Source organism: Mya arenaria, chromosome 5 (genome assembly GCF_026914265.1).
Source record: "Mya arenaria isolate MELC-2E11 chromosome 5, ASM2691426v1".
NCBI lineage: Eukaryota > Metazoa > Mollusca > Bivalvia > Myida > Myidae > Mya > Mya arenaria.
Window position 1 is genome coordinate 47,947,111 of NC_069126.1, and position 144,179 is coordinate 48,091,289.

Genomic DNA, 144,179 nt, shown 5'->3' on the forward strand with positions numbered 1-144,179 from the left:
CAATCACTTTTGATGTTCACGAGATGTTTACCGTAGCTATTGTCAGAACTTAAAAGCATATCCAAAATTCATATTCATATAATATTCTTCCAAAAGTAAGGTTGATACTAAAAAAGCATTTATAATTGCAAATTAATATTATAAATTCACGTTCATGTACAAACTAGATATCGCACGTGACAGTCTGAGAGGTTAAAGAACACTAGTATTATCAGGGACGTGGCTATCCGTATTTAGACGTGTATGTAGTACCTTTCGAAAAAAATGTTTGAACATAAATCCTGATATCCTGTGATATCACCCTTTTAATGTCTTTTCGAACGACGATAAACTAAAATTCCCTGCCGCATGTCAAACGTCAACAATGATAAACATATCAAGCATTACCTTCACCCCATCTAGGAAACGACATGTTTACAAGCGAATAAGACTTTTCTCTTATAGTGTGATTTAATATCAATGTATCATAAAAACAAAATCAAAACTTTGGCCAAGAGATTTTAATCCAATGTCCACTTTTGTTCACACATTAAACCGATCAAATAGTTCATGCATTAAATGGTACCCAGTGTTAAATGTATTAGTGAGCTGTTCAAATAAATTTTCATTAACCGTAATCATTTGGAATAGAACAACATCAATAAAGCTTTATTAGTGAATGTTTAAAAACATTTGCACTGAAACACGAGTTCTGTTAACAGTTAACTATATTTATATGAAGAAAAAAAAATGATTGGATAATTATTTCTTATCATGGCAGCCTACGCAATCGGGCGTCCCACAGGTATCCGGGTAGAAAAGGGGTATTCGGCCGAAAAGTATGTTATTTAGAAAAATAAAATACATTTAAATACTAATTAATCTTCTAAAAATACAAATAACCGAAACAGAAAATGTTAAATATTGTACTTTTTTGCAAAGATAAGCTGATCTTCCATGAGTAAGATGACCAGATATCAATGTCCGGAACCGGAAAAACAGTCCGACAGACACAATAGCTTTCGGTTGACTTTTCAAGGATAGATGAGGAATGTAACAGAAGTGCTACCAACCTTTTCTCTGAAAGTAAGGTAATAAACAAATGCACAAGTTGCTTTTTATAGACATTATGTTCCAATTTAAGTATCGCTAGAAAAAGAAATATAAGTGGAAATTCACAGCAATATAGTTTACTGTATGACAATAAATTTAGAGAAAGGAAATGTTATTTTTCATCGGAGGAATTTGTATCGGATTCTTTTTACAAAATCAGATGTTTAATATTTTTTATTTGTGTTTTAATACGGGGTTGGTTTTCTTTGTTAATTTTCTCCATACAGAAGTAACATGTAGATTAAAAACAGTCAATTGTAGTTTATTTGCTAAGCAAACTGATAACTAATTATTTCTGACCAAATGTATCTGACTTCAGGTATGGAAAATTTGATACAAACCAATTAAGCTTCGGGATTTTCTTTCTCAAAACAGGAAATTACACAAATATACACGAGACGGAATTGCCAATACTGGGAAAAGTCTTTTTTAAAACATCATTTTATCACATCGTATAAGTAGTCGGTTCTTTTATACAGAACATATGTATACAGGTGAGGCATCATGGAAGAAGAATCGGGCGCAGCAATGATCGTCTCGGGCTGGCTGTAATCGAGTATGTCGCACACAGTCTGTGTGTATACAGGTAAGGCATCATGGCAGAGGAATGGGGCGCAGCAATGATCGTCTCGGGCTGGCTGTAATCGAGTATGTCACACAAAGTCTGTGTGTATACAGGTAAGGCATCATGGCAGAGGAATGGGGCACAGTCTGTGTGTATACAGGTAAGGCATTATGGTAGAGGAATGGGGCGCAGCGATGATCGTCTCGGGCTGGCTGTCATCCAATATGTCGCACACAGTCTGTGTATATACAGGTGAGGCCCCATGGAACAGGAATGGGGCGCAGCGATAATCGTCTCGGGCTGGCTGTAATCGAGTATGTCGCACACAGTCTGTGTGTATACAGGTAAGGCATCAAATTAGAGGAATGGGGCGCAGCGATGATCGTCTCGGGCTGGCTGTAATCGAGTATGTCGCACACAGTCCGTATGTATACAGGTAAGGCATCGAGTTAGAGGAATGGGGCGCAGCAATGATCGTCTCGGGCTGGCTGTAATCGAGTATGTCGCACACAGTCTGTATGTAAACAGGTAAGGCATCGAGTTAGAGGAATAGGGCGCAGCGATGATCGTCTCGGGCTGGCTGTCATCGAGTATGTCGCACACAGTCTGTGTGTATACAGGTGAGACTCCATGGAAAAGGAATGGGGCGCAGCGATGATCGTCTCGGGCTGGCTGTAATCGAGTATGTCGCACACAGTCTGTGTGTATACAGGTAAGGCATCATGGTAGAGGAATGGGGCGCAGCGATGATCGTCTCTGGCTGGCTGTAATCGAGTATGTCGCACACAGTCTGTGTGTATACAGGTGAGACTCTATGGAAAAGGAATGGGGCGCAGCGACGATCGTCTCGGGCTGGCTGTAATCGAGTATGTCGCACACAGTCTGTGTGTATACAGGTAAGGCATCATGGTAGAGGAATGGGGCGCAGCGACGATCGTCTCGGGCTGGCTGTAATCGAGTATGTCGCACACAGTCTGTGTGTATACAGGTAAGGCATCATGGTAGAGGAATGGGGCGCAGCGATGATCGTCTCGGGCTGGCTGTAATCGAGTATGTCGCACACAGTCTGTGTGTATACAGGTGAGACTCTATGGAAAAGGAATGGGGCGCAGCGACGATCGTCTCGGGCTGGCTGTAATCGAGTATGTCGCACACAATCTGTGTGTATACAGGTAAGCCATCATGTGGGGACCATTTGCTCATCATGACAGTCTTGAGTGGGCTGACATCGAGTATGTCACAGTCCGTATGTATACAGATAAGGCATCATGGAAGAGGAATGGGGCGCAAATGATCATCTCGGGCTGGCTGTCATCGAATATGTCGCACACAGTCTGGTTGTATACATGTTAGACAGCATGTGGGAACCATTTGATTATCATGACAGTCTTGAGTGGGCTGACATCGAGTATGTCGCTCACAGTCCGTATGTATACAGATAAGGCATCATGGAAGAGGAATGGGGCGCAGCAATGATCGTCTCGGACTGGCTGACATCGAGTTTGTCGCCCACAGTCTGTGTGTTTACAGGTAAGGCATCATGCGGGAACCATTTGCTCATCATGCTATTTTTGAGTGGGCTGTAATCGAGTATGTCGCACACAGTCTGTTTGTATACAAGTGCGTCATCATGGAAGAGAATGGGGCGCAAATGATCGTCTCGGACTGGCTGACATCGAGTCTGTCGCTCACAGTCTGTGTGTATACAGGTAAGGCATCATGCGGGAACCATTTTCTCATCAATGATGGTCTCGAGCTGGCTGTCATCCAATATGTCGCACACATGCCGTTTTATAGTTCATCGAGATATCCGTGTGGAGCAGCGTGCTTTGCTTCGACCACAACTACCGGAAAACTGCAGGCAGAGTACCGGTACAAATAGGGGACGCTTTCTGATTCTGATTTTGATACCGAGGCGACCATTGCCTATAGGCGACAGCTCGATTCTCAAGTTTTAAGGTCGCTGCCCGTTTAGTACAAACTGTTGTTATCGATACGTCCCAGAATTATACCAAACTGACCGACTGTTAAAGGATGGGAAACAAAAACAAAATGGCAATGCTGTGACGTCATCACAACTTAGATTCTGTATTAATACAATAGGTGGCATGAGAAAGAAGTTATTGTAATTAACTGTCAAATTCAGATATAGGAAGACTTGAAAAAGGAGTTGTATTCGAGTATAAGAGATCCGGGGTTATATTTAAAAATAAAGACACCTTACCCTACACTCTCCGCTTAGTTCCTCTCTTAATTAACATTGCACATCCCAAGTTGTCTGCACATCATGATGTCTAGATTGCCATGATGGAAGCTTTTATGCATTTTTAAGCTTTAGAGCGATTAAGCTTCAAATGACGGAAAAAAATCGTTTCGTAAGAATGTTATACAACACGCGCTAATATTAGTCTTTTTCCAACTGCATGTGTCGTCACAGTCTATTTTAGTTGTTTCCTTTTCTTCCTTCTTTACAGTCTTATACAACTAACATGCTGGAAAGGCCAGATGTTTCATAAACACTAGAGCAGTTATAGTACATGCTTTTGACATCAAATAGGTTATTCTTACGAAACAGTTTCATATATTACTCAAGTTCCGACAAAGTACATCAGCGTTTTCTCAGATTCGCTCAAGATATTTTAAATATCAGTTGGGTACATTCTCGGCTAAGTAAACTTATATCGAACATGTTGTGTCAGTTTAACTTTGTATGGCAATTTTTGCTGAGAAAATTGAAAATAATTTTAAAAAAATATAAAAGACCCACTTTAGCATACATGTTGTGCATAAAATTCACATTTGCTGCAAAAACACACTATGAACGTAGTTATTTCGACAAAATTCTGCTTTAAAGGCATAGTTTAAGGAATGTTTGGCATGACAATCCCTTGCTGCGCTTCTCCTGCTAATTTCACTGATATAACAGTAGGGGCAAATTTCTTGTTTATTTGTGTATTGGCTCAGGGCCATTTGGGGTCCATTTCTACAATAAAACCTCCAAAACTGCACAGCAGGATATTCAGATCGGAGAACTGATACGACAATAAGGCATTTAGATTAACATCAATACACAGAGGTTGTGTACAACACACGTTTTTCTTTACTTTTGGGGGTGGGGGTGGGGGTGGGTTACATATAGACGGTTAAACTAGGCCTTTAGAAAAACATTGTTTACCCCCCCCCCCCCCCAGAAACCTGCTGCTTATAAGTGGGTTTAAGGGAGTTTTATTAAAAACGCCCACTTTTTGTTTGGGAAGAGTATAATTGCATCTTTTTTTAAGGGTACAAGTTAAAATTTGACCGTTTTATTTTTAAAATGTTCTACAATGGTGATGTACCCTAATATAGATCGATTTGGTACACAATCCTAGCCCTGATTTCTGGAAACTTCTTAAGTCTGCTATTACAAGATTAAGCTAAGCATAACACTATTGTTGCTCTTAATATTTACTTATTTATGAGTTTTTCGGATTGGACGTGAAAATGTATTTTTGCTTACCAAAATAAACCATTTTTCATTAATTTAAATCGTATTTAAGTTTGTATTTTGGCTTATTGAAATAACCTACTGAAGCCTGATAAGCCCACAAACGTTCGAAAAATTCGAACCTGGTTATTATTATTATATTTAAAACAGAAACAAAAAAGTAAGCCTACCAAAGTCGCATATTTGTTTAAAAATGAACGAATTAAATTCAGGGGCGTAATATGTTTGTATTTTTAAATCTATTATACCTGAACTGTCTAACAGACATAATGCCCGATTTTAACATTAACGGCAGGGCAAGAAACAGGGTTAAAAACAGCTGGCACTCCTTTTTTATTTTTGATGCATTATCGTGTTGAACTCATTTGATTTTAATGATCAACACCAAGAAGCATATGCTTTGTATACAGATAACAAATATAAGCGATATGTTTGCGTATTTTTGACGGTGGAAATTATGGCCACGTAGCTAATGATTGAACAAAAGATATATATAAGGCTTTATCTTATCTGTACACGAATCATATGCTAGTGTTTGTGTTTTGATCATAAACGCCAAATGAGATAAACATAATGTTTCATAAAAATTAAAACATTTTTTGCATCAACAAAAAGTGTGCTCCTTTAATACACTTTACGTAAGATCAAGTCACATACTTTTAATATATATATGAACTATTTATAACTACATTTACATTTAGGTCTGAAACTAACAGTCTTCCGTGTATACATACTAAGGTTTCTCCTGGCAAACTGCATGTAATGTCAAAACCATCTAGCTTATATGGTGACAATACGCTCCAGAATGTTTTTCATACAAAACGTGTATGCAAGTTTTGTTTCATAACTATTGTTTCATAATAATTTCTCGAACAATCTGGATCAGTCTAGGAATGTTGACACACACATCCTCGGGGTATACACTTTTATACATCGACATTACTTGTCTGAATGACTCTATGGGAATAAATAGGCTATATGCTCGTGAGATATAAATGAATAAATGAACCCTGTTTTAGAAGAAAACGCATGTATAAAAGGATTGAAATAGAAAACAGTTTTAGGCCGCTCACCAGGGCGCTAACTTCACGCCACTGGGCCGCTACGCCGCTGAACTGCTTGATCGAATAGAAAACGTATAGAAAATGCTCTGAATAGAATTTTTTTTAAGGCCGCTATGTTAATGTATGTATAAATTTTTTATCATGGTTTTCAAAAAAAACGCATTAACAATTGCTTTAAAATGGGCCGCTAGGCCGCCAACTTCACGCCGCTAGGCCGCTAGGTCGCTAGGCCGCTTACTTCACGCCGTTAGGCTGCTAGGCCGCTTACTTCATGCCGTTAGGCCGCTAGGCCTCTTACTTCACGCCGCTAGGCCGCTTACTTCACGCCGCTAGGCCGCTAGGCCGGTTACTTCACGCCGCTAGGCCGCTTACTTCACGCCGCTAGGCCGCTAGGCCGCTTACTTCACTCCGCTAGGCCGCTAACTTCAAGTACATAGTTTATCGTTGATACTCATGCACGTAGTCCATTAATTAGTCTAGTGTGTCATTATGGCCCAACCAAAGAACCCATTCAGTCGAATAAAGAAAGAAAAAAGGGAGCAGGAAATAGTCCCCGAAATACTGTTTCTGATTGGCTCGTTTTCATAGAAAGTCCGTGTATGGGCTACACCGTATTAGGGGGGGGGGGGGGGGAGGGGGGAGGGGTCCAACATTTTTGAAATGATGCTTATATTGTCAATCTCACTTTAATTTTCAAACGAACGGTGTTTCAAACACAGCTTAATATAATGAGTAGTACATTAAATCCAAAGCGAGCAAGAACAATCCAACCTCCTCCGACAATGTTTTGCCAATACAAGCATACATCTATTAATCTCAATATGAAATGATAATTACTTTTGAAAGATATTGTTCTCTATAATGACCATAAGAGATGTCATGATACCTATAAATTGACTTTTTCCATATCATAATGTATGTAGTTGTAGGAATATATATTTAAACCTTTACTTGTATATCGTGCAAATTGATACTTGAAAATTACCATCACTCTGAATAAAATTGTACTTTTATGTCTCCACAAAGTTCTAAGAAAATATCATATAGCCAAACAGAGCCTCTGGTGTTTTATACCGTTGTTCGTAAAGCATAATTAATGCCACGTGATACTGCTCTATTTTGAAAACAGCATAAAATTACAGAGATCCTGCTAAGCTTATATAGATGGTTATTATTAAACGTACTTACATTTATGATCTCTGCAGAATGTCAAAGATCATTGTATCCGATCACCAATAATTATGCGTTTTATATATATTCAATTCATGTTTTTGAATATCGTGTAACCTGAATTACTTTTAAAACGAGTTTTGAGTTGAGTTGAGTGCTAAATGGCATTCAGAATACTCTATGGCATTCAGGATACATTATACTCTTTTACAACGAGTTGAGTTGAGTTGAGTGCTAAATGGCTTTCAGAATACTCTATGGCATTCAGGATACTCTTTTAAAACGAGTTTTGAGTTGAGTTGAGTGCTTAATTGCATTCAGGATACTCTGTAAAGAGCGGATAACACGTCTCATGCTCAGCTCAGTTAAAAATGCAACAGAATGTGGATTGAAACACATACAGTCTGTGGACTAGATATTATGCTAGACCCCTCTCTAAGTCATTACAATTACACGACCCCTCTCTTAGTCATTACAATGACACGATCCCTCCCTTAGTCATTACAATGAAACGACCCCTCTCTAAGTCATTTCAATTACACGACCCCTCTCTGAGTCATAACAATTGCACGGCCCTTCTCTTAGACATTACAATTACATGACCCCTCCCTTAGTCATTAAAATTACACGACCCTTCTCTTAGTCATTACAATAATGCGACCCCCTGTCTTAGTCATTACAATTACACGACCCCTCTCTCTCTAAATTATTACAATAACATGACCCCTCTCTAAGTCATTACAATTACACGACCCTTCTCTTTAAGTCATAACAATAAAACGACCTCTCTCTCTAAGTCATTAAAATAACACGACCCCTCTCTTTAAGTCATTACAATTACACGACCCCTCTCTTTAAGTCATTACAATTACAAGACTCCTCTCTCTCTCTCTAAGTCATTACAATTACACGACCCCTCTCTATGTCATTTCAATTTCATGACCCTTATCTCTAAGTCATTTAAATTACACGACCCCTCCCTCTAAGTCATCACAATTAAACGACCCTTCTCTTAGTCATTACAATTACACGACCACTCTCTCTAAGTCATTACAATTACACGACCACTCTCTCTAAGTCATTACAATTACACGACCCCTCCCTCTAAGTCATCACAATTAAACGACCCTTCTCTTAGTCATTACAATTACACGACCACTCTCTCTAAGTCATTACAATTACACGACCCCTCCCTCTAAGTCATCACAATTAAACGACCCTTCTCTTAGTCATTACAATTACACGACCACTCTCTCTAAGTCATTACAATTACACGACCCCTCTCTCTAAGTCATTACAATTACACGACCCCTCTCTAAGTCATTTCAATTACACGACCACTCTCTCTAAGTCATTACAATTACACGACCCCTCCCTCTAAGTCATCACAATTAAACGACCCTTCTCTTAGTCATTACAATTACACGACCACTCTCTCTAAGTCATTACAATTACACGACCCCTCTCTCTAAGTCATTACAATTACACGACCCCTCTCTAAGTCATTTCAATTACACGACCCCTCTCTAAGTCATTTCAATTACACGACCCCTCTCTCTAAGTCATTACAATTTCACAACCCTTCTCTTAGTCATTACAATTACACGACCCCTCTCTCTAAGTCATTTAAATTACACGACCCATATTTTAGTTATTACAATTACACGATCCCTATTTTATTCATTACAATTACACGTCCCCTCCCTCTAAGTCATTTTAATTACACGACCCCTATTTTAGTTATTACAATTACACGATCCCTATTTTATTCATTACAATTACACGTCGCCTCTCTCTAAGTCATAACAAATACACGACTCATCTCTTAGTCATTACAATTACAGACTTTCTGTATATATGTTAATCTCTTTACTTATGGAGAAATAAAAAGTATCTATCTATCTATTTAAAGTTCTAAACGATAAAGAGCGATACTTAACTGAGGACGGATAGGCAATTTCATTGGCTGAAAATGAAGGATATAATCATTATATTCAAATATAGAGAATTATAAGTCATATATTGTCTGCTTGATTTTGTATGAAGGTAATTTACCTACATTATTTCCTGAACCATTTTTCGACGCAATCATATACAATTAACATATATTGTTCGTGAATCGCGGCATTCTTGATTTCCGATTGCAATTATTAACAATACGTCGTTATTGGTGACGTTCGCACTTGTCTCATTAGCGCACATGTGTAGAACTGATAGGCTAATCGATGAGCCAGATTCGCGAGCCGTTTCTATAGGAACGATTCAATTGTTTGTTTGCACGTTACCAAGTAACTATTGCCGCTGCGCATGCGCTAACCAAGAGAGAGAGAATACCATTTTTGTTGTAGTGACATAGTGAACGCTGTGAGTCTTTAACGTATTTTGTTCCGAGGAAATAATCAATCGCCATTAGAAAATGAAAATCTAAACGACTCGAGGTGTGACAGCAAGATTTATTTGACAATTTTCCCCGACATATCGTTAATTTTGTAAAGCTAAAAGTAGCTTCCGAAGCGGTCGCAGCACGACAGACAGTCAGGAGTATTCCACAGAAACCATGTAGACTTGCCACAAGTATTTCGGAAGTAAATCGAAAGTGTTTTTTTGTTCAACTCTGAAGAAAAGATGGGGAATGCGTCTTCGATTGATGCATCGACAGTTATATACCTAGAATTAAATGGAAAACAAGAAAAGGTATGCATAAATATTGATAACAGAATATTTCGAGTTCGTACTTTCTTGTGCGATGAAAGAGATTTAACTATTATTGTTTTATGTGTAAACCTCATAAGTGTTTTTATACTCCTAACCTCATCCCCATTGAAATGTTTTGGGTTTGAATGTTCTTTAAAATCAAATCTTTCTTAAGTCTTGTAACATTTTCGCAACAGAGACACAATTTTCCGACGATGACGCACACGAGTACTTCACGGCAAACGTAAAGACACATTTTAAATCGGTCGATTTCTTTCCTGATGCTAAGTACTTTGTAAACATAATTTCCAGGATATAATATTAAGTTGAATATTTAATACTTCGATGTATGTTTATTCACTGTTAACTGTATAAACATGATTCAGTTGGTGAAGAGGTAAGAACAGTTGTTTTTTTAAAACCCTCGCCGGATTACAAATACTTCAAAAGTACAAGTATGAGAATAAAGTGCCAATCGCGAACATTTATAGACGTATGTTGGAATTGTCTGGTACAATCTTCTGTTACAGTGGCAACTAACAGATGGCTTATTGCACAATGATGTCACATATTAAAACTATTTCAACAATACAATAACAATAACAATAATGTTATATGCTTTATACGTTTATACTTATGATCGGTGCAAGGTATTTGTCTAAAATATATGCCGTTTTGCACTAACGAATGTCGTTTGACATAAAAAAAAACGTACACATACATGGCTTGTCCGGTGGGCGCGGAGGTTAGTGCACTCGCGCTCAGCAAGGCGGGCCGGGTTCGATTCCCAGCCTGGACGCATGTGAGTTTGGTTAGTGGTCACCAAGCCGGACAAGTTGTTCTACTACGAGCACTTCGGTTTCCCCCACAACGCAAGACTCGCCCAACATCGTGCCGACGAGCGTGACTTAATATAATTTATCATAACTTTTTTCATAATCGTTGTAAAGCATATAATGTTTTAACTAAAATACACATTCCTAAACCATAAGGACACACTTTATGCTGATTTTAATTGTAGTTGCTAAAAATATTAAAGGTTACACTTAATTTACCGATAAATAGTATATATAATGTATCATTTATATAATGATTCAGTAAAAATTCTTCAAACTCACTTGAAAAATAAATACATTTCTAAACGTTTTTAGAACGATTTTGTTAAGAATAGAACAATATAATGTTAAGGCAACTTTTCACGATGTTTCAAATTTGTTAAATGATATATTTCCTCTTTTATTAATATATAACCACTTATGTTCATGTTGAAAACCCATTAGTGTTTTTTTTCTTTTTGGAATTGTCAGTTCATGACAACCCGATTTTTTTATAGAACAAACATTGCATATATTATATATAATAATATTAATATATATTGTATGTAATGTTTGTTATATAAAAAATAATCGTGTTGTCATGAACTGGCAATTCCAAAAAGAAAAACAACAACACTTATGCGATGATTCAGAATACACTGTGGAGAAATAGACCTCAGAGAGAAAAAATATCTAAGAGGGGTGGTTCTTAATTTATTTTATTCTTAATTAATAACTATTTATATAGTTCATCATCTCGATTTTCAGATTTAAGTTATGTTACCATTCGCTTTGGAAGCTGAATTTACTTGTTTAATATATATGTTATTCAACTAAATTCCTGCTTGGGATAATTAAAACAGCCAAAAGAAGCTGGGCCGGTATCTATAAAAGATCTTAAGTAATTTCTTAACTTAATATACCTTTTTATATACAATAGCATTTTAAACAATTGTATATAGTTCATCATTTCGATTTTCATATTTAACTATTACCATTTTCTTTTGAAGCTGAATATACCTTTTTAATATACATTTTTTTATTTAACTAAATTCTTGCTTGTGCCAAAGAAGTTAAGTTACGCTAATTTCCTATTGTTTTTAATTATTATAGTCAAATTAAAAGAAAAGTATACGTGTTTTTAACATGAACGTACCTATTTTGAATCAAATTAATGATAAAGTAATTCAGATATAATGAATAAGCTAGTATATTATATGATATATGAGATATTTAAGTTAAGTGAGGAGATGACTTAAAGTTGCACTCTCACAGATTGAGCGTTTTGACAACTTTTTTTTATTTTTTGTCTTGGAACGAGCCAATTTGTGCGAAAATCCATGGACACCGGTTATATAAGACTGCTGACAAAAAATAAGATCGCAGATTTTTATATTTAATTTCGAAAATTGATGTTTTATGCATTTTTTCTTAAATCGTTAGTACGGTTTAAGCCATAAAACATTAATTTTCGAACGGAAATATGAACATCTGCGATCTGATATTTTATGAGTACCATCATGTGGCTTGATAACACATGATTGCAATCCATACGATTGTGTTGCTGTTTTCTGAAAAAATCTATTTGCAGAAGTTTTGGATTCAAAATAGCTGTAATTCATTTTCTTTGATGATTTTAATACGATAAACTTACATGAAAAAGAGTCTGAGTATTGATTCGCTGGTTAAATTGAGCTCTAAAATTGTTCTCCAAATAGAACTGCGCGTAATATGTTGTTTGTATGAAAATATGATATTGCATCATAAGACCGTGGAGGAAATTAAAATGTTTTCTTTCCGACATGTTATACTAATCGAGCGCTAAGTGAATGCCATACTGCCATAAAGATTTAAAGGAAATAAGGAAAGCATGAACACGTCTTTGTTTTTGATTATCCTATGAAATACTTTTAATATTTGCGTTGTATTATCCATATACATAAATCTTGGTTTAAGTTTATATCCTAACCCTAATCATGGACGCTTAATACGACCAGTTTTAACCCCCGATGTTACCAATTAATCGCCATTTTAACACGGTAGATGACTTACAAAAGGCGTATAAAAATGTTGGTTTCCACAAACCCGACCGACCTTACACTTTTGTTGCCGTAGTGTAGAAATTGTGTTCGTAATTTCCTGAATAATGTGCATTATTTTAATGGAGATGTCCTCGCAGATCGGCTTGAATTAATAAAAAAGTCAAGCAAAGTATGCCTTCTACGTTTTAGGTTGAATTCACTCTTTGTAAATGTTTAAGCAACCTTATGTATTAAGATTTTCAATGAATAATAATGCGAATTTCGGATGCATGGTGAACCCTTATTCATTTGTTGCCAATGAGTATATAAAGAATATGCAACAATCACATCAGAACCCCGTTAACTCGAACTCGTTTGGCTCGATTAACTCGTTGGCTCGAACTGAATGTAAAAGCATCGTTTCATTTCTACTGAAGGTAAGCATTCTCGCTTGGCTCGAACTTTCCGCGGCTCGAGGTATTTTCGCCAGTCTCTGGGAGTTAGAGACAACGGGGTTCGACTGAAATAAATATTGGAAATAACCTATTAAGGAACTTTGGATTGCATAATTGGCCATTTCATTCCCGATTTAAGGTTAAATTAAGAAGAAAAATTCATACTTAAGTGTTAATAATGTTATATCTGACGTTTAATACACATACATTCAAATATATACTAGCATGCAATTCCTTTTCAAATAACACTAAAACCATATGACGTCACTAGACATCAGCATATAACATTTTTGTCAATTGCGGGACGAAATGACAAGTTTATTTGTACATCGGATACATTGGCTGCTTAAGTGCTCCCAGACTAGCAGGAAATAGGTTAGGTCTGTAGAAAAAAAACAAGATATAAAATAGATCGCTAATCTCCTTAGATATAGAAATAAAATTGGATTTGTCTTCATTGGACTGTGAATAAGTTGGTAAATGCATCGAAGGAAATCACTGAGGCATGTCTAAGGATACAGATAAGTCTTATATTGAATATGGGCCTAAGGCTTTATTGAAAATAACCTAAGACGGGAAGGCTATGGGGCGAAACACATATAATCATCAATTTGTAATATTTCCCCGCCAGTCAGAGGAATGCTTTTCTTCAGTCATCGATCGTTCTGTGACGGGCGAGAGTTGATGCCATTGAAAGAGATGGCACTTGTTAGCTGACTTGACAGTTGATTATTACAGATTGTCGACATTGTTGAAAATGTAAAGAGCCGTTAACAGTACTTAACAGCTTTTATAGTCTACGTAATAGCATTTATTTCCGGGTGTGGATTCAATTTGTATATACGTACATCATGTGCCCGAATTCGAAGTTTTTAGTCAATAATTCGGCCGATTGTTCAGAACTTTGTTAAAGTTAACAACAGGTAAACAACATTGTTGTTAACTTTAGAACGTTAGATATTTCACGATTTGCTAACATATTTAAATACGTATAAGTTAAACTAAATCAGTTGTATAGTATATTGTAAGAACATTCCGAACACCGCGGTCATTTTCCATCGAAAACAAAATCGGAAATTTTAACATTTAACTACGCTGCAAGCAGATCGCGTTGTAATTTCAATTTAGCAGTTAAACTTTATGACGTTACTCATGGGAATCTTAATTATTTATGCAATAATGCACTTCACTGGCAATCAATTTAAAGTTAGAGATTTAGAGATATGAAATACACGATTAAACGCTACAATTATTTAATACCATGTTTTAAAATTTTACGAACTTCTTCTACTGATGAACCGATATACATCCGATGGTGTTTTCGATGGAAAATGGCCGAGATGTTCCGAATGAGTGTCAGAAATACAGAAGAGCACAAGCGTATCCATACAACGTCTAGAGCAGTAACGATTTGAAAGTTGGCAATGATAAAGTTAACAACGCCGTTAGCTGCACAAACATTCTGAACAGTATGCCCTATGTTATGATATTATGATGTTATGATGTTATGATGTTATATTATTAGGTCTTGTATCCATGGCGTCTCGGCATGCTTATCAGTTAGTGCAACTAATATTCCACTAAGATTATAGATATTGAGCACGGAACTCTGAAATACATTCGTGCCAAATTTCTCACCACATTCAAGATTGGGTACTATTGGGACTCCTATTGTAGACATATACATTCAAATGTACTCTAATTTTCCAAATTTTCTGTATACAAATTTGACGTAGATCGATTCTGGCGAATGCACCCAAAATAGTTTCATAGAGTTAAATTCAATAAAAAAAATGAGTTACCAAGGCTAACTTGTTAAATAGTTTTGGCGCCATGGAGGTATATAAACACCTGTGGAATGAGCGGGGGGGGGGGGCACCCGGCACGCGCCCCCTCTAAAATCATCCAAGTTTACTTTTTTCATGATGGGAGAAAATAATAATATAATACGCTAAAAATTCACCATTTCCCATAACAAATTGTTAATATTTTCTTGAGGGAGTAACCTCATAAATTTATGCCATATACTTTCGGATATGAGGTAAGGGCGTATGTTAAACGATCAAGCCCCAAAGTTACACCCCCTCTAACGCCAATTGGTGGAACCGCCCCTGAAAAATACACACGTGACGGAAAGAAGTAATATGTCTATGATGCAGTTGGAATAAAAAAGTATGGCGGTAGACAGAATGATTAATCGCGTGTCTAGCAGCCATGATTGGTTCCTTGCATGATAATATTCAAATGTCAATGGATAGAATATCGTTCTTTTGTTTCCTTAAACCATCGGAGAAGGAAATGGCGAAAACTACATAATTCTTCAATGCGTCACAGACATAATCTCTTGATATATTCTTCTGTTAAGATATAATCGTTTTTGGATGTCCTTTTTTAAGAATACATTTTGGATATATTCGAAACTACATGTATCAGAAGAGTACATGAAAGTGTTATCTTGATGTGTTGTTCTATACCTTTAATATTTTCCCAGTATTGAAGCAGTTACCAACCATTCCTTTATGTTGTTTTATTTTTCATAAGAAAACACTGACAGTCATCGTGATAGGCGTTTTTTTCTTTTCTTTTACCGATACCATTGGCAAACTATTTTGTTTTCGAGAATGGTGTGGTTGTAAGGGTAGCTAATACCTATGATATTTAATACATAAATTATAATACCAAAATATAGCCTCTCCTGTTTGTAAATGTTTCATAAAAATCACTGAAAAAGTCATCATGATATGTTGTTTTTTCTTGCACCGATATCTTTGGCATACTCTCTCAGAGTGTTATCGAATATTGTCTTGCTGTAAGGTTGGGTGTCTCTCACACAACAGAGACACAAGGTGTGACTGGTGTCTGTTACGTGTGTGTCTCTCACACAACAGAGACACAAGGTGTGACTGGTGTCCGTTTGTTTAATTGTTTGAGTTATTAAACTCATCCCCAGACTATTGGCTGCATTATGGCTTGACACTGTAAAGACGCCATCACAACTATAAGTGTTTTTTTTTAAATGCCATCACGTTTGGTTTAAACACAATTTATTGAACAAACGGAAGGTTCACAACATGTAAATTTATCACTAGCTAATACGGGAGTGGCACACCGCCCCTTAAAAAAGAGAAAAAAGTAATTAAATACGCGCAGAATCACCATTTCGGACTTGAAATTGTTTAAAGTTTCATTGGGGCATCCACAATCCCCTGCCAACATTTTAAACCAAATACATTTCGGTTCTGAGGGAGTGGTGCAAGTCAAGCGGCGCCTCTAAGATACATAGTCAATATCAAGGATCGGAACGGAAAAAAAAAACAAAGTTTTTCTCCTTACGTTGGTTGATACGATAAATAATGAGTATGATGACATTGGTTCGCTGCTGTGCTCCGAAGAATCAAAACCCTATTTATATCTTCCTAAACGTTTCCTCTGTTTAATAAAACATAAACAATGCATAATTTTATTCTAAAGATTTGTGTGTCATAACTTTTAAAGCGTTTATGCAATTCTTTACTTGCTTATCACTGTCATAGTTTGCGCCATGCCTTTTCCCGTGAACTTTTATATATATATATATATATATATATATATATATATATATATATATATATATATAGACAAACTAGACGTAATGAATAACCCTTTCAGTGTGTGTATACCACGTGATAATTTTGGTCATTTAGGCTAAGTTGGAAGGCAACCTTTTGCTTAAAATGAAGACTTAGATGAAAGAGCCCCGCCTTCGTTTTATTACCGGAGCTTGATAAGGTGATTAGTTTCATCAAACACTTTGACAAACCTGTTTCCAAAATAATGTTTTTACAGTGCGCCGTCAGACGGCCGTTTTGTGAAAAGTATTGTCGAAGTGTTTTAAGAAACTACACTCTCAATTAATCTCTGGTCAAAAACCAATAGGCGGGTCTCCGTCAACGGCGTAGACTGCGCCATTTTTTTATTTTAAAAGGTGAAGAAATAGTAAAGTTATCTTTGTTTAAAGTCTTCATTCGAAGCACAATGTTGCCTTCCGACTAAGCATTTATGACGCAATTTATCACGCGGTATACACGCAATTTATCACGCGGTATACACGCAATTTATCACGCGGTATACACGCAATTTATCACGTGGTATACACGCAATTTATCACGCGGTATACACGCAATTTATCACGTGGTATACGCACGCTGTCTATTGGAGTGTTTTAAACGGCAATAGCACGAACCAGCAATAGGCATATGCACACCAGTCTATAGGCAGCCTATATGCTAATGCTGAAATAGATTTACTGATAAGCTCGCTTCATAGTAACTGATTCAGGTATGACAAACATTGCACGACCTGGCCTATTTACTTTATTTGAACTAGATTTCGTATGGATTTAGGGTTTAATTTCCAGATAAGCAGTTTTTCCAGGACAAAAGCATTATTATCTTGATGATGGATATAATGACACAGGGTATGCTGTCAATGGTTGAATAGAAATATATATTGATGGCCCTTCCTTCCAGAAATCGACAAATATCAAAGCAAGAATTAAATATGATTTGATTAAAATGACAAGTTTGAAAAATATAAAGAATAAACTCGGGAAATGAGGCCCTACCGATCATTATAGATACTACTTGCAACTCAGGGTATCAATTAAAAATGATAAATATTTCTGTCAAAATTACGAGGAACGTTAGTTATGGCATCTTCAGCGAGTCTCCAAGTACAGGTTGTTAGTGAACTTTGCAAACGGTATTAATCTACATCGCAACCGCACTCCGAAGTACTTCTTTTGCGCAACCTCTTTATTATAGAAAGGGTTATTACACCACATTTCTTACATTTCAGATTGTATTCAGCAAGCATTGTAGTGCACGCGACATTCATGAGCTGGTCGCCCAAGCATCAGGATGCAGCAAGTAAGATGAATTCTTTATCAAGTTCCCTTAAGTCTATGCTAAATCTTAACTTTCATTTCGAAAGTATTTGGCATTGTATTTGCCGTTTTACTAAATTTAGATTATTTCTTGCTGAGACCGTATTTGTCAATAAAAAAGGTCTAGGCGGACGTCTTTTGACACGAAAGTAGCAATCCAAACAATTGTTATCATGCCTTATTGCAAGTGTTAAGAAATAAGCGCAAGGACCACACTAATAAGATATACTTAATTTCATCTGTTTTTATCCCAAAGAATTTTCCTTCCAACACAATCATAATACCATATAACGCAAACCTTAACTATTGAATTAAAGTACGTAAGCTGTTTATAATAAGTTGCATGTGCACTTACAACACAATAATAACAAGGTATTTACAGATATTTGCTCCCGACTCAATGGGTCTAAAAGTCATCATAGCTAAATTATGTCAAAGATATATAACCTATTATTTGATATAACATACTTCTTTAGGTTATAAAACATAGCACAGTTGCTACAATTCAATTCAATTTAAGAGCAATATTAATGATTAAATATGACGTAAGGTATAACTGATATTTTGTCTTTTCTTATATGCTATTACAATGTATTTTCTCGCGTACGATGATATCAAAGCATGAAGATACCTTCCATTTCGTTAATGTAATCAATTTATTATAAGTGTACCTTTGAACGAGCAGTGGACTTTCTTGAAATCACCACCAAACAGTCAACTATGTTGTATAACTAATATTCTCTTATTATTGTGACTTTATTCTTATATTTCAATGCTCTTGAATTTCATCATACATTTGATATATTGCTCTTTGGATAGTTGGAATGTATGATTAGAACATTAACATAACATAGCATGACATGTTATCATTATCCTCGAGTATAACTGGATATTAAAATATATAAATAGACCTTGTAATTTCTGCAAATTAGCAGTTTTATAACATGCTTGGTGCTAATAGCATATAATTACACTCATATTACATACTGAAGTGCGTAATATAGTGCCTATGTAGTACATACATTCATTTTACATGTGTATAGTTGCCAACACGGGTTTAATCGGACCGCAATAATCATGTTAAACTTTAAGACATCGACAAATAAGCGGTGTTCGACACAGCTGTACACGTGTCTTCTCAGACGTACGCAATTCCCTGTTGAAGCTTATAGATAGAAGAATTCAAAGACCTCCAGGAATTCAAGAATTCAGGCTTGAAAGACCAAAACATTAAGTATTTCAAAACCTAGTTTCGAGGTTCAATATTTAGCAAATAAACAGAAAAATATTCGAGCGATATAGATTTGTACTGATAAAAATCTTAAGTTTGCTCATGTCCTCTCTACACAAAAACCTGTTGCAAATGGTGTGTGTAATACTATTGAAAACAACAACAACAACAACAACCTTTGTCCTCAAAACTTAAAAACACAACTTTCGAAACGTTTTAATATTTGGAAACGAATCGGTTCTAGTCATCGCCAGTAAACTAGTTGAAGACCCCCGAAATGAACCGGCTTGAGGTGTTGGTAGCCCACTGGTCTAAGGCACTCGAAATAAACCGGCTTGAGGTATTGGTAGCCCACTGGTCTTAGGCACTCGAAATGAACCGGTTTGAGGTATTGGTAGCCCACTTGTCTTAGGCACTTGAAATGAACCGATTTGAGGTATTGGTAGCCCACTGGTCCAAAGCCCCCGAAATGAACCGGCTTGAGGTATTGGTAGCCCACTGGTCTAAGGCCCCCGAAATGAACCATCTTGAGGTATTGGTAGCCCACTGGTCTCAGGCCCCTGAAATGAACCGGCTTGAGGTATTGGTAGCTCACTGGTCTTAGGCCCCCGAAATGAACCGGCTTGAGGTATTGGTAGCACACTCGTCTTAGGCTGTCAAAATGAACCGGGTTGAGGTATTGGTAGCCCACTGGTCTCAGGCCCCGTAATGAACCGGGTTGAGGTATTGGTAGCCCACTGGTCTCAGGACCCAGAATGAACCGTCTTGAGGTATTGGTAGCCCACTGGTCTCAGGCCCCCGAAATGAACCGACTTGAGGTATTGGTAGCCCACTGGTCTCAGGCCCCCGAAATGAACCGACTTGAGGTATTGGTAGCCCACTGGTCTCAGGCCCCCGTAATGAACCGACTTGAGGTATTGGTAGCCCACTGGTCTCAGGCCCCCGAAATGAACCGACTTGAGGTATTGGTAGCCCACTGGTCTCAGGTCCCCGAAATGAACCGACTTGAGGTATTGGTAGCCCACTGGTCTCAGGTCCCCGAAATGAACCGGCTTGAGGTATTGGTAGCCCACTGGTCTTAGGCCCCCGTAATGAACCGGCTTGAGGTATTGGTAGCCCACTGGTCTTAGGCCCCCGAAATGAACCGGCTTGAGGTATTGGTAGCCCACTGGTCTCAGGTCCCCGAAATGAACTGGCTTGAGGTATTGGTAGCCCACTGGTCTCAGGTCCCCGAAATGAACCGGCTTGAGGTATTGGTAGCCCACTGGTCTCAGGTCCCCGAAATGAACCGACTTGAGGTATTGGTAGCCCACTGGTCTCAGGCCCCCGAAATGAACCGGCTTGAGGTATTGGTATCCCACTGGTCTCAGGCCCCCGAAATGAACCTGCTTGAGGTATTGGTAGCTCACTGGTCTCAGGCCCCCGAAATAAACCGGCTTGAGGTATTGGTAGCCCACTGGTCTCAGGCCCCCGAAATGAACCGGCTTGAGGTATTGGTAGCCCACTGGTCTCAGGCCCCCGAAATGAACCGACTTGAGGTATTGGTAGCCCACTGGTCTGAGGCCCCCGAAATGAACCGGCTTGAGGTATTGGTAGCACACTCGCCTTAGGCTGTCAAAATGAACCGGCTTGAGGTATTGGTAGCCCACTGGTCTCAGGCCCCCGAAATGAACCGGCTTGAGGTATTGGTAGCCCACTGGTCTCAGGCCCCCGAAATGAACCGGCTTAAGGTATTGGTAGCCCACTGGTCTTAAACACCCGAAATGAACCGGCTTGAGGTATTGGTAGCACACTCGTCTTAGGCTGTCAAAATGAACCGGCTTGAGGTATTGGTAGCCCACTGGTCTCAGGCCCCCGAAATGAACCGATTTGAGGTATTGGTAGCCCACTGGTCTCAGGCCCCCGAAATGAACCGGCTTGAGGTATTGGTAGCCCACTGGTCTCAGGCCCCCGAAATGAACCGACTTGAGGTATTGGTAGCCCACTGGTCTCAGGCCCCCGAAATGAACCGACTTGAGGTATTGGTAGCCCACTGGTCTCAGGTCCCCGAAATAAACCGGCTTGAGGCATTGGTAGCCCACTGGTCTTAGGCCCCCGAAATGAACCGGCTTGAGGTATTGGTAGCCCACTGGTCTTAGGCCCCCGAAATGAACCGGCTTGAGGTATTGGCAGCCCACTGGTCTCAGGCCCCCGAAATAAACCGGCTTGAGGCATTGGTAGCCCACTGGTCTTAGGCCCCCGAAATGAACCGGCTTGAGGTATTGGTAGCCCACTGGTCTTAGGCCCCCGAAATGAACCGGCTTGAGGTATTGGCAGCCCACTGGTCTCAGGTCCCCGAAATGAACCGGCTTGAGGTATTGGTAGCCCACTGGTCTCAGGTCCCCGAAATGAACCGGCTTGAGGTATTGGTAGCCCACTGGTCTCAGGTCCCCGAAATGAACCGGCTTGAGGTATTGGTAGCCCACTGGTCTCAGGTCCCCGAAATGAACCGGCTTGAGGTATTGGTAGCCCACTGGTCTCAGGCCCCCGAAATGAACCGGCTTGAGGTATTGGTAGCCCACTGGTCTCAGGTCCCCGAAATGAACCGGCTTGAGGTATTGGTAGCCCACTGGGCTCAGGCTCCCGAAATGAACCGGCTTGAGGTATTGGTAGCCCACTGGTTTCAGGCCCCCATAATGAACCGGCTTGAGGTATTGGTTGAGGTATTGGTAGCCCACTGGTCTGAGGTCCCCGAAATGAACCGACTTGAGGTATTGGCAGCCCACTGGTCTCAGGCCCCCGTAATGAACCGGCTTGAGGTATTGGTAGCCCATTGGTCTCAGGCCCCCGTAATTACCGGCTTGAGGTATTGGTAGCCCACTGGTCTCAGGCCCCCGAAATGAACCGACTTGAGGTATTGGTAGCCCACTGGTCTCAGGCCCCTGGAATGAACCGACTTGAGGTATTGGTAGCCCACTGGTCTCAGACCCCCGAAATGAACGGCTTGAGGTATTGGTAGCCCACTGGTCTCAGGCCCCCGAAATGAACCGGCTTGAGGTATTGGTAGCCCACTGGTCTCAGGCCCCCGAAATGAACCGGCTTGAGGTATTGGTAGCCCACTGGTCTCAGGCCCCCGAAATGAAACGGCTTGAGGTATTGGTAGCCCACTGGTCTCAGGCCCCCGAAATGAACCGGCTTGAGGTATTGGTAGCACACTGGTCTCAGGCCCCCGAAATGAACCGACTTGAGGTATTGGTAGCCCACTGGTCTCAGGTCCCCGAAATGAACCGGCTTGAGGTATTGGTAGCCCACTGGTCTCAGGCCCCCGAAATGAACCGGCTTGAGGTATTGGTAGCCCACTGGTCTCAGGCCCCCGAAATGAACCGGCTTGAGGTATTGGTAGCCCACTGGTCTTAGGCCCCCGAAATGAACCGGCTTGAGGTATTGGTAGCCCACTGGTCTCAGGCCCCCGAAATGAACCGGCTTGAGGTATTGGTAGCCCACTGGTCTAAGGCCCCCGAAATGAACCGGCTTGAGGTATTGGTAGCCCACTGGTCTCAGGCCCCCGAAATGAACCGATTTGAGGTATTGGTAGCCCACTGGTCTCAGGCCCCCGAAATGAACCGGCTTGAGGTATTGGTAGCCCACTGGTCTTAGGCCCCCGAAATGAACCGGGTTGAGGTATTGGTAGCCCACTGGTCTTAGCCCCCGAAATGAGCCGGCTTGAGGTATTGGTAGCCCACTGGTCTTAGCCCCCCGAAATGAGCCGGCTTGAGGTATTGGTAGCCCACTGGTCTTAGGCCCCCGAAATGAACCGGCTTGAGGTATTGGTAGCCCACTGGTCTCAGGCCCCCGAAATGAACCGGCTTAAGGTATTGGCAGCACAATGGTCTTAGGCACTCGAAATGAACCTTTGCATGTGATGTGATGAAGCTTCCCATTTTGACAGTACTTAAGCAGTACATTCAGTGTATTGCCAAATGAATACAGTAAATCACATGCTCTATGTGTTCTACAAATTTTGAACAGATGATCGTTTAGGTGGTTTATTTCAGAATTCCAAAAATCTGGTATCATCCATGCCATCAGATAGCCTCTTATGTGTTTCATATACTGTTAGTTAAACTATGTGCTTTTGAGTACCTGTGTTAAAGTAAATTGTTCTCTCTTGAATATTATGACGCAAATATACACACTAAATTAACTAATGTATTAGAACTCGGTAACCGGTTTGTTTGTTTTAATGGGATGCCTTTGATTGTTATGATGTTGGTGGCTATGTGGGAACGCTATTGATTGTTATGGTGCTGGTGGTCATATGGGGACGCTATTGATTGTAGTGGTTATATGGGGATGCTATTGATTGTAATGGTCATATGGGGACGCTATTGATTGTTATTGTCATATGGGGGCGCTTTTGATTGTTATGGTCATATGGGGACGATATTGATAGTTATGAAACTTGAAACTTGAAACTTGTTTATTTGATTGAACGCCTAATTTTATAAATATACTCAATGGCGTTGTACACAGTAATGTAAACAAATATAAAATCGACATCAATACAATTTCATAAAACACACGAAACATACTTAAGACAGGTAAATGCGACATTATAAAATAAAATGCGATTGTGTGAAAAATAAAAAAGAATAAGTTAAATTAAAACTTATATGTGTCTACTATAAAACATGAAAGCCTCATACCAAAAAGCGTCATATACCACAATGTGAGTACTGTGTGGCCTATATTTAAGAGTATCGTAGAATATATTTTTTAAAATATACATGAAGGAAGTAAATAATATAAAAATAAGTGTTGAACAAAACTGAAAATGATTTGGGTCAAAACAGTCCGCCCACCAATACTGTGTATTTAGAATAATGCATAGTAGTCCCCGAAGGAATGCGTTTTCAAGTTTTTCTTAAAGCAGTCTGAAGATACCGAGTTCCTGATGTTACTTGGAAGCTCGTTCCAGAGTTTCGGACCAACGGTACTGAAACTCCTATCGGCGAAAGTCTTTCTTTTATTGAATGGTATTTTATAACATCCTGAAGTTTGTGTTGAGCGTAGATTGCGCTTGTGTCGTTGTTCTTCAAAAAGTTCGGTAAGGTACTCTGGAGCGTTTCCAACTGAGCAGCTGTACATAAAAGTTAAAATTTTGAACGTGATTCTAGCTTTCACAGGTAACCAGTGCAGATCGTATAAAGCTTGTTTGGAACTATCATATCGAGAGCAAGATAGAACGAGTTTTGCGCACATATTTTGTATACACTGCATTTTCTATATGTCGCACTTGGCTATCCCATAGAGAATGACGTTGCAATAGTCAAGGTGGGACATGACTAGGGATAACACTAGAACTTCAGTTGCTTCTTTCGTCAAATATTGTCTAATGCTCTTTATTCTCATGTAATTCAAAATAGCAGTGCGGTATTTTCTTTTCACGTGTTCTTTAAAATTCAATGTTTCGTCAAGTTATGGTCATATGGGGACGCTATAGATTGATATTGTCATGTGGTGACGCTATAGATTGATATTGTCATATGGTGACGCTTTTGATAGTTATGGTCTTATGGGGACGCTATTGATTGTTATTGTCATATGGGGACGTTATTGATAGTTATGGTCATATGGGGACGCTATAGATTGTTATGGTCTTATGGGGACGCTTTTGATAGTTATGGTCTTATGGGGACGCTATTGATTGTTATTGTCATATGGGGACGTTATAGATTGTTATGGTCATATGGGGACGCTATAGATTGTTATGGTCTTATGGGGACGTTATAGATTGTTATGGTCATATGGGGACGCTATAGATTGTTATGGTCATATGGGGACGCTATTGATTGTTATTGTCATATGGGGACGCTTTTGATAGTTATGGTCATATGGGGACGCTATTGATTGTTATGGTCATATGGGGACGCTTTTGATAGTTATGGTCATATGGGGACGCTATTGATTGTTATTGTCATATGGGGACGCTTTTGATAGTTATGGTCTTATGGGGACGCTATTGATAGTTATGGTCATATGGGGACGCTTTTGATAGTTATGGTCATATGGGGACGCTATTGATAGTTATGGTCATATGGGGACGCTATTGATAGTTATGGTCATATGGGGACGCTATTGATTGTTATTGTCATATGGGGACGCTTTTGATAGTTATGGTCTTATGGGGACGCTATTGATAGTTATGGTCATATGGGGACGCTTTTGATAGTTATGGTCATATGGGGACGCTATTGATAGTTATGGTCATATGGGGACGCTATTGATAGTTATGGTCATATGGGGACGCTATTGATAGTTATGGTCTTATGGGGACGCTATTGATAGTTATGGTCTTATGGGGACGCTATTGATAGTTATGGTCATATGGGGACGCTTTTGATAGTTATGGTCATATGGGGACGCTATTGATAGTTATGGTCATATGGGGACGCTATTGATTGTTATGGTCATGTGGGGACGCTATTGATTGTTATGGTCTTATGGGGACGCTATTGATTGTTATTGTCATATGGGGACGTTATAGATTGTTATGGTCATATGGGGACGCTTTTGATAGTTATGGTCATATGGGGACGCTTTTGATAGTTATGGTCTTATGGGGACGCTATAGATTGTTATGGTCTTATGGGGACGCTATAGATTGTTATGGTCTTATGGGGACGCTATTGATAGTTATGGTCATATGGAGACGCTATTGATTGTTATGGTCTTATGGGGACGCTATAGATTGTTATGGTCTTATGGGGACGCTATTGATAGTTATGGTCATATGGAGACGCTATAGATTGTTATTGTCATATGGGGACGTTATAGATTGTTATGGTCATATGGGGACGCTATTAATAGTTATGGTCATATGGGGACGCTATAGATTGTTATGGTCTTATGGGGACGCTATTGATAGTTATGGTCATATGGAGACGCTATAGATTGTTATTGTCATATGGGGACGTTATAGATTGTTATGGTCATATGGGGACGCTTTTGATAGTTATGGTCATATGGGGACGCTTTTGATAGTTATGGTCTTATGGGGACGTTATACATTGTTATGGTCATATGGGGACGTTATAGATTGTTATGGTCTTATGGGGACGCTATAGATTGTTATGGTCTTATGGGGACGCTATTGATAGTTATGGTCATATGGAGACGCTATTGATTGTTATGGTCTTATGGGGACGCTATAGATTGTTATGGTCTTATGGGGACGCTATTGATAGTTATGGTCATATGGAGACGCTATAGATTGTTATGGTCTTATGGGGACGCTATAGATTGTTATGGTCTTATGGGGACGCTATTGATAGTTATGGTCATATGGGGACGCTATTGATTGTTATGGTCTTATGGGGACGCTATAGATTGTTATGGTCTTATGGGGACGCTATTGATAGTTATGGTCATATGGAGACGCTATTGATTGTTATGGTCATATGGGGACGCTATTGATTGTTATGGTCATATGGGGACGCTATAGATTGTTATGGTCTTATGGGGACGTTATACATTGTTATGGTCATATGGGGACGCTATAGATTGTTATGGTCTTATGGGGACGTTATACATTGTTATGGTCATATGGGGACCTATTGATAGTTATGGTCATATGGGGATTCTATAGATTGTTATGGTCATATGGGGACGCTAAAGATTGTTATGGTCATATGGGGACGCTATTAATAGTTATGGTCATATGGGGACGCTATATATTGTTATGGTCATATGGGGACGCTATTAATAGTTATGGTCATATGGGGACGATATAGATTGTTATTGTCATGTGGGGACGCTTTTGATAGTTATGGTCATATGGGGACGCTATAGATTGTTATGGTCATATGGGGACGCTATTAATAGTTATGGTCATATGGGGACGCTATTAATAGTTATGGTCATATGGGGACGCTATAGATTGTTATGGTCATATGGGGACGCTATTAATTGTTATGGTCATATGGGGACGCTATTAATAGTTATGGTCATATGGGGACGCTATAGATTGTTATGGTCATATGGGGACGCTATTAATTGTTATGGTCATATGGGGACGCTATTAATAGTTATGGTCATATGGGGACGCTATAGATTGTTATGGTCATATGGGGATGCTATTGACTGTTATGGTCATATGGGGACGCGTTTGATTGTTATGGTCATATGGGGACGCTAAAGATTGTTATTGTCATATGGGAACGCTTTTGATTGTTATGGTCATATGGGGACGCCATTGATTGTTATTGTCATATGGGGGCGCTTTTGATTGTTATGGTCTTATGGGGACGCTTTTGATTGTTATTGTCATATGGGAACATTATACATTGTTATTGTCTTATGGGGGCGCTATTAATAGTTATGGTCATATAGGGACGCTATAGATTGTTATGGTCATATGGGGACGCTATTGATTGTTATTGCCATATGGGGACGCTTTTGATTGTTATTGTCATATGGGGACGCTATTGATTGTTATGGTCATATGGGGACGCTATTGATTGTTATTGTCATATGGGGACGTTATAGATTGTTATGGTCTTATGGGGACGTTATAGATTGTTATGGTCTTATGGGGACGCTATTGATAGTTATGGTCATATGGGGACGCTTTTGATAGTTATGGTCATATGGGGACGCTATAGATTGTTATGGTCTTATGGGGACGTTATAGATTGTTATGGTCATATGGGGATGCTTTTGATTGTTATTGTCATATGGGGACGCTTTTGATTGTTATGGTCATATGGGGACGCTATAGATTGTTATGGTCATATGGGGACGCTTTTGATAGTTATGGTCATACGGGGACGCTATAGATTGTTATTGTCATATGGGGACGCTATTGATTGTTATTGTCATATGGGGACGCTTTTGATTGTTATTGTCATATGGGGACGCTTTTGATTTTATTGTCATATGGGGACGCTATTGATTCTTATTGTCATATGGGGACGTTATAGATTGTTATTGTCATATGGGGACGCTATTAATAGTTATGGTCGTACGGGGACACTGTTGATTGTTATGGTCATATGGGGAAGCTATTGATAGTTATGTTGTTATAGTGTGTTTCAAAGCCCCATGTTAATAAGGTCAATGGTAAAAGTATTCGACTGAACAGATTATTGTACATATCATTTAACAGTCACATTGAATATCAATGACACTTTTTATCATAATGTATACTAGATATTTGTGCTTGAGCTGTTGTATCGTTGGTTACAGTCATAAGGTCGACATTCTCCAACGTTTTACAATAAAATAACTTAAAGAGCGTAAATGCAAGTTTGTCTATAAGGCCTAACATGTTGATACACCCACTTGAGTGCTCTCTCAGTTGGGGAGCAAAACCTAAACGGTTCTCCTGTAATTGTTTTTGTTTTGTTTAAAAAGACTCCCACTGAAGTGCTCCCTTAAAGTCCGTCCATTTGAGACGCCATTCCTTTGTTTTTTGGATGTTTCGTCCATATATGATTTGTAATATATTCTGAAAAACTTCCACAGTTGAAACTAATGGTTTACAGATTTAAGGAAATGCCTTTATAATTGATCGGTTACAAAATAAACGTAATGTCCTTAAGGATAGCGTCGTAAAAACGTATGGAATCCAATTATATTTCATCGATTAACAATCTGACTGATGGCACCTTAAATGTTTTATTTGAAACAATCAGCAATCAAATCTATTATCAGGTAGTTTGTAGAGGCAACTATTAACTCCAGCTTCAGCTTTAGAACGTAACAGTATAGTCCATATAATGGAATGCTGTAGATTGTATTAATTCCGTGAATAGCCTTTTCTCACAAGTTTCTGGCAACGACCTGATTAAAACTCGACAAATCTTAAAAAAAATGTCAAACAATATAAATAAAATAAAAACAACAACAATAGACGTAAAGCTGACCGTTTGGAACTTCAGATACTCCAAACTCTGCAAAAACTTCCCGTTGTCATATTGCAGCTAAATTCACAAAACTTTTCAACATTTTAATGCATGTTAACTCCACCCCAGTCCATGATGAAATCGTGCTTCTTTTGGAGAACATCAAAAGACTGCAAGTATAGCGCGTACATGCACGTGCCAATATTACTAATGTTTAACTGTACGACTTCCCTGACACTTAAACCGTACACGTTTTAGTGGACGCTTGATGTAAGTGTCAGTTCACAGCAGGAACAATTGCCAATGCTGAACTGGCACTGTTTGTTTTATTATATTATGTATGCAAGTGTACAAATATATCTACATAATATAACAAACATTAAGAAGTGTTACATGCAAACGAGAGTGATTCAAATAATGTTGTAATAACTTTATAATAAGTAATACAAAACTTTTAAACTATACTAGATGTTCAGTACTAAGTGTTCCTCAAAACAATCCTGGCTTCAACGGTTAAATATGACCTTGCCATCGAGGCAACAAGCACTCTTTAAATCTGAGAACAGTACTTTGTATATTTGTATAGAGCGGTGAAATCACGAGGTCACTTCAATGCGATTTCAAGACGAAAATCACTTGTTTACGACGTGAATCGCGGGAGCCTCATAAAGCCGTTGTGATTGGCATTCTTTCATGTGGAGGAAATCAAGGTTTTGTACTCTGTAATGGAAATGACAAATCTCCACTTACCTTTGATCACCCATCGTAAAGTCTAATTACTGATTACCTGATTGTAGAGGTTTGCGTAGAAATATCTTCATTATATCGGAACGTACGTCATCTTGGTGTCAGTGTGTTGCCGTGAAAACATCAACAATGTACTAAAAACCCACACAAACGAAGGCGGTACAAACGCTACTGCGGTACGAGTTAAAGGGCTCAGCTTATCGCTTGACCGTGAGCAAAGCAAAGGAGAGGTTCACTTGACTTGACTTGTATCAGTTTCACATAAGGTAACACGGTACAAGTCTATATATTCTCACCACATAAACACGTGAATAGAGGTGACATTTGGTTACACGGTACAAGTCTATATATTCTCACCACATAAACACGTGAATAGAGGTGACATTTGGTTACACGGTACAAGTCTATATATTCTCACCACATAAACACGTGAATAGAGGTGACATTTGGTTACACGGTACAAGTCTATATATTCTCACCACATAAACACGTGAATAGAGGTGACATTTGGTTACACGGTACAAGTCTATATATTCTCAACAGATATGCACATGAATAGAGGTAGTCAGAAAATATAACAATGTGACAAATTGTAAACCAATGCTTGCAATCGGTATAAGAAATTTGTTATTTGCATTCATTTGTCAATGAGAAATTCGAGCCAAGCGAGTTAGAACAAGGACTGTATTCGAATATAAACATAGCTTTAATCCTCATTGCCACTTAAAATTAAATAGAGAAAAATAAATAAAAGTGAGTATATAACTATGTTATATAGACTCATATAACGTCTGATAAATTCCCGAGGTCTACACGATGCTTTAATGATAAGAAATACATGGGAAATACCAACGAAATTCCAAACTGGTCCACTAACTTACTATATACCTAAAACATATAAGGGGGCGGAACATAGCATAAATGGTGTTAAGTGAGAACTCTCAGATAGGTTCTCGCATATGATTTTGTAAAATGCACTTTTAGTGCATGCTAAAACACAGTTTGGCAAATCATTTAGCGTGTTAAAACTAAGATACTAAACGATAGAACCCTTCAGCAAATGTTGATATTAGCTCAAATATCGTCTTTGAAGTCCACAATTCCAAGGCTTTGTTGTTGCGTAATTGTTGATGGGCATTATCTCGTGATGTTATTAATGTATTGTAAAGATGTCAAAATATCGATAAGATGTTTCGAAGTGCTCATGTTCTAATGGATTAGGAGACGTTGAGTCTGCGGGGTTTTCTTGACTTGACCAGCGTTGGTCTGCACCTCACTAAAACCAAAATATTGTTTATACTTAAACTGTTTTTTTTTCTGCAATTTCGAAATCATAGAGTAAATTAATGGTTAAATAAGTGTGGTTTATATTCATTGCCGGAAAAACGTTATGAACCAAAAACGTATTTGTTAAAAATGCAAACCATTAGTGTATAAAGCAACATTGACTTTGCGGTATTTAGAAATTCACGTTAAATGCAACTTTAGTAATGACGTTGTGTGCGCTAAATAAAGATTATACTTAGATTATACTGTCGGTTTTGTTGCATTTTAACTGCATTTTCTTATCATCCTGAGGATTAAAAAGGTCAAAATAGTTAAGAGAAGCATTTGAATATTCCTACAGGAAATAAGTTTACGTCACTAAAACATAATGGGACTTTAAAAAACATAAGTATCATAAAAGCAGTTCTAGTATAATTATTGAAAAACGGTATTCATGTGAAGCTGGTAAATACTGCCCTCCTTCATTTTCAAATAAGGTACATTTCAGAATGTAGTAGAAATCATCTCCAATATCGTTTTGGTTACATAAAGTGCATTTTTGGTATGTCTTTCATTACCATGCCATCGACCTATTTTAACATGCAAATGTTTATTACACAATCTAACATAATCAATGAGAACTGAGAAACTGAATTGGTCCCGGTGGTTACTAAAACTGAGAAAGAGAGTTGGTACCGGTGGTTACTAAAACTGAGAAACTGAATTGGTACCGGTGGTTACTAAAACTGGGAAACTGAATTGATACCGGTGGTTACTAAAACTGAGAAACTGAATTGGTACCGGTGGTTACTAAAACTGAGAAACTGAATTGGTACCGGTGGTTACTAAAACTGAGAAACTGAATTGGTACCGGTGGTTACTAAAACTGGGAAACTGAATTGGTACCGGTGGTTACTAAAACTGAGAAAGTGAATTGGTACCGGTGGTTACTAAAACTGGGAAACTGAATTGGTACCGGTGGTTACTAAAACTGAGAAAGAGAGTTGGTACCGATGGTTACTAAAACTGAGAAAGTGAATTGGTACCGGTGGTAACTAAAACTGAGAAAGTGAATTGGTACCGGTGGTTACTAAAACTGGGAAACTGAATTGGTACCGGTGGTTACTAAAACTGAGAAACTGAATTGGTACCGGTGGTTACTAAAACTGGGAAACTGAATTGGTACCGGTGGTTACTAAAACTGAGAAAGTGAGTTGGTACCGGTGGTTACTAAAACTGAGAAAGTGAGTTGGTACCGGTGGTTACTAAAACTGAGAAAGTGAGTTGGTACCGGTGGTTACTAAAACTGAGAAAGTGAAATGGTACCAGTGGTTACTAAAACTGAGAAAGTGAATTGGTACCGGTGGTTACTAAAACTGAGAAAGTGAGTTGGTACCGTTGGTTACTAAAACTGAGAAAGTGAATTGGTACCGGTGGTTACTAAAACTGAGAAAGTGAGTTGGTACCGGTGGTTACTAAAACTGAGAAAGTGAATTGGTACCGGTGGTTACTAAAACTGGGAAACTGAATTGGTACCGGTGGTTACTAAAACTGAGAAAGTGAATTGGTACCGGTGGTTACTAAAACTGAGAAAGTGAAATGGTCCCGATGGTTACTAAAACTGAAAAAGTGAATTGGTCCCGATGGTTACTAAAACTGAGAAAGTGAATTGGTACCGATGGTTACTAAAACTGAGAAAGTGAATTGGTACCGGTTGTTACTAAAACTGAGAAAGTGAAATGGTACCGATGGTTTCTTAAAACTGAGAAAGTGAATTGGTACCGGTGGTTACTAAAACTGAGAAAGTGAATTGGTACCGATGGTTTCTTAAAACTGAGAAAGTGAATTGGTAACGGTGGTTACTAAAACTGAGAAAGTGAATTGGTACCGATGGTTTCTTAAAACTGAGAAAGTGAAATGGTCCCGATGGTTACTACAACTGAGAAAGTGAAATGGTCCCGATGGTTACTAAAACTGAGAAAGTGAATTGGTACCGGTGGTTACTAAAACTGAGAAAGTGAATTGGTACCGGTGGTTACTAAAACTGAGAAAGTGAATTGGTACCGGTGGTTACTAAAACTGAGAAAGTGAATTGGTACCGATGGTTTCTTAAAACTGAGAAACCGTATTATAATCGGTGGCCCCCTTTCATGGCTCAGCAATTGACATAACGCCGAACTAACCAAAACATGTTCAGATTTACTATTCTCACCTGATTACCCTGGATAAAAATGCCCGTGGAATTGGATTCAATTTATTCTGTCGTTAACCAAAGTAGATAATTACCTAGAACGGTCGTAATCCGATTTAGCATCGTATGAGTTGAGTTAATGAGCATTTTATTGAGCTCAGTTCAGGTATTAACCATTAAATTGATTCATGTATTGTAGTTCTATGGGTTATCTAAGGTTGCAATCGGAATAATATTAAAAACCAAGATGTCGCAAAACAAAATTCGATATTCGAAATTGAATTTCGAGTTGACACGACGAACGATAATAGACATTCAAAATTGGGTGTCGGTTTAGTTTAAACTAAAATGAATGTTGTGCGTCATTGGACATAGACATACACAAAATGAATGTTAGTTATTATGAGTCGCATTGGTCTAGCTATCACAACATGGGACGCCGTAAATAATTATTCAGCTTATTTTTGTTTCGTGTTTACGGGTTATTGTTATAAAAGTATGTTGATCAAGATAGCAGGAATTATTATGAAGAGATAAGCGATTTCTATGTTTGTGTTTGTCTATTTTAGGAAATATGATTGACATTCATTTTGTAAAGAATTGCATACTATTGATGTAGACGTCATTAAGGAAGGTTTATGGATATGGTGCGTGCCTTTTTAAGAATTGTTTAATACATTGTCATTGCTGACGTGACAAGTCCCGTTTTTAGAACGCGCCTGTACCAATTTATTGAAGTCGTATACTAATAGAAATATGATGTCTTTCTTCCTTAGATATCGTAGTGCGAGCGATTTAAAGAGATGTACAACCAGCGTGTGTATACCACGTGATAAATTGCCTCATTAATGCTACGTCGGAAGGCAACATTTTACTTCGAATGAAGACTCAACAAAGATAACTCCACTATTTTTTCACCGTTTTAATTGAAACGTAGCGCAGTCTTCGCCTCTTACGGAGCCCTGCCTTCAGTCGTTTACCAGAGTTTAATTGAGAGTTTAGTTTCTTAAAACACTTCGACAAACCTTTTCACAATACGGCCGTCTGACGGAGCACTGTCAAAACATTATTTTGGAAACAGGTTTGTCGAAGTGTTTGATGAAACTAATCACCTTATCAAACTTCGGTAATAAAACGAAGGCGGGGCTCTTTAAGCGGCATTGACTATCCTTTATTTTTATTTAAAATGGTGTAGTAAAAGAAAAATTATCTTTGATTTAAGTCTTCATTTTAAGCAAAATATTGCCTTCCGACGCGGCAATTAAGACGTAATTTATCACGTGGAATACACATACACTGATAACTGACCGTTCCTTTGTTCTTCACGTTATTCCCTCAATAAGAACACAAAAGTTTGATCGATTTGACATTTAAACTGCATCTAGAAAATCTACAATCAACCTCTTGAGATGTTATATTGATTAACTGATTACGAAAGAATTTTCAAGGGAAATAAGATAATAATTAACATGACTTGCTAGACCAGATTATAGACGTTCTTTAAGAATTTATAGGTGATATTACTTTAGAAAACATATTTGTAAATCGCATGTATGTATCAGTATATGCCGTTATGTCACGGGAATTCAATGATTGTATTTACTGTGAAATAAAATCGGAACCAGCCCGTTTAATTGTGACATAATTCATGTTGTTGCTGCGGTGTTGGTATATAAATGGTTGAGTTATTATGTAGTAAAAAACAAACGTTCTTGCATCGCATATGAATGTCATATTTTATAGCCACACTATTGGGCATACCAATAGTTGCGCTAAACGTATAAACGTTCTCTGTGGATTGTTTTTCCTCGAAGCTATTCGATAAGTTAAAGTTGTTCAGCATTTGGTGTTCTTTAAAACAGAGTATTCAATTCAATTCACTTTTCCGCCAAGCGGAATACCTTAATATTGCGTAAACAAGTTACTATCAAATGACATAATTATTTATTATGTATGAATTTCAGCTGGCCCCAATTTCTCGAAACATCTCAAGACCCTTGGGCAGGATTAAGCTAAGCTCACTATTTTTGTTTGATATAATCTGTGCCATATTTACATAAGTTTTTGGACTTCAAAGCTCCTCACAAGTGACTATTTTTCATTTAGTAAAAATCACTATTAAGTAAGTAATTTGGTTCTATGAAAAAGTCCATCGTGTGTCGATATGCATCCAGAACTGAGGTACCGTATACGTTTTATAGCCATTACGGTTTTTGATTTGATTATTGAAGTGTTTTTGATTTTTGTTATCGCAGATTTAAACCGGTTGCAGTGCATGTACCATAAATAGGTTTGTTGGGCAAATTTTCAACCATTTTATTGTGAGTAATCTTTACATTGTGGATGTATCAAACCGACTTAATGCGGATATTTCTCGTTATTTTTTATCATTGATTCACAGTGGTTACCAGAACTTTGAACGGGTTTGACGTCACTGTGAAGCAATTTAACGATGTGCGTCTGCGAAAGATCACGTTTATATATACAAAAAAAATATATTGGACGACTTCCTGCAGTAATTGTTCTGCCTTCGTTATTTACGATGACATTGAATTATCAGCTCAAAACCCGTATTGGCCGTGCTTCTCATACGAGGCCTCAGTTCTTAATGCATATCGACTCGCGATGGACTTTTGATCATAATAATGATTTAAGGAGCGTAATTACTCCACGATGAAACGGTAAACTATTGGCTTAAACTATTAAATATCAATCCAAAAGCGTAACCCTCGAACATGATAGCTTTGTAAACCATTAAAGATTAATGTAAACACACGTGTTCCTCGACCCTGATAGCTTTGTAAACCATTAAAGATTAATGTAAACACGCGTGTTCCTCGACCCTGATAGCTTTGGTAAACCATTAAAGATTAATGTAAACACGCGTGTTCCTCGACCCTGATAGCTTTGTAAACCATTAAAGATTAATGTAAACACGCGTGTTCCTCGACCCTGATAGCTTTGTAAACCATAAAAGATTAATGTAAACACGCGTGTTCCTCGACCCTGATAGCTTTGTAAACCATTAAAGATTAATGTAAACACGCGTGTTCCTCGACCCTGATAGCTTTGTAAACCATTAAAGATTAATGTAAACACACGTGTCAGTCCTCGAACCTGATAGCTTTGTAAATCATTAAATATCGATGTAAACACGCGTGCGTTAAACCCTGATAGCTTTGCTAACAATTTAATATCAATGTAAACACGCGTGCCTTCGACCCTGATAGCTTTGTTAACCATTAATATCAATGTAAACACGCGTGCCTTCGACCCTGATAGCTTTGTTAACCATTTAATATCAATGTAAACACGCGTGCCTTCGACCCTGATAGCTTTGTTAACCATTTAATATTGGGATGCAAACGAATGGCAAAACTGATATTCGAATATTCGGTAATTCTTTCGATCGAATATTCGAATATTCGATTACCAACATTAATATTTTAGAAGTACAGTAAACTATTATTAGTATTCACTGTAGTAATAGCAGGTGCCTTTTAACCCTTCCTTGTCGATCGTAGCCGGTTCACGCGACGGACCCTTATTTTTCACAAACTCAGCCACTGAAATTCCCAATTTTCAGAAGCAAAACAATCAAATAAAAAGCAATAGATTTTGAACAAACAGAAAACAACTTCAATAATAATTTCCATTCCATTGCATTAATATTTGCAAACAAGGGGAAGATCGTAAAATTCCGGTTGAATGCCGCGAACCGGATCTCAGGGTTGTTCTGTAGGACGGGCAGCCTCGTTCGGGAATTGACTTCTTCTAAATATAACCTTTGGAAAATCAACCCAACTCGGGAAATGGTAAAATAATAAAACGAAAAAAACAAAAAAACTCTGACGAATCTATTGTATAACAATACAGAAAATATATCATAAAACGCTTTCATATACAGTTACATTTTAAAGCACGGATGTTATATCGAAGCATGGAAAACAGTTTGTTAGCACATAACTAGAAAATGTCATTCATATCATCAAGGCAATTTGAGCTATATTGCAGCCAAGACAACACATTGCTGTGGGGGCCGATGCCGTAAATCCTTTATTTGCATGGTCATTTGGATTTACTGAAAACTATTGAAACTTCTTTGATGTCACTTGTCTACTTGCCAGTTTTCGTAAAATTACGGGGACTGTTTATAATCACCGACGATGTATCCCTAATTGACATATGACGCGGATATAGTGTATTTGTCATCACATTCACGCCTCTGGCATAAGGGGTCACTCCTTATAAAAACAAAACAGCACATTTCGAGGCAATAGTTATATTATTTTATTTTTTATACAAAAACATCGAATATTCGAATATCGATTTTAACATTCGAATACCAAACGTTTGATCGAATATTCGAATATTCGAATATTCGTTTGCATCCCTAATTTAATATCAATGTAAAAACGCGTGCCTTCGACCCTGATAGCTTTGTTAACCATTTAATATCGATGTAAAAACGCGTGCCTTCGACCCTGATAGCTTTGTTAACCATTATTTTCAATGTAAACACGCGTGCCTTCGACCCTGAAAGTTTTGTTAACAATTTAATATCGATGTAAACACGCGTGCCTTCGACCCTGATAGCTTTGTTAACCATTTAATATCGATGTAAAAACGCGTGCCTTCGACCCTGATAGCTTTGTTTACCATTTAATATCGATGTAAAAACGCGTGCCTTCGACCCTGATAGCTTTGTTAACCATTTAATATCAATGTAAAAACGCGTGCCTTCGACCCTGATAGCTTTGTTAACCATTTAATATCGATGTAAACACGCGTACCTTCGACCCTGATAGCTTTGTTAACCATTTAAAATCGATGTAAACACGCGTGCCTTCGACCATGATAGCTTTGTTAACCATTTAGTATCGATGTAAACACGCGTGCCTTCGACCCTGATAGCTTCGTTAACCATTTAATATTAATGTAAACCAACGTGTTCCTCGAACCTGATATATTTGTTAACCATTTAATATCAATGTAAACCCACGTGTTCCTCGAACCTGATAGCTTTTTGAACCATTAAATATCAATGTAAACACACTTGTTCCTCGAATTCTGTGTTAAACAATATATGAACTGTAGTTGATATCGCAAATATTGACGCCTTTGTTTAAGATTGTCATGCTGAATTGAAAAATATATCGCATTACTTACAAACTTTCATACTAAGGATTTTCTTTATAAGCTTACATAAGATGTGCGCGGTCTTATATCATTCATCTATGATTAGCAGTTACATAATTGACATGGAAACAATTCACAAATAAGCTAACTAGCACTCTGATCGTCATTAACCATAATGTTATACGACTACTTTGGTTTCTTATAACAGTATATAATTTTGGTATTACTATTGCTGATTACTGAAATGGAAAAAAATATGTCCATTCACTAGGTCATACATGAAGTTGTTACAGATACCACTCTGAACTCAACATACTCATGGTAACAGTGAACACTCTGAACTCAACACACTCACGGTAACAGCGACCACTCTGAACTCAACACACTCACGGTAACAGCGACCACTCTGAACTCAACACACTCACGGTAACAGCGACCACTCTGAACTCAGCACACTCACGGTAACAGTGACCACTCTGAACTCAACACACTCACGGTAACAGCGACCACTCTGAACTCAACACACTCACGGTAACAGCGACCACTCTGAACTCAGCACACTCACGGTAACAGCGACCACTCTGAACTCAACACACTCACGGTAACAGCGACCACTCTGAACTCAGCACACTCACGGTAACAGCGACCACTCTGAACTCAACACACTCACGGTAACAGCGACCACTCTGAACTCAACACACTCACGGTAACAGCGACCACTCTGAACTCAACACACTCACGGTAACAGCGACCACTCTGAACTCAGCACACTCACGGTAACAGCGACCACTCTGAACTCAGCACACTCACGGTAACAGCGACCACTCTGAACTCAGCACACTCACGGTAACAGCGACCACTCTGAACTCAACACACTCACGGTAACAGCGACCACTCTGAACTCAACAGCGACCACTCTGAACTCAACACACTCACGGTAACAGCGACCACTCTGAACTCAGCACACTCACGGTAACAGCGACCACTCTGAACTCAACACACTCACGTTAACAGCGACCACTCTGAACTCAACACACTCACGGTAACAGCGACCACTCTGAACTCAACACACTCACGTTAACAGCGACCACTCTGAACTCAACACACTCACGGTAACAACGACCACTCTGAACTCAGCACACTCACGGTAACAGCGACCACTCTGAACTCAACACACTCACGGTAACAGCGACCACTCTGAACTCAACACACTCACGGTAACAGCGACCACTCTGAACTCAGCACACTCACGGTAACAGCGACCACTCTGAACTCAACACACTCACGGTAACAGCGACCACTCTGAACTCAACACACTCACGGTAACAGCGACCACTCTGAACTCAACACACTCACGGTAACAGCGACCACTCTGAACTCAACACACTCACGGTAACAGCGACCACTCTGAACTCAACACACTCACGGTAACAGCGACCACTCTGAACTCAACACACTCACGGTAACAGCGACCACTCTGAACTCAACACACTCACGGTAACAGCGACCACTCTGAACTCAGCACACTCACGGTAACAGCGACCACTCTGAACTCAGCACACTCACGGTAACAGCGACCACTCTGAACTCAACACACTCACGGTAACAGCGACCACTCTGAACTCAACACACTCACGGTAACAGCGACCACTCTGAACTCAGCACACTCACGGTAACAGCGACCACTCTGAACTCAACACACTCACGGTAACAGCGACCACTCTGAACTCAACACACTCACGGTAACAGCGACCACTCTGAACTCAACACACTCACGGTAACAGCGACCACTCTGAACTCAACACACTCACGGTAACAGCGACCACTCTGAACTCAACACACTCACGGTAACAGCGACCACTCTGAACTCAACACACTCACGGTAACAGCGACCACTCTGAACTCAACACACTCACGGTAACAGCGACCACTCTGAACTCAGCACACTCACGGTAACAGCGACCACTCTGAACTCAGCACACTCACGGTAACAGCGACCACTCTGAACTCAGCACACTCACGGTAACAGCGACCACTCTGAACTCAGCACACTCACGGTAACAGCGACCACTCTGAACTCAACACACTCACGGTAACAGCGACCACTCTGAACTCAACACACTCACGGTAACAGCGACCACTCTGAACTCAACACATTCACGGTAACAGCGACCACTCTGAACTCAGCACACTCACGGTAACAGCGACCACTCTGAACTCAGCACACTCACGGTAACAGCGACCACTCTGAACTCAGCACACTCACGGTAACAGCGACCACTCTAAACTCAGCACACTCACGGTAACAGCGACCACTCTGAACTCAGCACACTCACGGTAACAGTGACCACTCTGAACTCAGCACACTCACGGTAACAGTGACCACTCTGAACTCAACACACTCACGGTAACAGTGACCACTCTGAACTCAACACACTCACGGTAACAGCGACCACTCTGAACTCAGCACACTCACGGTAACAGCGACCACTCTGAACTCAGCACACTCACGGTAACAGCGACCACTCTGAACTCAACACACTCACGGTAACAGCGACCACTCTGAACTCAACACACTCACGGTAACAGCGACCACTCTGAACTCAACACACTCACGGTAACAGCGACCACTCTGAACTCAGCACACTCACGGTAACAGCGACCACTCTGAACTCAGCACACTCACGGTAACAGCGACCACTCTGAACTCAGCACACTCACGGTAACAGCGACCACTCTGAACTCAGCACACTCACGGTAACAGCGACCACTCTAAACTCAACACACTCACGGCAACCGGGACCACTCTGAACTCAACACACTCACGGTAACAGCGACCACTCTGAACTCAACACACTCACGGCAACCGTGACCACTCTGAACTCAACACACTCACGGTAACAGCGACCACTCTGAACTCAACACACTCACGGTAACAGCGACCACTCTGAACTCAACACACTCACGGTAACAGCGACCACTCTGAACTCAGCACACTCACGGTAACAGCGACCACTCTGAACTCAGCACACTCACGGTAACAGCGACCACTCTGAACTCAGCACACTCACGGTAACAGCGACCACTCTGAACTCAGCACACTCACGGTAACAGCGACCACTCTGAACTCAGCACACTCACGGTAACAGCGACCACTCTGAACTCAGCACACTCACGGTAACAGCGACCACTCTGAACTCAGCACACTCACGGTAACAGCGACCACTCTGAACTCAGCACACTCACGGTAACAGCGACCACTCTGAACTCAGCACACTCACGGTAACAGCGACCACTCTGAACTCAGCACACTCACGGTAACAGCGACCACTCTGAACTCAGCACACTCACGGTAACAGCGACCACTCTGAACTCAGCACACTCACGGTAACAGCGACCACTCTGAACTCAGCACACTCACGGTAACAGCGACCACTCTGAACTCAGCACACTCACGGTAACAGCGACCACTCTGAACTCAGCACACTCACGGTAACAGCGACCACTCTGAACTCAGCACACTCACGGTAACAGCGACCACTCTGAACTCAACACACTCACGGTAACAGCGACCACTCTGAACTCAACACACTCACGGTAACAGCGACCACTCTGAACTCAACACACTCACGGTAACAGCGACCACTCTGAACTCAACACACTCACGGTAACAGCGACCACTCTGAACTCAACACACTCACGGTAACAGCGACCACTCTGAACTCAACACACTCACGGTAACAGCGACCACTCTGAACTCAGCACACTCACGGTAACAGCGACCACTCTGAACTCAGCACACTCACGGTAACAGCGACCACTCTGAACTCAGCACACTCACGGTAACAGCGACCACTCTGAACTCAGCACACTCACGGTAACAGCGACCACTCTGAACTCAGCACACTCACGGTAACAGCGACCACTCTGAACTCAGCACACTCACGGTAACAGCGACCACTCTGAACTCAGCACACTCACGGTAACAGCGACCACTCTGAACTCAACAGTGACCACTCTGAACTCAGCACACTCACGGTAACAGTGACCACTCTGAACTCAGCACACTCACGGTAACAGTGACCACTCTGAACTCAGCACACTCACGGTAACAGTGACCACTCTGAACTCAACACACTCACGGTAACAGTGACCACTCTGAACTCAACACACTCACGGTAACAGCGACCACTCTGAACTCAACACACTCACGGTAACAGCGACCACTCTGAACTCAACACACTCACGGTAACAGCGACCACTCTGAACTCAGCACACTCACGGTAACAGCGACTACTCTGAACTCAACACACTCACGGTAACAGCGACCACTCTGAACTCAACACACTCACGGTAACAGCGACCACTCTGAACTCAACACACTCACGGTAACAGCGACCACTCTGAACTCAACACACTCACGGTAACAGCGACCACTCTGAACTCAACACACTCACGGTAACAGCGACCACTCTGAACTCAGCACACTCACGGTAACAGCGACCACTCTGAACTCAGCACACTCACGGTAACAGCGACCACTCTGAACTCAGCACACTCACGGTAACAGCGACCACTCTGAACTCAGCACACTCACGGTAACAGCGACCACTCTGAACTCAGCACACTCACGGTAACAGCGACCACTCTGAACTCAGCACACTCACGGTAACAGCGACCACTCTGAACTCAACACACTCACGGTAACAGCGACCACTCTGAACTCAACACACTCACGTTAACAGCGACCACTCTGAACTCAACACACTCACGTTAACAGCGACCACTCTGAACTCAACACACTCACGTTAACAGCGACCACTCTGAACTCAACACACTCACGGTAACAGCGACCACTCTGAACTCAGCACACTCACGGTAACAGCGACCACTCTGAACTCAGCACACTCACGGTAACAGCGACCACTCTGAACTCAGCACACTCACGGTAACAGCGACCACTCTGAACTCAGCACACTCACGGTAACAGCGACCACTCTGAACTCAGCACACTCACGGTAACAGCGACCACTCTGAACTCAGCACACTCACGGTAACAGCGACCACTCTGAACTCAGCACACTCACGGTAACAGCGACCACTCTGAACTCAGCACACTCACGGTAACAGCGACCACTCTGAACTCAGCACACTCACGGTAACAGCGACCACTCTGAACTCAGCACACTCACGGTAACAGCGACCACTCTGAACTCAGCACACTCACGGTAACAGCGACCACTCTGAACTCAGCACACTCACGGTAACAGCGACCACTCTGAACTCAACACACTCACGGTAACAGCGACCACTCTGAACTCAGCACACTCACGGTAACAGCGACCACTCTGAACTCATTTCTGAACTCAGCACACTCACGGTAACAGCGACCACTCTGAACTCAACAGTGACCACTCTGAACTCAGCACACTCACGGTAACAGTGACCACTCTGAACTCAGCACACTCACGGTAACAGTGACCACTCTGAACTCAGCACACTCACGGTAACAGTGACCACTCTGAACTCAACACACTCACGGTAACAGTGACCACTCTGAACTCAACACACTCACGGTAACAGCGACCACTCTGAACTCAACACACTCACGGTAACAGCGACCACTCTGAACTCAACACACTCACGGTAACAGCGACCACTCTGAACTCAGCACACTCACGGTAACAGCGACCACTCTGAACTCAACACACTCACGGTAACAGCGACCACTCTGAACTCAACACACTCACGGTAACAGCGACCACTCTGAACTCAACACACTCACGGTAACAGCGACCACTCTGAACTCAACACACTCACGGTAACAGCGACCACTCTGAACTCAGCACACTCACGGTAACAGCGACCACTCTGAACTCAACACACTCACGGTAACAGCGACCACTCTGAACTCAACACACTCACGGTAACAGCGACCACTCTGAACTCAGCACACTCACGGTAACAGCGACCACTCTGAACTCAGCACACTCACGGTAACAGCGACCACTCTGAACTCAGCACACTCACGGTAACAGCGACCACTCTGAACTCAACACACTCACGGTAACAGCGACCACTCTGAACTCAACACACTCACGTTAACAGCGACCACTCTGAACTCAACACACTCACGTTAACAGCGACCACTCTGAACTCAACACACTCACGGTAACAGCGACCACTCTGAACTCAACACACTCACGTTAACAGCGACCACTCTGAACTCAGCACACTCACGGTAACAGTGACCACTCTGAACTCAGCACACTCACGGTAACAGTGACCACTCTGAACTCAACACACTCACGTTAACAGCGACCACTCTGAACTCAACACACTCACGTTAACAGTGACCACTCTGAACTCAGCACACTCACGGTAACAGCGACCACTCTGAACTCAGCACACTCACGGTAACAGCGACCACTCTGAACTCAGCACACTCACGGTAACAGTGACCACTCTGAACTCAGCACACTCACGGTAACAGCGACCACTCTGAACTCAGCACACTCACGGTAACAGCGACCACTCTGAACTCAGCACACTCACGGTAACAGCGACCACTCTGAACTCAGCACACTCACGGTAACAGCGACCACTCTGAACTCAGCACACTCACGGTAACAGCGACCACTCTGAACTCAGCACACTCACGGTAACAGCGACCACTCTGAACTCAACACACTCACGGTAACAGCGACCACTCTGAACTCAACACACTCACGGTAACAGCGACCACTCTGAACTCAACACACTCACGGTAACAGCGACCACTCTGAACTCAACACACTCACGGTAACAGCGACCACTCTGAACTCAACACACTCACGGTAACAGCGACCACTCTGAACTCAACACACTCACGGTAACAGCGACCACTCTGAACTCAACACACTCACGGTAACAGCGACCACTCTGAACTCAACACACTCACGGTAACAGCGACCACTCTGAACTCAACACACTCACGGTAACAGCGACCACTCTGAACTCAACACACTCACGGTAACAGCGACCACTCTGAACTCAACACACTCACGGTAACAGCGACCACTCTGAACTCAACACACTCACGGTAACAGCGACCACTCTGAACTCATCTCTGAACTCAGCACACTCACGGTAACAGCGACCACTCTGAACTCAACAGTGACCACTCTGAACTCAGCACACTCACGGTAACAGTGACCACTCTGAACTCAGCACACTCACGGTAACAGTGACCACTCTGAACTCAACACACTTACGGTAACAGTGACCACTCTGAACTCAGCACACTCACGGTAACAGCGACCACTCTGAACTCAGCACACTCACGGTAACAGCGACCACTCTGAACTCAGCACACTCACGGTAACAGCGACCACTCTGAACTCAGCACACTCACGGTAACAGCGACCACTCTGAACTCAGCACACTCACGGTAACAGCGACCACTCTGAACTCAGCACACTCACGGTAACAGCGACCACTCTGAACTCAGCACACTCACGGTAACAGCGACCACTCTGAACTCAGCACACTCACGGTAACAGCGACCACTCTGAACTCAGCACACTCACGGTAACAGCGACCACTCTGAACTCAGCACACTCACGGTAACAGCGACCACTCTGAACTCAACACACTCACGGTAACAGCGACCACTCTGAACTCAACACACTCACGGTAACAGCGACCACTCTGAACTCAACACACTCACGGTAACAGCGACCACTCTGAACTCATCTCTGAACTCAGCACACTCACGGTAACAGCGACCACTCTGAACTCAACAGTGACCACTCTGAACTCAACACACTCACGGTAACAGTGACCACTCTGAACTCAGCACACTCACGGTAACAGTGACCACTCTGAACTCAGCACACTCACGGTAACAGTGACCACTCTGAACTCAGCACACTCACGGTAACAGTGACCACTCTGAACTCAACACACTCACGGTAACAGCGACCACTCTGAACTCAACACACTCACGGTAACAGCGACCACTCTGAACTCAACACACTCACGGTAACAGCGACCACTCTGAACTCAGCACACTCACGGTAACAGCGACCACTCTGAACTCAACACACTCACGGTAACAGCGACCACTCTGAACTCAACACACTCACGGTAACAGCGACCACTCTGAACTCAACACACTCACGGTAACAGCGACCACTCTGAACTCAACACACTCACGGTAACAGCGACCACTCTGAACTCAGCACACTCACGGTAACAGCGACCACTCTGAACTCAGCACACTCACGGTAACAGTGACCACTCTGAACTCAGCACACTCACGGTAACAGCGACCACTCTGAACTCAACACACTCACGTTAACAGCGACCACTCTGAACTCAACACACTCACGGTAACAGCGACCACTCTGAACTCAACACACTCACGGTAACAGCGACCACTCTGAACTCAACACACTCACGGTAACAGCGACCACTCTGAACTCAGCACACTCACGGTAACAGCGACCACTCTGAACTCAGCACACTCACGGTAACAGCGACCACTCTGAACTCAGCACACTCACGGTAACAGCGACCACTCTGAACTCAGCACACTCACGGTAACAGCGACCACTCTGAACTCAACACACTCACGGTAACAGCGACCACTCTGAACTCAACACACTCACGTTAACAGCGACCACTCTGAACTCAACACACTCACGTTAACAGCGACCACTCTGAACTCAACACACTCACGGTAACAGCGACCACTCTGAACTCAACACACTCACGGTAACAGCGACCACTCTGAACTCAGCACACTCACGGTAACAGCGACCACTCTGAACTCAGCACACTCACGGTAACAGCGACCACTCTGAACTCAGCACACTCACGGTAACAGCGACCACTCTGAACTCAGCACACTCACGGTAACAGCGACCACTCTGAACTCAGCACACTCACGGTAACAGCGACCACTCTGAACTCAGCACACTCACGGTAACAGCGACCACTCTGAACTCAGCACACTCACGGTAACAGCGACCACTCTGAACTCAGCACACTCACGGTAACAGCGACCACTCTGAACTCAGCACACTCACGGTAACAGCGACCACTCTGAACTCAGCACACTCACGGTAACAGCGACCACTCTGAACTCAACACACTCACGGTAACAGCGACCACTCTGAACTCAACACACTCACGGTAACAGCGACCACTCTGAACTCAACACACTCACGGTAACAGCGACCACTCTGAACTCAACACACTCACGGTAACAGCGACCACTCTGAACTCAACACACTCACGGTAACAGCGACCACTCTGAACTCAACACACTCACGGTAACAGCGACCACTCTGAACTCAACACACTCACGGTAACAGCGACCACTCTGAACTCAACACACTCACGGTAACAGCGACCACTCTGAACTCAACACACTCACGGTAACAGCGACCACTCTGAACTCAACACACTCACGGTAACAGCGACCACTCTGAACTCAACAGTGACCACTCTGAACTCAGCACACTCACGGTAACAGTGACCACTCTGAACTCAACAGTGACCACTCTGAACTCAGCACACTCACGGTAACAGTGACCACTCTGAACTCAGCACACTCACGGTAACAGCGACCACTCTGAACTCAGCACACTCACGGTAACAGTGACCACTCTGAACTCAACAGTGACCACTCTGAACTCAGCACACTCACGGTAACAGCGACCACTCTGAACTCAGCACACTCACGGTAACAGTGACCACTCTGAACTCAGCACACTCACGGTAACAGTGACCACTCTGAACTCAGCACACTCACGGTAACAGCGACCACTCTGAACTCAACAGTGACCACTCTGAACTCAGCACACTCACGGTAACAGTGACCACTCTGAACTCAGCACACTCACGGTAACAGTGACCACTCTGAACTCAGCACACTCACTGTAACAGTGACCACTCTGAACTCAGCACACTCACGGTAACAGTGACCACTCTGAACTCAACACACTCACGGTAACAGTGACCACTCTGAACTCAACACACTCACGGTAACAGTGACCACTCTGAACTCAACACACTCACGGTAACAGCGACCACTCTGAACTCAACACACTCACGGTAACAGCGACCACTCTGAACTCAACACACTCACGGTAACAGCGACCACTCTGAACTCAACACACTCACGGTAACAGCGACCACTCTGAACTCAACACACTCACGGTAACAGCGACCACTCTGAACTCAGCACACTCACGGTAACAGTGACCACTCTGAACTCAGCACACTCACGGTAACAGCGACCACTCTGAACTCAGCACACTCACGGTAACAGCGACCACTCTGAACTCAGCACACTCACGGTAACAGCGACCACTCTGAACTCAGCACACTCACTGTAACAGCGACCACTCTGAACTCAGCACACTCACGGTAACAGCGACCACTCTGAACTCAGCACACTCACGGTAACAGCGACCACTCTGAACTCAGCACACTCACGGTAACAGCGACCACTCTGAACTCAGCACACTCACGGTAACAGCGACCACTCTGAACTCAGCACACTCACGGTAACAGCGACCACTCTGAACTCAACACACTCACGGCAACAGCGACCACTCTGAACTCAACACACTCACGGTAACAGCGACCACTCTGAACTCAACACACTCACGGTAACAGCGACCACTCTGAACTCAACACACTCACGGTAACAGCGACCACTCTGAACTCAACACACTCACGGTAACAGCGACCACTCTGAACTCAACACACTCACGGTAACAGCGACCACTCTGAACTCAACACACTCACGGTAACAGCGACCACTCTGAACTCAACACACTCACGGTAACAGCGACCACTCTGAACTCAACACACTCACGGTAACAGCGACCACTCTGAACTCAACACACTCACGGTAACAGCGACCACTCTGAACTCAACACACTCACGGTAACAGCGACCACTCTGAACTCAACACACTCACGGTAACAGCGACCACTCTGAACTCAACACACTCACGGTAACAGCGACCACTCTGAACTCAACACACTCACGGTAACAGCGACCACTCTGAACTCAACACACTCACGGTAACAGCGACCACTCTGAACTCAACACACTCACGGCAACCGTGACCACTCTGAACTCAACACACTCACGGTAACAGCGACCACTCTGAACTCAACACACTCACGGTAAAAGCGACCACTCTGAACTCAACACACTCACGGTAACAGCGACCACTCTGAACTCAACACACTCACGGTAACAGCGACCACTCTGAACTCAACACACTCACGGTAACAGCGACCACTCTGAACTCAACACACTCACGGAAACAATGACGCAGGAACGTTTATTGAGTTTCTTTAATAACTTAAGCGAATTTCTTTACAGATGGATATAAAGATCGATTTTGCATTTCTGCACTGTCATAAAGAAACGTGTTTGCATTTTGTCTTAAACAGAGCCTTCTGATAGATTGTTTTATGTTTGATCTAATGAATCCTGCAAATAACACAGACTATTTTTTGCTGTTTTCGAAAGCATTTTCAAGAAAACGGATATGTTTCTCAACATGGCTTTCTACGCTTGTCGGCGAATACAAGATTAGATATCTGATATATAATTAGATCAACTACAGAAGTATACACGTTCCAATGCAAACGTAAATGATATGATTGTTATGGAAATAGGTTGTACACTCGTACTGTTGTATTTAGTCTGCTACTTAAATCTTTTTGAAACGGGAACAGAATGTCTTAGTTAATGCGGATTGTCGTATTCTTTTGTTTTAATTAAAAAGACACTCTTATTCAAAATCAATACTTACGTATGTATAACGAGCATACATTTGATTGATAAACAAACCTGTAACTACTTACTAAATAATAACTGATAACAAGATTGTAACATGTACGTGAAGTTAGCGGCCTAGCGGCCTAGTGGCCTAGCGACGTGAAGTTAGCGGCCTAGCGGCGTGAAGTTAGCGGCCTGGCGGCCTAGCGGCCTAGCGGCGTGAAGTTGGCGGCCTAGCGGCCTGGCGGCCTAATTATTCTTTCTATTTCCAAGCAATTGTTAATGCGTTTTTTTTTAAAGTTTTTTATTCATCAAATCTTGTTTGTGAGTAAGAAAGCATCTTTGTGTATTGCGCCGGCTCAAACAGTAATATTTACATCCGTACTTGATTTTCTGAACGATAAAAATTGAGTTCATTTTGCATGAACCGGTCGACCTTTCGTGACCTTTGTAGGCGGAGTTTGGCAACAAAGCAACACTCTGATTGGGCGTAGTGATCTTACTACGATCTACTTTATTGTTAAATATAGCATGGCACATGTTCTGTTGAATGCCGGCTTGTTTTCATGTTTCTTTTGATGTTTTACGAAGAATTTAAATGAGCCATTATTTTCTAGAAATATAATTTGGAAAACGCTTCATTTTGCATTTGAAAACCAAAAACACGCATTGAACAAATAATAAAGACAAATTAAAATTGACACGGTTTTCACTACGGTTCGTCTGTAACAACTGTCAAAACAAACATGGCTGATGATTCTAGCTGTGTGAAGTTAGCTAAACATACGACATTGGACATTGGACATTCAAGGTCGAATGTTGTGCTGGCACGACATTGGACATTGGACATTCAAAAGTGAAAGTCGTGCTGGCACGACATTGGACATTGGACATTCAAAAATGAATGTCGTGCCAACACGACATTGGACATTGGACATTGGAATTTCAAAAATGAATGTCGTGCTTATAAAAAATAAGTCGACAGGCAGTAATAGGTTACTCAATCGGCTCATTGACAATATTTCGTGTTATAATACGTAAAACCAGATAAAGTAGATGTAGGAACAATTACATTTATATTTTTTGGAATCATCAATGCATGTGTATATTTTCCATATGACATTGGACATTGGAATTTAAAAAAATTGTCGCCCTACTCGTCTACAGTGTCAGTGTATTGACGCTTTGTCGCCGTACTCGTCTACAGTGTCAGTGTATAAACGCTTTGTCGCCCTACTCGTCTACAGTGTCAGTGTATTGACGCTTTGTCGCCGTACTCGTCTACAGTGTCAGTGTATAAACGCTTTGTCGCCGTACTCGTCTACAGTGTCAGTGTATTGACGCTTTGTCGCCCTACTCGTCTACAGTGTCAGTGTATTAATGCTTTGACGCCCTACTCGTCTACAGTGTCAGTGTATTAACGCTTTGACGCCCTACTCGTCTACAGTGTCAGTGTATGAACGCTTTGTCGCCGTACTCGTCTACAGTGTCAGTGTATTGACGCTTTGTCGCCCTACTCGTCTGCGTCTGCGTCTGTTGTTGTTAATGTTTAAATTTTATGATGCACATCTTGTAAGGAATTATCTGCTCCAGGGACCGTTTCAATAATATATCTAAGTCGTAAACTTTACGCTGCTTAAAACGTATATAAGGACACCCCTAACCTCACATGCAGACGCTACACAATAGACGTCAATTACATTATTTTTTTGATACGCAGTTTACTCCTGGAATTTTACGACTTTAAGCCTTACGATATTTATTGAAACTTGTCCCGGCAGTATAATAATACAAACATAAACTAAAATACGATGACATATTACGACGTTCTTCAATGTAAGTTGAGAAATGTTATGAGCTTATGCTATTAGCAGTATCGTTTTCGAGGTACTATTTATTTTAAATGAAACAAATGACATTTACGCACATTTATATTTCATTATTCATATTGGTAAACCACAATTATAAATTCCGCTTGGCTATATGCAAACAATTAACGTCGAAAATTAAAGTAAAGAAATAGAAAAGCGCGTAGATGGTGAATAAACTTTATGTTAATACATATACATTTAATATTTATATAAGCATAACAAGAACGTGACCGTCGGCCTTACAATTGACACACACACGCTAACGTACTGTTTTGTGAAGATTGACCCTTGCATGAAATGCATTCAGAACTCCCCAGCCATTTTCCATCTAAAACATCCTCGGAAGTATATGGACGATTTACAATGACAGAAACCATTACATTTAACTACATTGCAAATAGAACGCGTAGTAATTTCAATTTAGCAGTTAAACCTAATGACTTGACCCTATGGAATCTTATTTTTTTGTAAAATAGTTCATTCTAAACTTAGATATACAAAATTCGCGTTATAAGACTTTCAACTTATTTCAATATTATTATTTATTTTTTCACGAACTACTTCTACTGATGTACCGGCATACACCCGAGGCTATTTTTGATGGAAAATGGCCGAGGAGTTCCGACTAGCATGAACTGTTGCAATAAGTTGTTATTAAATATTGCGCAAAGTTGAACCTCTGCGTGCCAAGAAATCTCTACCGTTAATAAATCTCTAGATGCACCGGTTATGGGTGCATACACCTGCAGCATTAACATGATAGTATACGCATGATAAATGAATAGTTACTGATCGATTGCATTACAGCTATTATCAATAAAAAGTACTTATTATGTATAACAGTCAAATGGTTTATTTGTATGTTCATGGCAAAATAATTGACTAACAATAATCTGATAAATGTCAAGAATAATTTATTAAAACAGTTTTACTTTTCGTTCATGTTTGTGTTTTGGAAGTATCCCCAAAAGCCTGATCTATTTCATAACTGAATTATAATCAGGCTTAACACATACTGCTGGTTCGGGCTACCCGACCCTTACTACGATTAAGGCGCCGTTTTTTAAGTCCGTTGGTTAAAAAATAAACAAAACAATGCGTGCGTGGATAATTCTGATATACTTTAACACCATTACCAAGTGATGACAATAACGTACTAACATAAACCTTAATTAAACGAAAAAAAATGCCTACATACCTTACCTGTTTTTCAACTAAATTCAACCCCAACCACATCAGTTTTAGTCCAAATAGGTAAGGTTGCATGAAGAGTATAATACTCATTTTGCTTAAAATAAGTCTTAAATCAGCAAAATATGAATGTACTGTACGTAATTTATATGTTACATTGTTCATAGATACTCTGCCGTATATATTCATTGTTATAATTCAGGTGCATACACAAGCCATTACATAATGTATGAATTTGATCACGGACCATGTCTGATATGTATGTTTGATATATACATATTCTATGCAGAGCGACCCGACCAGTGGTCTGCAGCCTCTGTTTGTTTATACTCATTTGATTTGGAGCTGTTAAATGATTGTCTTCGAGTGGTAGTTTCAGAAAAGAAATTTATCGCATAATTCAGCTAAACACTTTTATTTTCCATGAAAACCAAAAAACAACAACAACAACTTTGAAATATCTTAGAATGTACTTGAAAAAAGGAACAATCAACGATACAAATATTTACATCTATTTCAAGACAGGAATATTACTAACCATGTCGTGGTGATGGTTACTGTACGTAACACCTTGCCTTGCAGATGGTAACTCTATGTGTTTACTTTCAGGTACTGTGTGATGGTTACTGTACGTAACACTTTGCCTTGCAGATTGTAGCTCTATGTGTTTAATTGCAGGTACTGTGTGATGGTTACTGTACGTAACACCTTGCCTTGCAGATGGTAACTCTATGTGTTTAATTGCAGGTACTGTGTGATTGTTACTGTATGTAACGCCTTGCCCTGCAGATGGTAACTCTATGTGTTTAATTGCTGTACTGTGTGAAGGTTACTGTATGTAACGCCTTGCCTTGCAGATGGTAACTCTATGTGTTTAATTGCAGGTACTGTGTGATGGTTACTGTATGTAACGCCTTGCCCTGCAGATGGTAACTATACGTGTTTACTTTCAGGTACTGTGTGATAACCCTCCGGGATGCAAGTGGCGCCCACGTGTCAATGTCGCCCACCATGCCATGCAACGCACCGGGGTAAACCTAAAACTTTACTTTTGTATTGTTCGGTCCTAAAAGTCAGCGTGTCCTTTAAACGCATGCTTTTCATAATCTCTAGCGTACCCAGCTTTAAATTATATAAATACTTTTAAATTACATTTGCCATGCAAGAAATAGAAACAATTACAAGATGTTGAGTGTTTGGTCTCACAAACGGAAACCTGTTTGACCCTTTATGTATAGTACATAACAACAGGCCAGGGGTGATACTATGTACTGATCTTAATTGGATTGGTGATGCTAACCGGAGTGCGTAGAATAAATAACGTACTCATTAGAAGTCAATGTGTATGTGTGACCATAACATTGACTATAAGTGCATATTGAATACCATCCTGAACAATTGTCACTATGTCAACAAGTACAGAGTACCTAACTGGTTAGAAGTTGTTTACTTGTTAGATAGGTCTAGAAGTACAGAACAAGGCTGAGTTTCGGTTCATATAGTACACGATCATTATCGCTGCAACTAAACAAGATCCTTGATAATAGAGGGGTAACAAAACACTTCCGGTACGGGTATGTGTACGCGTGGGCTACTTTTTGTGCACTACGTCATCCAAGTATGTGTACATTGCAGGTAAAGAATGGCATGTACGATAGCGCGAGGAATGTTATTATTCGAATATCAGCAAACTTACAAATACAAGTTAAACATGGAATTTCGCAAACTTAACTGCATCTGTTACATGCACGTTTAGGTACACGTCAGTCGGAACATCTCGGTCATTATCCAACATATATGACCTCGGAAATATTACGGGTCTTAAGAAATAGTCCAATTATGGCGGCGTCCATATTGAAAACACGTTGTATGTGTTTTAAACCGTCAAGTGACATATTTAATGTTTTTAGGGAGGAGAGTATCAAGCTGTTTAACTTTTAATTTGAATCTTATCTTAAATTTCCCCAAGGCGTTTTAAGGCACAAATCAAAATATTTTATTTCAATGTTTTATGTTTTATTGCATTGCAAACGTTATCGAATGTGTTTACCTAGCGTAATGATAATCGCTGGCGTCTACATCACATTTTTTATAGGATTCATTGTTGATTACAGTCTCGTCAACATAAGTTCATATGAATTAGTTAAATTATTATTGTAAATATTAAATCATATGTGCAAGGTCTTTCCCGAAGTTTGCCGGAGATTGCCGAGTTGTTACGATTTGGTACACGTGCGTTGTGTCTTGCAACCTCTTTAATGAGTATGAGTATGATTGTCCAGGTATAATGTTCACTACTTGCATTTAATCATTAATTGTAGATATAATTTTACCATGTCCGTTTTTTTTGTATTTCAGAAGTCCATATAAAGTGCAAATTACCCAACCCAACTCCAATAATGGTAAGTATAGACCATTTAATTCTTGTATTTATCGATTTTGTTTTCTATTCTTAACGCTTCATATGCAGTTTGCCAGTTAAGGACGTCGTTAGCGCTAAATATATCTGAAATATATTTGCAACTTAGTGTGCAGGGTTTGCCATATGCACTGCTGAAGAAAAGATTATAAGTAAGATTTACTAAGTTCTTGATATACACTTTTACGGAATATACTAATATATGCTACATATGTGTGTTTTGTTTTATCAAGGTGATAGTGAAATCCTGACGCAGCTTATGACCCACGTGGCAGACCAGTTCAATAAGTAAGTCCTTAAACATAAGTACATTTGAGATAGTTTCAAAATTATTGCAATAGACATAGGATCGTTGTCCGATTGATGAACGTATACCGTTTCCTCTTTAAGCAGTTTCGACTTTCAAACAAACCACTGCTTTGTCGCTTATGCAAAAAATCGATAACTGAGAAGGCGTAAAATATAGCCCGAAAAGCGACAACTCTTTTTTTCTGACTTGAACACTCGATTAAATAAATAGTATTATATCGCTTATTCACCCTCAGCTGGCGATCGTTTCTCATTTTCGCTGAGACAACCCAAAAACCATGAAACCTGAAAGCGCAACAAATGAGCTATTTATTGCAGTGTTGCATTTTTGAGCTTTCGCCTGTCGCATTGTTAACACGACACATCGAATTCGAAATAGCAGAAATCACTCACCATAAGCGTATGTTTAATAGTTTTGAGTGAAAGTTTCATTTGTTTTGCGCATACATATCCATAAAAGCAACATTCATGAACATTAATTGCTTGAATATATTACCATGCTCTAGCGTTCACTGATGGGTTTTATATTAACACATACAACTGCGATATTAAACCTATTCTGTCATCGTCGTACATAATGCTTTTATTTACAACTTCCTTTGAGTTATTTAAACATTAGTTCAGCAGTTACAAACTGCCTAACTTGTGAGATGCAGTGTAATTTCATTTTCGATATTGCCTTGTAATTTAGAGTCATTAAATCGAAAATTGTTGTTTAAGTTGTGATTGTTTTTAAATAAATGGAGTATGGCTAGACTTGTGAACTGGTATGTATTTTTAATGATTCATGACTTTTGTTTTCGCCGAAGTTGACTCTTAAACACGAATATTTATGCAGACTCTTGGGTTCACTATTTAACCTGTTTAACAATTTTTATAAGCGACACAATATACCAGTGTGTGTATACCACGTGATAAATAACGTCATAAATGCTACGTCGGAAGGCAGCATTTTGCTTTGAATTATGACCTTAAACAAAGATAACTATTCCTTTTCTTCACCATTTTAAATGAAATTCAGGAAGTCTATGTCGCTTCAAAAGCTCCGCATTCGTTTTATTACAGGAGTATTTTAAGGGGATTAGTTTCATTAAACACTTCGACAAACCTGTTTCCAAAATAATGTTTTGACAGTGCTCCGTCAGATGGCCGTTTTGTGGAAAGGTTTGTCGAAGTGTTTTAAGAAACTTAACTCTCAATCAAACTCTGGTAAAAGACCGAAGGCAAGGCTATGTAAGCGGCGTAGACTGCGCAATTTAGTATGATGATGAAGAAAAAGTGAAGTTAGCTTTGATTGAAGCGGTTATTCGAAGCAAAATGTTGCCTTCCGACATGGCATTTATGACACACACACTGTATACCCACACTGATATATCTCCAAGCAAGAAAATAAGATACTGGGTCTTATACGAGAAGTAATGTGAAGTTGATATCATGCCTTTTTTCATCTTTTCCAGAGCCTTCAAGGTGGAGGAAATGAAGTCAGAAATATCCAGTCGGCTAACGGCATTGGAAAGAAAACTTGAAAGTAAGATGACAAGTTTACTGTGTTAAAATGATGATAAAACTTGCAACCTTAGTATATTTTTAAATTTCAAAATTTCTTCACAATATCCGGATTTTCTTCACAATGTCAAGGTATTCTTCACAATGTCAGGACTTTCTCCACAATGTCAGGCTTTTCTTCACACTGTCAAAACTTTCTTCACAATGTCAGGATTTTCTTCACAGTGTCAAGATATTCTTCACAACGTCAGGATATTCTTCACAATGTTAGACTTTTCTTCACAATGTTAGGCTTTTCTTCACACCGTCAAAACTTTCTTCACAATGTCAAGATATTCTTCACAATGTCAGGATTTTCTTCACAATGTCAGGATTTTCTTCACAGTGTCAAGATATTTTTCACAATGTCAGGATTTTCTTCACAGTTTCACGATATTCTTCACAATGTCAGGATATTCTTCATAATGTCCTGATTTTCTTCACAATGTCAAGATATTCTTCACAATGTCAGGATTTTCTTCACAATGTCAGGATTTTCTTCACAGTGTCAAGATATTTTTCACAATGTCAGGATTTTCTTCACAGTTTCACGATATTCTTCACAATGTCAGGATATTCTTCATAATGTCCTGATTTTCTTCACAATGTCAAGATATTCTTCACAAGGTCAATATTTTCTTCACAATGTCAAGATATTATTCACAATGTAAAGATTTTCTTAATCATCCCTAAGTTTTCTTCACAATGTCAGGTTTTTTTCTTCATAGTCATGTTTTTTCTTTACAATGTCAGATTTGTTTTAATAGCGTTATGTAAAAGCTTTTAAACTATTAGAAGTGAATTAGAGCTCATCTTTGATGTCTCGTTATCGGCAAATTAAGCCATTTCCTAATAGCACAACGCATTAACATCACTTGCAACTTGTCTTGATTTAGCAGGAAGAAATGAAGCTATGCATTAAAGAATTATACAATCGTAATTTGCTATGAGCTATAAGATGAGATGATTATATTAGCCATTAATGCTAAAATGATCATTATTTTAATGACCATCCTGTGGCGAACTCTCCTATCTTCTTTAACTGATCTTGGACACACGAATAGAAGGTTCTGGCATAATGTTACGGACACTATTGACTGACTTTGCCATTAAAATATCATCATTAAGTACACAGTTTTTTTATTACTGCCAATCCATAAACGGTGTTTGAGCATGTTTTGTTATCTGTCCTGGAACCACTATCAAATCATACGATCGAATATATTCAAAATATCATTCTCGTTTACGATTGTTTAATGCAGTCAAGTAATAGTAATATAGATTTGTCATTCATCTCGTTCCCGAGCCTCGTTTCAATAAAAAATAAAGATTTAACATCGTAAATATCCAGGCGTAACCTCGTTATGGGCCTAAACTTTGTTCCAATAAAAACGCATTTAACATACATCTTTCAAAACAAAATATCGTAGGGACATCAATCGCATACATCCTGTCCGTGACATTACAGTTGTACCAGCAGCGACAAAAAAGGTTTACGTACAAAACATCTTATTTAGACGGGGCCCTGATTAGGATATCGATGATTGTTGTTTACCTGTTTAAATCAGGGCGTTTCGCAATAATCTGTAACACATGTCTAAAGACAACTTCGAAGAAACCGTTTTTAGGACTATTTTCCATGATTAAGTTCACATTTACATATCCTTCACATTTTGAAGTTGTTTTAGAATAGAATTGTCCTACAGGAAGTTACCGTAAATGTTAACATAATTCATTATGTGAAATCACGACAATGAACTCATGAAACGTTGACAAGTTTGTTGTTGTCGGTTATTAATGAGGCCACATACGAAGTACTACATGATAATTCGAATCATCTGGAGTAATTAATACCTCCATACATGACCGCAACTTGAAAGTGGCTGGCCATACAACATGCGGTACTCAAATATCGGTTTAAAAGACATTCGTGTCATTCGATTGTTATGCTCTGAGACAAAATGAAGACAGTCACAACTTTCGCGCCATTTACAGCATTTGAGGCATTTTCAACATGTACCAGATTTGCAACATTCATAAGAATCACCAGAATCGTGAAAAAATGCGACATTCACACCATTCGCTTTATTGACAACATCTGCGACATTTGCTACATCGACAGATTCGCGACAGTCACATTATTCGCTCAATTGACAACATTTGCGACATATACGACATCCACAAGGCTCACGACATTAAAAACATTCTCATCACTCGCGTCGTTGATGTGCATTGGTTCTATTTTGAGACAGACGTTAAAGTGAGTTTTATCAATGAAGGCTGATCAAGTTGCTAAAGAAATCGATAACGCCAAGCTGGAACCATAGCAATGATCGCTTATTAAATTTAACATTTTCAATACATATTTCACTTGTGTAAGCTATCTTTCAAAATTATTTGAGCTTCAATATTGTGTTCTCTTTTGTTTCAAACATCTCAGAGGGGTACAGTGTGTTTTGTTGTGTTTTTCTTTAAACAGTAGAAGGACTCAAAGCTGTTGAAATAGAGAAATGCAAAAAAGACATTTCTGAAATCAAGGATCAGATTTGGACGGCTCAAAAGAAATACGTTGACTTCAACCGAATGAGGTGAGTTTACCTGTATCTATATTTATATTCATATTATATTAACATTTTATAATCTAGCCGCTTCGATCAATTGAAATCTTCACATACTGGTCGTTATTGATTCAGATTTCATTACATCTGTTTACAGTTTCATGAGGTTATAAGAAAACTGTTAGCATTTAGATTAAATGCGGAATTATCTAGACTTCCATTACAATAAGAAAATCTGTTAAAAGCAATTCCCTCGGAATAACGTCTTCAAGTTTGTTCTTAATCCAATAAGATATAGTTACGGTCGAATATGCTCGCGTATGAACGACGTGTCTTTTTAATTGTCTAAGTTATATAAATAAAATGTAATTTGTTATTAGAATCGATATCTTCTACATCGAGCTAAACGTCTGAAATATAGTACATAGTGCCTGTGACAAAATATCGTCGAATATATTTTTGTAATACGCTCTATCATCTTACAAACCCGTTCCATAAACCCGTCTCTTGTCTATATCCTCATCGTTTACTTCCCAATTCCCTGTAAAACATAAATGTGCCTTCTAACATTAGTCGTATAATTGAGTGTTTTAGCCAGGAATTAAAAAGGGCAGGGTGGGCCAAAAAAAAGGGCAGGGTGGGCCAAACTAGGGACATGGTGCTTTCTTAAATGGGAAAACAATGCGCACAATATTAGCTTTGTATTGTTGTAAAACGACCATGTACCTTATCAAAGTACATGCATGTTCATGCACACATTGTAGTAATATCCCTACAGAATACTCTTGATTCTTCTTTCTTGTTCATTTTCACTTCAGACACTTTCTTTAACATCTCGGGTTGTTGTCACCAGGGCTCTCACAACACTGATTTTTTGGGGAGAAGTCACTTCTCCCACCAGTCAAATTAGGGGGAAGTGGGGAGACTTTAAGGAGTAAAGATACTTATTGTAAAACCTGAGATAAATATTGTGCCATTCCACAAAACTTTAAATTCACATTTACTTTGATTGCTTTTACTAAATGGAATGTTTAAAACGTGTTCTTTTTTGGCTATCAAAAGTGTACTTGTTTAGAGTCTCCTTTTAGCAATGTATAGTTTACCTCCAAAAAGCGTCTAAAATAAAAACAAAGACCATTTGAAACAATCAGATTGTCTTATTGTTATATATGAGCTGTTAAAAACATTTAAGTGCAGGGGGCGAATCTTGTTTTGGTACGATCAGGATAGGGTACGAATGTCACATTCAGCTTTGCTGTTGTTTACTTGTCTTTGGTTAAATAAATTTCAATTTGCTGACATTTTAAAACAAAATGACATTTAAAATCTCTATCCTTCATGAAAAACTCACTAACTCCTAATAATAGAACTAGAAAATCGAGAAATTTACTCCGAAAAATGTTATGATAAAATGGCGGTGACTCGCCGAATCTTCTAATTTTAAACATCGTACAAATGAGGAAAATACTGTAAGTAAACGCTATATAAAGCAAATAAAAAAGTTTTGAGATTATAAAACAAATTTTCATTATGAACATTCAACACAAAACCTTTCAAATATTGGTCATGAAGTTTTGAGTATTTGATTTTCTTAGCGCCACCGTCTGTTTTTCAATGACCGTCTGATTCAAACGAAACAATGTTCTTAAAAGTGTGCCTAGTTTTTACACTGCAAGTATCAATTGTTTACTAATGCTTGACAACATTTTTCATCAATTCTTCGCTTTTTCTATCGCAATTTAACAAACTTTTAATAATTTGACCAGTGTCTTCTCTGATTGGTTAACATGGGACGTTTCGATAATTGGATGAAAGACGACCCAATTATGTGATTAGGAGATTACCGATTATTAATGGCTAAATTTATTAAATTTGTAACAACATCGGCATCAAAGATCGACATTTAGAGGTACAACTTCGATGTCTCAGACAAGGAATAATGTGTCATAATGAACAGCAATTAGCACCCTGATTATAAGCGGGAATTACCGTTAATCCGACCCGCGGTGATGACGGTCGTGTGCCTTAGCACGCACTGATCTGTGACAGATTAGGAAACGGAGACATTGACCAATGAAATACTTTTAGGGCGTAACTTTGTGATAAACAACGATCTGAATGGCCAGAGGGCGCAAGGGGGCGGGAAAAATATGACAGGGCGTGTAAAAAGGGCCAACGCCCTTCCATTCCGCTTTAGCTAAAACACTAAATTTATTAATGGTCAAATTTGGCGATCAGAATACACAAAACACAAACCGTGGTGCTTATTCTTATTTGAACTAAATTACAGAATTGAATTTCAAAACATACACATTTTATCATTTTACTATTACATGCACACATTTAATCGAGTTTAGTTTTGAGAGTTCCCGTTACAATTTCGGTTGTGAGCTCTGGATAGTTTTTCATGTTAATATATGGGACGAATTGAGGTGGAACAAATTACAGTATGTAAACTATCCATATGGTCATAACGCATTTCATGTGACATTTAAAATACGTGTGTATACAAAAGTATGCACGTTCGATGCATATGGTGTGTTATCAATATATCAAAAATGATTTGAACACTGAATTCTTACAAGATCCTCAGGACTCAGCTGAGGAGGAACCGTTCAAATAAATTAATATGTGCAATATAAGCGTTATTTTGTTGTTAATGTAGAACACATAATCTAACGCATTGTAACCATTATCAAATTGTTCTTTATTGTTTGTACTACAAATGTATTTCTACACACACTTGTTTACCATGTGCAACCTAAGTACACTTGAACTGGTACAATCGTAATTTTTTTTCTTAAATAATCCAATTACTTTGACATGTCATAGAATAAATTGCACAATAAGCAATGAAATTTTAAACTCGGTCAATGTTTTTATAAAGTTATAATTTCTCTTAATTGCCGTTAACGTCTACGCAACATCGCCCCGCATTCGGAGCTCCTCGGTCATTTTTATCAAAAACAACCTCGGATGTATGCCGGTACATCAGTTGAAGTAGTTAGTATTGTTTTGAATTATTTTATTAATCTAAGTTTAAATTGATTGCCAGTGAAGAGTATTATTGCAAATAAAATTAAGATTCCAAAGAGTTAAGCCATAAAATTAACTGCTAAATTAAATTACTATGCGATGTACTTGCAGCGGACTTAAACATACCGATTTCTGAGTATGTAAACCGTCCAAATACAACCGAGGTTGTTTTCGATAAAAATGGCCGAGGAGATCCGAATGCATCGCCCCGACATTTCAAAGTAATCGGAACACTTGGAACATTATCAGTTTGATGCATTTTGTATTGAATCCAATGCTTAACAAATTATGTAATATTGCTATCGAAATCATTCAGTTCTGAAGACGCCGGGTGAGTCCTGTTATCATCAAGCAATGCATACAAATGTTTGATAACAAAACCAGTCCTACTAAATGTTAAATAAAATATCAGTTATGTTTAAAAAAAAATGATGAACGCAGTACCTTTTTAGTTGTTATATACCCGCACGAAAACTCGCACCAAAAAGTGATGTTATTTGATATATTTACAATTAATTTGTGTAACGAGTGACCGTGTCTGTTTATTCTGGCATACAACTTAAAGTATGATAAATTAAACTAGTACTAGTATATATTTTGATAATAGATTTTGCTTTAAAAATGATATAATTGTGTGGAATATGATTGATGGTTTTTGTATATCGTTAAGTTTTATTCCCGTTTCATTTTGGTTTATTTTTAAATAATAATTGTAGTATTGGACCTTTTATTACTTGTTGTCAAACAGAGGTGTTACAGTAGAGAAGTGAGGGAATTATGCATGTAGCGCCAATTATGTTGGTTCACTCTGGCGTCAACAACACCACCTGAATGTAGTTATAAGAGGAGACCATGAATTATTTTGATTAAATAATACTATATTTTTTTTCAAAATTTTAAATGTCATTTACCGAAACGTATTTTATAAGATTGTAAGAAATTTCAAAAATGAATCTTTATTTTTTCTTTGTCAAACTTACCAATAAGTTAGGCTTCCATTTTCATTTATATATCAATATGAATCGCCAAAGAGAATTTGGAATGTTTAAACCTGTGTCGTGTTTTTAAACTATCATATTGTGTTAGTTGTAACATGTGGTGTATAATTCCATTTTTTTTGTTAAGACTATAACCTTTTCAACACTTGAGTTGTTCTATACACACACATCGGATTGTAAGATGCAGAACCACATTGTTATGTTGTTTATCACGTCATGGGACATATCATGAACCCACCACAATATTTCCACCCATTAGCGAAACTAAATATCCACTAGGGTTGTTATAAAAAGGGAGAAGATGAGGATTTAAAAAAATACGAATATTGTCCACGCCCGTTTCCAATCCATCGTCGACAACCACAGTATTTTTTTCCGTTACACTTCATACATATTCATACTTCGTACTTCCAAATATATTTGTACTGAGAAGGCGGACCCGGTTCAGCTCCGGCAATCGTCAGAATATTTTTCAACCGTAAGGCATCTGGTACTTTGCGGAACCATGATACTGCTTTATTAATTATTCATGATTACGAGATTTCCCTAGCTAAATTGCCCACTATACACAACGAAGCATAACGTAGTTTGTATCGGGGGTATCCGGTGATGGTGTCCAACATGAAATCCGTATCTGAAGAATCAACTCCCGGATCAAAACTCAGTAGTATTATGCCCCATGACGTTACAAACAGCCTTAAAATGTGGCTCTGCATCATACAATCTGGTGTCTGTGATTCTATAGTTTATAAAGGTCTGCATACACTGCATTTTGGCTTGAATAACATTTGTGTTCTTTTCTTTTTTTCTTTTTATGTTATCCTTTCCTGCGGGGCGCATGCGTAATGAACTGGCTCATCTACTGTCAGACCTGCATTGTATGGTAGTAATTCAATCGATGCTTTTTATAGTTCAATGAGCGATGAAAGAAAGATCTGTCTGAAGCGGGATATTCCCGCCTATCCTAAGGTAAAGTCTTCATATAGTCCGATTATATTATTTAGAAAACAGAGGGTGGTTTGTTTAGAACTTTGTTAAAGTTAACGACGTTCTTATCGTCATCGTTGTTGACTTTAAAATCGTTACTGCACCGGAAGTTGAATTTATACACTTGTGATCTGCAGTATTTTCAACCAAAAATGAGACAGATGCTCCATCTGGACTTGTTTGTATTTAAATATATGACCACATCATCAACTACTTTACGTTTAAAACATAACAACGATGTCGTTAAGTGCGTTGTTAAATTCAGCGAAGTTCTGAACAATCGGCCCATAAAAATATAGTTACTTTTTCCAATCCAAACGTTGTTCCCTTCAATCCAATTCTACATGTTCAATGTACGGCTTAGGAGGGTGTAGCCCCCTTTATATTTCACGGTATTTTTAATGAATACCCCGGACTCAAAAGACAGGTACGTGGAACACAAAATTTAGGTAGCTTTTGAAGAATTCAGAACGCAAGTGTAAGGGGGTTTACGCCCTCGTCTACGACACACTCATGGTGATTGCCATTTACTCATTAGATTCAGTGTTTTTGGCAATTTAGCTTTTAGTTTAACCTGTGAAAAAATATGGATTCAGGAAATGACTTTTGAATGATATCTCAAAAAAGTTACATGCAAAGTTTTTATTTACTGCAAATGGCAAATGTCATGCATGTATTGTTGTTTGTTTGTGTGGCATGGTGTTCTTGTCCTTGAGTGGTGTGCTTGGTCACCACCTCTCCTTGTCTACTAAATCTTAGGTTGTCATCAACTATCCTTATCGATACATCAGAGTTTGTAGCAACAGATCTGATCCATATCATCAGTAAACACGTTGTTCGAATATCAGACATAGGACAATAACACGTCACTTGAAAGATAACATAAATAATACAAAGTCATTTTTGCATTTTTTTCAGTAATTACGTTAATTTGGCATTCAAATAGTATCGAAAATTATGTTTTTCAATAACTTAGGAATTATGTATAGCCTTAAGCAAACTTGTACTGGATCTTTTCGATAATTAGAGGTAAAGTAAGACTACTTGTATTAAGATACCTTAACCACGAGTTCGCCAAATGGTCTAATGTATTGTAGTTCATAGGGGGTATTTGTGTGCATTTTTCTTATGTCCAGATCCTTCTTTGTATACTTGTGTCTTTGGATGTCTGGTTCCATTTTGATAGAGGTGGACTGCTTGCATCATGCAGGTTACCATGATAACCAAGATAACAGCCAAGATGGCCGCCTTTTTTCTCAGCCCATGACTAGCCTTACTGTATTTATTATTACTATTTAACAAAAACCTGTATTGAGTGTTAGAATTGTAGCTATTCATGTACAAATGTCAAGTTTTTCAACATACTGCCCATAAAGGTCACCAAAGATCAAGGTCAATGTAATCATGGTTGTGTGACAATAAGTTTATGGAAGACGATTGGTGAAATAATTAGAAATAGCACTGTTAGATAAGAAATTGTTCGGAAAGTCTGGACTATATGGAACTGACAGCATAAAGTTTTGCCAACACGTGGTGTGGACCAAATATTACGAGATGGTGCCCAAGATGGCCGCCGTAAATAGCAAATTCATTTTTACAGTTATATTATGGTATTTTCATTAAAAAAGATCCAAATGAAAATTTTCATGGATATTAAGTTCTAATGTTCTAAAAAATGACATATACCATTGACCATTTAAGAGTTAATATCAAGGTCATTTCAAGGTCAAAGGATGAAAAGTAGCTTGCTTATTTTCTATTTCATCTTTTTAAAGTTTATTTATGTTTTTTTAGTTCAAAAGTATTGGCAAATGCGACTGTAAGATCAAAATGAAAATAGTTTTAGAAATTAACACATAAAACCGAATTATTGTCGAGATCAAAGGTCATAATAAAAAAACATCCCAATGTTTTAGATTGCTGGTCTACATTGTTTCTATTGAACAACATTTCATTGTTCAGTTTGATAAAATAGTGGTGTTACCAAAAAAATTCTATATTTTATTTAATTTGTACTTATTTGATAAAAGGGAAACATTGGCAATACGGAAATCTAAAAAATACGAAAAAAATATAGAAAAATAACATCTATGATTAAACTGGGATCAAAACCAGAATTATTAGGAAAACTTTGCATAATAGTATAAACTATATGCCAAAATGTGGTTTTTTTGACACTGAGTAGGCTTTATAAGAGCTGCAAATGTGTTTGTTCTGCTCTAAGTGGGTTATAAAGTTGAAAGTGGTATGTTTGGCTCTGAGTAGTTTAAATTAGAGCATGTGTTTATTTGGCTTTAAGTTGGCGTTATGGTTGCAAACAAGTGGTATGTTTGACACTGAGCGGTCTAAATCATAGTCTCGCATGTGTTTATTTGGCTCAAAGTTGGAGTTTTGGCTGCAAACAAGTGGTATGTTTGACACTGAGAAGTCTTAATAAGTGTTGCACATGTGTTTGATTCGCTCCAATAGGTCTTTATGACTGGCACCGTGTGGGTTTTATTATCACTTAGTAGTCTAAATCAAAGTTGCGCATGTGTTTGTTTGGCTCTGAATTGGGTTTACGTTTGCCAACATGTGGTCTGTTTGGCACTGGATAGACTAAATTGGAGTTGCATGCGTGTGTTTGGCTCTTATTAATCAGAATTTTGGTGACAATATGAGGTCTTTTCGGCACTGAGTTGTCAAAGTTATAGACGAACATGTATGTGCTAGTTTGGCTCTAAATTGACTTCACCGCAGCTAACATGTGGTCAGTCTGGCACTGCATAGTCTAAATAAGAGTTGCACATGCATGTTATTTTTGGCACTGAGCAGGATACTTTAGAGTTGCAAATGTTTATGTTTGACTCGCTTTGGTCACGGTTGCCAACATGTGGTCTATTTGACACTGAGCAGTATAAATTGAGTTGCACATGTTTATGTTTGACTGGCATTGGTCACGGTTGCCAACATGTGGTCTATTTGGCACTGAGCAGTATAAATTGAGTTGCAAATGTTTATGTTTGACTCGCATTGGTCACGGTTGCCAACATGTGGTCTATTTGGCACTGAGCAGTATTAATTGAGTTGCACATGTTTATGTTTGACTGGCATTGGTCACGGTTGACAACATGTGGTCTATTTGGCACTGAGCAGGATACTTTAGAGTTTCACATGTTTATGTTTGACTCGCTTTGGTCACGGTTGCCAACATGTGGTCTATTTGGCACTGAGCAGTATAAATTGAGTTGCAAATGTTTATGTTTGACTGGCATTGGTCACGGTTGCCAACATGTGGTCTATTTGGCACTGAGCAGTATAAATTGAGTTGCAAATGTTTATGTTTGACTCGCATTGGTCACGGTTGCTAACATGTGGTCTATTTGGCACTGAGCAGTATAAATTGAGTTGCACATGTTTATGTTTGACTCGCATTGGTCACGGTTGCCAACATGTGGTCTATTTGGCACTGAGCAGTATAAATTGAGTTGCAAATGTTTATGTTTGACTCGCATTGGTCACGGTTGCCAACATGTGGCTTATTTGGCACTGAGCAGTATAAATAAGAGTTGCACATATTTATTTTTGGCTCTGAACAACTTTATGGTGCCAACATGAGATCTTTTTAGCTCTAAGTAGTCCAAATTAGAGTTGCAAATGCATTTGTTTGGCTCTGAATCGTCTTTCCACATGTGGTCAAAATAGTCTGTTCGTACTGGGTAGGCTTTGTTAAAGCCGCACCACAGACATCAAAACGGTTCTTATACAACATAGATTAATAAAAGTTGAAAGTAATACGTTTTTATGAGTATTCAGGCTTTTAATAGACCCTGTCCTATTGCTAATTGTAACCATGTATCCCTACAGGCGCGGTCCGAAGGCCGCGTGTAGTAAAAGGAATAGTCGGGGGCTTAGGAAACGGTTACCTGAAAAATGGAACTATGGTTACCTGAAAAATGACAGCTGTTTCACCCTCGCTAAAATGAACTTCAGCCATCCACCATCACAAATATACAAATAATGGCTCATGGTCTGTTCTAAATGATGGGTTTAGTCGTATTGCAACGTCTGTTTACGATGTTTTTCATTCACATTCATGGACTTTTTGATCCCGCCTTTACTGCACTTACATAAGAGACGCTTTTCCCATTTGAACGTATGCATCAATTTGAACCAACTCCAATCAGATTGTCTCACGCGAAATTAAACTTTGGGTATCCGAAAAGGTCTTATGATACTAGTATTTCTTTTCTACGTTGATTTTGTCTTCCTTAGTTATCTTGTAATCGTCCGTTGTGTGATGATATCGTAAGTCGTGTGTGTTGTCATCTGTTGAAAGCGTCCTTGTTGCGTTTTGGATTCGTCCGTCGTGTGTGTTGACATCGTCCGTCGTGTGTATTGACATCGTCCGTCGTGTGTGTTGACATCGTCCATTATGTGTGTTGACATCAGCCATCGTGTGTGTTGACATCGTCCATCGTGTGTGTTGGCATCGTCCATCGTGTGTGTTGACATCGTCCGTCTAGTGCTTTGAACGTTTCTAATTTACAGTTACGATTAAAACAAATTAAAGAATCTTTACGAGAAGTAAGAATATAAGTTCATCAATAACTATTTTAGCATTATTAAATGAAATAAATCTAGATTTAGTACTGTTATATTTCGTTTTCTTGTATAAACAAATTCGCAATAATTTAATCGAAAAGACTTTGTATCTGTTATAAGCCCATGTTTTGTCTGGTAAGAGTTCACAATTTCTTCTTTTGTTACAGTACACATTGTCTCAGGAAACTATCGACTATCTCAAACAGCCAACCTTCGATATCTGGCACTGGGAACCGAACGAGGTAATATTATATAACATATCAAGTTAATTGCCACATGTACTAGTATCTGTTTTCTCCTATTAAATATCTCCATCTTAGCGAAAGGGGAATATGATCAATCTACATCTGGATGAAACTGAAATTGAAAGATGTTCTAGTCACTTCCGAACACGCGATCATATGTGACCAATTTGGATTCCGTTTTATAGCACACGCTTAAATAGAATTGCGTCAATATAAACCAATGGTTGTATCTATTTATTGCATATTTCCAGACCAATGCAAGGCACACATTTTAACATTTAAAAGAAAGCAGTTCAAAATTGATGTATTTGCATAAATACTGTTGTGGATCGAGAAGCAAGCTGTAAAACAGCTTGTCCATATTTGGAGTATGGGTACGAACGCCGATCATTCGTCGTACGTGTCTTCAGCTTGTCACGGATCGATGACAACTGTTCAACACAAATATGACGATAGGCATAAAAGTTATTGATTGATCACCCTTTTATTGTTAATTATATAAAAATGAAATGAATTCTTTGCGGGTTATCACGATGTTAACGGCAAAACAGTTACTTTTATCAAATTTTGAGAATAATTAACAAATATCAAGGGAGAGCATTCTTGTTAGTTCTACTAAATATTCAATTGTCCGACCTTCATAATTTGGCGCTTTCTTCATTCGTTCTTGAGTTTTAATCCGGAGAGGACGTTCGTTTTTCTAATTAAAATCCTGCGCTTGCTGCCATAATTGTATTTTTTTTTCTTTTGTTTTCTGGCCTTTACCCAGCATTATAAATATATGACAAAAATGGTGCTATAATGCGTAGACAGATAGAGGGAAACATTTTGCAAACTGAACGGTGAATGATCGGCACAAACTTGGAAACCACCTTGTAACCGATTACCAATGCCAATGAAGCGCCGGTCGGTTTTCGGTTCTCCACTGCTGATCAATCACAGATATGCCGCTATATGATTGCACAAAAATAACTCTTTTGTATAGACAAAAACGATCGCCGCACACTGGAGGCAAATTTGCTATTAAAATAAAAACACTCCGGGCCTAGCGGAGACTAATGGAACCTGTGAGTAACCGATGACAAGAAAGCCCTGAAACCTTGTAGCTACATCCGTGACACTGACACCTCTATTCGAATGTCATGTTTTAGTTGCGAAGAGGTCGCATGGCAGTCGCCACATTAGTGTAACAGAGGCTTAACATATTCTTGTTGTGCAAATAGGGAGGAGTAAAATAGTATGCATTATAACATTGAGTAAAAACGTTAAATTGTGTACATAATTAGATTGAGTAAAACGTTAAATTGAATACATTATAACATTGGGTAAAATCTAACATGTTCAGAAATTATATTCTTATTGGTGTCAAATCGATGAACTAATTCAATCTTAGTTTCATCAATTGCGTTATTACTTTTTGAACGTGCATTGACGATCGATCATTTGCAGTTGACATCTTTTCATCTTATGCATTTCCACGCCATTGGTCTTAAAGAAATATTACACGGACAAAATGCGTTAGTGTATCTGGAAATGTCAAAGAGAAAATGATGAAAATGTCAAAGAGGAGATGACGGAAGTATTGATTTCGTCCCTGAGATATTGGTTCGCCAGGGGCCGTTCAAATAAAGATCTAAATCTTTATTTAAAGCTGCACTCTTACACATATACCACTTTTACAACTTTTTTATTTATTTTTTTGCATTGGAAAGAGCAAATATTTGCGTAAATACCGCAAACCAATGATAAAAGATTGCTGACAAAAGATCAGATCGCAGATTTTCATACTTTCGTTCGAAAATTAATGTTTTATGGCTTTAACCGTTACTAACGGTTTAAGAAAAATGCATAAAACATCAATTTTGGAACTTAAATATAAAAATCTGCGATCTGATTATTCTGGTCTCCATGAGGGAAGGAGGGTACACATTCTGGTCTCAATGAAGGCAGGAGTGTGCACATTCTGGTCTCAATGAGGGCAGGAGGGTGCACATTCTGGTCTCAATGAAGGCAGGAGGGTGCACATTCTGGTCTCAATGAGGGCAGGAGGGCGCACGTTCTGGTATCAATGAGGGCAGGAGGGTGCACATTCTGGTCTCAATGAGGGCAGGAGGGCACACATTCTGGTCTCAATGAGGGCAGGAGGGCGCACGTTCTGGTCTCAATGAGGGCAGGAGGGCGCACGTTCCGGTATCAATGAGGGCAGGAGGGCGCACATTCTGGTCTCAATGAGGGCAGGAGGGCGCACATTCTGGTCTCAATGAGGGCAGGAGGGCGCACATTCTGGTCTCAATGAGGGCAGGAGGACGCACACTCTGGTCTCAATGAAAGCATGAGGACGCACATTCTGGTCTCAATGAGGGCAGTAGGGCGCACATTCTGGTCTCAATGAGGGCATGAGGGTGCACATTCTGGTCTCAATGAGGGCATGAGGGCGCACATTCTGGTCTCAATGAGGGCAGGAGGGTGCACATTCTGGTCTCAATGAAGGCAGGAGGGTGCACATTCTGGTCTCAATGAGGGCAGGAGGGCGCACGTTCTGGTCTCAATGAAGGCAGGAGGGTGCACATTCTGGTCTCAATGAGGGCAGGAGGGCGCACATTCTGGTCTCAATGAGGGCAGGAGGGCGCACGTTCTGGTCTCAATGAGGGCAGGAGGGCGCACGTTCTGGTATCAATGAGGTCTGGAGGGCGCACATTCTGGTCTCAATGAGGGCAGGAGGTACACACTCTGGTCTCAATGAGGACAGGAGTGCGCACATTCGAGTCTCAATGAAGGCAGGAGTATGCACACTCTGGTCTCAATGAAGGCAGGAGTATGCACACTCTGGTCTCAATGAGGGCAGGAGTATGCACACTCTGGTCTCAATGAGGGCAGGAGGGTGCACATTCTGGTCTCAATGAAGGCAGGAGTATGCACACTCTGGTCTCAATGAGGACAGGAGGGTGCTCATTCTGGTCTTAATGAAGGCAGGAGTATGCACACTCTGGTCTCAATGAGGGCAGGAGGGTGCACACTCTGGTCTCAATGAGGGCAGCAGTGTGCACATTCTGGTCTCAATGAAGGCAGGAGGGTGCACACTCTGGTCTCAATGAGGGCAGCAGTGTGCACATTCTGGTCTCAATGAAGGCAGGAGTATGCTCATTCTGGTCTCAATGAAGGCAGGAGTATGCACACTCTGGTCTCAATGAGGGTAGGAGTATGCTCATTCTGGTCTCAATGAAGGCAGGAGTGTGCACACTCTGGTCTCAATGAGGGCAGGAGTGTGCACATTCTGGTCTCAATGAAGGCAGGAGGGTGCACACTCTGGTCTCAATGAGGGCAGGAGTGTGCACATTGTGGTCTCAATGAAGGCAGGAGGGTGCACACTCTGGTCTCAATGAAGGCAGGAGGGTGCACACTGAGGTCTGAACACTCAAATATCAGTCTGATTATTAAGATGACGACAATGAAGAGTTTTATAACCGTTTGTCATTAGAAATTACAACCTCATCAGTTTCATAGCAGATACTAATAGTGTGAGAGGTCCCCATTAGCAGAGGTTAGATGAAATTACCCACAGGGAATTTTCAGATAATACGGCAGACAACGCGCACAAGTACGCCGTAAAGTGCATCATAGTATAGTGCTTTATTTTTATTTGGAAGGTGTTTTGATAGTGAATCCTAATCTAGACATGCCCTGTTTTTTCAGACGCGAACTAAATAACGTGAATGGAAATGATAACAAATGACGTATTTCATCACCTTTTCTTGCATACCGGACGTGTGTTTCCGGTCATGTGACCAGTGCTGGAAAAACCCATCTTACATACCCCATGTAAGATGAGTCACGCGCAACAACGCGCCACTTCTTATTTCATTTATTGTATGGTTTATGAACAACATATTATGCCATTTCAATAAAGCGCAATCAAATATAGATGCTAGCAAGACTTTTAATTAAAATTTAACATAAATAATCGTTAAAAAACGCTACTTTTAGTTATTTAAAATTACTGCGCTCTATGACGTCGGTAAAGAATGTCGCACGCGCTTTTTGGTGTAATTGTACAAAAGTTCGTTTTCAACGTCATTTTTTCCACAAATTGATTAATTTAGATATGCAAGAAAAAATATCAATCATGTTTTTCCGGTCCGGATCGAAAAATCCGACCCTCGGGCACGCTGCGTGGCCGGTAACTCGGCAAGCCTCGTTACCGGCCTACGCACGTGCCCTCGGGTCGGATTTTTCTATCCGTACCGGAAACACATGATAGATACTTATATTCTTACATAGGTGTGTTCTGGGGAGACAGATGATAATACTCTGCGTTGTTCCTTTGTTGTTTTGTTAACTTACTATGTCTTCAATCATATATATGGTGATAATTAAAGAAGTCCAACTTCAACTTCAAGTTCAATCATATATAGACATTCAGAAGTCAAAACATTGATTATTACCATCCATTCAATGTATATAAACAAAAATACATGCATGTATGGTTCAACAAGAACATATGTTTACATGATGAATGTTTAGACTATTAGCAAAATGGAAAACAATTTTTTTCACTCAAGATATTTATGCTATAGATGAGGCTTTTTCTTTTGCTGTAGAGGTGTTTTAAATATTTAGTTCATTGACATGTTTGATTTATTTCAGATGTTAAGCCTTTTAGAGCACATGTTCCATGAATTAAAACTGGTGAAGGAGTTTAACATCAACCCAATCACTCTAAAAAGATGGCTGGTAAGAACAAGATTTAGCTTAGTTTAAAGAACCAATCACTCTGAAAGGATGGCAGGTAAGAAAACCGCGTCACTCTGAAAAAATGGCAGATAAGAACAACCGAGTCACTCTGAAAAAATGGCAGATAAAAACAACCGAGTAACTCTGAAAAACGGTAGGTAAGAACAACCGAGTCATTCTGAAAAAACGGTAGGTAAGAACAACCGAGTCACTCTGAAAAAAACAACACACAACCGAGTCACTCTGAAAAACGATAGGTAAGAACAATCGAGTCACTCTGAAAAAACGGTAGGTAAGATCTGCATTAATTTTATAAAATCCATCTCTCTGAAAAGATGGATGCTAAAAACAGCATTAAGCCTTAACATGTATTGCTAAGGGAACAATACAAGTGACATAAAAGGAATCTGTTAAAAGGGAAAAATAAGTCTCTGTCATCGTCCTTCTGTCTTCGTTTAAGCTGATAATAAGTCGGATTAGAACGGATATTGCTCCAATCGCGTAGGCTCTGAATTCGACAGATTCCCTTGACAAATACACAATGGTTTTATTTGTACCAAGGACAAACACATCCACTCTTTCATTTCTTTCTAAAACCAATTGTCAAAATAACAATCATGGAAAAGCAATAGGAGCACCATGATTGTGGTTTAATTGCTCGTGAACGAATTATTTATATTCCACAAGGAATAAACGACCACGCTAAAATGAGATAACGAAATCACGTCACTAAAAAGCAATATAAATTCAACGACAGAATTCGAAGTACGTGTTATTCATGCTATTTTGGCCAGATGATTTTTATATTTTGTTCAGAATGCAACATACAATTAACAGTCGAACCTCGATGTCTCGAACTCCCAGGGACCGGCAAAAATTACTTCAGTATAAATACATCGGTCCTTTATATCTAATTCGAGCCAACGAGTAATTCGAGCCAAGCGAGTTCGACTCAGCGGGGTCCAACTGTACATGTATTTTTAAACTTTGAAGCGAACAATTATCTTATAATGATTTTGCTGTTCAAGCGTACCAAAGGAACAGAAAAGTGACTTAGACCAACTACAACATTGAATATGTCATCATCGCAGACGTTCGTGCAGTTCGGTTTATTATCAGAAAGAAGCTGAGAAATCCATCATGTGATATTCTTCATCTCCCTGTGGTTATTCTATAAAATGCCGTTGCTTCAAGGAATACGAGACGAATCTCAATTTGCTATTTTAGACTTTTATGGCTTGTTGCTCAGCTGTCTCCTATCCGATATAGATTTATATTATTATAGCTAATAACGAGAAAATTGCAATGGGTATATACTTTTTTTAAAATCCTATAAGCTCGTTTACAAGGGAAGCTGAGGAGCGGGCCATTATACTCCGTAAATTAATTTAAATTTCTCAGGTAACGTGTTGGAACTCGTTTAAGGGAAAGTTAAACAATGTGTTTGTTGCAGCTTTGTGTGCAAGAGAACTACAGGAACAACCCGTTTCACAACTTCCGACACTGCTTCTGTGTGACCCAGATGATGTACGGGATGATCCATCTGTGTAACCTGCAGAAGCACGTGAGCATCGAGGAGATCGGCATCCTCATTGTGGCCAGCATATGTCACGATTTGGACCACCCGGGCTACAATAATACGTAAGTTGATGCAATAAGTAGGTTGGTATGCTTGCTCGCTATCAATGGAAAAAATGCTAGCGAAAGACGTTCGTTGATTATTTTGTTATTTGTTTTATTCATTTCATTTTTTAAACTTAGCAGTGAAAACTCTTATATAGGAGGGTACCTTCTCCAAACGCAGTTTATTTGTTTGATATAGTTTTGGAACTTAAATTCTGTCATTTCATATATACGCCTCATAAGCATAAATATGGCACACATTGAAGTGAATATAAATTTGATTGCAACAATCAAATTTTATTTTTATTAAATTAAAGATATAAACCTCTATAAACCACTGGAAAGCATATCACAATAAAATCAGAATGAAATAATCGTTATAACTCGATAAATTGAGGTTGTTGCAGCCCGTATGCCTTGCATGTACACCCGTTTTTATAACGATTTTCCTGATTATAATGCTTAAAATTTGCTACACTTGGTGTTAAATACAATGGGAACTAATGGTAAGTAGCCGAACAATGATCGAATACATCGTTTGATACGGAATGCCGTTAGGGCCATCGCCTGTGAATGTGCTGACCTGAAACGCGATACACGATAGTACGATGATGAAAACGCGAAATTACGAGACTACGATAATGAAAACGCAATTTTGAGATGATGCTTACTCGACAGTACGATAACAAAACCGTGATAATACGACAATACGATAGTGTGATATACTGTCGTGTGTTCACCATCGTACTGTCGTGTTTTCCCCATCGCAATATCGTGATATCTCGTTTTCGTTATCTAATTATCGTACAGTCGCGTATTCATTATCGTCTCGTCGCATTATCATAATCGTACTGTCACACGTGCTATTCATCGAACTGTCGCGTTTTCATCATCCTTTTATCGAGTATCACGTTACAGATCAACACATTCAAAGGTAATGGCACTAACGGCACAAGGCTGTGACCAAGGACACTAACCGAGAGAGAAACGATATACAAAACAACACAGGCACATGACACATGTATCAACAGATCTTTACCGATAAATGTCGGGGTTAGCGCCTAGTTTATGGGAACGCATTGTATGTATTGTGTTAGAGAACAAAATACTTTAAAAACATAATTTGTGAATGCGTTTAGCACATGACATTATTATTAACACATACTTACATATTTCGACTAATATAGCACAATTATTGATCTAAAGGCAGGTGCGTGCGTTATTGACGCAAGTGAATGTAATAGAAGTGAAGATGTGTTTATAGAGTTTGCTAACAGATGAGTCTTTGCTAATTGTCTTCTTTTTAATAAAGTATTCACAACTAGTTATTATTTATGATTACCTGAAAAGTATTTAGGGGGTATGACTTAAGTGCGAAAAGCCATGAAAAGTCACGAAATGTCAGAAAAGTCACGAAATATCAGGAAAAGCAATTCATAGACAACAAAATCATTTCGAATGTATTTTATTTTTTCCATGGTAAGAGCTTTTGATGATGTGTTCACAACACTTTAATAAACGAGATGTATTTTGATATGCAAAAGCCACGAAAGGCCATGCACATTGCTATAAAAAACAATTAACAGGCTACTCTATCCGAACTAATATCTGTTTCCCGATGTTACGACATACCCCGATTGTTTCCTCGTATGATGACATACGTTATACAAACTGACATCTGTTTCCCGACTGTTTCCCGGTGTTACGACATACCTCGACTGTTTCCCGGTGTTACGACATACCTCGACTGTTTCCCGGTGTTACGACATACCTCGACTGTTTCCCGGTGTTACGACATACCTCGACTGTTCCCGGTGTTACGACATACCTCGACTGTTCCCGGTGTTACGACATACCTCGACTGTTCCCGGTGTTACGACATACCTCGACTGTTTCCCGGTGTTACGACATACCTCGACTGTTTCCCGGTGTTACGACATACCTCGACTGTTTCCCGGTGTTACGACATACCTCGATTGTTCCCGGTGTTACGACATACCTCGACTGTTTCCCGGTGTTACGACATACCTCGACTGTTTCCCGGTGTTACGACATACCTCGACTGTTCCCGGTGTTACGACATACCTCGACTGTTTCCCGGTGTTACGACATACCTCGACTGTTTCCCGGTGTTACGACATACCTCGACTGTTTCCCGGTGTTACGACATACCTCGACTGTTCCCGGTGTTACGACATACCTCGACTGTTTCCCGGTGTTACGACATACCTCGACTGTTCCCGGTGTTACGACATACCTCGACTGTTCCCGGTGTTACGACATATCTCGACTGTTTCCCGGTGTTACGACATACCTCGACTGTTTCCCGGTGTTACGACATACCTCGACTGTTCCCGGTGTTACGACATACCTCGATTGTTCCCGGTGTTACGACATACCTCGACTGTTCCCGGTGTTACGACATACCTCGACTGTTCCCGGTGTTACGACATACCTCGACTGTTCCCGGTGTTACGACATACCTCGACTGTTCCCGGTGTTACGACATACCTCGACTGTTCCCGGTGTTACGACATATCCCGACGATAAGCCGGCGCTACAACGTACCTCGAATGTTCCAGGGTTATGTCATACCCCGATTGTAAGCCGGCGTTACGACACATCTCGACTATTTCTCGGTGTAACGACATACCTCGTCTATTTCTCTGTGTGATGAGATACCGCGTCTGTTTCCCGGTGTAACGACATATCTCGACGTTTTCCCGTTGAAACAACATAACTCGAGTGTTTCCCATTCTAACGACAAGCCCCTACAGTTTCCCCGTGTAACGAAATACCCCGACTGTTTCCCCGTACTCTTTCCCCGTGTAACGACAAACAACCTTTAAACCATGTATTTTGCGTCGATGTAATTGCAACTTTGTGTTGTTTTTTTCAGGTACCAGATCAATGCGCGGACAGAGCTGGCAATCCGTTACAACGACATATCACCCCTGGAGAACCACCACTGCGCCGTGGCGTTCCAGATAGCCTCGAATCCGGAGACAAATATTTTCTCCAACGTCGACAAAGAGTCGTTCAAGAGAATACGAGCGGTACGTTTGTCAATTCACATGTCAAGTTAATTTTATAACACCATAAATTTCACTTTGCGCGTTGAATATTTTACGAGAAAGATTAAATTTAAATTTTACATGAGCAAAAAATACATTTCTTCTCAATATGATATGGTTAACGTGGATTTATCAAAATTACACTGTTAAATGTTATGTATATTTATCGGGTATTTTTCAATGTCAAATATATTATCAAGTTTGGTGTTTTTGCTGTTTTCCAGGGCATCACACAACTTATTTTAGCCACGGATATGGCGCGCCATAGTGAAATAATCGAAACGTTTAAATCTAAACTGGATGGCAAGTTTGACTTCAAAAATAAGGAAAACATCGATACAGTGAGTTACTTTAGTTTATATGTTTAACTATAATATATATATATATATATACAACACTCTTGAAGTGCATTGAGTTATAAATACATATCATTAAACTCAACTTGTGACATGTTGTTGTTAGTTTCGAGTGTACTTTTTTAAATCATATATTATTAAGTTTTTATATTACTTGACTTTATTTCGAGATTCTAATTTTGCTACAAACATCTAGCCGAAAAATGAATAAACGCCCGCGCTATCTAACTTTTCTTAGACTAATTTTATAATGTTTTCGTATAAAATAGGAATCCTATATATTTGTTTACTATATTTTCCTGAATACTTTTATGCGCAATGACGTCGGAAGTTGTTTTTTTGAACGGTCTGTTTTATTGATTTCGCCTGAAATAGCGCGTACAGAATGACAAAAGTGCTAATGTTGCCTGTCTACCGCCATAAGCCCAATAAACAATCAAATTTAACAGCGTCGTAAGAATTTCACCCTTACTCATTAAATGTATTGTTTCCTTAGCTGAAGATGGTGTTGATCAAATGTTGCGACATATCCAACGAAGTGCGACCAATGGAGGTATCAGAACCCTGGGTGGACTGCTTGCTCGAAGAATATTTCAATCAGGTACGTATTGCTGGTGGTTATAGGGGGTGGCGGGCCGTCACCCCCTAAAAAACAACAACAAAACAACAAACAAACAAAAACAAACAAAACAACAGCAAAAGAAACCTTGTACAAAATAAAACAAATAATAATAATCAATAAATTAAATAAAAAATGAATAAAAAATGTTCAAAGGAACTCTATTTATGTCCATTTTGGAGGAAAAAATAATAGAATATAACAGAATGCATAAATACAGACTTCAAGTAGCCAACACAATGGTCGAGGAGTGCCCCCTGACAATCTTTACCACTTTTAATAATACAATGGAAATTACAGGGAAAATCACAGCTGCCAAATAATTAACAAATAATACAAAAACCCAGATTTAAAGGCACACATCTATGGCACAACAGACATTAAACGAGATTCACGCAACATTATCTGCGGAATCATTGAAATCTAAAATAGAACCGTCTAGGACACTTTGTCAATATGGTATACTGATCGTATATTATATGGCTTTTTGCAATCTCAATATGACATGCGCTAAGATGATTTAAATCATATCCTTTACAATGTTTATTCGATTTTTTTAACCAAATTTAAATGATACTTTCACTGTTCTTGTTTAGTTTGAAGTCCGGAGAGTTATCAGTACCGTTTTAAGGAATTGATACGTTAAGTTAATGCATGTTCACATGCAAATAGTGTTTCTGTGACATATTGTTAAACAAATCCGATGTGATGAGTAATACATCTTGGCTATTACAACATAATCGATGAAAACAATATGTTGGCATATAAGCTTCTAAAAATTGCAAATTGCAAAACATCTGTGTTAAGATTTTGCTGTTAAGGATATTAACTGACCTGACTATCACATACATTTGTATAGAAGCATAATCTTAATTAAAACTGCATAGTGTTGATAGTTATCGAAAACAAATTGTCGATAGAAATTACCACCTGATCCATCTTTTAAAAGCACAGACCAGGTAAGAGTCTTATCGGAACTCCTCGGCCATAATCCATCGAAAACAACATCGGAGGTGAATCGGTAGTTTCTTGTTCGTAAAATAACTAACGATAATTTTGAATACTTGTATTGTTTTAACGTGTTTTTCCTACGTTTATGTAGATTACCAGTGAAGTGTTTTATGGCATAAATTTTAAATATGCCTTATAGTTAAGTTCTTAGGTTAAACTGCTAAATGGAAATTACTACACGATCTACTTGCAGCGTATTTACATGTTAAGATTTCTGACATTGTTTAACGTCAGTATAAATACAAAGTTGTTTTCAATGGAAAATGGCCGAGGAGTTCCGATTTGCAGTGTGCTCCTGTTTCAATGGCGTTTGACTGGTTGTATGTGTTCACCCTGGACTGTGTTATAGCACTTGGTTGAATATTCAATAAACATCCGCTGTTCATGGTACTCCAGATTAGCGAAAACCTGTGTTTTGTGGAAACGGCTCGTGGGCTTGTGAAAAAGTTGTAGATAAAGGTAATTTGATAAATTTATGTCTCGATTGGTTTAGATATGATTTTTAAATGTGTGCTTACTTATAGAGTGACCGTGAGAAGTCGGAGGGCCTTCCTGTGGCCCCGTTCATGGACCGGGACAAGGTCACCAAACCCTCCGCCCAGATTGGTTTCATCAAATTTGTCCTCATACCGATGTTCGAAACTGTGGCTAGGGTAAGTTGTGGTACATCAACGTTTTCAATACAAAGCTCCATAAACAAAACAATGGGAACCATGCTCAGTAGCCATGCACTCAACCATGGCCCCGTAAAAGGCGAACAATATAGGTTCATGCAAATGAGTTTTTTTCTTCAAATGGTAATACATGATCATGTTTACTCATTTGAATTTAATGATCAAAACATAACAAAGCATGTGGTATGAGTTCATTTTAATTAGGGAACTTGTGATGACGTAGTAAATTGTATGCTGTTTTGTTTTGAACATAAAGGTCAAATGAATTAAACCTGATAATGCATCATATTGTTTTGCATCGACCTATAGTGTGTGCATAAAAGATTCACAGATGAATTCTAATCAAACACTCAAGTATTAAAAACAAATTAAAATAACATCTGGTTAACAGCCTAAGCACGCTTAAAAACATGAACTTGATGTGGTTATGTTTAAGTAATTCTTTGTAATATAATGTTAATTGCTAGATTAGATAATTTTGTAGTCTGAGCCATCATTTCTGGCTCTGCTTTTTTCTGTAGAATGTGACAAATATACAAGAAACCATATTAATCTTCTTTTTGTAACAAAATGATACCAAAATAACGACCATACATTTTTGACGTGCAGTTGTATATATTTCAAATGCTTATCAAAATAATTACCATACATTTTTGCAGTTGTTTCCTCAAATTGAGGAGCAGATGGTGATACCCCTGAAGGGGTCGAGGGACCGGTATGAGGGCATGAAGGAGCAGGCACAACCAAACAAACCGAAAGAGGAGGTATGACACGGGACTAAAATAGTTTTATATCATTATTTATTACATGATCTATAAATAAATCGTCCATTATTGGACGAAAAGCAATTTTTGTAGACAAAATAAAACGCAATATTTACCCGTCTTTTTATAGACCTGAAGCAGGTTATCACACGACGTCAAATTAATGCATAAGAATAACAGCAAAATCGTCATATTCACCTGTCTGTTTAAAGTCCGGAAACAGTTTAGCATATGACGTCATAAAATATTATGCGGTATCATGTAATAAAATAGTTGTTTACTTATAATAGTGTATGTATACCACATACAAATTGCGTCATACATGCTACGTCGGAAGGCAACGTTTTGCTTCGAATGAAGACTTTAAACAAGAATAATTTATTAACTATTTCTTCACGATTTTAGATGAAACATAGCGCAGTCTACGCCTCTTACGGAGCCCCGCCTTCGGTCTTTTACCAGACTTTGATTGAGAGTTTAGTTTCTTAAAAAATATCGACAAACCGATGTATGGAACTTATTCAAATACTTTTTCATCAACCTTTTTTGATGTATTGTAACACATAAAGTGAAATGCAATGCAATGCCTTTTTCTTATATATTTCAGACAAAGAAAGAGTGATATGGAAAACAAGGGAAACAACTCGTTCAAGCTTCTCTCTCCACCCGTCCTTGTGTTATGTCCCTTGATCGTTTGTGTTGCGTCTAAATAAATAGCTTGGTCAGACTGGAGACACAGTCAACATTAGTTTTGTGATGGTCACAAATGTTAGCACTCTTTCAAATAATGCGACTGAGCAATAATTGAGCCAATAATCATAATAAGTTGCCATTTTATTTGATCATTCATAGAAAAGCTGAAAGAAAAGGAAACCTCAAAGGGAAAGGTTCACGAAGGATTATATTCACACAACAATAAACTCAGTTTGGGTGCTCGAATTGCATGTATTATAACATACAATGAATAAGGATAAAGTAGAAATGATAACACTTTAATTATTAATTCAGTTTTTTCATGTGTTCCTCTAAGAATTATTTTGAAATGTCATCTTCTCAATTTTAATTATTTTAATTATTTTTTGTTAATTTTTAAACAGTATCAAAGGACTGAATGGTCATATTTTAGTTATTTAGCTTTGTGACGGAGACCTTTGGTTATTCTGTTCGCATTTGCATTTGCATTTTGAAAAGTTTACTTCCTCATAGGGTTCAAACACCGAAAAAGATTTTTTGAATATGCGGGACAAAACATATGGCCTACGTGAACCAGCTCCAGTTTACGTTCACATACTAATTGCATTTATCAAGGTTATAAATATGATTACTAATATCGCATTATATCTATTCAAGAGATTCACGTCAACTAAGGTGCTTTGATACATGCGAGTGTAATGGATGAAGGGAATCATTTATGTTTTATGATGAAGGCAATTGTATGTTATGTTTTTGAAAGGGGGAAGTTACACATTCTTTTTAAGGGAGTACGTAGTTTCAAATACCAAATAAAATGGTATCTAATGTTTTTGGAGTAAAACATGGTATTTAATGTTATGGGTTGAAGAAAAAGATATATTTTTAGATGAAAAAACGTTTTTGATATTTTGGGATGAGGGAAATGATACCTTATGTGTTTGTGATCACTTTTCATGTATATAATTATGTTCCCCTGTTAAAAGATGTGTAATGAAACGTGTTTTATGGCAATTGTGGAAATACTTGTCTGACTAAGTTTTATATTTTCTATAAAGATCTATAAAAAATGTAAACTTTATCAATCGCTTTTAACATTAAAGATCACCCATTTAATCATTTATTTATATGTTAACTTTCATTGCATCATTTGAGATATAATTTTTTAATGCAACGATGTTGGGAAGGATTTTTGGTGATTGGCCAAAAAATGAAGAAGATATATATGATAAGCGTTTATTTCAGTGTAAGATCGCAATATATTTCACCGAGTAAGCACCATACGTTATATTCACTGAAATATTCACTTTTGGTGGTCACGAGGTGAAATATATTGCAGTCTTACGCTGAAACAAACCATTTTTCTATTTGTAAACTTGTGTCTTCATATCATTTTTACAGTCAACCCATCGCCATTTTTTTCTGGGTACGTTCACCTTTCTTTCTGTTTTTCGATTATCATCGCCATTCTTATTGTGCAGCTCTTATAAAAACTGCAAAACGAATTGAGAAAGGTGAATGTTCGACGATATGTTTTTTCTCAGTTCACGATACGAGCCCTCTACTCTCAGTATGTTTTCAATTTAAATCTATGTAACTCAATTCATTTCAATAATTATTATTACATTGTTATGTTTTTTTCATTGTTATTCCTTGTTACTAGACCTTTTAACTCGTTACATACGAGAAGTACAGTGCACAGTGTACCTTTCATTTATTGACACATCCTATGCATGACCAGGGGCGTATCTGAAGCATTTTGAATTGTACGCCCGTTTACTTTAGAGCGGTGAAAAAAGTAAAGGTATTTCTATATTTTGGTCCCAAAATGATATATGGGGTTGGAGCGGGACCGATATCCCATGACGTGGGACTTTTTAACTGGCCATTTCGCGGGAACCTTAATTCATTTGTACGCCTGGGCATTCTGGAGCAGGCCTCAGTACGCCCCTGATGACTTATAATTTTGTAAACATATTTAGTTTTCTAGTTTCTAAGTTGCTAATTCAGGTCTATATCGTTGTTAGATTGTCGGCTGCAAGCCGGCAGTCTTTATTACATTTGTTTAATGGCTATTACAAACAGGAACCCTTTATTTTGCACATCGGGGCAGTTTTATCAAACGTCGTTCCGTACGATCAGCGTTTTATCGTACTGGTAGCTTACCGCAATCTTCAACTTCAATACCATTCGGAACTCCTCGGCCATTTTTATCGAAAACAACCTCCGATGTATGCCGGTACATTAGTAGAAGTAGTTCGTAAATATTTGAATTATATCATTAATTAAATGTAGCGTTTTAGCTTGTATTTATTGATCTTAGTTTAAATTGATTGCCAGTGAAGTATAATATTGCAAACATAATTAAGATTCCCAAGAGTTAAGTACTACTGCTAAATTAAATTACTACACGATCTACTTGCAGCGGACTTAAACATACCGATTTCTGAGTATGTAAACCGTCCATATACATCCGAGGTTGTTATCAATAAAAATGGCCGAGAAGTTCCGAATGCTTCAATTCTTGATCATCCAGCCCCAATTTCTCTAAATTTCTAAAGTCCCTTATAACAGGATTAGGCTTAACTCACTATATTTGGTTTTCAATAATTTGCGTAATAATTACTTCCTTAAGATTAATTATACAAAGATAGGCAATACCTTTATGAATATCACAATAAACCATTTATTATTGATCAAAATTCGATTTAAGCATGTATGTTGGCTAATTGAGTTAAGCTACTCAAGCCTGTTAGCCTTACGAAATTTCGAGAAATTTGGGCCTGATATTTGATATTTCGTTTGTTGATGAGACGAAGGCCCATGATTGGCATCGTCATATTTGACTAAGTAAGAGTCTTTTCGTTAAATAAACTTGCTTTATTGCGATTTATTTCGAAAATACGTTTTTTTTGTTCGAAGAAAACATAACTGACCTAAATTCGCCAGACAAAATGTGCATTTGTAATTGAAAACTGTTTACTGGTATATGTTACTAGTTGTTATAGTAGTTACATGCTGACATTGTTAGCAGATGAAATAACGATTTTAATTTTGTGATTTTTTTCATGATATTATTTTTTTCTTTTTGTTGTTTGGTAAACGTCGAAAATAAACTGTTTGACTGTTTGATTGAAACTTTGTATTTTGTTTCGAGCGAGTACACAGCACTGTAAATTGTATAACTGTCGGACCCACAGAAGTCTGATGGGTATAAATTCCAGCTTTGGTGTTTTATGACCTGTGAATAATTAGTGATATTTAACATAAACTATTTGTTTGTATTCATGTTTATCGTCGCTCCTACCAACGATCTAGCATAAGATAACTGAGTTGAACAATGTGAGAAAAAATTACGAAATGTCAAAATATCTGAAAATAAAACAACTTAATCTGATAAAAAAGTTTGAGTACAAAAACATGCAAAGAAAAATTACCTAACGAAATGCTGCAACAAAACATGCAGCCCTTTCTGACATTATTAAACTGCAGTAATTCGTAGCCATTTCATGCTAGATCGTTGGTATGTCGGATACCCCCGATACAAACTCCCATATGCCCCGATACACACTCCGCTATGCCCGGATACACACTTCGCTACACACTCCGCTATGCCCCAATACACACTCCGATGCACACTCCGCTATGCCCCGATACACACTCCGCTACACACTCCGCTACACACTCCGCTACACACTCCGCTACACACTCCGCTATGCCCCGATACACAATCCGCTATGCCCCGATACATACTTTCGATAAAAATACTCATTTTGTAACGTTTCTTCCATAGCCACGCTACCTTAAATCAACGGATAAACCTTTTTTCGGAATGACTTGTCCCAAAAAACAAATATGCAATAAGTAATATATATACCTGATTAACAATGATTACTGACAAAATCAATTGATTGGAAATACATATTATGGTACCACCGGGAAAACACCACAACACCTATACTATATCTTCAACGGGACCAGTATACAAAACGTTCATAAACCAAATCCCACAATATATCAGTGAAACTCACAGTTTAAATTGTATAGCTTGTATACGGGGAATGAAACCATCGACCCTGTTCCGTCTATATCGCAATGATCCAGGCTTACTAAGAGGCCAATTAAAAAACCCTACGGGTGTCCGAAACTGAAGACTAGAATCAGTACGGCAATGCTCCACTTAAGTTCTCCTAGTCTCCAATAGTAAAGAATCCGCTTTAAACAGTACAAAAATAAAATTCAAATGATGCTCTTTCAACGGCGTCGAGACACGAACCTACTACCCCTACGCATTTCACTGGTTGTATATTAACTATCATCATGTGACCAAAATGGAATGTTCCATTTTGACAACTCTCTTGGATGAACCTATTATATATAAATTACATTCCATAGTAGGAAAGTCAGGTTCATTAATCTTTAGAAAAGTAGTAAACCACTTAGCTAAGTTTATACATTAATGACTAAAACCATTACTTTTTACTTCAACTTTAAAAGCCCTAAAAAGTCAAATACTTTTTAACTTTCACTCAGACAGGAGTTAATTTTCCGGGCTCCGGACTTAATGATTCCGGGAACATTACAGTTTCACCTTGGATGCAATTTACTTATTAGCATATACCGACATCTATGGCCCTTAAGACGATAGTTGCATGTTAGCACGCATCGTAACGAATAATAATATTTTACCGTCTCCGACTAGAATGAAATTACCACATTTGCATTAAGCCACTAAGTGTTCCCCGTAAGACGAGTATTGCATGTTTGCACGCAGGGTAACAGCCGACCGAATGCGGGACAGTTGCGAGACTGGTATTAATATCGTTTCACAGCCATTTTATTGACCACCTTAGCTTTTACTTCTCTTTCACATTTGTTATCCAATCTTCACTACAATTGGTTACAATGTTAGGCTTATGTTATCCAATCTTCACTACAATTGGTTACAATGTTAGGCTTATGTTATCCAATCTTCACTACAATTGGTTACAATGTTAGGCTTATGTTATCCAATCTTCACTACAATTGGTTACAATGTTAGGCTTATGTTATCCAATCTTCACTACAATTGGTTACAATGTTAGGCTTATGTTATCCAATTTTCACTACAATTGGTTACAATGTTAGGCTTATGTTATCCAATCTTCACTAAAATTGGTTACAATGTTAGGCTTATGTTATCCAATCTACACTACAATTGGTTACAATGTTAGGCTTATGGTATCCAATCTTCACTACAATTGGTTACAATGTTAGGCTTATGTTATCCAATCTACACTACAATTGGTTACAATGTTAGGCTTATGTTATCCAATCTTCACTACAATTGGTTACAATGTTAGGCTTATGTTATCCAATCTTCACTACAATTGGTTACAATGTTAGGCTTATGTTATCCAATCTTCACTACAATTGGTTACAATGTTAGGCTTATGTTATCAAATCTTCACTACAATTGGTTACAATGTAAAGCATTTGTTATCAAATCTTCAATACAATTGGTAAAATGTTTAACATTTGTTATCCAATCTTCACTACAATTGGTTACAATGTTTAACATTTGTTATTAAATCTTCACTTCAATTGGTTACATTATTAGCATTTGTCATCCAATCTTCATTTCAATTGGTTACAATGTTTAGCATTTGTCATCGAATCTTCACTTGAATTGGTTACAAGGTTAAGCATTTGTTTTTAAATCTTCACTACAATGTTTTGCATTTGTTATCCAATATTGACTACAATTGGCCGCAGTGTTTAAGCGCATATTATTTCAAACAAGTTTGATATAAAGCCAGATTGCACTATTTACTCTGCAGTTATGGCTTTTAACTTGTTAAAATATCAAACAATTCACAGGCAATCCGTGTGTGAAATGTTTTACTTTTCATTGTTTTTGCTCGAAAAATGCGAGGAATAAGTTTAATGGTTAATTAAAAGAGATATTATACTTCTTTAAATTTTCGTTATAAAAAGGAATACATATGTAAGAAAAACTCTGCATTTGCGTTGGCACGTAAACTTTTACTACCTAGTTTGGTTCGACAGTGATGGGCGCTCCCGGAAGTCGACATAACCGAATTGCGGAAATCTGGTTGTTCTTTCGTATGCTTGCCTATTCCATTGATTTGGTTGTTTGTATTCCACAATTTGCTTTTACACAACATTTCCTGGAAATTTTCAATTCGGAGGTGACGTCATATAAAGCAATGTCATGCATTTTCCTGAATAAAAAAACAACAACAGTGTATTTATACGGCTTTTGGAGCAGTTTCTCAGAAAATAAACTGAAAAGTGTAAAAAAAATAGGCACTCAATTCACGTTACAAGTATAGCATGATACGGGGTCTAAGAACAACAGTACTGCAGCGTGATATGGAGTTTTCAGTTCGGCGTGTTTTATAATATCTTTTCGATATTAAAAAATGATATGGATATGCATCAAATAAAGTATTATATAGGCAAGCATTCAATTAATTGTTTTGGATATTGTCAATAAATATTGACATAACACTCATAACTTTTTTTCTCATTTTCCTTTTCAGTTTCAACTGTAACAGGAAACTGTATTTCAGTACTCATTTTTATAAAGGTTCAGATCATAACTTACATCATCTACTATTTATACAATACAAGTCCGCTGGGAAATGATTTTAATACCATACAATCACCGAAGTGCACTGTAAAATGATTTTAATATCATTTAATCAACGAAGTGCACTGTAAAACTTAAAAAAATGTTGATTGACTTATAATAGGGGAAAAACATAAATTCAGTTTAAACAGATAAACATGCTGAACAGAAAATAAATAAAAATATTATCCGTTTATTATTTTGCTGAATTCATTTAAGAGTAAGATAACTTCTGCAAGTAGGTATTTCCTCAGTGTAAATGTGGAGCTGTCGAATGTTATCTGTTTGATGCAGTATACAGATGACGTCAATGCAGTAGCGTTCCTTCCTGTTTTATATCCTTATTGTGAACCTAAATGTGCTAAGTTGTCATTTCCCCAATTTAATGTCTAGAAATACTCTTTTGTACTTTGTACTATTATTATTATCATGATTATTATTATTATTATTATTATTATTATTATTATTATTATTATTATTATTATTAATATTATTATTATGATTATTATTATGATTATTATTATGATTATTATTATGATTATTATTATTATTATTATTATTATTATTATTATTATTATTATTATTATTATTATTATTATTATTATTATTAATGTTTCGTCGTGAATAGGGGACCTAGAAACAGTCGGTTAAAAATAAAATGTGGGTCATCGGATTCGAACAGGCTTAATTCCCGGCAATGAACTCGGATAACACGTTTAACAGGGATCATATTACAGATGGAGTTAAATGCTCATTTGAACTTTTTAATACGATTGTAAGTATGTACTGACACAGAATAAATGGTTTTGCGACTGTGTCGCGTCAAACCATATACTTGTTTAAGTACATACTAAAAACCATTAACCAGTACTAAATGCATATTTTTATTATACACTTTTACAAATCAAATCAAAGCGCGTAAAGCGTTCACAGACTTTCGAGCAGCTACAATTTCTGAGTATAGTCATATAAAGCCGAATGAAAATTGTGTAAAAATTTGTCTCAGTTATTTCAGCCGTGTTGCATATGCATATTTATAAGCCACTGATATAAATCTATTCATTTGGTCCTTGAGTAACATGGGTTGAAGGCAATATTAAGATACACCAATACACACAGGGAATACATAGTAAGTCCGTGATTCGATCCAGAGGAAATTTGCGCGAAACCACAAACTTAATTAGCATGTCTAATGCATGTTGTTGTATGCATGTGGTTAAGTGGTAATACCCTGATAGTGAATTAAATACGAGTCATGTTTGGCCAAATTGGATTTGATTTTATACGCATGCGCATAAGTTGTTCCTGTGCACCATTTTTGCTGACATTTCATGATAACAGTTTTTAAATTATAACAGATGTAGTAAATTTAAAAGGGTAGACTCGAAAAGCAAAAGTCACATTGAACTTTACATAATTTGATTTCATTTTATAACCAATAAAAACTGGGTTTGAAAATAAATCATGTAAAAGTATAGAGTAGACGGTAGCTGATCATGTATTTAAACATATGAACAGGTTTTGCATTTGGATTTTAGTTGAAAATCTTATGCTTGCTAATCGAAATATCTTTGGATTTAACAGAATTGCATTTTAACCAATGCAAAAGCAATGATATTTATTAGCTCCATATAAAATTAACGGAAACGTGTTTTTAATTTAACTGAACGAACATTACAATATTGGTCAACAAATTACGTATTGGAAGTTTCATTGAGCTGACATTCACCGATGATATCATTTGAATGATTATATTTACTTTGAAGCAATTTTTTTGTTCAAATTTCTCCTGTGCGTTTGAAATGTGTTGATAATAAGAGACCATTCTGTACATGAAGGTTTTTGTTTATCATATAGGAGGAAAATGTTAATGAAATTAGCGAAAATCCTGTTAAGGTCGCAAATGTTGGTTTGGAAGGGGTTTTAACTCAATAACTCGCTATATTTGGAAGAAGGAGTTATAACTCACTATATTTGGAAAACGGGTTTTAACTCACTATATTTGGTAGAACTTCCCATTAAACTGTGATGTACATTATAAAACGGTGTTTCATCTTTATTACTGAGTTCAATTTGATTTTTAAACACATCTTCAAATATATTGATATTTGAAAAATGATCAATCTATTTAGAGTCTGAAAACACAACCAAGACACCATTAGTATATCAACAGCTATAAACCTCTAATACCAGTACACACTAGTAATGTCAATTCGAGTACATATCGTTTACCACAGCAATAATAAGTCATAACCGTTTAATAAGTTGAGGATACATAACCAAAACAAACTAGATATGTATATATTAATGACACTGTTCGGATATAAAGCTGCGGGTTGTAAATGATAACATGTAGTTATAAATATTTATGTATGACTGGAAACACCGTTCCGACAGTTGTTGATTACACGTACAAATCCAGATACCCCTGGAGAAACGGGCTCACCTGAGATGCTTTCAAACAATAATTAAACGGTTTAAAATGAATCAATAGTTAAATATTCCCACTAAATTATTGCATATGCAGATGTATAGATATCAAATAACATTGTTTTTAGGGTTTATGGAACATTAAGATGTATGCTATATTTGAGAAAACATGTTTAAGCTTATTGAGATTCAATTTTTCTCATGATTGGAGTTTCAGAGATGCACGCAAACACTTGAAACATCCTTCTTCAAACTCGTTTTATATTGTTCATATCCGGATAGCTGAGACTAAAGGATAAAACATTCATACATTGCAAGTATAACCATATTAAATCAGAGAGATCATGATATCGAAGGTTCATAATTTTGAAATAGTTTTTAGCACCCCCTAGCGTTCACACTCAATTTATATGGTGTTAAGGGCAATAAAGTTACATGTTTAGGTTCATAAGCACTTAAAACTAGAAACAAATCGATCGAGATTATAGTTGTCTCATATAAATTTTAAAGATAACTATACGAAATAAGGAACGTCGAAACATGGAATTGAGTTAATATACCAAACCAACAGCTGGAGTAGGTAAAGGAATTGTAAATGCTAATTTAATTAATTGTCATTTCGTTCATGTTTCATGTATCGAAGGTAGGCTAACGCTCTTGGATGCTCCTCCTTTACACCCATGTATACGGGACACCGACAGCAACTAAACCTTGACAAAGTACACATACCAGTAAGACGTGACACTCAAATGTACACGTACATGTACAAAAAGCGTTTCGTTACCACCCTACTGAGTGCAATTACACTTCCATGGTGCTATTACAAGTAACCCCAAATACAAGACGCGCCTTGCATGCTCATATTATTTAAGCATACATATGAATTTTTAATTTTACTATTTAAAAAAACACCTAACAACAAATTATAAAAACTGGGGACTGATTAGCTTAACAAATATCGATTATAAAAAAGCAAAGAAAGCAATATGAAATAGAATAAACAATGTTTTCCTAAAATTTTGAAATAAAATACGTCGGCTGTTATTTTTTGCCGATGTTCAAAAAGCATTCGATAGTGTTGATCACCATTTTAATATCGACCGTTTGCAAATGTTAAATGTTTGGCCCGTATTGAATATTGGACAAAATATTCTTTATAAATATATACGAAGTATAATAATAAATAATGGTTATTTGTCGGAAACCCTCAAAATTGATTATGACAAGGTTGTCCACTTACTTCGATTGTGTTTTAATTTGTTTACAAAAACGGTCTAACTATATAAAACAAAATCCTGATTAGGGTATAGGTGTAGGCGAAAGAGAAAATACCCGATCAGTTTTCGCTGATGATGCTTCTTATTTTAATGATAATTAAAATCAATATTTTGAAACCTTCATCATGACCTTAGTAACCTTTACAAAAATGTTCAGGTCTAAATCCCAACACAAATAAACGTAAAATTCTTAGAGTGGGTTAATTTAAAAACAAAAAAAAAGCAACACAATTTTGCCAATCTTATCTTTTTATACTGACTTCACAATGTGACCGCATTAGGTGTTACCTTCTTCAATAATAAACAACACAAAATCGAAAAAAATACCAACACAAGTTCGAAGATTTTATAACAAAGGAAACACAGAAAGCTAACACTTATTACCAAAGTAACTGTTGTTTCTTCATTATATAAAAGCAGTTTGGGTAAAAAGATACTTGAATGATAATAATTAACGTCAATGGAAACACTTTTTTCAGGAAAAAATAATTTCTGATGGAAATAATCTTATTTTTGAAAGTGAAATGGACAAATGTTCCATTAATGAAATTTCAGAAAAGGCACAATTTGAATAACGTTCTAGAATTCTTGAATCATGGAACAAAATAAACTGGCTTATGGCTCGAATACAGTAAATAGCCAAAACAGTGAAATAAAAAGCCTTCATAATACAGGAAACACTTTATTCTCTAAACATGTATACACTATACACTATTTTGTACACGTTTGATCCATTGTTTTTAGAACCAATACATTTTTAACAATTTTATAAATAGAATATTTGAAAGGAATAAGTAGTTCTGATTGAATAAGCGAAAACACTGACGTTAAATCATTTCAAGTAAAAACAAGACTAATTTTGATTGCAGTTTTTGTATTACAATATGATTATCTAAGTGTCATCTCTAAAAAGCCATGAGCCATATAATCACAATTTCAACAAATGGAGGGTAGAAATGGCCAGGATACAAAATCCATGACTACATTAATTTATCGGCTTTTTAGAGATCAAAACATACTTTCATTGTATTTATTAAAACACTAAGTGCTATAATATATTTTTTTCAAATATATTCCCTAATTATCACATTAAAAACAACACAAAAAACACACAAAAACAATTATTAAATTAAAGCTACTACTTCCAACAATAACATGACTACATTAATGTATCGGCTTTTTAAAGATCAAAACACATGTTCATTGTATTAATTAAAACATTGAGTATTATAATATATATTTTTCAAATTTATTCACCAATTATCACATTGATAAAAAAACAAACAATTATTTTGAAATTAATAGCTACTATACACAAGATTAACAGTATGTTAAAATGTGTAATTGTACCTATTGATACATGCTTATTATGTTGTTTAACCGGGATATCTTAAGAGAATATTATATTACCCAGTACTGGCTGTAACGAAAAACCCGGTATCAACATAATCCGGTTCCATAAACTGTGTTACAGGCTTTTCCCAATATCGATTCAAGGTATCGGGTTTAAGCACCACAACCGGAAATATCTTAACTGAAGTTCCTGCGATTTGATTGAATGATGGGTTATGGTGTGAGCCTACGTAATTGTTGGGTTACGTACACATCCTACATTTTATCATTGATACTGTTATATGTAATGACTTGTCCTTGACTTTTCAAGTTTACCAGTTTATTAAAATCAGATTATTTTAAATAAGTAAAACACCCTCCAAAACTTTTTCCTGAGCTTTAATGAATCGGGTCTTAATGTTCGTAAACCAAGCTGTAAAAAACACGTAGCCTACGAGTTATTAAATACCAATTTAATGTTCCAGAAGGTTTGATAAAACGGTATAAAACGTACGTGTTTTTTTGTGTCTTGATGTTTTTTTTCTTTGACAAGTTTATACAATTGCTTGTTTGTAAAGGTTGTTTTTTTGTTAATTGTTTTTGTAGTTTTAATTTACCATAACAATTTTGGCTGGTCCATTGATCACATGATACTCCCTGGTATACCATTGAGACCTATCCCAAACTGACGTTCGCGCGACGTCAATGAAGATTCAGTTGATCAAAGATTATACAAACCTCAATGATTACATACCATTCAAAGACAGAAATTAACACATTTCCAATCAACAATAGAAACCACTTTACGTAGATTGTATTAAAAGTTTCTGTTAAGAATTGTACGAACTAATTAATTACCTTTTAAATCAGACTTGTCAATTGTCGTTTATTTACTGTCTGTATCTCAGTTGTTGACTCAATTTACCATTCATTTGTGGAGTTTTATGAAGCAACAGTTTAACGCTTCAACAACAATTAACATTGTAATATGTTAATGTGAGGCTTTTTATTGGGGATATTGTGTAATACCACGTACAGTAACATTTGCAATGCTTCCATTGTTCTAATGAAATTTTACATAAACTCAACAAAGTGTAATCAGATTGGACGTATATCTTTTAACATTCTTTCTTTTATTACTTTTATTTATTTATTACGCTCAACACACTATACTTGTGAATAGAGGTAGCCATTCCATATTGTATTGTTATTTGTCCTGTATTATAGCAAATATTTAAAATGAAAATTTATTATGAACTTGATGCTTCATAAAGAAAATGATGAAAAATATATTTAAATGTACATTTAAACTGTGTAGTGTAATGTGACGTTGTTTCTATCGTCGAGTTGACAACAAGATGCACAAACACGTATTCAATTGATGTTAGGACGTCAATCTTGTGCCTAAAACAAGGTCATTGATAAATATTATGGCTACTGGGTTATATTGCACTATTGAATATTGAACCTGCAATATTAGTCTTTCTTCGGTATATTCTCATTACTGAACAATTCATTTTTTAAACATTTATATTGATTTCACTAGGGTAATATATTTTAAATTGGCAGGTTACCCCTAGAGTTCGTGGAAATTTATTTAAAGAAAAAGGAAACTTGTTTAAGAAGCTCACATCTTAGGGCGTTTTTATTGAAACCAAACTAGTTTCAGTTGTGCGTTGAAGTGTTTTGCCGGTTATGAAACCTGTTTCGAAAGTTTTGCTTAATGTAACAAATGCAGGGTTTTGATTACATCTTCAACAAAATGATGGAGCTTTTGCATGAAGCCATTTTTCTGAATCTCTTCACTACAATGACACCACAGATGGTCGTCGTTTGCCTGTTTTAACTAAATATTTTTTTTCAAAGTGAGCTATTATTCGGATGGAACGAACAACGAAACTGTCTCCGGAGGGGGTTTCGATATTTAATACCAGTTTCGGTTTTCGTTAAACAAACGATTATTTTTTTTTATATTTTATTTTATTGGAAACTGTCACAACAAATACACTGTTGGTGAAACCAATATAAAACCAAAACCAGTTTATTACCAACAAAAATCCCTCAATATTCGCATGCCTTTGTTATTTGCTATTACATGTACGTTGTTATGTTGTGCTTTATTGATTTTAATTCGACTAATGGTGCATTGTTTTGAATTGCTGACGGTGTTGTTTTGTTTCATTGCTACATAGTCGAATTAAAAGAGAACTGTTTTTGTCATCTCAACATCATACTTTCAAGAAATTTGATTAATTTCGGATAAATTATAAAAAAATCCGATTGTTGTTATCTTACTGAAATGTAAATTATCAAATTTTGTTTAAAAAGTTTAGAATTAATAAGCATGAGCCTGGTACAAATGAACAAGCAATAATGTTAAAAGGAAACTTCAAGTCGTTCCTTTTATCGGTGAGAAGCCTGCTTTAAGAGTAAACGTATCTTTTATCTGAACCAGTCATAAACTATTGAATTATAACTGTAATAAACAGGATGTAAATATGTGATTGCCATGTGTTTCAAAACAGGAACATTGTATATAAAACTGGGAACTTAAAAAAGGTGTTGGAAGTTCACTATTATCAACACATTGTAAATAGAGTTTAAGTGTATGCAAACAATGAGAACGTGAGATGACGCGTTTTATAGCAATTCTGATTTGGAGTTTATATGTTGTTTGTTCGATTGATTGTGAATGTAAGAAATTGTGGCGACAATGCTAAAAATAGTTCGTTTTATACAGTGTTGGTATAGGAAAAAAGATTATATAAAATAACATCAAAATAACACTGTTGTGATGCCATTGTTAAGGCTATATTAATGGCAAACTGTTTTTTTTCTACAACGTCCCAAACTAAAACTTTAATGTGACGTATTTGATACTGACTTGCCTGTGAATAATTGATGTTTTACATAAATAGCAGTTGTCAACTATTTTTTTGTTCGTTAACAGCGTCATGTTTTCGACTTCTGGGCGGAGCTTTAGACAGCGAAGGGTTGCTGCAGATTAATGTAAATAACACTTGGAAGAACGTTTGCCTCAAGAACGATATAAAATTGACAGACAGTGTGCATGGTGTCTGCCTTTCTATTGACAGGTAAGGTCAACATTTCTCGTTACGTCTACAAACATATTAACAGTTAAGAACTTCTATGTTACGTTTGACAACCTATTGACAGGTTTGAGCATGTACTTTTCCGTAACGTTTGCCTAACTAATGACAGGTATGGGTACGAACTTCTCCATTACGTCTTCCGCCTTATTGCCAGGTAAAATAACGATCTTTCCCGTTACGTTTGCAAATCTAACCTAACAACTATTTACAGGTAAGGACACGAACTTTATTCGTGACGTTTGCCAAGCTATTGACAGGTAATGGTACGAACTTCTCCGTTACATCTTCCGCCTTATTGCCAGGTAAAATAACGATCTTTCCCGTTACGTTTGCAAACCTATTGCCAGGTAAGGGGCCGGACTTCTCCGTTACGTCTGATACAAACTTCTTCGTAACGTCTTCTAACCTATTGACCAGGTAAGAGCACGAACTTTTCAATGACGTTTGCCAAACTATTGACAGATAAGGGTACGAAGATGTCCATTATGTTTGCCAAACTATTGACAGATAAGGGTACGAAGATGTCCATTATGTTTGCCAAACTATTGACAGATAAGGGTACGAAGATGTCCATTATGTTTGCCAAACTATTGACAGATATGGGCACGAACTTCTCCGTTACAAATGCGAAACTATTGATAGGTAAGGGACGAATATTTCCGTTACGTTTGCCAAATTATTGCCGGATGGGGCAAATAGCCCAACTATTGCCGGGTAAGGGCACGAACATCTCAATTACGTTTGCCAGACTATTGACAAGTAAGGGCACGAACATCTCCTTGACGTTTGCCGAACTATTGACAGGCAAGGGCACGAACATCTCCTTGACGTTTGCCGAACTATTGACAGGTAAGGACACGAACATCTCCTTGACGTTTGCCTAACTATTGGCAGGCAAGGGCACGAACATCTCCTTGACGTTTGCCGATCTATTGACATGTAAGGACACGAACATCTCCATTACGTTTGCCGATCTATTGACAGGCAAGGGCACGAACATCTCCATTACGTTTGCCGATCTATTGACAGGTAAGGGCACGAACATCTCCTTGACGTTTGCCGAACTATTGACAGGTAAGGACACGAATATCTCCTTGACGTTTGCCGACCTATTGACAGGCAAGGGCACGAACATCTCCTTGACGTTTGCCGAACTATTGACAGGTAAGGACACGAACATCTCCTTGACGTTTGCCGAACTATTGACAGGCAAGGGCACGAACATCTCCTTGACGTTTGCCGAACTATTGACAGGTAAGGACACGAACATCTTTTTGACGTTTGCCAAACTATTGGCAGGCAAGGGCACGAATATCTCCTTGACGTTTTCCGATCTATTGACAGGTAAGGACACGAACATTTCCTTGACGTTTGCAGATCTATTGACAGGTAAGGACACGAACATCTCCTTGACGTTTGCCGAACTATTGACAGGTAAGGACACGAACATCTCCTTGACGTTTGCCGAACTATTGACAGGCAAGGGCACGAACATCTCCTTGACGTTTGCCGAACTATTGACAGGCAAGGGCACGAACATTTCCTTGACGTTTGCAGATCTATTGACAGGCAAGGGCACGAATATCTCCTTGACGTTTTCCGATCTATTGACAGGTAAGGACACGAACATCTCCATTACGTTTGCAGATCTATTGACAGGCAAGGGCACGAACATTTCCTTGACGTTTGCCGACCTATTGACAGGTAAGGGCGCGAACATCTCCTTGACGTTTGCCAGACTATTGACAGGCAAGGGCACGAATAGAATATCTCCTTGACGTTTGCCGACCTATTGACAGGCAAGGGCGCGAACATCTCCTTGACGTTTGCCGAACTATTGACAGGCAAGGGCACGAATATCTCCTTGACGTTTGCCGACCTATTGACAGGTAAGGGCGCGAACATCTCCTTGACGTTTGCCGAACTATTGACAGGCAAGGGCACGAATATCTCCATGACGTTTGCCGACCTATTGACAGGCAAGGGCACGAACATCTCCTTGACGTTTGCCGAACTATTGACAGGTAAGGACACGAACATCTCCTTGACGTTTGCTAGACTATTGACAGGCAAGGGCACGAACATCTCCTTGACGTTTGCCGAACTATTGACAGGCAAGGGCACGAACATCTCCTTGACGTTTGCCGAACTATTGGCAGGCAAGGGCACGAACATCTCCTTGACGTTTGCCGATCTATTGGCAGGCAAGGGCACGAACATCTCCTTGACGTTTGCCGATCTATTGACAGGTAAGGACACGAACATCTCCATTACGTTTGCCGATCTATTGACAGGCAAGGGCGCGAACATCTCCTTGACGTTTGCCGAACTATTGACAGGTAAGGACACGAACATCTCCTTGACGTTTGCCGAACTATTGACAGGCAAGGGCACGAACATCTCCTTGACGTTTGCCGAACTATTGACAGGTAAGGACACGAACATCTTTTTGACGTTTGCCAAACTATTGGCAGGCAAGGGCACGAATATCTCCTTGACGTTTTCCGATCTATTGACAGGTAAGGACACGAACATTTCCTTGACGTTTGCAGATCTATTGATAGGCAAGGGCACGAACATTTCCTTGACGTTTGCAGATCTATTGACAGGCAAGGGCACGAATATCTCCTTGACGTTTTCCGATCTATTGACAGGTAAGGACACGAACATCTCCATTACGTTTGCAGATCTATTGACAGGCAAGGGCACGAACATTTCCTTGACGTTTGCCGACCTATTGACAGGTAAGGGCGCGAACATCTCCTTGACGTTTGCCAGACTATTGACAGGTAAGGACACGAATATCTCCTTGACGTTTGCCGAACTATTGACAGGTAAGGGCGCGAACATCTCCTTGACGTTTGCCAAACTATTGACAGGTAAGGACATGAACATCTCCTTGACGTTTGCCGAACTATTGACAGGTAAGGACACGAACATCTCCTTGACGTTTGCCGAACTATAGACAGGTAAGGACACGAACATCTCCTTGACGTTTGCCGAACTATTGACAGGTAAGGGCGCGAACATCTCCATTACGTTTGCCGAACTATTGACAGGTAAGGACATGAACATCTCCTTGACGTTTGCCAAACTATTGACAGGTAAGGACACGAACATCTCCTTGACGTTTGCCGAACTATTGACAGGCAAGGGCACGAACATCTCCTTGACGTTTGCCGAACTATTGACAGGTAAGGGCGCGAACATCTCCTTGACGTTTGCCGAACTATTGACAGGTAAGGGCGCGAACATCTCCTTGACGTTTGCCAAACTATAGACAGGTAAGGACACGAACATCTCCTTGACGTTTGCCGAACTATTGACAGGTAAGGGCGCGAACATCTCCTTAACGTTTGCCGAACTATTGACAGGTAAGGGCACGAACAATTCCGTTACGTTTGCCAAACTTTTGACAGGTACGGGTACACAGATCTCAATTACGTCTGCCAATCTATTGACAGGTAAGAGTACGAACATCACCGTTTCGTCTGCCAACCTATTGACTGGTAAGGGTACGAACATCTCCGTTACGTATTCCAACCTTCTGACAGGTAATAGCACTTTTTCGTTACGACTGCTAACATATCGTAAGGGAGGGTAAATCTTCCACGTTTTTGACAGGTTTGGGAACGAACTTCACCGTAAAGTGTGTCAATCTATTTAAAGGTCACAGCACGAACTTTTCCGTTACATCTGTAAACCTATCGACAGGTTAGGGTACAATTTTGTTCCAATAATTCTGCAAATCATTTTACAAGTAAGGGTAAGACCTTGTCCGTTACGGCAGTCATCGTATCGAAAGATTTGGGCAGGAACTTCTCCGTTTTGCCTGCCGACCTTTAGACAGGTAATGGAAATTGAAACTTCTCGGCACTTTCTGTATTGGTTCAGATATTGACAATTGCAAGTTCTCGGCATTTTCATAATTCTTGGGGCTAGTGGTATTTCCTTACACCAGTGTAATGCCTTCAAACTTTAGATAAACCACAAGACTACCTGTCTCGGGTTTAAACAAGCGTTCATTTTTTTTGTTTCAGAAGATCTCTAGGTGCGACACAAATTAACGAGCCATTGATTTATGGGAACAAAGTAGACGAAGGTGGCATACAGATGAACAACCTTACCTGTCAAGCCACAATAGACAAAACAGACGCTTGTCCAAAATTTATAATCTGCTGCCAAGAATATGGAAAAATGATCGGTATGTTTGTTCAGTGTTTTGCTAACTGGAATTTAGCTTTTCACTATTTTGAGAATTTAACATTATTTCATCTGTGTCGTAAAGTATTGTATAAATCTGAAAATATTGAATATTTCATATATACTAGTAAAGAAACTCGATAAGTTTTTATAAGACAGACATTGATCATTTTACTGCGTGCGATAGGATAACAAAATTCCTATTTCAATTATAAAAATTCGCCTAAATGTAGAATTACATCCCTATATTTAATAATTTCCGAAACATGTGGCAGAGTATACTCTAGTTTGCTAATAAACATTAGTAACGCTATTACAAACCGAAATATTTTAGGCTTCGATTTACAGAATTACTCTCATATGAATATTTGACTGTTCTTTTTGGTATTATACATTAACATATGTTTTTAGTAGATTCAATTTCAACAAAATAAAAAAAGTCATTCGTTGTCGATAAAAAATCTGTTATTAATTTCCTTCAAAATATATATCTGGATATCAAGATTTTGAACGCGGTTACGTGATTTTAATGAGTGTGTTATTATTCAGATACTAGAGAGGGTGAGAAACACTTTTCATCTTGTACTTGTATGGACGCTATCCGTTCAAGTAACGTTATGGTTATGGTTGGACCAAACTGAATTTGTCTGCAAATCTCTCTTTGGATAATATATTTTAAATTGATCTAAAAATACCAGCTTACTGAAACATTCAATAAGGCAGATTACTTAGTATATATTTCATATGTGACCGAAATATCGCCTTAACCATCTTTTGGACATTATGCTTGTGTTCGAACGGAATCAGTTGTGAGTCAGAAAAACAACTTTTCTTAGAATTAAAAAAAATCTTTCATTTTAGTTTTAAAAAATGTATATGAATAAATGCGAGATATTCGAGTGGTTATAAGTGCAGCAATTGTCTTCGTCAATCCTCTTTCAGAAAGGAAGTTAGATAAAAAATGTATTTTTCTGTCTTGTGTTATTTTGAAGTCTCACACCTAGGACTGTACAAAGGCGTAGCTCTCAAAATGTACTCAATACGTACACATACATTTTTAGTTTCCTAGCCTCTTTTCTGATAAAAGGTCAATTTAAGTATCTGCTTACCATTACTTAAGGTATCTGATGTATAATTGTGTGAGTTTTGAATGCCTGATGAAAGCTTATTGTGTCGGCATCATTAGAAATGGTTTTATATGTAAATGATACATATGTTAATTAAACGGATAATCGCCAAATCGATCATTTCACGTTTTCAGTCCAAATAAAACAAAACAAAACCCCCCCCAAGATATAATAACTCTGTAACGGCCCGTTATCGAATGCCGTTAAGAAGAGCGACTGAAGACCACAATGTAGTTTGATCGTTCATTATGTTCTACAATAGTCTACGTCGAACGGAAAGAAATAGTTATAAAAAATACTTAAAACAAAAAGATAACTTTCATTATGATTATAAGACATTACAAAAGTACGCGTAAAATAGCGCTCTAAGAATTCAGCATTTGAATTAAAATCATTTAAGAATGAACACGTAGTAAAATGTACATCTTTTAGGAATTAAACTTCGTGAATATAAGTTTCTTCTCACAGAACCAATCAAAATGTTCTGTGAGCGCATGAAACTATAATTCTCGACAGAACTAAACGCAATGTTCTTCAGCGCACAAAAAACGACTGACTGCGTATTTCCCAAAAACCGCAACCAAGCTAAAACCTGCGCATGCCCAATGAATGTAAACACAATTAAGGCAAAACACACTTATGTTAGCGGCTGCCGTCACAAACTCTATTTATAGTGTATATTCGATTATTGATTGTATATATTAGTAATCGGCCATCAATACGCTTTCAAATAGTACCATCATTATATTGGGTCACAAGACATCACAGTTCAACATTATTGACTATGGATTGGTCAAATAACAAGCTTATTTTACATCGGAAACCAAACGCGTGTATCAGTACTTATTTGCTTTTAGCTTATAAAACTACCAATGTATCTAAGGTGCTATACAGAACATTTAATTAACAGTATGTAGATCTTACATAAAGTGTTGGTCCAATGAGACTGTCTTTAACAGTTTTGGGGACAAAGTGGTTAGGATAGAATTAACGTTTGTTAACTTGGAGAAATCCGATTGCTAACGGAAAAGTTCGGTTAACGTCGGTAAACATCGAAGCTACACGGCAAAATTAGACTATTACCTGATAGGACCAAAGGCTGCACACAGCCGGTCAGAAAAAGCGAATGCTTTAAACGTCAAAACAAATTAAGAAATCTTACAACATAAACTAATAAGTTTTCTTTTCCATCTATACATGCAAAGGATAGGCACATATTTGCCTGGATGAAAATTAAGACGAGTATTTTAATTCTGAATAATATCACCATTTTCATTCATAAAGGTCAGATTTGTTCATAATGTACTTTTCTACATTTTAGGTGAACACCTAAGTGTGTGCAGCTCAAATTGGCTGGAGACAAACTACTGCTACCCTGGCCAAGTTGTTGGGATCCGTGTATTTCTGAAACACAATGATATTCAGAATGTTCGAAGAGCTTGGACCAGTTCAGCATTTAGAGGTAAGCCGCGTATTCCCGAATGTACTTGACTTATAATTCACATACAATCATAGCTAAAGGCTTGCTGTTGTCCGGGGCGCACTCTGCTACATCGTGACAAAACATAAACAAAATCTCTTTTTTATACAGTCACACCAAAATAACAATTTTCACCAAGGAGTTGGAAACGGGAGTAGAAAAATAAACGCAATGATATATCGAATTCGAACAGTATCCATTGGACGTGCTTACCACCCAAAGAACCGAAAAGTATATGAATTTAATGCGTATAGGTGTGTTGGGGCTCTCACACAAGAACACTTTGCCTTTTGTTAGTCTGAAAAGCTTCGGTGTAGTGTATTCTATTCATATGTTTATCTCCGATAATTGAACATTATCGATTTAGCCGCTATTGTGTCTATTAAGAAAGAGATAGGGAAGTTATTCGGTTATATATATATTCCAACAAATGTACTTTTTTGCCTTGTGATAATTTTTTTATCATAAAAAATACTGCTACCAGATTAAGAAAAATGATACGAATTTGAAATCAGAAGTTGAATAAAATGGAATCTAACATCAGGATATCATATCATTAAATGTTCTATTCTCCCCATAAGTAATATTAACTTTGACTTAAATACTATAGGATAAAATGACTATGGGCCAATAACATCAGTCGACCATTTGTTATGGAGGATAGCTATTGATAGTTATGAGACCGGGGCGAATCCTCGATTTGACGTTACAGGAAGAGGAACTTAGGGTCGTAACCTTTTCACTTGCCCCCTTTCTCAGAACCGAAAGTTATTAGATTTTAAGTGTGAGCATGTGGGCTTGAACGTGTTAACAATATCTAGTCCGAAATGGTGCATTTTTTCGCGTATTTTATTACTTTTTCTAATTTATTTTCTAATCTTTGTTCCCAATAATATAACTGTGATTTTGATATTTGGCGAATAAACTAAAACTTGTGCGCATATACTCTCAAGTATATCACCGCTTTAAAAAAACAATTTACAAAACGTCTATGTAAATGTACATAAATATGAATACAACTTCATATATTACCATACTCGGGCGTTACAGTAAAACAATGTTGCCTTTATCAGTTAATACTTTTAGGAAATCATGTAAAATTGGCCCTGGCAGAAATAACCAATAATTGATTAAATTTATCTGATGATCTTTATTACTTTTGACATTATACAACAACATGTTTTGATCATATTTAAATTAAAAACTAAAAGCACTTTACTCTTTTATTTATTTTAATAGTCATTAAAAACGTGTGTCATTGGCTTTGAAAAAAGTACAGTGCAGTGTTCTTGTACGGGCTAAAGCTTATTTTATTTGAAGAGTGTTCCTGCATTATTTAAAAGACACCACTGAAACTATTCTAAGAATAAGACAACGCACTATTCCCACTTTTCAGAACAAATTGTTATTTTTTTAGATTCGTGCAAGGACAACGCAAGTTATTCCGTTACCACAGCGAACATCTTAAACAAGTGCTTGCGGACTATTCCGGCTAACTCAGACAAAGTATACGCGTTGATAGAGGTGAGTTATCATCATAAAGTAACTGTACGTTTACCATTGTGATATAAGAACTACGACTGAAACGAAATGTGTGGTAGAGTCAATGTCCTAACAAAACTAGTACACCATATTAAAAAATATTCAATGCCAAATCTGCTACGAAATGTCTTTTATAATCAAAATATTTTTTTGTACCGCACGCGAAAGCAAATACAATGTCGACGTCTATGATTTTGCTCCTAAAAAGTGTATCCGTTATTGTTTGAATACTTGGCTTGTCCCTTTAGTATACATTGAACTATTCTATGCATATGACGAAATGTCTTAAAGAAGGTTTACTCGTCTTTGCACAAAAATAGATAGCAACCGAACCATTTCAGTTAATTTAATAGTGGATTTTACACACTTATAACTCTTTTCTTTTGAAAAAAATATATCTAGATTTCATTTATAAGCAATATCCAACCTTATCCGTTTATGTCCGTAGTTATACAATAGGTTTTATAAAGACATGTTTGCTTTCATTAATAAAGTTGGCAAAATATAAAGTATTTATAAAAGCCAACAATCTATATCCAAGGGAACGCTTCGGGACCGCGCACACAATATACATGAAGTATGAAGATAACAGTTTCAGTCAATTGGCAGTGGCAGCAAATGCAATCTCAACGCCTCCTAGGGCTTTAACCGTAGACCTTGCATAAAGATATTTGACTTTTAAAATGGTAGAAAATACTTCTAACTGTGTAATTAACTAACTTGTTATTTGTTTTAAGCGAGATTACTGCAAATGGACGACAGAAGTAAAATGTGAAAATGCGCGAACCTTCCAGTTACTCGAGGAAAAAACCGCGAGTATGGATGACCTACATTGTGTAACAGTGGAAGTACAGAATGGGACAAGGAACTTCTCAATAGCTCACTGTTCCTCGTATCTCCCATCAATTTGTCTGAAGCAAGAGAGAGGTAAAGAACGATGCTCAATATGGGTCTGAATTATTTACATGATAAAAATGGGACTGTAACAGAAATTCGTAATGGTGTACAAATCGCGTCCCTGATATTTAGACGTTTCGTCCGCTCTTTATTATTGTAGCTACACTTGATGAAAAAGTTAGTCGAAACGTTTCTATATGATATGACGTATGTGCTTTGTTAAATATCCGAGTATTACGTATCCTTCATAGAGGTTTGACTGTTTAAAATATACTCAAAACACGTGCCTTAAATACGTGGAAGATGTAAAAAAGGCTCTTTATCAACGAGTACAGGCAGAAGATTGTCATACGAATACAACACATTTTAGTAATATAGCTGAGTGCTCAAAATCATTTCATTCGAAATTAAAATGAACTAAAAATAATTGACTTGAAAAAATAATAGTAACATTTCGTTATATAATATACTCGTAACAATCCGTAAATGAAACTCGTTAAATGGCTGTAATTTGTTCGTAGTTATTCGTGACAACACTAAAGAAATCATTGAATATTGCCGTTAATACATCGATATATCTCTTAACCATCCATTATTAACCGTAACTAGTTCGTAATAACGCGTAACACAACCCTTAAATCGGTCGTAAAAGGGTTCAAATCGTGAGCTTTCGTGAATGTGTGCGATACGTTAAGACTCGTAAGGAAAATCCGTGTTTGTGAAGGGGGCATTAGCTGATACATCATATGGCCATTTGTGTTGTTGTTGTTGTTTTGTCGACCTACAAAAACAACCATGTCTTAAATGCTGAATATTGAAAGTATTACGACACGTTGCAATGTTAAACAAGAGATGTTTATCAAACATTATGACCCCCCCTCCCCTCAGCGCAATGTTGTCAAGAATATTTGGACAATTAAATGAAATATGCATGGATCGAAATAACAGCAATTTTGTCATTGACATTGGATGTCTTTGATGTAGTTTAAGATTATGGTCATTCAAAGTGATGACTGATATTTGCAGACAAACATGTATTAGCAGCAGGGAATAAGTAGATTTGATGTAATTTTACAGACTAATATTAGTTGTGATCTTGACCTTTGACTCTATGACCAGAGGGGTTATCTACTGCTCAGTCCAAACCGAAATGTCAAGTTTAAGGGTCATGGGTGAAAGCATTGTCGAGTTATCATGAGGACAAGCATTTTAAGTTGTGACCTTGACCTTTGACCCGATGTCCCTTAAAATCAATATGGGTCATTTACTGGTCAGGTCAACACCCCGAGTCAGGTTTGAGGGCCATGGTTGCAGGCACTGTCGAGTTATCACTTGGAAAATGTTTTAGAATTCAAAGTCACTGTGACCTTTACCATAGACCCAATGACCGCAGAAATCCATAGGGGTAATCTTCTGGCCATGCCAAGCCTCAATGTCAAGTTTGTTGACCATAGGTGCAGGCATTGTTGATTATCACTCGAACAATATTTGACAATCTTCTCCCGTTAATATTCACTGTGACCTTGTCCTTTGACCCGATACTCCTTCAATCAATAGGGGTCATCATCTGTTCAGGCCCAATCTAATGTCAAGTTTTTATTACAATAGGTACAGAAATTGTCAAGTTATCACTTGGACAATCTTTGGTCTACCGACGGACCTACCGACTGACCGACATGTGCAAACAATATACTCCCTCTTCTTAGAAGAGGCGCATAAAATGTATGTTTGAACTGCCATTTAAGTATACATGTTTTAGTTTTTACAACTGTTTTGCTTTCTTCCAGAACGTCGCATATATCGTCCAAACCTGAAAACAACAATGTCTTCAACAAGTAGGTCCAATGGGTTTCAATTATTACTATTGAAGCATATACTAAAGGTTGCACATCCAACAGTCTTAGAATGGAGTTTTGGGGTAGATAGGATCTAAATCACAGGATCATTCAGATGAACTATGGTTCTTTCTTCCGTCCGGAAAAAATCGTTGAAATTGATCTCACCATCTGTTGTTGCGATTGATCTTGGAATGTAACTGAAATAATACATAGTTGGTTGGACCAGTATTTATTTCAATGAAAAACTCAACTAAAATGCACTTAGAATGTGTTAAATAACGAACTTAGAAAGCATTCAAACATCATTAAGTGCAAGACTTGACAATAATATAAATTGCACAGATTTTACAAGTAGCCAATTTATTTTTGAAACTCAACGCCGTTTAAATTTAAATTTTTGAATAGGTAGACAATTATTTGACGCAAGATAATGTCCGATTTGAATTGAAATATACACTTAAGAAGTGAACAGAATACATCCAAAGTACTTGAATAGCATGCTAAAATTAAATTTTGATCATCCGTTGGAAACAGTAAAGTAAAACCATGCGAACGCTCCAAGCAATTGTTTAAATAGTATTGTATTTTAAAGAAATTCCTTAGGTATGCGTCTATGTTTATGGTATATATCAGACTTGTTATACTACGGATAAAGTATAACATCTTATTACATTTTAGAGAATACCCAGAGCTTGACCACAACTGCATCGAATGCGGAAACATTCGTTTGGCCACTATACGTTATTGCAGCTATTGTAGCGTTAGCCTTAACGTTGATAGCATGCTATCAATACAGGTATGGCTATACAAAACGTAAATTAGATTCCAAACAAATTGTTTGTCTGAAAGTGCTTTTAGCGAGTATAGTAATCCGACCGACCGTATAACAATCCTGAAGGTATGAATACTATCGTACAAAGGCCGACACCTTTAGGAATCAGGTGTACAATAAATACTGTATACAAATGTTCTTAGCATTTCAAGTCTTTTTAGCATTAAATGCTCGTAGCTTTAGTGTTCATCAGTGATTTGGCATAATTGTTGACGTATCATGGTGAACTCACTACTAAAGAGACGGGCGAACTACCTACTAGAAAGATTGCATATTACAAGTGTATCAATTAAACTTAAAGCGTAATATAGATTTGAAAGTGTAACAACAATGGCATTAACCAAATTGTTAACTTTAAGTTCTGAACAATCGACAAAAGAGTAACCCTGACGTTTAATGGGGCCGTTTGTTTTAATGTTAGTAATTGTGACCGCATATAATTACACATTTTGTATCAATTTAAAGTGATTCTAAATAACGGATTACTAATATTTAATATAAATGACCAAACGCCATAAGAGATTAAGTTAAAATTGCATATTTGTCATTTGCTTCATATGAAATCGGAAGTGAAATGACCAATTTTCCTATATGTTCAGGCCAACGTACTTGATATATTTTTCTCGGTATAATATTAACATTTTCTTCATCTGCGAACCTAGCCCTTTTATTTGATACCAGAATGATATGGTGTGACCAGGCACCAAAATTCCCAATTTTTGTACGTTGGATTCTGTAATACGTTTTATGGTAAAAGGAGCAATTTCAGTCAGAAACATATTGGACATCAATTAAAACATAAAAGTAATTATTCTGAAAGTTTGTATTTCATTTCATTGTATTCAGCTGTAAGCTTTACATTGTTTCATTTTGTTTAAGATCATCCATATTAACAATGCAATGATGATAACAAATTTCAGGAAGTATAAAAAAACATTGCTTGAACGTCGACGAATGGATGCCATGCCCCTGCCCGAAATGTGTAAGAGATTTTCTGAGCTTTTAAACCATCACTCAAAAATTACCTCGTAGTAGGAGCAGGTGCCTTATTCACTATCCAACTTAGATCTAAACTAAATTCAAGAGTAGCATCTGAGTAATTTGATTAGACTGTAAAAATAACTGGACAATAGACTGAATGGAATCACTGAGGCATATCTTAGGATAAGTATAACAATTGTATTGAATGCTGCCTCAGGGTATTTAAGGAACTTACAGAATGTATGTTGGCAACGTCTCTTTTAATTTTGTTGATCATTAAGTTATTTCCTTACTTTAAAGAGTAATAAAAAACAACAAAAACAAATAGCAGATACTCATTGGAAAATAATTTGTTAAAACCTTAAATAAAACTCTTATATAAACTCTGGGTGATATTTAATTGAAACAAGCACTTTGACCACTTTTCATACGAATTTATTCTGTTGGAGGTCTATAAAATGCAAACGAATTCCCTGTAAAAATACCGCATTCTAAGATAAACTACTTTATTTCTTGTACATGTATACCTTATTTATTGTTTTTATAACAGGAATTGATGGGGACAATTGATGGGGACTCCAGAGCGATGTACGTAGTGATGTATGCGGGTCACAATATGGGATATGAATAAAATACTTATCAATCCAAGAACCAGCAGATTCCATCAATAAACGTTCACCTCCATTCAACTAACTAGTTTTGACTTGGAGAAATATTATTCCTTGTTGCTATAGAACAATAAATCTTCAAATAATAACTTTGTTTTGTATTAGCTATTTTTGCCAGCATACTTATACTCAGTTACATTGCACACTAATGGATTCATTATGATTCCTATAAGAGTACATGATTGTATACCTTTAAAACCAGCACTTTCCTTCCCTCTCCTCATCAAGTGACTAGGTAAAATAACCGACACACATACATCAGTGAATCCAAATCTTTAATAGCATGCTTCATTCGTTTGTGTATTTCGTGCGATGATATTTTACGTATAACTCAACAACAATAGAAACCCAATTACACAGTGGGAGGAAACCACCACAGAACAAACCTTAGCCGGAAGTTGTATGTTTTCGTCATCGCAGGACCAAAACTGATGAATTTTCCTGGTTGTAAAATGTTACACTTGGTTTCTCTGTCATTGAACTTAAAAATATCGTTTAGTTGTTTTCTCTTTTTAACTCTTATTAAAATATATTGTGTTTTTGTGTCTGTATTATTGTTCTTATACTGAATGCATGATGTAGTTGGTCATTGTAAATAATCGATATAAAGTAATGATAACCAAGTTTTAATTTTTTTCTGGGGTAACACACCCATATGATTAAAATTGAGTCAAGAATGTTTGTTATTTATGTGTATTAGTATAACAAACAAACTGTCAACCTCCTCGAGAGGTGAACATGTGTCAAAAAGTTTATCTCAATTTCCTTTCTACTGTTGACTTTGCGTAATTAAATCAATATGCATCAGTTATCCGAATGAAAGTCATTCACACCAGCAGCGTTTTATAATGTTCAAATTGTGAGTGGGAAAATTGCCCAAGTAAATAATGAGAGGTACAAGTATGATATTCGTGTCAAAGCTATTACTATTCCATGTGCTTTGGGCTTTGGAAATTCACCACAAATGAACCGATTTTAATATGATATTCATCACCATTTGCAATAAATTAGGTACGTTATTGCTATTTTCGAGAGCAAATACGTTTATTTATTTAGAAATCAATCATTTTGAGCTCCGCTCGAAAAACAATATTGAGTTACAAAGGATATTTAAGGAATACTGGCACCATACAGTCACACACATAATCGAGTAACTCTGTCATTGTTTCAATAACGAATTGAAATAAGAAGTATTAATCATAATTCTGTCCTGCATTTAAATTACAAGTTTCACAACGAACGAATGAAGTATGAGGAAGAGTCACACAAATTTACAGAAGTCTTAACCAGCATGTGCAGGTGTGAACGTGGAGATTATCGTGTTGCTTTCTCCAGTGCTATCATGACCCTTGACTTAGCATTTCGTTCCATTACTCTGGCTTAAATACTTTTGGATATATGCGCCACACATCTTACATGCTGTATATATGTTTTTTTCATGTCAAGGGCCATAAAAACAGGACTTGTAAGCAAGTTGCATCACTCTGGAATATATAATTTTGTAGATATGTGTGACACAATATTTTGATACGGACAGACTGGCAGGTGTTTATGCCCAAAAGAATATGTCACGTTTCGTTCGAATTTGTATCAATATGTGGGTTTGAAATGTTGCAAAAGTTTTAAATTTCCATCCAAACATGAAACTGTCAACTGCGAAATTGACACGTGTAGCTGTATTGCCTCATTACACTTATAGACGTATCTGCTTTTTCCAATTAAATTTCTACAACACACTTAACGCCTATTAAAAAATAAATCAGTATTATAACGATCCACACGCAGTTTATTTTAATAAAACGCAGGTACATATTTCAAATGTTTTTAATCTGATTGGAGAATCATACGTTACGTCAAGTAAGCTGAATGCATGTTTTTCGAGGAGTCTCAGATTTTGTCTAAATTGTAATTATTTCTTGTATCTGCATGATGCTGAAATAAGGTATCAGAAAAACCGGTACGTTTATCAGCGTGTCGAGCCATTGCAATCCTGTTAAAAAGGAAGCGTTTAACACGTCGCTCTTACCATTAGTGTCAACCAATAATTGAATAAAATCGATATTCTTACTTTGTATGAAATAAATCATCAAAACAGAGGTTAAAGATCTCTGAATTATAGCGATGGTAAGAGTGGTCTAATGACACCAAATTCGAAGCAAATTGTTGCCTTCTGACGTAGCATATATGACGTTATTAATCACGTGGTATACACACACACACTGATTATTCAAACTATGGAATCAAATTTGAAAGTTGTATGCCACCTAGTATCCAACTCATTTTCTTGCATTTGCAAGATTGCTAACGTGTTATAACTGAAATGAACGAAACATCGTAATCAATCAATGACATCAAAACCATGGTGAGATCTCTCTTAATAATTTCGCTGGTAAAAGTGGTCTTGTGCTATAGGTTATCGCCTCTGTCCAAAGAGGTTGTGGGTTCCATTCCCAACTGGTAAACTTTCTCAAATAAGACACCAGTACTGGTCTTATTGAATGACACGGAACTGATTGTAATAGCAATTTTATAAGCTTTAAGAACGTTTCTCATGATGATGGTGAAGTTATGAAACTACTAACCACCGAACATTGGGCTCCATTGGTCTTATACACTCGTACGCACAGTAATGGAAAAGTTAACAAGCTTGTTTGCGACTAAAATACCCGATTTATTTGAATCACAAAGGAGCTTTTATGAATAGTTAAAACGCATGTCTTTCTAAATATGTGGATCCTTTACAATGTTTCACTACAGGAATAATTAAGGTGAATGTAAAATTATTTTTGTTTATAGAATGGGTACGATTGGTTACATATTGTGCTTGGAATCAAACATTGAACAAGTCGGAAATTGCATATTTTTATACAATCTGTCTTTTTTTACTACAGGAGAAAAAAGCATTTGAAAAACGTATACAGCGAAACGTTGGTGAATTTTCGTAGCGGCTTTCAAACAATTTTATATTAAATGTTATCAATATGAGTTCTTTCACTTGACCTATCGTTGCTCAAACCAAAATTGAAATAGTTGTACACTAAAACGATTGACGCTAAACTAGAACCATCGAAATGATGTTAATCTCATGCTATATGTCATTAGTATAATTACTACAATATTTGCATCTTATACAAGCAACTTCAATTGCTGACACATGTTATGTTTAGTTGATCATATCGTCATATTTGTTTATGTAACGGTTTAAATATGCGTACAAATCAGATGTCATATTAAGATGAAAATTCCCTTACACGATTATGCCAGCAAGTATTCAAAATGTTCGTTTACGAATTATAAAGTTAATTATCGTGAGGAACAAATTGTGTCAGAAAAACACACATGAAATTGAAGTGTTCTCCATGGCCTGTTGTACTTGTAGTGAACCTCTTATAGCATGCCGTTGTAATTGATTTTCTTTTTCTGTTTCTCTTGACATTTGTATGTCAATAAGGGCAGCCATGACGATACCAACAAACAGGGTAGGAACACATGCACAAACCTAATGAATCTTAATCGATCCGGAGATAACCCAGAGTGAGTAAGAAATCCCGCCATCAGTCAATTATTTCCCTTCACCAATGTAGCGTTTGAAAGAGTAATTTCAGGAGGTAAACCGGCACATTTTAATGTTTCTCTATAATAGACGAGATTAGTTATTTACCAATGTCCTACATGGAACACCCTAGGTATATCTAGTTTCAAAACGGTGTTTCACCCTCGTTCCTGACGAATAGCAACTATTTCCCAAACTATATGACGATATCGTTTGAACTCCGCATGATCTTGTACGAAATGAACAGTTTTCTTAGATGTATTACTTGGCTTATTATTTTTATTAACTTAATTTTTATATACATCTGCATTTAATTAATTATATCAATAAAAATGGATCTTTGTAGTTAGCTATACAGCACTGTAATGTACAAACCTGTGTGTTTTACACTAGTCAACTTTAATTTTTGTTTTGACTTACGCTTTGAATGATGTGCTATTTTACAAAATCTGTTGTTGATAGTAACGTCTTCATCAATATTGAATACCAAGTAAAATACAATACAATACAAAATATTTACAATAATTAAACAAATATATACATATGTTTGAAATAGACAACTTCCTTTCTGAAAAATATACACGCCTGCACAGTATATATATAATTCTCGGTAGAAAGGTCATTTAATAAAGAAAAGCACATCAGAAGAGTTAAAGAATATATTTAATCACATAATAATGGTACTTTGATATACTTGTACAAGTATTCTTATCACAATGTGGCTTGCATCTGTCTATAAGTGGCATGTATTGTAATAACGTCTGACGTCCTGATGTCTACCTCTCCAGTGATGTAAACGATACACGGATTATAGAAACGACTAGACGGTTTTACGATGTACTTTATACTTTCCAACCAATACTTAATTACTTATAACGGTTGTTATTTATGAAGGAGGATTGGCATGCTTCTTGTCATTTCGGAACTTTATTTTGACTCTATACACATCTTCCGTTTGGATATTACGTCAGTGCTCGAGGCAAACACATCCTGGATGGTATTTTCGAAAGATATGTTTGCATTTTCATGCACTAGTAGCATTTATTATTCCCGCCGACCCGAAGGTTTCGGGAGGTGGATGTTGTTTTGGCGTTGTCCGTTCGTCATTCCGTCTGTCCGTCTTAATTTTTACCACATCTTTGTAACACTTATTTAGATAATGTTATAACATGATCAGAATATTCCCCTAGGTAAATTATCGTTTTAGCTACAAATCAAGTCAAATAGTCATACAAATCGTGAATAACCTTGTCCAATGAAATGTTCTATATATTTTGCTATGCTATATTTGTTTTGATCAGTAGAGAGACGAATATAAACTAGGACACAATTAATCATTTACGCATTAGGACTCACTGTAGCAACCTTCGTGAGCATTTGTTTTCAAAGAATATTGTTCCAGATCCAACATGTCATTGTGGCCAAATCGAATCAACAGAACATTATTTATTTCATTGTCAACTCTACCACGAGCAGAGACATCTCCTTTTTCAAAGTTTCCAGTCCACTGAACATATTACTATCCAGACTCTTCTATTTGGAAACTCTCAATTAAACAAAAATTCAAATAGAACCATATTCAAACATGTTCATAAATTTATCTCCGACACATTGTTTTTTAGATACAAAAGGCCTACTCGGGATTTCCCCCTAAAGTCGGATATAACCAGTCTAAACTTGATTCTTTCTTCCTCCTCTTCCTCTTCTTCCAAACCACTTATCTAATTCGTTTCTAATACCTTTGTGCCAATTTAAAAAGGAAAATGTTACTTAAAATACCTTTTTCCTGTCCCAAATGCTTGCATTCATTAGTACACCAAACATGTTGTTTTCTTTTACAACAGACGCAACTATTACAACCTTTGAACAACTTTGCATTGTATTTAATTTTGGTAAAATGTTGTCTACAGGTTTGCTTCTATTAAATGACAGATAAGGAGAGAGGTATATATATTAGCAGCTCTAAGCTATCTCCTCAATCCTTAATTATTATGTATGTAATGTACGTATTTACTAAATGTACTTATATAGAATAAATACTGTTTAAACCTATATAAACTAAGTGGTTTACTGACTTCTGGAATGGAGTCAACCCGTTTGATATTGAAAGCCTTTTGATATTTGCATCCCTTGTACAATCTAGTCCTCAATAGCTCGCAACAATTGGCATACGCCATCAACATGTTTGATGAACTATGTGTAAGTGTCCGAACAAACTTGTTACAGGTATTACGGTGATTATTGTTTAAACACCCGTAATCGGTAATTCTGTTTTCATGTGATCCGTGTTTCGAATCGCAGTTGCTGTACAACGCTCAATATTAAGTCAATTATATTATAACATTACAGTGTGTTTGTATGTCTTAAATTATTTTTTGCAATATAAATAAGTGCTGTTCGTAATAAGGAACTTTCAATATGTAATAGAATACGCTTAAACAATGTCAACTATGTCTCTAGTTCAGTGGTTGTAAGGCTTTTAAACCTTTTAAACAGGGTCTATGACAGTTGTTTGACTACTGGTCACGGTCCAGTTTAAGTTTACGTTTTGCGCCTCAAGTTGTTATTCTGATAATTGACTTACAGATTTCTCGAATACAGACGTCTATCGAACAATGTAAAAATGATTCTGATAATCCTTACTGGATTATAAAAGCCTTGTGATTTTTTTTTATTTCAGAATTGTTCCACAAACAAATGAGCCAATTACAATATGACATAGATCAACCGCACCAATCAAGTACCATGAGGAACGTTTTGGCTATTAACGTTATGAGAACGATTTAGTTTATTTGTGAAGAATCCATCATGTAGGACATTCGCTCTTAACAATGACGTTACAAAGATATTAAGAATTGTTGGTTTCCTGTAGTCAACATTTATAATCGTGTATCATTGCTTCTGCTTTCATTACAGGTTGAGTATCAACATTTTCTTATTAGTTGCAACGGGCAAAGGAATGATGAGGCAAATTTCTCTGACCCTTCAACATGATAACAGTATCTTGAGTGCAAGGTAAGATCATTGATATTTAGTTTATAGAATCATAGACCGGCCATTTCGAATGTTTGTTGCTGTATTCCAACATGTGTGCATGTCCAAACTCAACCTATTCCAAGCACTCCTACACATTAATATCACATATTCATATTGCAAATATGCTTGATTAAATAATGATTGTATTACGCAAAATGATGGGAGGGAGTGTCCGTTATTAATAAACTTCAGACGGCACTAAACGTCCTATGTTCTGAGTGATTCTGTGACTGTTCAGCTTATCCAAATGCCACAGTGATCAATTACCCACAAAATGTGACTTTAGGTGTTCTTCAGTTTGTAATTGCAGCTGTATTAGAGAATATAATTCAGTTATGAAATGTTCATACGAGAAAGTTTCACCACTGTATTTTCTGCTTTTATAAGTTGACACTATTTTCCGATGATTTCGAAATAATTTGGATACGTAATCCTAGACAAAAAGAGAAAAGAGTATATTCATTTAAAAATGTTGTATTACTTTATTTAATTTTAATTTTTCATCTGAAATTAATGGCAAACTCGAAACGAGGGGAGCTATTAAGTACTACTTTTTAAATTATTACCCAAGTTTGGCTACTAAATGCCACACTTTGAGAGCCAAGTGGCATAACCGCCCAGTGCCTGCCAGTACCCCTGAACTGTCCACGTGAACAATTTATGTCGGTATCTCAGAAAAAATGCACCAAAGCGTTAAAATTTAGACTAAAATTGTTTTCAACAACCTACAATAATATAAATAGGAACACACTTTGCTGAACGAAAGAGATTAATGAAACATCACATAACCTGCTTTCGTCTAAAACAGTTTGCAAATTTGGTTTATTAGGTAATGAACAGTAAATACACCTGAATTAACACGGCGTTATTGTAACATTGGAAGCACACATTGAGACATATTGACGACATGCGGTCCGAGGGGGGCGATTTGACGAGGAAATCTGAGACCACAAAACTCAATTTATTCACAGTGTATAAAATAAACATTTCGCCATGCAGTAAGGGAACGAAGGCCGAAACCTTTACTACATAAGCGGAATGACTCTAGGGAAAACGCCTACCAAGCTATACATTTTAAGAAAGACCTCTACGGTCCACTAATTCACTAGGAAACTGAGCCAGTCAAGAAATCACTTCTTTTGACAGTGTGTATCCCAGATGTACTCACCAATGTTGCAGGTAGTGCACATTGAGTGCTCATTGAGGTGAATTAATTGTATGTATCAAAATGTTCTTGTGATAGCGGTACATGTTTGCATCCAAAACAGAATATACACAATCACATTCAGAGCATTTGACCTCCTCGTTTATCAACACGAAATAAAGTATTGAACATATAAGGCAAATCAACCGGCTTACGCATGCTTTACAAACAGTCGCTATACGAGAATGAATCTGCTAATAGCTAATCTTATTTCTGATGCATTGATGCTGTTGTTCTGCATATGTTTACGTGGTTTTGATCATGGTAGGCGTATACATTACTCTGCCTATTGTTGCATTATCATTACATAACATAACATACTTATGAGTGTAACAGCTTATGTTTATTTGCATAATTCTTATAATGCAATGCACACGTTTGGTTTACCTGATGGTCATAGAAATATCTTTAAATCCCTGCGTCGCGTCCTTCCGTAATTTGATCCGTCCGTCCCGTTTGAGTTCGGCCCATATCTATTTTCCAATTTTGGTTGGAATGTTTATTAAAAGAGGTTACCAACATAGTGACCCTTCCTACAAATTCAAGGTCACAACAACCTTCTTAACGTACGAAGTTCAGAATGTTGCTGTGACTGTGAATTTGAAGGGAGAGAAACGGGTCTTGTGCGCGACACATCTTGATGTTGTGATGGCTGTGTACACTCAGTATGTTTTCCTTTATTAGCCATACCGATGATGGTTTGTGTCCGGTCCATATATGTGTCATACAAGGTCAGATTTTATACACACATTTGGGCATGCGAGGATAATTGTTCAGTGATAGCTCTAGCTATAGATACTAAATACATCTTACAAGAAGAGGTCATTATACAGGTTATTATAATCATAAAGAAATACAATAACATTAATTCTTCAAATTGCATTTCAATAAAAAGTAATTTACATGTGAAAATACAATAAACAGCGTGATGTTTTTCTTGCTTAATATAACTGTTCATTTTTATGAATATTGAATAAATATAAAATTAACAGCCAAGATGCAAAAGCTATGCGTGTAATACAAAAAAAATTGAGAAAATTTAATACTTATCAAGAGATGGAACTATGTCGAATGTTTAATTGTCCGCCCTTCTTTATTTTGGCGCCTTTCTCACTTGTTCTTTAGTTAAATCCGGTTCGGACGTGTGTTTTCTATCTCCCTCCAGCCCGGTTCTTTTATTTCTTTTTGTCGGACATAAATAAATTTTTTCTCTATTATTTAAGGATATTGAATATTATATTATGTTTTTCACTTTATAATGCTTTCTGATCTGGTGTATCCTCGCATGGAGGATTTTTGGCTGCTTTTGACATAAGCTTTATATCTATGTTAATTTTATTTCCAATCTATTAGCCCGTTATTTCGGCCAAATTAAATTTATTTTTTTCATTTGTCTTTGTTTTTCCTGAGCGCAATCATTTATGAAAATATCCTTATTGAAATCGAAAGATAAACGCGTTAGAATACGTGATCGCATTTAGATATAGAAAGAAAATCTTGACACCTGTTGATTTTTCCTCATATGGCCATTTGACTAGATATATATATCCACAAAATAAATACATGCACTGCAGAGAAATGATTTCATCTGTTATTTCCTTAGAAGCATCGTCATGTTAACCTAACGTTAAATATCAATAGTTGGCAAAAATGAAAATGTACTTTTATTGCCAAACAGACAATAGATACTTTAGTGAGTCATAAGCCAAAATGTTAATGGATTGGCCATGATCTATCCAACAAGCACTTTAAACAATTAGATAATTATATTGGTGTATAAATTCAATATTTATCGACTATTCAAAACGACATATAGCTAAATAACTTTGTTATAATTTGTTCGGGTCTACATTGAGGATTTTAATTGTTTCTAAACAAAGTTTAGCATTATCACGTGGTAAGTGCAAAATCACAAATACATATGCAGCCTGAAAGACAAAATCATATGTCAACAAGTTCTCTGCTGAATATTTGTTCTGATTGTAAAACTATTTAAATAAAAGATGTTAACATGTGTAACGCTCTACGAAGGAACTCTTGATCGGTGAAAGATATTCTTTATTCAAGAGCAGGGATAGATAGCTGTTTAATCATTTTGTCAAAGCCAGAAGATAAATAGATGTCCATTTTAACGAATATATCCCATAACTTAATTTCAGTTCATAACCGCGACCTATTAACATTTAAATGGTTTTGCTACCAGTTTAAGCTATTTAATGGGTGGTATGTGAATCCAAATTTCTTTGCTCGTTCGCAAACGAAATTGACAAAAATATGTATAAAAACATTTCGTTTGTCGTCGTTATCATTCTTGTTAAAAACGACCAGGTGTAATATGATTTCATTTTCGACCTCGTTCAATTATATAGGCCAAACCTTGTTACCGTCCAACATTTGTCCCTATGCGCCGAATGTATTATATTGATTATCATACTTCAGATAAAGTATATCCGGTAATTCTAACCTGTAACCTCAAATCTCATGTTTTCTTCATTATTGTGCAAGTAATAATCTTTCAATTAGTGTTGAGTTAGATCTGTGAAATTTTTTGTGTTTTCATCTTAATTTTTCATATTTCTACAAGGTACTGCATGATGATGTCTTATCATTGTATAGGTTGTTTGCGTGAGTAGTTTGTTCCTTTTAATGCAATTGTTCGACTAGAAAAAATGCCATCTTCTTGTGTTTTCACCTCTTTCAGTGGAAGTTTTCCGTGCTATGTACAAAGATTCAATACATTTTAGACTATATGAATGCACGTTAAGGCAAGCATTGTCAGATACATGTTTTTGTATTGTTGTATGGTATCTTTAAGGAGTTACCTCATTCCACCTGGGGTAAAGTGTCAGTTAAGTGTAGACTATAATCAATATAACAGCTATTGAGGCAGCTCGGCTTCTTTGAGTAGTTTCGATGAACCCTCAATATGATATATAAGTAATTCTGCTAATATAGCTTCTGGTCTCGTCCCTGTATTGTTTGTTATTGACTCATTTGAATGCGAAAATAAATCGCTTTAGGGAAACGCTGCGTAATTTGCTCTAATGATGAATATTGATAAAAGGTAACAAATTAAGGGTCATTTAATAATGCGTCCTTTAATGACGTGACGGATTATTGTGAATTATAGCGGGATGGATTTGATTGCTTGTTCAGGCCTTATGCTAGAATTCATTTTTCGTGATTGCAGAAATATATTGATCAATTGTTTCACGTGTTATAGGCGTGGCTTTGCGAAAATGTATGCAATCATAGAAATTATAGAATATTTTATCCTTGTGTTAAAATCGTAAAGACAAATGACCTCCAAGCAATTTTACATACAGGAAGAACACAGTTAGAAATTAGAAGAACAAATATTTACTTTAAAGCCATACAAAGATATTGAATGAACTATTAGACTAACACTAATTTGAATTTAAAAAAAATGCAAAATTCAATTGATGACTACTTTGATATCCTATATTACATGGACGTTTTAACAGGGTGCGTAATTCCATCCGTAATTTATTGCAGAGTGCAGAATTGCGTCTTGTCATGTGTGTGTTATTTCTATACTTTTCCGTCATCCGCAGACTATATACGCTTAAATCGTTAATGTGACGATGTCTCGTATATTTCGACCCCAGAGGCTCATTGATATGGGTACTGCGTTTGCATATTGTTTCGTTATAACATAGATACTATTATTCATTCGATGTGCATTATAGCTTGGTGTTGAGACATTTTGATGGATATCTGTATGCGAGCGAATATTTTTTATCTAAAAATTGCAACTTAATAAAGGCTTAAAAGCCACTGTTTAACGTTGTTTACAACATTGAACGAAAATAAACACAATGAACATGATTTTTATTTTCTTGTGTAATGTAAATATACAATTCTAAAACCGATATCGATATAAACAAGAAGCCACGATGCACAGGATGGTTGTATACTTTATGAAAATATATATTAAATTTGAAATGTAAGACGTGTGAAAAGACCTGATTATATTTAAATAGAGATTGATAACGTGACAATTATCTGATGATTTTCTTCTGATATTTTCATTTCACTATATTCCTTATAACCACAAATTAACCGTTAACAATTCAGAAAAAATGATTATCTGTTTCTCGAACAGAAATGTTGTTCTAAAGCATGGTAAGGTATAATGGTGTATTATTTGCGTAATGTAACAATATAATTGTATAAACTTATTTATGATAAGACTTTATAAACAAAAAGGTTTATTGATTTTTTCTCAAACATTTAAGGAACATAACATATAATCTAATAATATATTAACATGCAATCGTCTTATGCAACTGCCAATGTCTGCTTTTTAAAGTAACCTATGAGACAGTTTTGGATTATGAATGTATTTTTCTGGATGCAGGTGTGCCCAATATAAGACAATTGCAATAAGATAAATCAGACACAAAGCTAACCGACCACAGTGCGCTTCACAAATATGTTTCTAAGCTTTTAAGTCGATTCAAGCATTCGCTCATTTAATTGTTCAATTTATTGCAACATTGGCACTTACTCCAGCATCCCAATACGTTATATTAACTAAACAGAATTTCGTAAAACATATCAATGATAAATGTTCAGTAATGCTTTAAAACATTACATTTATGCTTCATTACAATGTGATATACATATGTGAGTACATTATCTAAGTCAGCGTAGCTCAGGAGTCAGCATTAGTGCTCTTTTGTAAAATTTCGATATTTTGTTCAAAACTTTCAACACCACAACCACCACCAATAAAAACAGCAGCAACAGCACCGACATGATTCCAGACCTGACAGACACTTATCAAGAGAAACATAACGTATCAGTACAACACAGACATAATAAAAAATACAATTCAAAAGCATACTTTAACAATCGCCGACATTATTACTCTGTATTAAACTATTATCTTAAACTTTCCGTAAATTTGAAAATTTCATTTTGTAAGGTTTTACGTAAAGCCTTCACTCATATTATCTTTTACGGCAAAATAAAAGGACTCTGTTTTGTCTCAAGACCTGGTCCATGTGGAATTGAAATTAACATGAATAAAACTAAACAATTTCCGAGGAAACAATGCTATTTCATTTCCAATGCAATCGAAAACAAGCTATTGCGTTAACGACTGACTAACATGCCAAACACGCAGTGAAGGCACTATGTTTGTTGCAAATGTTTATTTTCTTTTTACTAACGAGATTTCAAATGTCGAATGGAATTTGAATGTTATTTCAATGTCAATAAAACAATGGTAACGCCACATTGAATAGTTCCTCACCGCACGAAATTGAATTTGCTCGCGTACCCTACTGCGTTCGATAAGCATTAACGCAGGGAAAACGCGATTCATCCTAAAATGAGTCTGTCGATACTTGGGAATGAGAAATTGCCACTAAGTAGTCTATTTAAAACAAAGATATAATTCTCTATACATACCCATGAGAGCTAAGTATAGCTTAATCGTGCTTAACAACTGCATGCCAAGATCACTGCCAGAGCCAATGGTTGGATTAAATAACAATCGTACTATTACATTGAATAAGTAACATAAAATCATTTTCAAAAAAGTTATTTTACACTGACATTGTATTTCCGTGAATCATCATACCATTTATTTGTTTTATCTTTTATGTTATTTGTTGTTGGACTTTAGGCCTTTTTCTTCCAGTGTCTCGACTTGTTAAGTGTCTCGTAAATTATATGATAGGCTCTGACCAGTGTGCTTTTAAGCATGTTTGAGCTAGATTTACGTTTACAAAGCCACCGCTATGTAATTTGGATTTTGTCTATGCCGTTTTGATTATCTTACTAATGAAATATATAATTTCACATTTTTAAGTAAAGTGCATACCTTACAACCGGCACGGTAAGTTTATCGCAAAACTTTGATTTTTTTACTTTGATGAGCAATTAAGAATCTTTATGTGTTACGGTTAACCACATAGAATTTGATATATTTATAAACAAGACAATTTGCATTCTTATCTGTATCTAACAAGTAGATTAAGGATCCGAAAAAGTAAAACTTATTTTTGGTACTTCCACGTGATGAATAAAAAAACCGCTCCGTAATCAATTTGCAAACTGTAACACATAATCATTTTTTCACATGTTTTCTGCTCTATCATTTGCTCTTTTTGTAAAACAAATGTTATGCATTAAGAAGGTAATCTCGATCGGTGATACAGAATCCGTCTTCCTTCAAAAGCCGTGCAGGCTAGCTATCTTTTCACTTTGTCAAAACTTTAAACATTGTCTTTTAAACAAGGATGTCAACGAGTACCCGAATACTTGAGTACTCGATCAGTCGTCCGAATACCCGAGTACCAAATCACTACTCGAGTACTCGAAAAAACTAAAAATTATAAAGTCATCAGAAACACGATTTACAGACGTTAGTTTATGATCTGGCACGTTTTAAGAAGACAATTTACTGTCCCTCTAATCCCCGCTATGTACATAATTGTCCCTTATAAATAAATTGAGAGTTGTTGTGAGAATTGCAAACTGTCAACAGAGGGCCCTAATTTGCAAGTAGCACTGGTGTCAATTAGCGAAGTTTTGATAGCGACCCATCTCCAACAAAATTGTATTGTTTACCAGTTAGAGAGTTTTCACCAAAAAATGGACGTTGACGAGCGAATAAGTAACGACCGTTACAAGCAATGATTCCTGAATGGGCGTATTTTCGCAATAACTATCACAATGGATTGGTGGATATCTAGATTCAAGAATTATGCATATTAATTCAATTCAATTCAATTCAATAGTTTATTAGCACAAACATTCAAGTTCATCGCCTTTACTTCTGGCGGTAACATTTATTTACATACATGAGAAGAGCATGATAATACACAGATTAATAACACTATTAGGATATTGATAATTCACGTAAAAAAATCCTTAACGTCAAATTGCTTGAACATTGGCGTACCTTAATCCTTTACAGAACAATATCTATAAATTGACCACCCTCGCTAATGCGGTCAGGCATGTTTTGACAGTAACGGGTATGTTAGTGATGAAAAGTGATCGTTGTAAGGCCACTGTTCAGAGCATTTATTGGTGTATGATACTTTCTAGTCTTAAAGTTGAAAGATATACATATTTAGCAAGTTTGATTTGTGTACTATTCTGCTCAGCTGACATTAACAATCTAAATTTTTGCATTGGGGGCCAATGACAAAAATATCTAGGTAAGCATTCAATCCGTATGTCTCTGTAAAAACGACATACAAGCACAAAGTGAAACTCATCTTCAACAATTGTTGTTTCGTAGAGTAAACAACTAAACACATTTATAAATATTGTAATTCTGAATGTAATTCATTATTGAGTGTAGTCTCGATTATCCAGACGCTCGAACACAATCCGAGGTTTACTCTCCGTTGATAATGTAGAACACTTGTATCTATGTAATGAAATGAAAAGGACAAATTAAATCATGAAACAACATTTGCAATTTATATTGATTTTTCTGTTAAGGTTCACAATGACAGTCTTATTTAAAGACGAAGATGGCCAATATAACGACCAATGCACAAAGTATATGAACGATACGTGTATACACAAACATGACTTTTCCGAAAACCAATTAAAGTTAACCGAGTAATCGAGTACCCGAGTACTCGATCGAGTAATCGAGTACTCGATCGAAAGATTGTCCGAGTACTCGACTATCAATTTTACTACTCGTTGTCATCTTTACTTTTTAACGAATAAATGTATTTTTATTACATTACTTAAATGGCTAATAATTATCATAACGGCGAACAAATAAATGGTTTAACTACAACTGTAGGTGATCAAAGAACTGGATGGTACAAGAGAATCCAGAAGCTCGTTCGAGAGATAATTTGTCAAAATATTTCCATAAACACTGCGCTATCCTCGTTTTCATTCTAGATATAGCAGACCGGTTGTGATGATTACATTTTCGACTTCATTCGAGTCCATATTCAAATCCTTCTTACCGTCATTTTTTTTCGTATGCCTCGAATGTATTATATTGAACATTGCACATAGGAAACATTCTGCCGAATACTAGTAACCTGTTGCATATCTTTTTTATTTTTTATTATTGTGCTGGTTGTTTAATGTCAGTATGTGTGAGTTTGAGCTGTGTGTTTTTATGTTACCATCTTTATTATGTTAAAACGTTTTCATAAACAACTGCTAGATGGGCTCGAAGGAGTCTTATATCTAGATAGTTTTGTTTTGCGTGAGTACCGTGTTCCTTTAGATGCTCTTGTTTGAATTAAGTGCCATATATGTCTTGTTTCTCCTGTCAGTAGAAGTTCGTCTTGGTGTGAAGAAAGATGCACTATTTTTTTTGACAATATTTATGCATGTGTCTGCAACTGTTTAAGGCAAGCATTGTTATATGGATGTATTTGTATTGGTGTATGGTATTTTTCAGAAGTCACCCTACTTTCTCCCTTCAGTCAAATCATGTTTTACTGACGAAAACCTCTACATCATAGAAAAGTTTATTTTAAAGTGTATGGTGTGTTTAATGTCTTGTGTCGTTAGGCGTATTTCTTTCAGTGTCTGAAATATTTAGGCTGTTAACAATTAAATAGCTATTTACAGTAGCTGGGCTACTTGTAGTTGGCTTTGTACAAATTGAAGCGAACGTGAAAACCCTCTCAAATAAAGCTCTGTGATCCATGTATATGTAAGACTTCATTTTGACAATCTACAGAAAATGGAACGAGCCGCAGGCCGAAAGGCAGGTACCGTGTTCTGTAGAACGCAAAATTTGTCCCACTAGCTCCTCGTTTTGTTTAGTACAATGGTATTTTGGCGCGATAATTGAGCCGCCCATGTGTGAGATCCATTAGATGAGTGTTGGTTGAGTGTAAGTTTTCCCGGCTTTGTGTTTATGTATGTAAGCAAATAAAATGGATTGATGTTTGTACAAATTGATAAATTTGCTTAATTGAATAAATGTAAATGCTTAATGTTTATCACAAATATTTTAATTATGGACTGAATCGTTGTCAATACGATTTGAAAGCTGTTTACACATCTATTTTTGATACTGGTTCATGAGGTAAACTTCAACTGACAGCGCATTCTTATTTTCAATCATAGTAACATAGACGATTATGCAGAGGGCAGTGCGATCTATGAAAAATGGACGACTGTACCAAGTCACGCAATCCTTCCCTATGTTAAATGACCTTTTTTGCATTAAAAGTCAGGCATCCACTATATAAAATGGAGCTATATTAAATAGCGTAAAACTTTGATTGTCATTTGCCCACAAAAAAGTGAGAACACCAAACGACTTGCAGGACTCGTCGCAGAATTGTATCTTTATATATCATTATTGCTAAAATGCACTGCTTGGGGATATATTAGATTATTCCACTCTCACTCTGTTAAAAGATTTATGAATTATGACACAAATAAAGATTCATTTAATACTGCGCTTATCAATGAAATAACATATTTTTCTAAATTAGTGAGATATTAATGTGATACCTTTCATTTTCCCCAAGCCATATTCGAGGACTAACTTGTCATGATTGCAGAAATTTATGGACGGATTATTTTTCACGTGTTATAAATATGGCGATGCCTATTTGTGTCGTCAATCATGGGCGAGAATATATGCAATTAGAGACATTGTACAAATCAAATAAAAATAACATCCAAGCAATTTTACATTGAGAAATTACTAGTTAAGAAAATAGAAGAATCCATATTTACATTAATGTCATATAAAGTCATCGTATGAGAAATGAGATAAAACACACTGATACATGTTGATTTGAATTCCAAAGAAAAGATCAGTTACCAATTGTTGAAGAATATTTTGATAAATAATAACGTCTTCCAGTGGAGAAAATTCTACACTTGTTTTTGTTGTAACCATTAGAAAAACAAGTATTTTTAATAAGTAAGTAATTGATTCACTTAAATTTCAGACTAAATGCAAACAAATTTCAGTTATCATGTATCATAATATATTTGGAGCACGAAACCTGTCGACATTGCATTTTCAATATAACGTTGTTGAATGTTGCTTAAATTGTACGCAAAAATAACACGCTTTAATTATCAATCCAGCCTAATGAAAATAGTAACCCAAGTTGTTACACAAACTGATGTTAAAGTTTCTTTTTTCCAGTTCATAAGCAATGGCATATGCGTTTCTTTGAAAGATATGCAGTGGAAATATAAATTAACAATAGTTTAAGGCTATGTGTCTGCTGTTCTAATTATTGAATTTTTATATCATTAACACACAGACTTATTTTAACCGTATTGAAAAAAATTGAATACTGAACATGGAGCATAAATCATGTACAAATAACAGTATTTTTCGAAATATCTTAACTGTTTGTTATAAATATATTTAAAAGGTAAGTCAGTAACCCATATATACAGATTTCAATTAATTATGCCTTATATTACAAAACATGTATCTGTGCTTTGAAGAAGAAGGTAAAACACATGCCGGATTGTTTCATATATCAAACCCCGAAACATGCTCTCTTTCACACGACTAAATGTTTTGTGATGCCTAAAATATGTTAACGATTTGAAAATACCAAAATGTGTAAAAGTGGGGCAGTCTTATGTGTTGCATGGAGTGTTTAACAGGGTCTGTATTATCTTTCGTCCCACATTGCAGAAGGCGTCCTGTCATGTTTGTGTTATTTCTATCACATATCGGTTAAGCGCAGACGATATACGTCTATTTATATTATATTTTATCGTTAATGTGACGATGTCTCGTATATTCTTACCCCAGAGGCTCGTTGATATTGGCTCTGCGTTTGACAATTGACTTGTAATTACATAGTTACTGGAGTACTCTTAGCTTTATTCATTCGATATCCATTAGGGCTTGGTCTTTAGACCTTTAATTGATATCTCTTATGAGAGAAATTATTTTATCTGTAATTTGCAACTTGATATAAGCCTCAAAACCACAGCTATACGTTGTAAACGACATCGAGCGAAAGTACACTCACCGATTTTCATTATTGTTGTCTTTGCGTTCATTAGCTATAAACAAAGCCAAAATGCACATGATGAATGCATACTAAATAAAGAAATATGTTTAAAAATCGGAAAAATAAAATAAGCACAACAACGACAACAGATTACAGAACCACATAAAGAAACTAACTTTAAAAATGGGGAATGAAGGGCAAATGGTTAGTAGAACAAAGTTGGTAAGTATGATTGTGGTTATTTTAATTGGAGCATAATTGTTAATTTAAGAACATTGACCATGATATTTGTTTGGATTTTGCACGTAAACAGATCAATATCTATACATATATTTGACTGGATCAAATAGTACAGTTGTACTTACACAGCCATTGTTTATTCTATGTTGGGAAATCAATGTAGTTACAGCGTGATCAAATTTAAAAAGGAAATGACAGAGTCTGTTAGAGTTCTCCTTATATGATCATTTGACTACATATTAAAGTGTTTATTGGGAATTATAAAAGCATGAAAATAAACAATATTTCAATAACCGAACGGGTCATATATTTCCGCATGCCTGACAGCTCCGTCTCCGCTTCCGTTTAGAATTTATTGGCATGCATAGATAAATTAGATAAAGGTTATCTTGTCATGCATATGACCAACAAATTCATAGAGGTAAAATTCAATTATTACACTTGATAACAAGGCCGTTCCAATTCATGTATCAAGACTTTTATTTGAAGACTGAAGCAGAGCATAGTTTGGATATATATAAATGTATGAATGTCCCCGTGAAAGCTGTTAGTAAAGTTTAAAATGTTTCAGTGCAAGTTCAAGGCGGCCATGGAGCTAAGATGAGTTCAATTACTATTTTCTTTGTTTTAAATGCATAAATAACTCCTGATGAAAATAATAATGCCAAGCTGTATTGTTTATTTGTTGATTAATCAAAGACGTTCGATTACATTGTTCGACCAACCATTTGGCAAAATGTATAAAAGATAATTGTTTGTTTCAGTGTATGATCGTGATATATTTCCCCGAATGAGCACCAACATATATATATATATTTAATAGAGATTAGAAATAAGCGGACAGTTGTTTAAAACAATATAATATTTGTATAAAAGTGTACCGTCGGATATTCCATTAACTGGTCAAACCGGTAAAGCTTTTGGTTGCTTACTTGGGGTTCAACAATGAGAGAGTTTGAGTCCGTTTTTCTTTGCTACGTATTTAAATGACTGAGAGGAAGAACCTATATCAAATGTCGCTTATGGATTTTTTGCTAATGTATGCAGATGATTTAGTTACACATGCAAATGCACCTGAAGGTTTGAAAACTAATTTATATATTCTTGAGCAATATTGCAAAGTTGGAAATTGGTTGTGAACAAAGTTAAAACAAAGAAGTTGATTTAATTAAGGTAGGTAGATTGACTTATATTTTTTTTTTATAATTATGATAATATTCACATCATGTGGTTCGTTTAAAATGCATGAACACCATTAGAGGTTCAAGCTCTCAAACCTATTTCCAAGGTAAATTTATATGGTTGTTTTTTTTATTCAATTTCGCTTTTTTTCGTAAAACTGATGTTAGACTTGTTTAATAAGCTTGTCGAGTCCATATTATTCTATAAAAGTGAAGTTTTGGGATTTACAGGTGTTCAATGTGTAGAACGCATTCATACTTTGATCTGCAAAACATTTCCGAATGTTAAAACATCATCACAGAACGGTTGAGTCATTAGGCCAGGTTTTGTTCATTTACAATACTTATCTGTCGTTAAGTATTGGTTATAATAATGGAGAGCTGTTATAAAAATTGTAAACAAGGATGTCAAGAGACCTTGAGATTACAAAGAAAAAGGAACAGGACAACGAATGTCAGAACCATGTTATGTAACTTTCGGTTTTATGTAGTGTAGTTGACACAAGGTGTGTGAGAAAAATATTTCGATAAGTTTGTTTAAGCAACTAGTGAAGTATATATTTATTTAAAATGTCAATAACCATTTAAATGATTAATCCAATCCCTATTTATAGAAGATTTAATAGGATGGAATTCAAAGCATGTTTAAACATGGTAAATACAGAAAATTATGGAATTGACATGACAAGTTTAAGACTTAGCTCCCATCGTTTAATCATATAAACAGGTAGATGGAATAATGTGCGAAGAGAAGTTTTTTTTTGCATTACACTTACTGAACAGTAACATTTATAAATGGAGTAAAGTGCATACCTTACCACCGGCACGGTAAGTTTATCGCAAAACTTTGATTTTTTTACTTTGATGAGCAATTAAGAATCTTTATGTGTTACGGTTAACCACATAGAATTTGATATATTTATAAACAAGACAATTTGCATTCTTATCTGTATCTAACAAGTAGATTAAGGATCCGAAAAAATAAAACTTATTTTTGGTACTTCCACGTGATGAATAAAAAAACCGCTCCGTAATCAATTTGCAAACTGTAACACATAATCATTTTTTCACATGTTTTCTGCTCTATCATTTGCTCTTTTTGTAAAACAAATGTTATGCATTAAGAAGGTAATCTCGATCGGTGATACAGAATCCGCCGTCTTCCTTCAAAAGCCGTGCAGGCTAGCTATCTTTTCACTTCGTCAAAACTTTAAACATTGTCTTTTAAACAAGGATGTCAACGAGTACCCGAATACTTGAGTACTCGATCAGTCGTCCGAATACCCGAGTACCAAATCACTACTCGAGTACTCGAAAAAACTAAAAATTATAAAGTCATCAGAAACACGATTTACAGACGTTAGTTTATGATCTGGCACGTTTTAAGAAGACAATTTACTGTCCCTCTAATCCCCGCTATGTGCATAATTGTCCCTTTTAAATAAATTGAGAGTTGTTGTGAGAATTGCAAACTGTCAACAGAGGGCCCTAATTTGCAAGTAGCACTGGTGTCAATTAGCGAAGTTTTGATAGCGACCCATCTCCAACAAAATTGTATTGTTTACCAGTTAGAGAGTTTTCACCAAAAAATGGACGTTGACGAGCGAATATGTAACGACCGTTACAAGCAATGATTCCTGAATGGGCGTATTTTCGCAATAACTATCACAATGGATTGGTGGATATCTAGATTCAAGAATTATGCATATTAATTCAATTCAATTCAATTCAATAGTTTATTAGCACAAACATTCAAGTTCATCGCCTTTACTTCTGGCGGTAACATTTATTTACATACATGAGAAGAGCATGATAATACACAGATTAATAACACTATTAGTATATTGATAATTCACGTAAAAAAATCCTTAACGTCAAATTGCTTGAACATTGGCGTACCTTAATCCTTTACAGAACAATATCTATAAATTGACCACCCTCGCTAATGCGGTCAGGCATGTTTTGACAGTAACGGGTATGTTAGTGATGAAAAGTGATCGTTGTAAGGCCACTGTTCAGAGCATAATTGTTATTTGTTTTAGTTCACTGATCAGACTTAAGAAGAAAAAACAATAAAAACAACAACAACAAAAAAAAACAAAAAAACATTGTTTCAAAGCAAGCAATAATAGCAATACAAGAAAAAAAAGAAATAAAATAAAATAAACATTTATTGGTGTATGATACTTTCTAGTCTTAAAGTTGAAAGATATACATATTTAGCAAGTTTGATTTGTGTACTATTCTGCTCAGCTGACATTAACAATTTAAATTTTTGCATTGGGGGCCAATGACAAAAATATCTAGGTAAGCATTCAATCCGTATGTCTCTGTAAAAACGACATACAAGCACAAAGTGAAACTCATCTTCAACAATTGTTGTTTCGTAGAGTAAACAACTAAACACATTTATAAATATTGTAATTCTGAATGTAATTCATTATTGAGTGTAGTCTCGATTATCCAGACGCTCGAACACAATCCGAGGTTTACTCTCCGTTGATAATGTAGAACACTTGTATCTATGTAATGAAATGAAAAGGACAAATTAAATCATGAAACAACATTTGCAATTTATATTGATTTTTCTGTTAAGGTTCACAATGACAGTCTTATTTAAAGACGAAGATGGCCAATATAACGACCAATGCACAAAGTATATGAACGATACGTGTATACACAAACATGACTTTTCCGAAAACCAATTAAAGTTAACCGAGTAATCGAGTACCCGAGTACTCGATCGAGTAATCGAGTACTCGATCGAAAGATTGTCCGAGTACTCGACTATCAATTTTACTACTCGTTGCCATCTTTACTTTTTAACGAATAAATGTATTTTTATTACATTACTTAAATGGCTAATAATTATCATAACGGCGAACAAATAAATGGTTTAACTACAACTGTAGGTGATCAAAGAACTGGATGGTACAAGAGAATCCAGAAGCTCGTTCGAGAGATAATTTGTCAAAATATTTCCATAAACACTGCGCTATCCTCGTTTTCATTCTAGATATAGCAGACCGGTTGTGATGATTACATTTTCGACTTCATTCGAGTCCATATTCAAATCCTTCTTACCGTCATTTTTTTTCGTATGCCTCGAATGTATTATATTGAACATTGCACATAGGAAACATTCTGCCGAATACTAGTAACCTGTTGCATATCTTTTTTATTTTTTATTATTGTGCTGGTTGTTTAATGTCAGTATGTGTGAGTTTGAGCTGTGTGTTTTTATGTTACCATCTTTATTATGTTAAAACGTTTTCATAAACAACTGCTAGATGGGCTCGAAGGAGTCTTATATCTAGATAGTTTTGTTTTGCGTGAGTACCGTGTTCCTTTAGATGCTCTTGTTTGAATTAAGTGCATATATGTCTTGTTTCTCCTGTCAGTAGAAGTTCGTCTTGGTGTGAAGAAAGATGCACTATTTTTTTTGACAATATTTATGCATGTGTCTGCAACTGTTTAAGGCAAGCATTGTTATATGTATGTATTTGTATTGGTGTATGGTATTTTTCAGAAGTCACCCTACTTTCTCCCTTCAGTCAAATCATGTTTTACTGACGAAAACCTCTACATCATAGAAAAGTTGATTTTAAAGTGTATGGTGTGTTTAATGTCTTGTGTCGTTAGGCGTATTTCTTTCAAAGTCTGAAATATTTAGGCTGTTAACAATTAAATAGCTATTTACAGTAGCTGGGCTACTTGTAGTTGGCTTTGTACAAATTGAAGCGAACGTGAAAACCCTCTCAAATAAAGCTCTGTGATCCATGTATATGTAAGACTTCATTTTGACAATCTACAGAAAATGGAGCGAGCCGCAGGCCGAAAGGCACGTACCGTGTTCTGTAGAACGCAAAATTTGTCCCACTAGCTCCTCGTTTTGTTTAGTACAATGGTATTTTGGCGCGATAATTGAGCCGCCCATGTGTGAGATCCATTAGATGAGTGTTGGTTGAGTGTAAGTTTTCCCGGCTTTGTGTTTATGTATGTAAGCAAATAAAATGGATTGATGTTTGTACAAATTGATAAATTTGCTTAATTGAATAAATGTAAATGCTTAATGTTTATCACAAATATTTTAATTATGGACTGAATCGTTGTCAATACGATTTGAAAGCTGTTTACACATCTATTTTTGATACTGGTTCATGAGGTAAACTTCAACTGACAGCGCATTCTTATTTTCAATCATAGTAACATAGACGATTATGCAGAGGGCAGTGCGATCTATGAAAAATGGACGACTGTACCAAGTCACGCAATCCTTCCCTATGTTAAATGACCTTTTTTGCATTAAACGTCAGGCATCCACTATATAAAATGGAGCTATATTAAATAGCGTAAAACCTTGATTGTCATTTGCCCACAAAAAAGTGAGAACACCAAACGACTTGCAGGACTCGTCGCACAATTGTATCTTTATATATCATTATTGCTAAAATGCACTGCTTGGGGATATTAGATTATTCCACTCTCACTCTGTTAAAAGATTTATGAATTATGACACAAATAAAGATTCATTTAATACTGCGCTTATCAATGAAATAACATATTTTTCTAAATTAGTGAGATATTAATGTGATACCTTTCATTTTCCCCAAGCCATATTCGAGGACTAACTTGTCATGATTGCAGAAATTTATGGACGGATTATTTTTCACGTGTTATAAACATGGCGATGCCTATTTGTGTCGTCAATCATGGGCGAGAATATATGCAATTAGAGACATTGTACAAATCAAATAAAAATAACATCCAAGCAATTTTACATTGAGAAATTACTAGTTAAGAAAATAGAAGAATCCATATTTACATTAATGTCATATAAAGTCATCGTATGAAAAATGAGATAAAACACACTGATACATGTTGATTTGAATTCCAAAGAAAAGATCAGTTATCAATTGTTGAAGAATATTTTGATAAATAATAACGTCTTCCAGTGGAGAAAATTCTACACTTGTTTTTGTTGTAACCATTAGAAAAACAAGTATTTTTTAATAAGTAAGTAATTGATTCACTTAAATTTCAGACTAAATGCAAACAAATTTCAGTTATCATGTATCATAATATATTTGGAGCACGAAACCTGTCGACATTGCATTTTCAATATAACGTTGTTGAATGTTGCTTAAATTGTACGCAAAAATAACACGCTTTAATTATCAATCCAGCCTAATGAAAATAGTAACCCAAGTTGTTACACAAACTGATGTTAAAGTTTCTTTTTTCCAGTTCATAAGCAATGGCATATGCGTTTCTTTGAAAGATATGCAGTGGAAATATAAATTAACAATAGTTTAAGGCTATGTGTCTGCTGTTCTAATTATTGAATTTTCATATCATTAACACACAGACTTATTTTAACCGTATTGAAAAAAATGAATACTGAACATGGAGCATAAATCATGTACAAATAACAGTATTTTTCGAAATATCTTAACTGTTTGTTATAAATATATTTAAAAGGTAAGTCAGTAACCCATATATACAGATTTCAATTAATTATGCCTTATATTACAAAACATGTATCTGTGCTTTGAAGAAGAAGGTAAAACACATGCCGGATTGTTTCATATATCAAACCCCGAAACATGCTCTCTTTCACACGACTAAATGTTTTGTGATGCCTAAAATATGTTAACGATTTGAAAATAGCAAAATGTGTAAAAGTGGGGCAGTCTTATGTGTTGCATGGAGTGTTTAACAGGGTCTGTATTATCTTTCGTCCCACATTGCAGAAGGCGTCCTGTCATGTTTGTGTTATTTCTATCACATATCGGTTAAGCGCAGACGATATACGTCTATTTATATTATATTTTATCGTTAATGTGACGATGTCTCGTATATTCTTACCCCAGAGGCTCGTTGATATTGGCTCTGCGTTTGACAATTGACTTGTAATTACATAGTTACTGGAGTACTCTTAGCTTTATTCATTCGATATCCATTAGGGCTTGGTCTTTAGACCTTTAATTGATATCTCTTATGAGAGAAATTATTTTATCTGTAATTTGCAACTTGATATAAGCCTCAAAACCACAGCTATACGTTGTAAACGACATCGAGCGAAAGTACACTCACCGATTTTCATTATTGTTGTCTTTGCGTTCATTAGCTATAAACAAAGCCAAAATGCACATGATGAATGCATACTAAATAAAGAAATATGTTTAAAAATCGGAAAAATAAAATAAGCACGACAACGACAACAGATTACAGAACCACATAAAGAAACTAACTTTAAAAATGGGGAATGAAGGGCAAATGGTTAGTAGAACAAAGTTGGTAAGTATGATTGTGGTTATTTTAATTGGAGCATAATTGTTAATTTAAGAACATTGACCATGATATTTGTTTGGATTTTGCACGTAAACAGATCAATATCTATACATATATTTGACTGGATCAAATAGTACAGTTGTACTTACACAGCCATTGTTTATTCTATGTTGGGAAATCAATGTAGTTACAGCGTGATCAAATTTAAAAAGGAATGACAGAGTCTGTTAGAGTTCTCCTTATATGATCATTTGACTACATATTATAGTGTTTATTGGGAATTATAAAAGCATGAAAATAAACAATATTTCAATAACCGAACGGGTCATATATTTCCGCATGCCTGACAGCTCCGTCTCCGCTTCCGTTTAGAATTTATTGGCATGCATAGATAAATTAGATAAAGGTTATCTTGTCATGCATATGACCAACAAATTCATAGAGGTAAAATTCAATTATTACACTTGATAACAAGGCCGTTCCAATTCATGTATCAAGACTTTTATTTGAAGACTGAAGCAGAGCATAGTTTGGATATATATAAATGTATGAATGTCCCCGTGAAAGCTGTTAGTAAAGTTTAAAATGTTTCAGTGCAAGTTCAAGGCGGCCATGGAGCTAAGATGAGTTCAATTACTATTTTCTTTGTTTTAAATGCATAAATAACTCCTGATGAAAATAATAATGCCAAGCTGTATTGTTTATTTGTTGATTAATCAAAGACGTTCGATTACATTGTTCGACCAACCATTTGGCAAAATGTATAAAAGATAATTGTTTGTTTCAGTGTATGATCGTGATATATTTCCCCGAATGAGCACCAACATATATATATATTTAATAGAGATTAGAAATAAGCGGACAGTTGTTTAAAACATATAATATTTGTATAAAAGTGTACCGTCGGATATTCCATTAACTGGTCAAACCGGTAAAGCTTTTGGTTGCTTACTTGGGGTTCAACAATGAGAGAGTTTGAGTCCGTTTTTCTTTGCTACGTATTTAAATGACTGAGAGGAAGAACCTATATCAAATGTCGCTTATGGATTTTTTGCTAATGTATGCAGATGATTTAGTTACACATGCAAATGCACCTGAAGGTTTGAAAACTAATTTATATATTCTTGAGCAATATTGCAAAGTTGGAAATTGGTCGTGAACAAAGTTAAAACAAAGAAGTTGATTTAATTAAGGAGGTAGATTGACTTATATTTTTTTTTTATAATTATGATAATATTCACATCATGTGGTTCGTTTAAAATGCATGAACACCATTAGAGGTTCAAGCTCTCAAACCTATTTCCAAGGTAAATTTATATGGTTGTTTTTTTTTATTCAATTTCGCTTTTTTTCGTAAAACTGATGTTAGACTTGTTTAATAAGCTTGTCGAGTCCATATTATTCTATAAAAGTGAAGTTTTGGGATTTACAGGTGTTCAATGTGTAGAACGCATTCATACTTTGATCTGCAAAACATTTCCGAATGTTAAAACATCATCACAGAACGGTTGAGTCATTAGGCCAGGTTTTGTTCATTTACAATACTTATCTGTCGTTAAGTATTGGTTATAATAATGGAGAGCTGTTATAAAAATTGTAAACAAGGATGTCAAGAGACCTTGAGATTACAAAGAAAAAGGAACAGGACAACGAATGTCAGAACCATGTTATGTAACTTTCGGTTTTATGTAGTGTAGTTGACACAAGGTGTGTGAGAAAAATATTTCGATAAGTTTGTTTAAGCAACTAGTGAAGTATATATTTATTTAAAATGTCAATAACCATTTAAATGATTAATCCAATCCCTATTTATAGAAGATTTATAGGATGGAATTCAAAGCATGTTTAAACATGGTAAATACAGAAAATTATGGAATTGACATGACAAGTTTAAGACTTAGCTCCCATCGTTTAATCATATAAACAGGTAGATGGAATAATGTGCGAAGAGAAGTTTTTTTGCATTACACTTACTGAACAGTAACATTTATAAATGGAATGGATAATGTACATTTCGGATAGGTTGGTAAGACGTTATTACAGAAGTATATCATACATGTATAAGACAAGTCATAAGAAAAAGATAAATGCAAGTATAGTATAACATATTCATGTTAAAATAACAGTACGTAATGCCCTATTATAATGTATAGACCTGACAGTTATAAAATATTACATGTTTTGAATTTGAACTAAAACGATATATATATAATATATAACTATATATATATATATATCTATATATATATATATATATATATATATATATATATATATATTGATTTCTTAATCAATTTATATATATTAATACCTAAATACAGTGTCACTATAAGTTTGTTCTTGTCAAGTGTACAAAAGAATGACACTGTTTCCAGTTGAAAACACCCCCAACCTCAATACGAACATGTTTACTCAGAGGAAACTTGTTATAGCGGTAATCGAAGTTGAAGAAGTATAATTCTAAAACCTATAAATATGTAAGAGTTTAGAAGCTTTCATTTGATCAGGAATATCATTTAGAATCCAATACGGCCTCATAAATAGGACTCCATATTGACGTTATCGCATTTATTATTGTCTTGTTTTTATTAGTGTAGGTTCATTAGGAATCTTAAATTGGTTTAATTTTTACTGGATATTTCGAGGGAAACAATTTGATGGATCTAAATGCAAAAAGTAAATGTCAGAACTTGGTCATTTATATGCACAAAATAATCTAAAGAGCTCATTCGTTCTCATAATATTGCGGTTATGGCTTATTGACAAGCAAAACAAGCTAAAAATATCTGTAAAGAAGGAGATTTATTGCAACAACAGGAACACTAATGTTATTTCGTTAAATTGTAAAACATTGGAAATACTGATTGTATTTTTCAACAACAAAAAGGGCAAGAACATTAAATCTCCGTTTGCTCAACGTGCAAAAGAATTCTCATTGTACTTCGAACACCGGTTTTTCTTGTTGTTTATAAGGAGTAATGCGTAGTAGCGTTTATTGTAAACATGATACTTACACAAAAGACGAAAGTGTGTGCTATAAAACATTTTACTTCTGTTGATAAGTCTCTGTAAACTCTAAATTGAATTGTTTTTTTGACATAATGAGTCTCGTAGATAATGAATTTTCGTTAATATTAACGAAGAAATATGTTTTATGAGTGTGTCGATAAACGTATAAAGAAACTTTATTTTAAGTGGTCTTATTGAATCAAAGAAGTCAGGTCCATTACGTCCCCATTAAAGATATAAGTATAGTTTGCATTGTTTTAGTGCGTGTGAAAATCACTGCAAATTTATTGTTTGTAGTTGTTTGTTCAATTGGCTTGCCTCCGGGTTGGATCGAAGACAACTTAACATTTTACGACTATGTACAGTTGAACACCGTTTATCCGAATACCGTTTGTCCGAAATTATCGTTATTTCGATTTTATTTTTCGGTCCCGATTTTAACACTTCTTTGTTTAACTAAATTTTGTGTCTTATATCCGAAATCGCTAATCCGAAACAATCTCTATTCCGAAGTAAAAATTACGGTCCCTATTTGGTATTTCACACCTATTTATCAATTCTTAATTCGAACATGATCGTGTCATAGTTTTTCACACCTTACTGTGAATGCACTCGGGCATCGGCTTGAGCCGGGTGAAAATGGAGCACAATTAGCGCTTGAATGACATTGAGCACGCTTATATTACAAACATCGATGTCAGAAAATTAGCGATTTATTTCGGTGATGTAGTATATAATTGCTGGTCAACAGATTCTGCATATCATTCGAAAATGTCATCAGATTCGATCGCCGCATTGTTCTCTCGACCCGCTACCGAACAATCCGGAGAAGAAAGAAAGAAGTATAATAACGAATTATTTCTCAATTATTTACGATGAATCAACATTTTTTTATGTACGAAAGATAACTCAAACCGAGTGTATCGTTTTTGTAACGTGTAACCGACATTGCAATTTTCAGGACTTTTCAGTATTTCAGGTCATCTATAATTCGCGAATGCTGTCATTTGCGGAAAATTGTTTATCCGAAACACCGTTTATCCTATTTCTATTTTTTATGTCAACGAAAACAACGCCTCGACATCTAATACCTCTTTCTTCTAAATATACATAACCACTCATTTCCTTCTGTTTTTCTTGTTAATATATGTAAAATCTCTTGTTTTCGTTGTTTATCTTACATTTTTAGATGAGAGTAAATCAATGGGGGCTGACCGAGGACAAATAACTTGGCCAATATGAAATCACCTAATTAAAAAGTATTTTATTAATAAACTTTTGGCTAAAACATTTTTATAACTTACCTTTAGTTCACATTGAAGCCGTACTTATCCATTATACATGCATGGTGTCTTGAATTTGCTCATTTTGACATGCATCCTTATAGTGACATTGCACATACTTATGAATAAAGCACTTTACATTGTAAGGAAGCCTGTCTTTTCGTCTGATTTTGTAAATCGTTTGCCAAAACGTCAAATGTTTTACCTCCGTCGTGCATTTTGGCTGCGTACAAAATCATAATAGTCGTAAAATTCACCAACGGGTTAAAAACAACTGTTATATCAAACCGTACAAAGTGTTCAGTCATTCAATAGGTTCAAGTATTCCAAATAAAGTTATATGAAGCAAATTTTTTTTGAAAACAGTCGGAAAACGGAAAATAAAATGGCTACCTTTAAAAAGTAATTTCCGGCATATTTTTCATATTAGGCGAGTTTCGACAGCCAATGAAAATGGCCCATTTCTCAAATCCTATATAAGGCGAGTTTTGTAGCCAATCAAAACGGAGGAAACTCATATTAGACGAGTTTTGTTGAAATTGGCCGAGTTTGGTCGATATTGAGCAAATTCTTGCATATATTGTCTTCAATTGTCTGGTATTGATACCGCATTTGTCTCTCTATCTCGTCAAATACGTAATAGTTGATTAATAAATCGTAATATAATCTATAAATGACAGACAATCAAGTATGCCGTGCTGCAGAATCATAATTTATTCCGTAAATTCCGACGATAATCGATTTTAAACGAAGTAATTAAAAAAATGTCATTGTTAATTTTAATAATTTCAAAATAAAGTAGGAAAACCGCATGCGATCAATAGCATAAACCTGGTTATTTGGTTAGGTCAAAGTCAGCCAAAATTTATATATATGACCTGTGGACAATTTAGCCATTTCTTTACAATGGCGGCTGGTGTTAAACTTCTGTCTTTTGTATATATATTTGCCAACCTTCAAGGTCTTCGTGTAATATATAATTTCTGAATCGAATGTGCTGTTAAAATGAGAGTAAAATGAAGAGAGTTGTCAATGATCGTTCGTGTAAAGGCAAAATATATGTATCAGTCTTTTCTTACGTCATATTTTCCAACCAACGTTTGTTTACAAGTCTCTTCGAATCCCACTTCGAATGGTTCTTTCAATCTCGCAGATAATTCATAAAGGTTATGTTAATGTAAGTATGACAATAGTGGTAAAAAGGAATATTATCTATATTCATGCTTTTCGAT

At 37.1% G+C, this 144,179-nt stretch overlaps 2 protein-coding genes across 7 annotated transcripts; both read left to right on the forward strand.

Annotated features, from left to right (window-relative positions):
- The first annotated feature begins 9,627 nt into the window (after window positions 1-9,627).
- On the forward strand, window positions 9,628-86,950 carry LOC128236282 (high affinity cGMP-specific 3',5'-cyclic phosphodiesterase 9A-like). Of its 4 annotated transcripts, XM_052951168.1 has the most exons (18): window positions 9,628-10,072; window positions 18,200-18,270; window positions 54,551-54,628; window positions 55,956-55,999; window positions 56,250-56,304; window positions 57,783-57,853; window positions 60,350-60,458; window positions 63,781-63,795; window positions 65,374-65,431; window positions 70,201-70,275; window positions 74,923-75,009; window positions 76,463-76,650; window positions 79,532-79,688; window positions 79,931-80,047; window positions 80,559-80,663; window positions 82,217-82,345; window positions 83,026-83,130; window positions 83,738-86,950. In XM_052951168.1, exons 1-18 carry the CDS (start codon window positions 10,004-10,006, stop codon window positions 83,750-83,752), a joined length of 1,548 nt encoding a protein of 515 aa, XP_052807128.1. In that variant the 5' UTR covers window positions 9,628-10,003; the 3' UTR covers window positions 83,753-86,950. The 4 variants fall into 4 exon arrangements, with proteins under 4 accessions (XP_052807128.1, XP_052807127.1, XP_052807129.1 ...); XM_052951167.1 differs by lacking the exon at window positions 63,781-63,795 and having other exon boundaries at window positions 65,332-65,431; XM_052951169.1 differs by lacking the exon at window positions 63,781-63,795.
- Window positions 86,951-97,984: 11,034 nt separating this feature from the next.
- LOC128235045 (uncharacterized) lies at window positions 97,985-112,257 on the forward strand. 3 transcript variants are annotated; one of them, XM_052949747.1, is made up of 10 exons: window positions 97,985-98,187; window positions 98,444-98,588; window positions 102,650-102,810; window positions 105,258-105,398; window positions 106,834-106,940; window positions 107,696-107,885; window positions 109,643-109,690; window positions 110,372-110,489; window positions 111,446-111,507; window positions 112,057-112,188. In XM_052949747.1, coding segments are annotated over exons 1-10 (1,038 nt in total). In that variant the 5' UTR covers window positions 97,985-98,123; the 3' UTR covers window positions 112,059-112,188. The 3 variants fall into 3 exon arrangements, with proteins under 3 accessions (XP_052805707.1, XP_052805708.1, XP_052805705.1); XM_052949745.1 differs by having other exon boundaries at window positions 97,988-98,187; window positions 102,647-102,810; XM_052949748.1 differs by lacking the exon at window positions 110,372-110,489 and having other exon boundaries at window positions 102,647-102,810; window positions 112,057-112,257.
- The last annotated feature ends 31,922 nt before the right edge of the window (window positions 112,258-144,179 follow it).

Excerpts from the sequence above, each read along its gene's own strand:
- LOC128236282 (XM_052951167.1), top strand. The coding sequence starts at position 10,004 with ATGGGGAATGCGTCTTCGATTGATGCATCGACAGTTATATACCTAGAA. Across the intron at positions 60,459-65,331 it reads GTTGACTTCAACCGAATGAG|ACCTGCATTGTATGGTAGTA; the intron begins GTGAGTTTACCT and ends ATCTACTGTCAG. Across the intron at positions 79,689-79,930 it reads CGTTCAAGAGAATACGAGCG|GGCATCACACAACTTATTTT; the intron begins GTACGTTTGTCA and ends GCTGTTTTCCAG.
- LOC128235045 (XM_052949745.1), top strand. The coding sequence starts at position 98,124 with ATGACGCGTTTTATAGCAATTCTGATTTGGAGTTTATATGTTGTTTGT. Across the intron at positions 105,399-106,833 it reads GACCAGTTCAGCATTTAGAG|ATTCGTGCAAGGACAACGCA; the intron begins GTAAGCCGCGTA and ends TTATTTTTTTAG. Across the intron at positions 106,941-107,695 it reads AAGTATACGCGTTGATAGAG|CGAGATTACTGCAAATGGAC; the intron begins GTGAGTTATCAT and ends ATTTGTTTTAAG.